Source organism: Anguilla anguilla, chromosome 1 (genome assembly GCF_013347855.1).
Source record: "Anguilla anguilla isolate fAngAng1 chromosome 1, fAngAng1.pri, whole genome shotgun sequence".
NCBI lineage: Eukaryota > Metazoa > Chordata > Actinopteri > Anguilliformes > Anguillidae > Anguilla > Anguilla anguilla.
Window position 1 is genome coordinate 10,814,764 of NC_049201.1, and position 144,179 is coordinate 10,958,942.

The window sequence follows — 144,179 nt, forward strand, 5'->3', positions numbered from 1 at the left end:
TCATTTCAAGCAAGAGCCTGCTTTCTCATTTTTCTCTGTGGGAGGCTGCAGTTTGATCTTCCTGCTTGGTTATGTAATGCTGCTTATGCTCAGATTCAGTGGGCTGGGTGCAATGACCCTGCACTTTTATATAAATAAAGCTGCAGAGGTCCAATCCAGAGAGAGCTCTTATCTTGACAAATGCAATAGGGAAAACAACAAAGTGCTTTCATTAACAGTGATATTCCACATTCCGCAGTAGTAGGAAATCCTGGTTGGTGTAAGGGTTTGCTCAGGGGATCTTGAGAAAAGCTGTCCTTTTTGTTTATCTGTGGGAGTCCATCACGGAAGAGGAGTGAAGACAGCCCAAAGACCTCAATCTTTACTTCTGTTCGCTGCTTAAGTAAGGCTGCACCTCTCTGTAGTCTCTGTCTAACAGTATACCAGTTCCTACACAGTAAAATGTCCAGTGTTAATTCACGTTTTTACAGATAACATTTGTTCCCGCTCTGGAATGTGGGACTGAATGTTATCTGTTAAGAGTTGATTTAACACTGCACATTTTACTGTGCACACTGTCTTGCATTACCACTCTTCCGGCTCCCCTGTAGCTTTTAGCCCATCCATCTAATCTTTCACAAGGGTGATTCACCTTACAGTGTACCCTGTGCCTCTGACATCCCTCTGTCCCCCTGTTTGTAGGTGATTTAAGTCTTCTGCAATGGCTGGTTCTTTCTCTGGCAGTTCCTGTCCTCTTCCCTTGATTTTCTTGCTCACATAAAGACCTGAATCATCCCTTACTACACATCTGCTCTGACTGTGCTGCTGCTTCTCATAGGGTTTTTGACTTTTCTGTTATCTGTCTACAGGTCCTTCTCCCTCTCCTCCATCAGACTGCTTCTTGTGTTTTCTAAAGTTAGCCAGATTGCAAGTGGTGCTCAGCCAAAACAAAATGGAAGGTCCTTGCCAACCTCATTGGCTGGCATCCTAGATCCCCCATTTCGCTCTTCCAAAGCTGCTATATGCTACTAATTCCAGGCCGTCTTCCTTTAGACTGAAATACCGCCTCAATCACCTCCTCAAGGAAACCAAACATCTGCTCTTTCCTCCAGCCCTGCAGCCCCCCATCTGGCATCAAGGTCGAATTGGATGTTGCCCTCTGAGCTATAACCTTGAGCAAGCTCCTCTTTCATCTCCTCCCTTCTCATCACTGTTTGCTCCTCTTCAGCCTGAATGAAGACTTCCCTGCACTTCTCTCATATTACAAATGCACGCTTGACCTTTCATCCATCCAGTGAAACTGTCAGGTGCTTATGCTTTTTTCAGAGCAACCATTCCTTCAAGACAGCCTTCCACTTAAAAAAAAAATAACAGCCACTCACCTTGATAGTGGTCATTTTAGATATATAAGCAGCTGTGTTCATGTAAGATCACTAGATCTACCGATATACCTTTGCTGTTCTACTGAGGAGATCTTTGGCAATGTATTTTATTTAATTGGCCCAGCTTTCAGGAACTTCACACTGCTGTGATTATATGTTTCGGGGATATATATAGCTCAAATCTTTTTCAAACCTTCTGAAACGTCTCATTTTCCGAGCTCAAGAATGTCTTCTCTGATGTCTGGTATCCCTGCATGGATGACATTCCTAAATCAGATGTGCTGAAAAACTTGCCAAGGTGTCCCTTTGCAAGCAATGCGATACTGACCTTCACCTACAGAGTCAAGGGCAGTATCTGTATAATCTCCACTGCCCTCACTAACAACTCAACCGATTTAATCATCTATGCTCCTCCCAACTCCTCTAAGCAACCAGTTGCTGTTTGTCTGTATTTCCAAACAGGTATTGTATTGCATAAACCAAGCGGCACTTTCACATTTACCTCCCTCAGTCCCTGTCTTAGATATCTTCCATACAGCAATTTGAAACTCTGGCCCCTTTGGTGGAGTGCATCACCTACCACAGTTCGAACAGCTACGAGAATTTATGGGATCTGTGCAGCAACTAAAACGCTGGATTGGGATTCAGACCGTGCAATCAGCATTCATGTAAACTGGCACACCACAATATGTCAGTCATGGGGTGTTTCAATCATCACTGCGCACACTCAGTTCAGTTCACAGATTAATATGTTTTGATTTTAGCCATTTGCTGGGTGCACTCTACAAAAACCAGATGATGCAAACTGTGCTTAATCACACAGAGAGGAAGAGAAGCAAGCATAATAGACTGATCGTAATCCTGTGATTCATTTTCTGTCTGGCTAAATTTCCCAATGAGTTCAAATCTGATTTGCAAACAGTGACTCCTCCGGTGTAACATATTGACCCTGTGTCATCCTTTTCCTCTGCCTCCTTGTAATTGAATCTTGAGATGTCCAGATGAGCCACCTGCTAGTTTGAAGACATCAGAGGCTAAGCAGACTTGCTTCAACTACTTTCCAGGGAAGTAATGAATGTCCTGTGCAGGGCCACTGAGGCTAACAAAACACAGAACACAGGCACAACATACAAGCTCCTCACAGTGCTTCACATTTACAGTAACAGGTGTTTCTTGTTTCTGCATGGCTGGGTACACTATGCTTGACCCCAAACAATTTTGTGAGGACAAATTTTGATACTTTCCTCTGCAAACACCTTGACTGGTATCCTATGAATGATTTCCTTCTAGACGTTCTTTACAGATGACATCTGTAGATACAATGCATGGCACTGTCTTTTCTTACTTGATGAAATATGCTTTTGATTTAACTAAATTTGCATTAAAACAAAAAAATATACATGTCTCACCTCTCCTTATATTTCTTTGCTGACTTTTAAAAGCTGCTTGGATCCAATTCAAAGTCCCAGTTGCTAGCTAAGTAGGCAGTGAAAGACAGCTCAGTCCTACCTTCTGTCCATCATCAGACCTTCTGTCCCTGAATGATGCCTCTTGATTAGCAACAGCAGATCAACGGCTGGTTAGATAGCTATCCATCTTCTCTGCTGCTATATATTCCCAGTTTTACTTTGTCCCGCTTTCCGCTGCCCCCTTAGAGATGGATTGTCAGAGCTACAGTAGCATTCAACATATTTTGATGCAGACAAAAAATACACCCATTCAATCATGAATGGGTCCCAGGATTTAGTCCCATTCTTAGTCTCTGCTCATGAACCCTAAGTACATTTTTTAATTGTACAATTTCATTGTTATTCCCTAAGAATATGGAAATATGATGCAAGTTATCATTGCACTTATTGCTTATTATCCATTATCACATAAAAAAGAACTATGATGCAAGGTAATGATGCTTTTATAGATCTGTTAGGCTACATTCAAAGTTTTTTAATGGAACTATTTTCTGTTATGCTGTTAGGCACTACGTTTTTCATTGTTTTGTGTTTATATGTTTTTGCTTTTTTTAATGAAGCATACCCTATTAGCCTTATTAGTCCCTCTTAAAATAACAATTAAAATAACTTTCTTTCTCTGGTTGTGTAGACTTAGTATATTTAAATAGTGTTTATTTCATTCATTTACAACATTTATGCAAGCAGTGTAAAAACATTAATGAAATACTTCACATGGTCATAAGTTTTCTAAGATGACGGCCAGTAATAAGTGGCTCTGGTTTGGTTCTAGCCAAGGCTTACCAATGTCTGTGTGCTTGGTCTTCATTGTTATTCTTATATGTGGACATCTAGTATTATATTTATTTTACAGGTTTCAAGTGTTGTAATGTAATATGGCCGGTGCTGAACCAACAGAAGGCAAACATCCATCTGTAAACAATACTCACCATGAACAGGTGCTCATTGCCCACTTGTGCACTGTTTAATTTGCATTACAATAGAGTATTTATGAGCAGGTGAGTCATCTGCAGCCAAAATAAAATGTTTATGTACCTGGTTTTAACTTTTTTTTCTTTTTACACATTATTGGCCACAAATCTAGCCAATTGAATTATAGAATAAAACAAATCTCTGGATACTCCTTTTGCTCTTGCAGTTTCCTCATTCCATCTTTGCATGTCCACAATCATGTGTCAGTACTATGGCACAGGTTATTTAGAAAATGTAAATGCAGCTCTCAAGCCAACTGTGGCCTACTGCTTTTGGACACCAGCTTTTACAGGGTATTTTTAGATACATTTTCATAATCTCATTCTCTTGCTTCCCATGTCTAGTCCCCAAGGTTAAGCTTGATCAAAGCACACCGTAGATAAAAGTATTAATAGCCTACCTGTGTTAACCACTACTCACCATGTTTTTGATAATTGTGATTAAAAGGAAAATGATTAAAACAATTTTCAGTAATACATTTTCTAAGGGCACAATTCATGCTTTGGTGAGGGAGTTAACTCGTATTACTATGAGTTAAATATATAAATATATATAAAATAAATATATTTTTTTCTCTATGAAAATGTTCTTCTTAATAGATCATTAACTCAATACAAATGAATATTATACCATCATACAGTCAGTCCACTTATTCAAATAATTTGAAGTCTAGTAAACAGGATTGCAGCTACAGGTGCCTCTTTTGGTGGACTGTTCACCTAATGGGAATCCTTCACATGACTGCTTTGCACAAGAACAAAAATCTTACTTTCTCAGTAGGAAAGGAGCAGAGCAAACCCTTTTGCTATTCGGTCGAGCAATTCGGTTTTTCAGTAACCTTTGACTGTGTAAAACGCAGACTCACAGTTCTAAGTCCGAAAGCATCAATGGAAATGCTACAGACAAGTAGGTACATTTACACTTAACTAGACACGGCCAATTTTTAATTGTGCATAACTAGTTCTAATCAAGGACATAACATTCAAAAGTCTACAGGCTATCCTAAAAAAAGGGTTTAAGATGTGGCTATGGCTGCCATGAACCTGTCCCACATTTCCTCTAAAGCAGGGACGTTAGGAGCACGTGAAGTCATAGGAACGTTCCATCCTTACTAGTAGGATACAGTTGCGTGCTAAGCGGTCCATCTTGAATTAAATCAGTCGGGAGGATAGAGGCAACATATACAATACAATAAATTGTGGGGGGGAAATGCATACGGAGGATACCCTGCATTCAGATAGGCGACCGCTCCATCCCTTTCTTCCTGGAGACCGAATGTCTCGTTACAGTATAGGGATAGTGGGCGTGTACAGCCTTCCCTGAAAATATTAACCAGGTGCTTGTGTACGTGTCCCTCCCTCCTCCTCTCCCTCTGTGTTATTCTCTCTTTTTTTCCTCCAACGTTGTAGTTGCTTTCTACGTCACGGGGAAAACTTCACGATTACAATGCACAGCTAGAAACCAGAAACCATCCTCTCTGGGAAGCACTCGTTCAGATTAAGGTCTAGCCTGTCTGTAGCTCATGGCTACCGTTGTAGGCTTCCTGTTATAGGACACCGCTAGGTAGCCTCAAAACTCAAAACGCTTGCAGACAGAAGATTTTTCGTCATAAGGTCCAGACTGCAACTTTCCGAAGATGGCAGGACACGAGTGGGATGACTGGTTTGAACGTGAGGAATTTATCGGGCAGATCAGCGACATTCGAGTGCAGAATCTTCAAGGTAGGTGGAATGGAAGGCTTCCACATGAAATAGCCTTCTATAGTAACCGAACATACAGTATGATATTTGGTCAATTTCGTGCACATTATTGGAAAGCATTAGCTGCTGAACGTTGACTGAAATCCTCTTCACTTAGTTCGTTGAATGTGATACTAAAACAGCATATACGCATATGAAAATAAGCGAATATAAACATTTCCACTTTATATTTGATATTGTAAATGCAATGGAGGTAAATTCACTCGTGGAGTAGCCTGAGATATAGTCGTATACATCCTGTTGGTTTATTCATCGAGTCAGTTACGTTGTTTACCCCATAGTACGCAGCGGAAAACGTTGTAAGCGCATTGTATTGTAAATCAAGGGGTCCCTAGCTGTATTTAGCTATAGAATACGTTAGTTGCAGCAGGTAGGACTGCGAGTTGTGGTGTCCCATACCCGTGAATAGCAGGCTGGAGTTTAAATTCGCAACGAGAACAAAAGCAACATTTGTAGCTGGCCTCATAAGATTTAACTTTTTTTCTCACTACCTGCTGTAGGCTAGTGTCTGTAGCTTATACCACTCAATACATTACGTTCAACTGAACTTTCTATAAAGAATATTGAAAACAATGGAACTGCAACACGGTATCCAAGAAAGAACTGTTGATATTGCAACGTAGACTTAGCCTACTCTTTGAAATGTCGTGTCCCGTAGGCTAATGGTATCTGGCGCACAGATAGCAAGCGTGAATCGGAAAAACAATCCCCAAAGACTGAAATAAAGCCTTAATTAAAATTACAATATCTACACGAGTTATCGAAAAATGCTTTGACTGTGATTAATTAGAACACATCGTGTGATTTAAACAACTCAGAAGTTGTGATGATGCAGGTGTTATTTACACCATTCAATTTGACGCATAAACAGGAACAAAGCACTTAACTGGAAGTAACTGATTCAATGAGTTACGATAATGAGTTTTCTGTTGTGGATTCATGAGCTGCAACATTTTAGAGAAGAAAGCTTTCACGCCTGCAGCTCTTTGCTGTCATCTTTCGTAGAGACTACGCTAGCCCATACAAGCCTCTGTGGTAGCCTATAGCAAGCGGGCGCATTACTTCAGTGTTTTTCTACAGGTGCAATACACATGGCATGCTTGCTGTGCTTGGGTGGTTTGAATGAAGCTACCCTTAAATGTGCAATGGCGTTTTAAGAGTACTCTCGTAAAATATAACATTCTGTCATATGAGTGCAGTCTCTCTCTCTCTCTCTCTCTCTCTCTCTCTCTCTCTCTCTCTCTCTCTCTCTCTCTGTGTTGCATAATGAATGCATCATGTCAAATGGAACCCTGCACTATTGAGATTATATTAATATTAGAATCACACATTCACAACATGTTATTCTAGTACGGCTACACACCAAGACTCTGAGGACACAAGCACTCATCTAAGCTGTAGTATTACCTCTGGCGCAGAACTGGTTCTTGTAACTCTCATGAGCAATAGCCCATGCAGATTTTTAAGGAATAATTTGAATGTTTTAGTTTTATATTTGGTAAGATTGTGTACCATGAACTTGTGACTGCTATTAATGCATTTGAATGTGAATGGTATCATTTACATTTGTTAATTTGTCTCATGCAAACTTGATTGTGGGATATTTTACCATGCTCAGTCGTCTTCTGTCTGGGAAATAACCAGTCCCCCTTTAAGTAGAAGCTCAGTGTTCCTAACAATTGATAGCTAGAATTTGAATGTGTTGTATTCTGATACATTACAGACTCATGAAAGCCCCAAAGCTAATTTTGATTCAGGATTCTCTCCACTCCAGTGGGTAGAGGGAAGTGCAGTTCTGGATAGACCTGCCCTAAACTAGTATTTTCCAGTGTTACAGTTTAAAAATTTTTTTTTTTTTTTTTTACCAATAATGTTTCATCCCAGCTAAGAGGATTTATCTCAAGGTATGCAATCCCTTTACTGCATCTCCTTTGAATACATCCCATTTGTTCTTAATAGTTTCCATTATCATACACTGCCCAGTTCAAAATTTGTGTTCTACACATGACTGAGTTATCAGGGGGAAATGTGTAGCTGTCTGAATGTCTGTCAGTACTTTTTTTTTTTTTAAATAGCTTAGTTGTAATTCTGATTCAAGGTGAATGGATAAGATCAGGCGGAATCAATGTTGCATGGAGGAATTCGCCTACCTTTTTGACCGTTTTCAGCTCACAATGTCTGAAATCAGCTCAAGATCTGTGACTTGATCATGTGATCAACCATGGTCCATACAGTGAACCAAAACACCAAATATATATGTTGTATGTATGTGTGTGTGTCTGTGTGTCTGTCTGTGTCTGTGTCTGTGTGAGTGAATGTGTACATATACTTTGTAAGAAAGTTTAGGCAGAAAAATGCTCATAATGTGGAATATTTACCATTAACTAAGGAGCCCTCTGGTGAGGTATTTGAGCTGATGATTCAGACGTTACAGACGTTACAGATGTTACAGACGTCAGAGACATTAAAGTGAATTGACAGTGGCTCTTCTTTTGTACACTTGACTTCTTAAGCAGGATGTGAAAATATATTGTGTTGTGTAGCAGAATTTTGTATAATGTGCTGATTGAGGAGCTTGCCAAACTGCACACACTTGTTTGAATGTGCAGTTCTTTTCATCTGTTTGAACAACAGCCAATTCCATATCAGAGCAAACATGATCTGAGTTTGGGCTGTAGCCCACTGCTGCAGTTTTCACACACCAGTGTGTTTTAGGGGAAGACTCTGGATAATGGCGGTCTCCCTTCCATTCACTCCCTCCTCAGGCAACTTGTAAACCAGCTCAGATGTTCATTTCTTTCTTAATAAATTCAATTTCCCTTTGATGCTTCCCTTAAAGCAGATGTTTAGTGGTCCTCCTGCAGGTCAAGTCTGTTCCTTTAAACATTGTTAAATCGCCCATGGATGTACTAGGCTTTGTGAGTAATATTACTAAACGCAACAATGTTGAGTTAACAGATTTGACCTTATCCTAAACATGTGCAAGATTTTCTAGTTTTCCTTTTTGAAAAGCGGTGGAGACATAGAGGCAATCAAATTAGCACTTGCCGCTGTCACATAACATGAATGTCCGTCCTTGTTTCACCATTTTATGCAAAGCTCTCTGTGAAACGAGTGAGATTTCACTAAAAAAAGGGTAAAAAAAAAGTCCTGTCATGTGCATTGTCTTAATTTCCTGGGGGGTAAGGAGAGCTCAAACCAACTGCTCTCACTCATTACTTGAGGATTACCTTCCGCTCGGAACACCAGAAAGCCAATCTGAAAGCCATGCCTCTCCGGAGGAAGCCATAGGTGTAGTACTGCTATATTTAGCTTGGGCTTTCTTGCATGCATGAGTGCCTGCGTTCCCTGACATGGGTTATGTGTAATGAGCATACAGCTGCAAGCAGGAGGTCCCTGCTGCCAAAACCGTATATAAACCAGCTTAACCATATAGTTCCCAGGCTAGCAGTCCATCATGCTCGGAGGTATACCGGTCAGCAATGGAAGCCATTGACATCAATGCCCAGATAACATGTGCATTCACTTTACTGACAAATGTATGTAGAATTAGCTCAGTTTTTGAGTACTGTGAAAAAAGATTATAATAATCAAGCCTGAGGTGCACAGGTAACCAAGATTTTACATTTTGGTTTTTTTTAGGCCAAGAATGTATGTGCTGCAGTAAATGCCAAGACCACTTGTTGAAATGGTTCAGGGGTTCTCAATCTGAAACAGCATCAGTATAAAGTTATTGATATCAGTCAAATCAATGGTTTGGAGCACGCAACTATGATTAATAATTCATTAACTAAACATTTGTAAAGTTGTGATTTTGGCATGTATTTACAATGAAACTCACAACTGGAATCAGAAAAATATAATGTATATTCTGAAAAAAAATTAAACTAATAAAACTGAAGCCTCTTCATTACCAGCTGATTTTTGACAGCTGTGTAGCTGCTTGGCTAGTCTGACTAAATTTAGTAGTTAAAATTTGATGGGATTGAGGAGCAGTATTTTTCTATACGGTATAATTTTGTCCGTTCTAACTTGACTTTGTATATTGAGTACAGCCAGTTTTGCTGTATTTGTGCATATCTTCTTTCTCAAAGCCAATGAAATGAATCCATTGCTTTTTGGGAAAAGTATGAAAACAACCACCCATTGCCAAGCTACCAAAATGTAGGTGATTTTCTGGTACGAGGGGAGCAGATTTTCTGCCGTGCTACTTGATTATAATTAAAAGTGGGTTGGTCTCTTTATTTTGAAGGTTTGGGATTTAGCATATGACTATGAAGTCAAGTCATATACGCTGTCATGCTTCAGTTCAGGTTATAGGGGTTTTGTCAAGTCTGGGTGAGTGCCATTGTACCTTCCAGTTACAGCAACACCAATTCCACATCCTCAAACCCAGAGCTCAAGCGGAATGGTGCCAATAGAGAGGCCGTTTTTGATCAGGTTGTCACAGTTAGAAATGCTTCTGTGCTCTCAGTGTTGAATAATGAATTAGTTGTGCAAACCCTGTCCTGCTCGTTTGTACTGTAGCTAAGCTGGTCAAGTTTTTAATTGCATCTTTATTACCGCAAATATCAAATGAAACATTTTAGCTGGATATCAGCTTTATGGATATTTTTAATTTAGCATTTTAGCTAGGTGTATGCTTATGTAGCGGACAGTTTTAGCTATCTCAATAAATTATCTACAAAGCACTTATGCAGTACTTGTATACTTGTACTTACCACTGGCCTGTAGCTTTAATTTCATTCTAGCCTTGCCTTTTGATCAGTTCCTTAAGGGTGTATTGTAATGACACCTCATAAATATATAAATAAATACTGAAGAGAGGAGATACCATTGCTTAGAAATGGTTCTAAATGTAAAGATACTTTAACTAGTCAGGGCTTCACTTCACTGCACATTTATGGTACATCAGCACTGCTTCGTCAACTCCAAGATCATCTGTGATGAAGTCACGCCAAAGTGGCAGATGACGTAGTTTTTGGTTTTTAAATTGCATGATTCTGGCAGTATTGTCTCAGTGCCAAGCAAATTAAATAGAGTCTGAACAGAGCCTTTCATCATTGCTCATCCCCCTGTTATCACTGTATAGCTCTTGCATTAACACATGGAGTTTACTAGCTGCTCTACACTGTTGTGAGGATAATCTACATTGGTCTAAGAGTCCATTTTAATGGGTTTAGTGTGCTCTTGTTTAGTTCTGGTGTGAGTGTTAAAAGGGATTTCACTTTATAAGAAAATCTAAATATATCTCTACTTGTTGAACTGTAATGAAAGTAAAGTAACATAATTCACATTGCTGGTAATGCAGTACCGGGAGTGTGATGTTATTGTTGGTGAGATAATGCATTGTTCTGAGGTTAAAGTGGAGTTTATTTTATTAGCTGAGATGTTGGTGTTTTTATCGCCCGGCAATAGGAACAAGCAGTTGGAGCTTCAACATTCAATTAGCAAAACCTTCAGGATGCTTGTGTTTACCAACCTTCACTCCATGTGAGCAATGTCTTAAAAATAGTAGCCAAGTCTGACCCTGGATAATTTCAGTCAACTGCTTCTTCTGAGAGGAGAACAATTTGAACAGTCCTTTACAGTCCAAATGAATAACCAAGTGACTACTGCCTAACCTAAAAATAGAAACTGCCTTCTCTCATTGTGTTATTAAAATGTGATCTGCCAAATGATGAAATTAGGGATTGTCTGACAGTCTTGTCTTGCCTCAGAAGAGAGCATTCTCAACATTTTCGAGTATGGGCTAAACAGTTCTATTAGGAAAGACACAATCAGCATGTAGGAGATGAGAGATTAAATGATACATTAACACTCCTTCTGGGATGATTTAGGAATGTACATAATCATGTCATGAAGAGCCCGCAGATATTTATGTTGTAAAATGGAGAAATGTTAATGAGTGAGTAGAACAAGCAAGGTCTGATAACAGACTTCCCAGATAAAGAAGCTGTGCCAGGGCTGGAACCAGAGATGACATGATGGCCAGCAAATACAGCAGACAGCCTCATCAGAACAAACCAAGACTGGGATTTAAGTCCAAAAAGATGGTGTATATATCATCAATCGCATGCTTTGCCTCAACCTGTGCAGAAAAATCTTGCATGATTCGGGAGTGTGTAAAATGGAATCTTTAATTGAAATGTTTGTCTGAAACTCATTACCCCCTTGCTTTTATTTGAAAGTCTGCATCAGCTGTCAGCAAGTTTAATGCTTTGGCTCATAATTCTTCTTAGCTTTTGCATAACTTAGTCCCATTTTTATGTAATTAGAATATAATTAGAATATATTTTATTATTTGCACATGACTGTTGGCTTGGCAGGATTTTCTGTTTTTACCACAAATGAATCATGCAGTTGAATAAAGAAACACATCTTGTACATTTGGTATGTGTGACCACTTCAGTTGCATTTAATTTATGGGTTGACCTGTGCTTCCCTATAATGATTTAGCCTGTGAAATTGACAATCTGTAATAATACAGTGATATCATTGAGGCCTGTACCTGAGCCTATAGCCTTGGAGTGTGCTGGTACAAGTTTCAGGGTTACTCTCTTACATCTTTCTACCAAAGAGCCATTTAACTACATGAAAGCAGAAAAATAAATATCAGAAGAAATATCTGTTCAGTAGAATATTTAGCAGTTCTCAGGATCATTTATTTCTTTTTCATGCCGTTGAACTGAATTGACTTTTTGTATCCTAGAATTCAATTTATGCTAATTATGTTTCTGATTGCAATGTGTACCAGCGATTGCAAAGTACAGACAGCCTAACAGAAATGTACCGCCTGACCTCGAGATATATGTGTCTGAACAAGCCTATGTAATTGGTTTTGTCTGTGCCTATATCTTTTAATGCACCACCATTACGTTTAATGTGAAGCGGTGGTGATGATACTGACCATGGCTTCAGAGTAGGCTGTGTCCTCAATACCCATCAAGACGATGCCCCAGTTTCACTGCTGTTATATCATGACTTCTGGATGAACGAGCCCAATGTGAAATGGGCCAGTGATGAATAAACACTGCAGTTGGTCAAGCCTGATTTTTGGAAAGAAAAAGATCACAGGCAAAGTAATGTTCCTTCCTTGTGGAGACTGGACACTCTGGGCTGACAGATGGCTCCCATATTCTCTTTCTACCCTTCTTGACCTGACTCAATTAGAAAAGGAGAGCTTCACATTTGTCCCATTCACAGCCATTGGGCCGTGGAGTACCTGTCTTGTTGTAAACATATGAGAAGATGTGGATGAAGGAGAAACACTGCTGTGTCAGCTTCCCTTTGCAGCTGTTATTCACCTTGGGAAGCTGAATTTGAGATTCTGTTGCCTTTTTAATGAGCTCAGACTAGATATAACTGCGGTTATTAAGCAATCATTATAATATTTTTTTTTCATGGAGAAATAGATAAACTTAAGTGCTCTTCCTCTCATTGAATACTGGATAATATAAGAAGGCCTCTAAGGTGATTCATTGATTTTACTCCTGTTATTAATTTTAAAAGGTTTAGGTGAATAAAATAAAAGAATGCAAATAAGCTTCACTGCCATATACTGTAGAGCTATGTCTTGGATGCTAGAAAAATATCTAATGTGCTGTACTATATATTTTAACAGTCACATCTCATGCCTCAAATTGTATCGGCACAAGGACTGCCTTATTGAGGTAATACACATTCATTCATTTTCTAAAAAAATAAAAATCTACAGAAGTTCAGCTACTAACAAATTTTTGGCTAACTGCTAGTGCCCATATCTGAAATAGATCCAAAATATCAGAAACACAAAATGATGGGTTTTTTTTTTGTAAAATACTGATTAAAATGGTCTCTTTTTTTGATCAGTTATGAAGTCTGTTAGCCTGTGCATGTCTGAAGGATGGTGTTGTTTTACCGTTGTTATGGTGCATGGGGTTAGGAATGAGGACGTGTGACTTGTGGCACTCATATTCTGCCACTAAATTAGTTTGCAGGAAGAATCACAGGTCTACAGATATCCCTGGAACCCGTACCCAATCTTAGTAGTGCTGCTCTGACCATCCTTTGACTAGATTAACATAATTTTAAAACAGATTTCATTATTATTATTTTATTTATTTTTTTTTTTTTGCAGTGAATTTTACTAAGTGCACTATTAGCTAGATAAATTAGAAAATAATTTATTTTTATTTTTGAGGCCTACTGTGGATTGACTGTAATAACATTTTATACCAAAAAATAAGGTATTGCATGAGGCAAAATAGGTTATCTTCATTGAATACTTTTTATCACCCTATTTCTTCCAAGTGTAAGGTTTTTTTACTGACAGACCGTTCTGTTTCTATGGCAATGTGTGAACATGTTTGCACTGCCAGGAATCTACACATTTGTTTTGTAATCTGTTCCCAGGAAAGAGAAGGTACCACTGAGGCCTGCCCGCTGCTTGGCAGAATCACTTCCTTGAATGATCTGTTGCCTTTGGAATTTTTTCAAGAAAAAAATGTTTTTGTTTGGGGCAGGAATGTTAGGCACCCACTTCAGAATATAATTGAGGTCATATAGTTGAAACTTTGAATCTTTAAGGGTATTTGTGCGATTAAAATTATGGTAATTTGAGTGCTGTGTAATATCATATTCAAAGCTAAATGTACACACTGGCAAACTTGACAAGTTTTCTCTTCATCTAATACAGGATAAAATATGTTACAGACAATCGAGAGTTTTATTCCCTTTTGTCTTAGTGAGTTGGCAATTTTTGTTCAGAGTATGGGGGAGCGAATGCGTGGGAGATTCTAACAGATTTGAAGGCTGTTATATAAGAGCTGCCCACGGAGTCCTCTTCTTCCTCTGCCCTCTTAATTGGCATTCACTGTGGCACCATGTACACGTGTTACTTTCCCTTACATCCTATGCAAGAATGATGGCATAAATTTGTAAAGGGCATACATTTGTTATTTTATTCATTTTTGCTAAATTATGCCTTTTGTGTTTGTAGCAAGACCGTTCCCTCAGAAGTCAGAAATTATTTTGTATGACTGCAGTGTCTGCTGAATCCTTTTGACTTTGCATAGTTGAATTCACTATTGAATTTAATTTAATCTTTACATCTTTTACCAGTGTCTTTATGATTATGGAAGGTTAGAAACTGAACCTATGAAACCTTGAATTCCTGTTTTTCCCCCTTGGCTGCATTTCCATATTGTATTAATGTGCCTCAGCAGTCTTTACCATTCTTTGCATGTCAAGCAAATGAAGGTCATGTGACTACTCATAGTCTCCTCTGTGTTTGTCTAGAGCAAGCACTGGCGGGCAAAGACAAAGGGGGGGTTTGGGTAAAGAAAGAAATATTCACATGGGTGTCTGGTAGGGCTGTTTTAACAGGTCAAATGCTTCCATTCTTGGCCAATTCTTGGGAAAAGCAGCCTGAAAATGAAACCCGGAATGCACACAAGTTATTAGAACAGTGTGTTCTCTGCCCTCTCTCACACAGGCTTCCGTGGCATAAGAAAGCAGATATACTGCTCATTCACAGATGCAACTCTATCTGACAGTTTTATCATTCATTAGTTCTGTGAAAATGTATTTATTTTGATATAGCTGTTTTTCAAGAATCTGTTTTTGTGTTTGATAGTATCTTCATTGTGTGAAACTGAAATAATGCTGTTGTGTGCATTTGTCTGTTGTGAAAACATATGCAATTGAACATGAACAAAACAGTCCCTTCATAATTAAGTAGCCTAACTGTTAAATCAAATGGTCTTTGTCAAGAGGTGATATTTTGAAAATAAATAATTCAATTATTGTACTTATTGTACTTTGTGTCAGGTGCATGCCATTTAAGTTTGAAGTACTGGTTTTAATAGTGACCATCATTCAACTTATAAAATGATAAGTGACTGGTTCTATTTAATAGAATTCTTTGAAACAACTTCTCAATCTCAAAACTGTTTTGAGGTTAGGTTTGAAAATTTTCTTCTTGCCATGTATGAAAACTGACTTGATTCATTGTGTTACACACTCTGTATCACCCTCCTGTCTGATCTTGTTTGCTTTTGTTGGGTAATATGAACATGGCAGAACTTGCCTTGTTAAACAGCCAATCAGAACAGTTTTTATGTTCTGATTACAATCGAAAACCAATGAAAGTAGTCTTTTTCACGGTCCGCCTAATGCATGTCAGTACTTCATTTGCAGTGACACTTAACATCTCTTGCCAAGTCAAGCTTGAATGTGCTGTTTGTTTTAATATAATGAACTGTGCACAGATGCAATAGTTTGGCCCATTTTTGCACAACAAAAACAGCTGAATACTACAAACAAGAATTTTTAAAAAAATTTGAAACGAAGTCCTTTTAACGAAAAGGAAAGAAGCTGTTCCTTCTGCACACACATAGAATTTTGTGCAGGCCTCAGCACCGCCTGTGTTACAGCTGAGAGCATAAAGCTGTCTCACGGAGCGAGCCAGAGTCTCTTTGTGCTTTTATAGCCACTGGTGCTCTGTGTTTCAATGCTGGGAAAGAAGTCCTCATTAAATAGACATTGCCTACATGGAAGCTAAATGCACTTTGGTGTAAGCCTTGCTACTGCTATATGAAAGAGCTTGGCTATATGTGAGTGGGATGGAAGAAACATCTCAGAAGGTTTGAAGAGAACTTATGCAATATTGATGATTTTTGTGAGGATCTTCTCAATTTTTAATGATCAATCTCTGGAAGCATCAGAGTTGAAAGATTATAACAATATTTTTAAAAGTCTTTTCAAAAAATCTAAACCATGGCCACAGACAACCATCCTCACTATTAAATAAATGTTGATTTCTTGTGTGTTCAGTCATTAAAGAGAAATGGCTAAAATTAGGTTTTATGTTTTGTACACTTTGTGCATTTTGAATGAACAAACAACCATGTTAGTCGGGAACCTGCAGTTTGTGTGCATTTGCAGCTAAAAGGAAATGCGTACACACATACGCACACACATACACACACACAAGCACATACTCCCGGAAAGTAAACTAGGTTAGAATCAGTCTTGGCCACACTCATTAATGCAATTTCCTTTATTCAGGTACTTTTCTCCATGCTTTGGTTGGACCAATCTGGTTTCTATTTGGCATACCCCAGGCCAAAAACTGTATTGTCGTCATGACTACGCACATGGGCACAGTTATTTACAGTGTGGCATTCTTGGCTTTATTACAGTTTTTTGTCACAAGCTCATTCTCCTGGCCAAAAATAACAGCAGACCATTGATGACCATGGCGGTTTGAATTTGTATAATTGTGTGTTTGTTTCATATGTTGTGTATGACTGTGTGAATGCATACATGGCCTACCTGTGAGACACTTTGCCACACTTTCTGTAAGGACAGACATTACAATATTTCTGTAAACAGCACCTGCAATTTTTTCGTATGAATGATAAATGAAAGGCAAAAATGATGAACTCAAGGCATCCCTCTGGATACTCTTTTTGCGCTACTTTGCGGGTTTACATGTCTAGAATTTCAATGAGCCTCATAGAAAATCAGATAAACATTTAACTGCAGAGGAGCAGTCTGAGGGGGCAATCCGTCAACCGCTCCTGCAACGGGGCACGCTCCCACCAGCATGTTCCAGATTTAATTCCAGATGTGATTCTCGAATGAAAGCTTTTAAGACAAACACAGACTTCAGGGGGAGGATCCTCAGGCGGGCGCGAGTTCACTTTCCGCTAGAAATAAGACGAGAGGAATGCTATGAAGGCAGCCAGTTCATCAGTGAGATTTATTATCACAATGTTACATAGCGTTCTGCTCTGTGGGGTTACTATTGATACAAATAGTGAGACTATATATATATATATATATATATATATATAGCACTTGTGCAGTCAATAACATACAAATTTAAATAAAAACTGTTCATAGTTTGTTGTCTAATTAAGCCCAATTCTGTGGTTGCAGAATAGACAGTGAGTCAGGCAATGAATACATCTATCTATTGTGTTGCAATTGAAATCTGTAAAATACAAGATAGAAGATAATAATGGATAATGTGCATAAAATACAAAAAAATTGAAGGCTACAGCAGAAATAACAACAAAAGCACAAAAGGAATCTTAATTTGGGCATCTTATATTTAAATCACACAAATGTAGTTGAGAGTTCCATTTGGTGTTCCTTGAGAATGAGAGGCTTAACAGCTGTGGTTTGATTAAATAGGCTTGATGGTGTTGACGTTGAGCTTAAACAGGCTATTTCCAAGTTACAGACAGCAGTTTAAAAAATGAACGAAATTTCTCCGAACACTCACTGGAGAGGTCGGTCAGAATGAGTAGGCTACTTGATTAAAACTTGCCCATGATGTAAAGCGCATTAAAAGACCAGCAGAGGACGTACTGTAAATGTTTATTAGATGGAGAGACTTGACTTGCTGTCTGTGAGTCTTCTCCTTTCACTGTAGCACTCCAGTCCATGTGATTCTCATTGTTTCTCTACCTCTGTTTCACCCACCCCTCTTGTTGCCGTGGTGCGTTTCGAATTGCGCCCTGGCTTTTGGGTAAACTTGATTAATGGCTCAGAGAGGGTGCTCTTGTCAGGAGCGTGGCAGCAGATTGATTTTGCAACCGCATGTATTATTCAAGGCCTTGAAATTTACATTAATGTACGTTTCCTCTTCTCCCCCCACAGTCGAGAGGGAAGTAGTTCAGAAGAGGACTTTCACAAGATGGATGAATTTGCATTTGGAGAAGGTAACTCTTGCTTTAAACCTGCTGAAGTGAGCATGACCGGTGTTTTCTCTTCAAAACCTCCCCAGCACCCCTGCCCCGACCCCCCATGTAGAGAATGAATGCAAGGTTCTCCAAAGACCTGTTTTCTGCTTTTTTTTTTTAGCTTTGACAGTGTGGAATATTTGGGACCTTTATGCTCACAACACTTTCACATGCACATGTCAGTCTAGATGACAGATTCAAATTGGAATGGTAGGCCTTTATCACATGTATAAATAATGAATGAGCTGGCAGTGCATTACATTAAACATGCATGATGGTAAAACTGTTGGCTTGGCAGAATGTTGCCATTTTATTACTTTTGTGTTGAAGAGGTCAGTTTCTGTCTAGTAGTAACTGGAAACAAACATTATTGTATTAAACAGTAGTTTCCTCATCTCACGCATACATTTATAACTTCAGAGTTCAGCAGGTCCTACTTATTGTGAGTGTTTCATTACTCTAGATGTATACCATTGTTTTCAGTGACAATGTTCCTCAGTCACTCCAGTATTCGGGACAACTGTAAGATAAAAACACTATTCAAAGGGTTAGAGTGCTTCAGAATACAAATCAAGAGCAGGACAAGTGAACTGATAAAACATTTGTTGTTGTATAACAATGGGCCTCTCTCTGTTAGACAGCGCGTGGCAGTAAGTCAGAACTCTGACCCAATAATTGACAATTACGCATTTGTACTTTTTTGTCTTTTTGGAAGCTGGTGTGTCCTGCTCTTCACCAAGAATTTTAAATGTAATTTACCAACAAACAGAATTCATATGGGTGTTAAATTCTATCAGAATTTGAGCAAAGCTTCTGTAGCTGCTGCCCTCGGTTATCATGTATGATGTCAGATAATTCATGGGTACAATGTACAGATTCCAGTGCTTCCCTGTTGTCTCTCTTTCAGTGCAATCCTCCATTGGAAGTTCATGACCTCTTCAGAGACATTCAGGATGGTAGGATATTGATGGCTCTGCTAGAAGAACTCTCTGGGTCTAAATTGGTGAGGTTCCACTAACCTATTTATTTAGAACAGGGTTTTCCAGTATTTTAAATATGCAGGCCGCCTAAAATGCAAAGAAATCTTTTACAGAACTTATAAAAAATAATTAATGTATGTCATTAATTAATTTCATAAATAGTAATTTATGAAAATTGGATGCTCATTGTTATTGTTATGATTGGAACTCTATGATTGGTTAACCTAGTTTTTCAGTAAACTGATTCTTCTGAGAGAACATGGCTTCTGCTATAGCCACATGGTTAGGAATTTATCTGAATGATTTAATTATCATGCAGTACATACAATACTGTGAACAATGTTTTAAATACTGTAAATAGTGTATTTGCTGTAAATGCCATTTAAAAAAAGCAAAGCTTGTGTTGATGGTGTGTTGCTGATGTTCTCCAGCTTCATGGATTCAAGCCATCATCGCATCGCATTTTCAGGTTGAACAACATAGCCAAAGTCCTGGCCTTCCTGGAGGAGAGGAATGTGAGTATCATCTTTGAATGAAAAGTTACGCATGGGACACACACAGCACTGGGTAAATGCATGGGTCTGTTCTCTGGCGCAGGTGAAACTGGTGAGCATTGATGCTGCTGATGTCGCTGATGGCAACTCCTCCATCGTTCTCGGCCTGATCTGGAACATCATACTATTTTTCCAGGTAAATGCTTTACCGATGCCCCCTGCTGTGCTTTCGTGCTTTCTTTCTTTGTTGCCCCCCCCCCCTTTCCCCCCTGGAGAGAGATGTTTTTCACCTCCCGAGGTTAGTGTCCAAAGAACTCTGAAGGTACTCTAAAGCCTTTGGTAGCTGCAAATAAACAGCAAGTATACCCGATAACCGCGTCAAGCAGGATTCAGGTTTGGGATCACGCCATGCTATTTTAGCAAACAAGGACGGCCCGGCTGGTTGTACAGCAAACTCTGCTTGTTGTACAGTGGCTGTTAATGCATCTGTGAAGCAGCAGGGACACACACACACACAGTCCATAAACCCCACTGACCAGCAGGGAAATCAGAGGATTTTGCAAAGATCACAGTGCACACATTTTCACTTATGGGACTAATCTCCTGTTTCCACACATTGATTTCATTAGTAGCTCCATATGGTCTGAAGAGGTTATCTAACCACAAGTATCCCCTGCTTCATTTTGGCTGAATAAAGCAGTCTGTAGCTCACTGGACATATTTTGCCTCTATGAGAGATAATCCCTTGGGTATCCTAATGAAATTAACTTCAGTATATGGGCATTGTGCAAACACCTATATTCATGTTAGTGCTGTACGTTATTACCCCTGTACAGTGGTTAACAGACATTTCTGTTCTTGTCAGATAAAAGAGCTGACAGGGAACATCAGGAGCCAGTTTCCGTCTACCTCCAGCCTCTCGTCCCTTCCCAACAGCAGCGACTCTGACACGTCCCACTCCAGCACACCCTCAGTTGAGAGACACCCCTCTATCGCCATGAGGGATCATGGGAGGCCCATCAAAACGCTCCTGCAGTGGGTGCAGAGACGCACAAGAAAGTGAGAGGGTTTTTTTTTTTGTGTCTCATTGGTATGCGTGTGTATGCCCAAATTATTTCAGGGAAAGAGCGGGTGGCACAATTAGCCTGTCACTGAAGGCTAGCTTATATAAGAAAAAATATGCGATATAATAACAGAAATAATAGGTTGCAGAAGAATAGATGATAAACAACCAAAATACATTGTTAACATGAAAAACAAAATAGAGGTGTGTAGTGGGTAGTAATGGCATTATCTTCATTTAGCACAGAAATGCATGTTGGTCCTAAGCACTGCCTGGGTGTGTGTGTGGGGGGGATATGGTGGTTTTCATGTGAAGTATTTAAAATAAAACCAAAATAGAAGAGTTAGGCATTGGTAATGTGTGTTTTTAGAGCACAAAGTAATGTGACTATAGAGTATGTGAAATCTTTCCCTCGTTTTAAGATATGGTGTGGCCGTCCAGGACTTTGGGAAGAGCTGGACGAGTGGTCTGGCATTCCTAGCGGTCATAAAATCAATCGACTCCAGCCTAGTGGACATGCGGAGAGCGCTACTGAGGTCCTCCAGGGAGAACCTGGAAGATGCCTTCAGAACGGCACATTACAGCCTTGGTATACCTCGACTCCTGGAACCTGAGGGTATGGCCATTCATTGAATATTCAGTTATATCTGAACAGTAAATATAAACAAATTGCTGAAAGTCTAGAAATATTATCGTAATCAAACCTTAATGTGTGCTAATATTCCGGTTCGATAACGGCAATTTCAGTGAATAAAAAAAGTTTTCTCTTTGTAGATGTCACAATTAATGCTCCAGATGAACAGTCCATTATGACGTATGTGTCCCAGTTCCTTGAGCACTTCCCAGGATTTGATGAGGTATGATCTTTTAAACAATTCAAAATGATATCTCTTTTAAATGATGATGTGCCCATACATTGTAAGTTACAAATATCTTTTCTAATTCCTTGTTTAGGAAGAGATGTATATTGAAGCTCAGAAAAGCAAGTTAACGAGACAGTTCAGTGCCCCGGTGAATGACTCACCGGTCAATGGGGTTCAAAGGAAGCCTTATGTGGTCAGAAAGGACTGGGTCCAGCCCCCGCCGAAGATCTTCATCTCCTCTGTGTCCGAGGACAAAGAGCAGCCGTCCTCCCCCTTGCTAGCTCCTGGACTGGAGGACTCATCTGACTCTGTCTTCACCTCAGAAGGCGAGCCCCAGAAGCGACCCCAGGACCTGGGGAAGGAGGTGTCCTTCACTGTGTCCAGCTCCAGTTCCCCGCAGCTGTCCTTTGTGGACTCAATCAACTCGCCAGATTCGTTGCTGGTGGAGAGCCAGAGTGATGGTTCGCTGAATGAGAATGAGCTTCCATATGATCAGAAGGACTGGTCACCAGAGAAGCCTTCTGATGGTGAACAAGAGTCACAGGCAGAAAATGGAAACCCCACAGAGGATCAGGTCTTTACTGATCTGTTCATTGATGAGGGAAACTTCTCTGAAAGCTCAGAGGAGAACTTCCAGACAAAGTCCAAGATTCCCTCAGAGGAGGAGGATGCATATCAATACATCATGGGTCTGAATGATGAAGAAACAGCTGAGCCGTTATCACCAGGTAATGGTGACAGCCCAGAACAGACGGCTAATAGGCTTGGCTCAGTGTCGGAACAAATGGAAGAAACATCTGTTGCACAAAACAAAGAGGATGTTCTACACAAGGTCGACGAGCATACTACCTTGTCACAGAACAGTATTAGGGAGCCATCTCAAGAGCATTCTGGACCAGAGGCAGATGACTCTCTTAGCAAGGATGGCGATAGGCTTGAAGGTGCACTGGAATGTGAGGACACACCCACTTCACAGAACCATGTGGATGATAAGAAGTCATCTCCAGATTTCTCTCCAGAAATGAACAAAATGCTCAGAGATGCAATCTGTGAGGAGCAAGAAGACAGTACTGGGCTGAAGACAGAGGACCACTTCAAGCAGACCCCTCCTGAGATCTGTGTAGAACCACCTGAGTTTGAGGAGCAGGACCACACTGAAATTCCCTCAAACTCCATGTACAGCGGTGATGCAGAGTTAACTGATACGACAAACCAGAACCCAATAGAAGACAAGGATCCATCCGGACTGGAAAAAACCCAGACTCAAGAGACACCAACACTGGATAGTGATCAGCTGTCTGAAATGATTGTCAGCTCTCCTGACATCAGCCCAATTGTGGAAGCCGATGTAAGCATTTTGGAGTCAAATGAACTCTGTGGAATGACTAGTGGTGCCCCTTGTGAGGGAAGTCCCACAGAAGAGAACAGTGGTGCTACAGACAAGCTCGATGAAACAAATGATGACAGGAAGAATGATAACACTTCCTGTGCACCGGGTGACAACGAGCGTAGTGACAGAGGCGGCAGGGAACCCGATGTCAGACACGAGACTGAGGGTGTGGAACATGACATCATCGCACCTGAAGTAATTGAAACACTGGCAGTCCCCCCTCTCGAAACACCAGCTGAGGAATTCTCTTCTCATTCAACCACAGACCCCCAGCACAGTCCCATAGAGTCGGAGGGGCCCACGGAGGAGTGCACTGAGGATCATGCATACTTGTCATGGATGGCGGGGCCTGACAGTGGAGATGACCTTAATGATGCTGCTGAAGACGCTGATGAAAAGAGCAGTTACACAGGGCCCGAGAGCGAGCCAGTGGGTCTGCATGGCACTGACAGTGTGCTAGAGCTCGAGGACAGCCTGGCAGAAAACACTGAAGACTCCAATCAGGAAGAGGTAATCTCATATTTCTGGAAGAATAAAATGAGTGTGTGCAAGTGGTCTGGACTACACAATATTTTCGTTATGATGAGACATTTCCCATACACAAGCTGAAACTATTAATAAATATGCTTCTTTACAGACATTTAGGGCGTCATCTTAATTAAAATAATGTCTGTTCTGCATTATTCCCGTAATTTGTTATGCATAATGTACTCTGTGAGGTGTGTCAGATCAGTTAAACTAATGTATTTGATGCACAGGACAAGATGTCCTCTCTTGGATTCAGTTCATGATTAATAATTGATTATTTCAAGGAGAAACAGCTATGTAAAACATTGATGAAACCTCCTTAACCTGGAACATTCAGTTTGCATATTGAGGCCTCATTTCATAGTTGTTTTATTGGCAGTGGTACCAAATCATGAATCCAGAATTACATCATGGCCTGTTAAAGGCCATGACATCTCAATAAACAAACTGACTAGATTAAGGAATCAGGATGCTGTGAACATGATAAAGCGCAGATAGCACAATGTTGTCCTTCAAATTCATGTGTGAAGGAGTTACTAAATATAATATCACAGTTTCAGGTATGAGTTGATTTCATCTGTCTGGGTCACATGAGTATTGCAAGACTGGGCAAGCTTTTTCTGAGATTTTGTTTTCACTCTTGTGTAAGGAGCAGGGCAAGCAGGAGGGGCCAGATGCTAGTTCCCAGATGCTTTGCTCGAATGAGCGTCAGGGGAACAACGTCGGGGACTCTGGTGGCACAGAACTGGACATGGCAAGCGAACTCTGTGAGCTCATTAAGACTGATGAGGACCCTGTTGTTGCCAGTAACAACACAGAGACACTGAGGTACGCTTCTATTATTAGGGCCTTTTACACATGGGAAAACTCTTGTTTTTGTGGTTGATCTGACTGCAGAACAGTCTCTTACAGTTTTAGACCAACTGCCTTAAATGTACAAAGCTGAATGTGTTTATTTTGGCTTTGGCATCACCGAGTTATTCTTGGTTATCAGCGGTTTTCCCCTTTAGAGGGAAGCTACAATCTCTTAAGTTGGGTCTTATCTAGAGAAAACTCTCACTATGGCAAATGCGTGTTTGTTCATCACTCTGGTATTCACAGCTGGACACATGATCTGCTGGACACATGATCCTGCCATGGAATGGTCCATGGCAATATGGATTTCCATTTTGTAATGATTGCAAGATTGCCAGTAGGAAAGGAGATGTGAATATTTAGTGTCAAGGACTGGAGAACCTCTATATTGAGTTCTCGTGTCTTATACAAAATAACTAAAATTCTATCAGGAGGTTAGATCACACTGAATTTAACTTTATGTTAGCTTTATTTTAATTAAACTGTTCTTTGTCTAAGGAAACTTCATGATCATTTCTGTGCATAAGAACAGGAGGCACAGGTCTGTTATCTGCATGTGAGAACATGGCTTTGCATGGTATGAAATAAACTTCTCGTTTTCAACAGAGGGAAGGTAGAAAATGAAGTCTCAACAAGTGAAAGTCAATCAGATGGATTAAAGGTACAGGATTTAAAAAGAAACCTTGATATGATGCAGATTAACACATCTAAAAACATTATTGATATTCAATTAAACCTAATGTATAAATGTTTCACAAACATTTCTAGGTATGAATGCATGTAACTTATAGCTAATTTATTAATTTATAAACATTTATCTAAAGAATGTTCCTGTAAATTATGATTTGATTTTTAATTACTTCCATTCAAATTACCCATTTCCTGTGAATTCTTCATCAGCTGTACTGCAGTTTTCATATCCCATGTTGTTTTTTTAGGTCAAAGGCAAGGAGATCAATGAAAGTGGGCGGAGTCACAAAATCAACTCTGATTTACGGTACCTAAGAATTGCGTTATATTAAAATTAAGATTATTGTATGAGTTTTTAAGCATTCATTTTATCACTGTGCAAGTTTAATGAAATCAGAACTCTCTTACCACCTGTGCCATTTTTTTCAATGCATCATTTCAGATGAATTTTCATTATCTGCATGTGTAACCTTTGAGGATAAGAGGAATGTAGGGGTTCAGGCTATTTGTAAAGGAATGATAAGAATCTACGAACAGCAGCACAGAATATGACCCCAAATTAAGGATTTAATTGTTAAACTGTTGACAGATGTTTAACCCTCCTGGTCAGGGTGATGATTCAAAATCGCTAACCTGGCTGGCCGCTCTCAGCTAGCCCTTTGTTTGAGCGCGCACTGTGTGAACCCGGCTGCCTTCTGCTCACTCGAGCAGTGCAGATGGCTCAGGGAGGGGCCTCTACATCTGTTGCCATAACAACCGATGATGAGTCTTAGTGCCCAGGCGTTTCCAGTCATCCTCGCGCACGTGTTCCTTCCCGCACACGATCGCCATCTCGTCGCCCAGAGATGTTTACATCATTGGTCGGCTTAGGGAAATGATGGGCAAATCAAGTCCTGGAGGGCAGCTGTGGAGCAAGTTTATTTCTGTCCCTAAGAAGAAGGGTTAAATGTATTCCAGTAAACAACCGGGAAATGGCTGAGTGGGAAGCCATGGGCTTTATTCAATCTGAAAGCAATTCCTTGTATCCTTATGTTTGACTAACAATTTAAGCAAATCTTTCATTTTTAATTTCATGAACATTGATTTCAATTCAGTGACCTTGCAAGTGATACAAACTGGTATTAATTCCAATGTAAATTTTAAAGGATTAAGTGCAAACAATTATGAGCTTGTGTTTCTCTTGTGTTGCGCTCCGCTTGTAAAATGCACAGGGAAATGAGTCGTGACCTTTTACCTTATTGCTTCTTTGTGCCTTTATGGGCAGATCATCACTTTCTCTGGTTTTTATTTTGATGAGGTTGTTGACCCTGTATGAATGAATCTTATTTTAACTTGTTATTCCCACTGGATTGGTGCACCTTGGCTGTAATGCAGTTGTGCTCAAGTGTATTTTGTCTCTGTTGCAGGAGAGAGTGGAAGTCCCCTGTGGCATGTGGTGTGACGGCAGCTGAGTTGTATTGGCTTCTCTTCCTATGGATTGCCCTCTACTGCTTTTTTGTCCTGCCACAGATGGATATGAAGACACTGCCACACCTTCTCCTTAATCTTGATGAGTGATCACCCTCTGACACCCAGCTGGCTAACTTTGTGCTAGCTTACCCCAGCCTAACAAAGGCAAGGACTGTCTTGGTGAGCATTGCTCATGTTGTCAGTACAGTGCATTGGGCGTCAGCAGCAAATGAAGGCTTGTTTAATTCCTACATAATTTATAATGCTTTTATAGTTCTTTATGTCGGCTTCCTATGTGGCTTGAATTATAATGGTACAAATGTAAAAATACAATGTAACTTATGTGATTCTGATGGTAATATCCCACTGATGTATAGAAGATAAACACAGGGCTCAATACAAGTGGATTGTACAGTGCACAACCAGGATTTTTATATATTTAGGTTGACGTTGAAGGTTAAAAGTACATATACATAATTTTTATTGCTCACCAAAAATATGTATAATTTAATGAGAATAACGCAGATTTGTCCCATTTCTTGCCTTTCTTGCAACATACTTTCCTGCCATTATTATAAACAAGTAGGTTTGATTTTTGTGAAAACCTTTTTAAAATAAATTTTTGCCAGAGGCACAGTAGGCAGAGTAGTGCCCTTTATACCACAAAGTAAAGTCCTTTATCACACAATGAAGTGCTCTCATCTGAAATTATTGTTATTGTAGATGGGATTCTCAGAGGCTTTCAGCGTGTCAATTGCACTTTTAAAATACAGTACATGAACTGCCAAAGATACAGTATTCAGGTAGCTGATAGGCTGGACCTTCTTTGCTGAAAATTGAAAATTGACTTGGTCCATAAATTCTCACATATACTTTAATATTGGATAAAGTGGGTCAGGGGTGACTAAGTTTGTGTACTAATATTTTGTTGTACATTTTACAGAGAACTAAAACAGAATTTTTAACCTTGATGGAACATATGTAAAGCTGACAGTGTGTGGTATGGATGTTTGGAATGTTTTATTAAATTCAGTATGATGTTTCTATGTCTATACAATTTTATAAATCCCTCTGTGTGATTCAGCAGTGCTTTGCATATTTAGGAGTATGAAATGAAATGTACACTTATCATGAAAATGATATTTTTTGACATTCCTTTTTGAAATCTGTCTTCATTTAAAGGCTTTGTAAAATATGATTTACTTAGGTTTCCAGTTATCTGAATGTCATAGTTTACAGCTTGCATAATGTAAAGCTCTTTGGTGAATATTTCTACAAGTACAATATTCCAGTTCTCTCTGTTTGTGTATGTGTGTTGCATACACATGATAATGTGTGTGTGTGTGTGTGTGTGTACAATGCAGTCTGTAACACAATTGTTGTTTTGGGTACATGCACAAACACATACACACACACAGTGAGTGCCATAACATCTGGGACAAAGCCATTTTTAATTTTTTTTTATTATTAAGCTCTGTACTCCATAATTTTGGTTAAAGTGCAGGTTCTCAGCTTTTGTTAAAGAGTATTTTAAGGCATTTTGGTTTTACCTTCACCATGTAGAAATAACAACACTTTTTTTATACATAGCTCCCCATTTCTGGGCATCATAGCGTTTGGGACAAATGGCTTTACAGTTGTTTCTGATTGGTCAGGTGTGTTCATAGGCCAAACCTTTGGATTACCAAAATGAACAGTTTGGAACAAGAGAAACTGGTGAGCTCAGTCGTCGCAAAGGTCCTGGCAGGCCAAGCAAGACTTCTTTCAGTAATAAAAAGCAACTGAACACTCCTGACTAATAAGAAACACCTGTGAAGCCATTTGTCCCAAACCTTATTTTGCCCTGAAATGGGGCCAAACTGAAATAAATGCTGTTATTTCTACATGGTGAAACCAAAATGTATTAAAAATGTCCTTTGATAAAAGCTGAGAATTTGAACTTTAACCACATAGGAATTGTTTGATTACAAATGTAAAATTATAGAGTACAGAGCTAAATCAAGAAAAAATATGGGTTTGTCCCTAACATTATGGTACTCATATATATATCACATACATGCATACTTCCAAAGAGAGAATACAAAGCTGATATGGCATTTTTCATGGCCAATTTGAATTGAGTGCTAAATACAAAGAGCTGTCTGTATGAATTGCATTGAAACGGTTTTTATACATTTTAATTGGATGCAAAAGCATAGCCACTGTTTGATCTTCAAGTCTGCATGATTATGCCTTAGAGACACAATACACCAGACTTAACTCTGAAAGAAGTGACCTAGTAAGCTACAATACCTGCATCTTGCTTTTGTATTGGAACTGACAGGCTGTTCTATTTGTGTCAAAAACATTGTTCAAGTGCAATAAATGAAACGTTTTGCCCTTTGTCCATTGTGCATCATTTCCACTTTGACAGATTATTTGTTTAACATACTATTATTATCTTATTACCAGCATTAACATAATTCTTAGTAGCATCTACAATTGAATGGTTAATTTTGCCGTTTTGATTATGTTAATCTTAATCTTATGTAAAAACAATCTCAAAATCGAATGAAATCTTAGCTGAACATATTTCTCTGTATTACATGATGCAGCAGTCAAGAGTTATTGCAATGGGAGGGCTGATGTTAACCTACTATTTATGGAGTATATCAGACAGTGAAGGAAGAGTGAGGGAATAAAATGTCTAGTTGATGGCAACTACTTCATGTGGGTAAATGTTAATTTGTGATCTATGAAGTGTCATATACAATTTACCATGCCTGGTCTTGGAACTATATCCTTGATTTTGTTTGGGCTTAAAATACATCATTTCATATCACTTTTTTACATATATGAGATTACTCCTGTGAAGTGTTTTGGCTCTAGTATTATTTTATCATAGAGAAATCTGATTTCTTAAAGGATTATTGCATTTGTGATAGAGATTTTAGATGTATGTATTATTTAATGAATATGAATTTAACATACTTAAAATTTCTACATTAAACATAGATATATTATTTATATATATATATATATATATATATATATGAAATCATAAAGTAATATATAACCAAAAATTTAATGGGTACTTACTGGCCTTGACTATGACATTCCAAATTAAGTTGAGGCTGGTGATATGTTCATAAATTATGGGAACACTGACACCTGGTGGTGATTTTGCAAACAATCTATAAGCCAAACTTTTTCAATGTAAGGTTTATACAAATATTACATTACATTACATTACAATATGATGATAATAATAATAATAATAATAATAATAATAATAATAATAATAATAATAAAGTTTAAAAAGCTCTGGTGAAGGTTCTGAAGATTTAAAGATACATTACCTTATTGGTTGTGCAACCAGCTATAAGGCAAGATGCGACCCTTTCTAATTGACTTAGTGTATAAATTGATAAATATGTATGAGTATAAAAATGTAACCTGGGTAAAAAATTGCTCTGGATACAAGTGTCTACTAAATGCTGAAATGTTACATTCCATTTATGATTGTTGCATAGTCCACTACAAAAGCAACGACAGGAGCCATGATGCCATTAATGGGTGTATATAATAAATGTATGCATGTCCTGGCATAGACAAAGGATTTTAAATGTATTGGCATGTCACATAGCTGGACCTTCATGACAATGTGACATGCCAATGATCGTTGGCACCACCAATTCAGTTTAATTGACCAAATATGTTGAGTTTTTGCCTGTTTCATTTTCATTCTGACCCCTCCGCATAGAATGCTTCTGTGCCAAGCCCACGTCATTTCAGATGCCTACTGTGGTACCGATGCAGGGCCATAATGAGTCCCTCCTTGTAATTCAGAAGCAACATTAGTGTAGTCTATTAAACGTGGCATGCTCTCTAAATCCAGATAGGGGAGTGGCATGCGGCTGCACATAATTCAACATTAATGCACCTTATTGATTGTTGTGTCTGATTGCTTTGAAATGTTTTTTTTTTTTCTATTTCAACTGGCATTGTTGATCTCATTCTGGAGCACATGGTGGCCTGGATGTGTTGACCTGCTGTGGATGGTTACCTGTTACTTCCTGACCCTCATAAGAGCAGGCAAAAAAAATATGTGCCAAGTCAGCCCTTATATTCTATAACCATCACATCCATGTCAAGCCATGGCCTCAACATGTATTCAGTATACCATTGTCCACTTGCAAAGATGTTTGAGTGATAAATGAGCGAGTATGTCACATCACACCTCACTTACTCAGGGTCCACTTTCAGAGGGCAGGCAGGTGTATTGTGTGTGTGTGTGTGTGTGCGGTACTTATTTGGTACTTCAACAAGAATAACATATTTGGGCGACATAAGAAAACGCATAAGAGTAAATAAACATCAGTAATACCGATAAATAATAAACCTTAGAATGTTTCTACTAATAACAATGGCATATTTACAGTAGTGTATTAGAAACTTAAGGTGGATCGAGTGTGCCAATTAACTAGGGTACTGATACGCAAATATATAACGTCCTGAAGTAATTTATTTTGCACTCACAACTGCGCAAAATACTGATACAGTGTGTCAGCAACACGCTCTGAGATTAGTTTAAATCTTACTATTGAACTTTACCCCCATAGAAACGACCAATCGAAATCTTCGTTACATTTGCGTCAAACTAACAGTTACGACAGTTATTTATATTCTAGAAACGTTATACGTATGCTTCTGGCACTCCACGTGGTGTACATGCAGCGAAAACGGAAATCTTACGAATAGTGCGCAATGCGAAACGCATTCTCAGGCCCAGGTGAAACGAAGTATTGAGGATTAGTCTGACAGCAGCTAGAGGGAATGGAGAGAGGGGTATCAGGCGGTCTTAAAAAAATATATTCCTGCAAGACGGCCAATTAAAGGTAATTTATTAGGTAAGGCTATTTTTTTGTAAATCACTTGAAATGTGAGCTGCCTGAACTCGGTAGCTAGCTAGCTTGCTACCAGTCGATAGAAAGAAGATGAAGCGTGTTTTCTCTTTCCCACCATCTGCTAGCTGGATAGCCAGGTTGTGAAATAAACCATTTAAATTGACTATGAGGCTTAACTTAAAAATTAATCGTTTACGTAGTCGCTGTGGCTATCTCATTGTGGTTATTATTGCATTGCCTTTGATTAATTTGGCCCTGAGATTAACGAGAAAATATAGTAATTTTTTATGTCGACATTGCCCCCCGACAAACACACGGCCATTATTCCGATCATGCTGGCTAACGCATGGTTTCAGATAGCTAACGTTAGCTATCGTAATGTTCCGTTAGTAGATATCTGGTTAGCTACGTATCCAGCTTGCTAGCTAGGAAGCGATCTAGCAACACAATAACAGCTTTCAATGCGGTCACAGAAAATCAATTTGACAGTGTTGTACTCATTTTGCACATGCGATTGTTTAATGGATATTAATAGGCTATCGCGAACTAATTTTTGCCATTATTGGTGTCAGTTTTCTACCAAACCAGCCAACGTTATATAGATGCATAGCAATTTGTTCGCTGAGTTGCACTAAACACGTTCATTTAGCTAGCTAACGTTCCAGAAATGAAGGCCAAGGTCGAAGCCACTGAGGCCTAGTTAGCTGTTTGGTAGGTATAACATAGCTAACGTTTCAACATATCTGGCTAGGTAACGTTGACAATTCTAACGTTGTTTCAGTTGTGTTCATTCTTTCTTATTGTCTGTGTCTAAGGGAGTAGTCATGCTATTTAGTGTCATTGCACATTCTGCCTTACGAACTGATCGAAGTTACTTGAATGTTATCTAGCTAGCAATGTAATATCTTGATATTCAGTGTTTGCTAAGTGGCTAACTTTTTACTTGGCAGCAGCCGCTGCACGCTTGCTTTCTGTGCAGAATCTCATCAGCATATTCTGGACATTGCGTTCTTGATTTTTTAGGGAGCTGGTAGTGTATTTGAATGGCTGTTAACGTTGTGTTAAGTAGCGCCTTGGTGGGGCATGTCACATTCAATTTTTTCCCTATACATACACATCACCGCGTTTGGCACTTCTTATGTTATTTTACATTACAACTAACATTATTTTGTCCAAGCGAGGTGCATTAGCAGAATTCGGTTGTAGACGGTAAAGTGGGACACGGGCGATGAATCGGTAGTCTTGTCTTTCATATAACCGAAAAGGTTGTGAACATGTATTTAATTCGCAAGATTCAGACAGACTGAGACATTTTATCCCGTGTAGTTTAGGAATAAATCGAATAGATAAAAGTCTCCGTGGGAAGTTATTCAAGCATGAAAGCGCAGGTCATATTCGAAGCACAGTGGAAAAATGTAGTTTCTGCAGGTTAGCTGTGAGTATGAATCAATGGACAGCCGGTAAATTGCAAGTTATGTTGATAGTATTGAAAAATGAGATAACAAACACATTACGCAGAGTCTAATAAAACATGCTATATTTTTATGCTTGTGTGTTATAATTGTTGCAGTTTTGTGGTAGGCCTCAGTGCTCTGCTGAAGATGCACAATCTGCAGTTTTTACAAACGTAATTCAGTAGTGGATAGCTTAGATCAGGGCTATGATTATGGTTCCCACGGCTGCACATACATAAACATATGTACGGTAACAATGATTTTTTTAGTTTTGAAGACTACTTTGGATTTGATAGGTAACTGTTCTTCTCAATTGCATCAATTCTGAATTGGAGATCTTTCAGTACCAATACAAAAAAGACTAAGAATCTAACCCAAAAGACCGGAGCAGGATATCGTAACATATGGTACCTTAAGGGGGGGGGGGGGGGTTGGTAGTGCACTGAAGTAGTTGCCAAAGCCCAGAGAGCACCAGCACAGATTGGTTTCAGCAGCAACAACAACATATGGCCATTGCTCAATATGTTTTTGGGACCAAGTCCATTGTACCACACGTGCTTTCCTTGCAAACTTGTGATTTTGTCTTTAAAGTGGATAGTACTCTGGTGCTCCCAAGGGAACCTGCTCGGCATGAACTCCCCCAGAGAAAAGCCTTTTTTTGTTGTTGTTGCAGTTTTCTGTTCCACGTTAACTTTTGAGGGTAAATAAAATGACACTTACTAAAATAAACCATTGTGGGATAGGAACGTTACTTTCAAGAGAACCTTTAAAAATGTAGATTTTTGTTTAAATTTTATTTTATTTTTTTCTTCTTTGTGGTGTTAATAGAATGCCCATTTCCTGGAATGTACAGGTTTAATTGTGTTACTGCTAGATCCAGAAGACATTGCAAAATGAAATATACGTGGCCAAAAGTATGTGGGCATCCGTTCTAATTAGTGTATTCGGCTACTTCAGCCACACCCATTGATAACAGGTGCATAAAATCAAGCATACAGCCATGCAATCTCCCTAGACAAACATTGGCAGTAGAATGGGTCATACAGAGGAGCTCAGTGACTTTCAATGTGCCGCTGTCAGGATGCCACCTTTCCAATGAGTCAGTTAATCAAATTTCTGACCCGCTAGATATGCCTCGGTCAACTATAAGTGCTGTTATCATGAAGTGGAAACATCTAGGAGCAACAGCAGCTCTGCCACAAAACTGTTGGTCACACAAGCTGACTGAACCAGGCCGCCAAGTGCTGAAGCATGTCGCACATAAAAATTGTCTGTCCTCGGTTGCAACACTCGCTACCGAGTTCCAGACAGCCTGTGGAAGCAACGTTGAAGATCTGTTTGTCGGGAGCTTCATGAAATGCGTTTCCATGGCCGAGCAGCCGCACACAAGCCTAAGATCACCATGCGCAGTGCCAGGCGTCAGCTGGAGTGGTGTAAAGCACACCACCGTTGGACTCTGGAGCAGTGGAAACATGTTGCATTCTGATGAATCACGTTTTACTATCTGGCAGTCAGACGAATAAATCTGGGTTTGGCGAATGCCAGGAGAACACCAGCTGGCCGAATGCATAGTGCCAACTGTAAAGTTTGGTGGAGGATGAATAATAGTCTAATAGGGCTCCTTTTCATGGTTTGGGCTAGGCCACTTAGTTCTAGTGAAGGGAAATCTTAATGGTGTAGCATACAGTGACATTCTATAGACTTGTGTGATTCCAACTCGTGGCAACAGTTTGGGGTAGGCCCTTTCCTGTTTCAGCATGACAATGCCCCCGTGCACTTGAAATGGTTTGCCAAGTTGTGTGTGGAAGATCTTGACCGGCCTGCACAGAGCCCTGACCTCAACCACATCAAATACCTTTGAGATTAATTGGAACACCGAATTCTAGCCTAGCCTTATCGCCCTACATCAGTACCCAACTTCACTAGTGCTCTTGGGGCTGAATAGAAGCGATTCCTGGCTGCCATGTTCCAAAATTTGGTGGAAAGCCCTCCCAGCAGAGTGAAGCATGTTATAACAGCAAGGGGGGGACCAACTCCATATTAATGCCCATGGTTTTGGAATGAGATGTTCAACAAGCGCACATGTGTGTGATGTTCGGGTGTCCACATACTTTTTGCCATGTAGTGTTCAGTCAGTGGTCACTTTATTAGGAACACCTATCCACACACACATTCACGCACATTCTGAAATGCCCGTATGCACACCACTGTTGTAAATGGATGTTATTTGAGCATGCGTGGCCTTTTTGTTGACTCGAACAAGTCTGCCCGTTCTTCTCTGGCCTCTCTCATTAACAAGGTGTTTTTACCCACTAGATGCTTTTTATTGTACCTTGGCTTTCTCTAAAATCTAGAGGCTGTAGTATGTGAAAATCCCAGACAGGCAGTTGTTTCTGAGGGTCTGGAATGGCTACGTCTGGCACTAACAGTCAAAGTCGCATAGATTATAATGCTTCGAGAACAACATGATAAAAAGTAATAAAAGCCTGTAATAGCCAAACAACAGTAGGTTTATAATGTGCAAAAAATGAGAACACAACTATTGATTGATGCATACAATTATAATGTCATACTTGAAGTAGGTCTAGGCTATGTGGAAGTCATCTGTGTCTTGTTGGAATGTTAGAACACAGTTTGAATGTCTTGATGTCCATTAGAACGTTGCGAGCTTGCTGTATGTGTAGAGTATGGCCATAGGATAGTCTCTGGAGACCATCTTATTCAGAACATGCATGTATGGCTCCACTCAAAGGGTCGCTGCAGTGTCAAAATTATATATTTTTTCAAGATGGTTTCAAGATCTGTAATAGTATATTTTTAACAAAATGAGGGACATTGGTTCATTCTTCATACTTGTGGAGCTGGTTGCTTTATGGGCCCAGAACTCAATTTTCCTAGGGGTAATGAGGATACATTTTTGAATACAACTTGTGCTCGACTAGTTTTGCAGGTAAAAAACTGTAAATTGATACATGTATATGAGATGGTCGGTGCACAGCATGAGTGTATTTGCCTAAATCAGACATAAAAGCAAAACGGGGAGTAGGCCTGCGTACTGGATTTCTCATTATTGTAAGATGCTGAGTTTCGGTACGTGCGCGAGCCCCACAGTCTGTTATGGAATCCTGGCTGTGCCAACTCCCAGGAGCTCCCAGGAGCATTGCTCAGAATGGGGGGGGGGGTTCGCCCACGGTGTCATGCTGTCATTGTGTGATAGGAGTACAACCAGAGGAGTCGCTCTTGTGTAGTGACACAGGGACCGCCTTGTAAACTGGTCTTCTCCCTTCCTGGGAGACAGTATGGCCAGAGACCCTATGTGCTGCCCAGTCGGGGCAGCTGACAACAGTCGGCACAGGCACATGATTGCACTGCGCACTGATGCCCAGCGATTTAACGAATAGGGCCTCTGGGGAGCCCAGCATTTTTGGACGCTCTGTCGACTGTGTTTGAAATGTGAAGTGTGATCATGTGTGGAGCAGAAATTAGTTGTGTTCTTGGACTTATGTCTGTCTGTTTCTAATGGTAACCGTTTGCATTTTCTGGGATTGATTAGTGGTCATATTGGTCACTACACCACGAAAGTACCCTTTTCCATATGGAATTTAATTGTAAACAGCCAAGCTGTTTTAATTTTTAGAGGGAATTGTTTACACAGTGGCTTTTGAGCTTTATTTAGTGTTGGCATTATGGGATTCCTTGAGAGCCACTGGTATATTCTTGAGAGAAGACATCAGAAAGTTTACTTCACTGCACTTCACCTATTTCTCATAATAGATGCAGCCTAACGAGTCGTCAAATAGGCTATGTTATTCGGCTTTAGTAAACTTGCTAAATCTCCAGCTGCAGTTGCATTTGAGGCTAATTGGTGTTCTGGATCTCCTGAGTTGCCTGTGCTAGGTGTAAAAGCATACTGTGTGTAAATTGTTGTACCTTCTGAAAGTCTGTCAGGTCAACCCGCCCCCCCAGTGCTGAATGCGGTCTGTTGCCTCTTTCGGATTGTTGGGGCCTTGCATGCAGCTTGCATGCTGTTTGTGTGCTTTCACACTCTGCTGTACATGTGTGTGTATGTTGTGTCACCAGCAGGGATGGTGAGCCGTTAAATTATTCTGGAACCTTCACTGAAGGGCCACATTTATCGCAGCACTAACCCTTTATCTGTGAGCACGGACGGGCAGATGAAGCTCGCTGCAAAGTCACAAATGCCTTCGGCCTCCAAATCCTCAGAACCGTTGGGCCGTGAGGCTGAAAGCCTTTGTCTGTCGCCGTACTCGTAACCATTGACATGCTAATACGGGTCGTGCTCCCTGCTTTGTTCTAGAACTTGCCTTGGTCTCTGGTATGTGGCTGTCTGGACTGAAACGCTCCTAACGCTTCCAGACCGTTGTGTTTTCAGCCCGGGGAAAGGTAGGCAGGTGTCTGGAGCTCGTGTTTTTCGTCCCGAGACTCTGACCGAGCCTGAGGCTCGCGCCGGTCCCTCTCCCCGTGCGTTATCGCTGGCGGCCGCACGCGCACACCCGTGTCCGAGACCGGGGACGCGCTCGGCCGGTCATTAGCGCTGCGTCGGTTTCTCGGACATTGAAACGCGGAGCCACAATGGCGTCTCTGCTGCAGCAGAGACCGAGACCGAGCGATGATCAAAGCCTCGCGCAGAAGATCACAGGCATGTGTGCTTCCGCACCCTGACGCAGGATTGCAAAACCGCGACCAGAACAGAAACTAAATCTGCATGCGTGCGTTTGCTTCTGTTGACTGCCAGTTAGGCTAAATTGCGCGTATGGAATTCTCAAAACCCATCTGTCATTATACCATGCAGAAACATTCTACCGTAGCAGAAATTGGGCATGGAATTAAATTCATATTAAAATATTGTTTCCCTAAACAAAGTCAGTGATGTGTTAAAAATAAATTGTATGTATTTTAAATTGAGTTTGACAATATTACTTTCTATTTTTCATTCACAGATTTTTAACTTTGGACTGCAAGTTTGTAAAGTTTTAGGTTTACCTAAATATGTAATCTCATCTTTAAAACGACTGCTTTGCCTGTCATGCTCCAGTTCTGTATTGTGGACTTAAATTTGATAACGAAGGAAGTTGCCACAACTAAATACCAATGCATCTGTAACATAACAGAAGAAAACTATATTGCCTATGATTTTTTTTTGTCTTGCAGTGTAGGAAGAATTCACCAGTTTCTCAGGCCACAACCACGCCCAACAACTGCTTAAAGGTAAGAGCTGTACCCTTTTCTGTGGGGTTACCACTCTTGCTGCACCTGTACCTTTAAACATTATTTCCCTTTCTTTAAATGGGGATTACAATTTTTTCCCCAAAATGAATGGTCATGTTTTTAATGTTCAATTATTAGAATATATTTAACTTAAGTTTGGAAACTGTTATTCAAAACCTCCACACGCCTCTTGTTTGACTTACAAGCACTGGAACACTGCCGTAACCAATCCATTTGTAATTCCAAACATTCCAAAAATCCAATATCTAATGCCTGAATCTTTCATTTGCATTCAACATATAAGTGTCCACAATGGCTATGATGGGTATCGCTATGATCCCTAGACTCTGACTGCCTCCTTTCCAAGCCTGGCTGGGGAAACGTGAATATTTCACGTTTTTTGGATTAGACAAACTTATTCACTCAGCAGATATGTCCAGATTACCCTTTTAAACTTTAGAAGGCCATTTTCTCTCCAGAAATCACATCTGCCACTTGAACTTTGGCTTCCCAGTCTGTCCGCTTTGATGCTTGAAAGGCACTCTTTTGTGTCACTACTCCTTTAAGGCACACTAATGTTATTTTCAACATTTAATCCTTGCAAAGTGATCCAAGATATCAGTTCCTTGTAAGAGACCCAAGGTCGGCCTGCTTTCCGTGCTAATCGCCTTCTTTTCTTTGGCTCTTTTCAGAGTGATGCTGAAGAATAACGTGAGCTGAACGGGGCCCCTGAAGATGAAGACCAGAAACAGCGCTACCTGGTCACACAGCAAAGTTTCCAAAACTCAAACTGTGAGCTGACATCCACTCTGGTCTACACTGTGTGCACAAAGCTGTGCAATTAGACAAACCGAAAATATGTTCAGGCTAAAAGTATTCCCCATCTCTGTATTCTATCTCTAATTATAATTTTGTGACGTGTATGTGAAATTTTTGGCAAAAAAGGTTAACTAATGCTGTATTTATCATTCTTAGTGTTTAAAAATTATAAAATGAACCCTGTAACTCTTAAGTCTCGATTTAGCTCTGTTTGTTCTGATTAATTTCGGGTTATAATGCATTCCTTAAAATTATTTCACTTAAATTTCCTAATGAACTACAAGTGCATCTACAGGATGATGAAATGTCAGCTGGGTATTTTTGTAGTTTTAATGCAGGTATTCCTGTTATTATCATTCTTCCATTTCAGAGATTAACAGCAGTTCAAGACAATATAATTTCTCTTATTACAAGCATCATGCACATTATTTAGCTGGCAATATCGCATTTCAATTATTTGTTCTCTGTTATGAGACTGATTGTAGCTTTTATCACGGAACGCTATTGAAATTTCAGTGTATTTTGGATTATGTGTTTGTGTGGCTGCCCTGGACTAGGGCCTCTGTAATTTAATGATAAAATGGAGCCTGTTTCCCCCCCCCCCCCCCGTGCAGTAATCTTGCGAACAGGATGAAATGAGATAAACGCTCGAAGAGTGGAGGCCCCTGCTTTACGATCCCTAAGCATGGCAGGACTGCAGCTCGTGACCCCCGCTTCCTCGCCCATGGGACCCTTCTTTGGTCTCCCGTGGCAACAGGAGGCCATCCACGACAATATTTACACACCAAGGAAATATCAGGCAAGTTGCCATTCGTTCCGCCGCGCCCCGGAGCGATGCGTTTCATTCCGGTAAACGCGCCGACGTCGAAGTCTGAAACCGATACGCGTTTGAATGTGAATCACATCCCGCCAAATACATGCGTGTATCAGGGGGCTCAAACACGAGCGACATGTTCCAGGCAGATCAGTGTCTGGCTATTTAGCGTCCTGGTGTTGAACCAAATTAGCCTGTGCCAGTTTAAATGTGTAACGGCTAAAGCGATAAACAAGCCCACATGAGAAAATGAATTCTTCTGATTAAGTTGATGAAATGGGTTTCATGCCTTGCTTTAATAGAAGCCATAGCCTTCATTGCACACAATGTACGGAGAGAGGTCTCCTATTTACAGACTTATTAAATTCAGCACACACACACAGGGTATTATTTTTTATTAAGCATGCCTCCTGTTAAGTCTCTACTATAATTGAATTTGATTGAGTTAGTTGTGTAGATTAGTTTATAATACTGCTTGAGTGAATCTATTGATAGAAATATCAACTCCTCTGTCCATGTTACTTCTTCAGTGATATTCATTATTTTGACTATATTTTTCAGTTTATTATGGTTTTATCAATATTTTACAGTTCTTCTAAAAGCATGATAAAACTCCAGCCCACAATATTTTATTGGGTGTGAAATAGTAGCTGTGTGTATGATATTAAAGTTACATTATTCCTTTTTTTGTACTTGTAAAAGCTATACAGTTGGTGTCATGGGAACTTTACTGAGATGTAATATCACTGTTTTATCAATTCATTATAGATTCTTTTAGTACCATGTGGGTGCAATTTCAGATTCAGCTTCTCCTTTTAGCAGACTCAACTGTAGGCTGTAGCTACAGCTTGCTTGACGCCCCATTTAAACCCATTCTTATTGCTTGACAGGTTGAACTTCTTGAAGCAGCTCTGGAACACAATACTATCGTTTGTTTAAATACTGGCTCAGGGAAGACCTTTATTGCAGTACTCCTTACAAAAGAGCTCTCCCATCAAATCCGGGGAGACTTCAGAGAATGTGGGAGGAGGACCATTTTCTTGGTGAATGCAGGTATGCTGCTTTTGATTTCTTCACACCCGGAGATGTGTTTAGCAGTTATTTTTTGTGGGTTAAAATTTCTCTGTTGCTTAAATTCTTTAGCTGGCAATTGCCATTTAGAGGGCAGGAGAATGCACTTAGTTGTCGTTGTGAAGTACAAACTTGAACTTCACCACAATAAGAAATTATGTTTATTTTTCATGGTGAGTTAGCATAGGGAACCGAGGCTGAATAAGCTGACTGGAACTGTGATCAGAGAATGAATACTACAGTATGTTGTGCTTGGCACCAGCTTGTTTCAGGGTGAAATGAATGCTTCTGTACAGCTACTCATCTGATTTACTCTACTGGTTAGTTTAAGCATACGAAAGCCTTGTGGGTCTAGTTTACATGATACTGTTAGATCATGGCTGTGGTTGTGGTTTTGAATTGCTCTAAATTCAACCTTGCTTATTTAAAATAATAATTCTTTTCAAGCATCGTCTGTGATCCAGCAAGCAGCTACTGTTCGGACCCATTCGGACCTTCAGGTGGGAGAATATGTCAGCCTTGAGAACACACTGTCATGGACCGAAGAGAAGTGGAACCAGGAAATGATCGAGAACCAGGTGCGATTATGAGAATTCCAAAGGTCCCCAGTCAACACTGCGAAGCGTATAAAATATTCAGAAGGGGTCGGTGGGCTTTATAGTTTCATTTGCATTTCAAGCAAATATAGATGGAATCGATCTGCGAATGTCATCTTGCAATTTTTAGGGTATATTGCTACCGTGCTGCACTTATTCTTTTTTTAATTATTATTATTTTTTAACAATCATGTCCTCTCTCACAGGTGCTTGTTATGACATGCCACCTCTTCCTGCACGTTCTGAGGAACGGAGTCTTGCCACTATCGAAAATCAACCTGCTGGTGTTTGATGAGTGTCACCTTGCAATCATGGATCATCCCTATCGGGAAATAATGAAGGTGAAATTACAGCCTATGCATTTAACTGAAATTCGATGGCCGTGTCCTTCATGGTATAGAAGTTGAAATGCATAATTTAGCTGACATATTTTTAAAATGAAAGTGTCAACCGATCTGATGGAAAGGTGTCTTAACTGTTCCTCAAATCGAATGTGCTTGTGCTAGTTGACATTGTTGCACTGAAGTGAAGAGTGATTCCATAAATGCTTCTTTATCCTTTTTTTGCCCTCTTAAAATGAAGTCTGATATCCCAGTGCTGCATATGATATCACTATTGGGGTGTTGTTCTGTTTCAGGATGCTTGACTCTAGAGTCGGGGGTTTAAATTTGGGGACACTGCTGCTCTAACTCTCAGTCCATGCGTTGAGCGTTGTCTGGAAGGCTGAGCTCGTCGTGTTAAACGCTTGCAGATATGCGAGGGGCGCCCGTGCAGTCCTCGAATCCTGGGTCTGACCGCTTCCATTTTAAATGGCAAATGTGACCCGTCAGAGCTGGAGGAGAAGATTCAGAACCTGGAGAGGATCTTGAAAAGCACCGCAGAAACTGCTACTGACCTCGTCGTCCTGGATAGGTACATGTGCTGCTCTTTAAAGCAGCTTCCTTTTGATGAGGGGGAAAAAATCATTCTGTGCAGTAAATCATACTGTGCAGTAATTTAATTATATGAGATGTGGATTTCAGTTTAACTTCCTGCAAGGTCACTTTGTGTGATTTTTGTCTTCTTCCAAGGCCTCTTTGTTTGCTCAGTTAAGTTAAGATACAGTTCAAGACCTATACAAAACCTATACCTTTACAAAAATCACACTGCATTTTGGGAAATTCATCCATTTAAATGTTAAGAGCTAATTGTCTAATTAGACCAGTGCAGTAAGTGTAACTGATTGGGTCAAACCGCAGAATACACAAAACACTTTAGGAGTTTAATTTGACTGTGAAAAAGGCCTGATATAGGCCAAAAATTAACTGAACATGACCTGAAGATTTCAACTGCCATTGAAACTTGCTTGCATTAGTCAGATTAAGAGTGTGTTAGTGGGCAGGTTAAAGTGGTGTTGAGCGCGGAGGAGGAGTGCTCAGTTGTGCTCGTCTCGCGCTCAGGTACGCCTCTCAGCCCCGGGAGGTGGTGCTGGACTGCGGGCCCTACCTGGATAAGAGCGGGCTCTGCGAGCGGCTCCTGAACGAGCTGGACGAAGCGCTCCGCTTCCTCAACGACTGCAACGTATCGGCCCAGCGCGAGGACCGCGACCCCACCTTCATCTCCAAACAGGTCCGCCCGCCCCCGCTTTCACTCACCTCTCCTTTCACTCGCCGGGGAAGTTAGTGTCACGGCACCTCGAAAAAGGGTGTTTCTGATTATACTTTTTTAAAAATGTGAAATGGCAGGTTTAGCCTTTAACCACCTTCCCCATCAACCACTTATTTTTATCTGCTCCTGTTCGCAGTTTTCTTGTACTGCAACATTGGCTTAGTAGCATGTTACTGGAGCTGATTGCATTGAACACGAGAAACTGCCTTAGAAATGAAGTGTCCTTGCACACAGGGCACATCATTGTAATTTGTGGTCAGTTTACGGTTTAGCACAGAGAAATTAATGCGTGTGTGTGTGTGTGTGTTTTTCATCGGTGCTTGCTGTCCCACTGGCAGGTGCTGAGCGACTGCAGAGCGGTCCTCACCGTGCTGGGGCCCTGGTGCGCAGACAAGGTGGCGGGCATCATGGTGAGGGAGCTGCAGAAGTACATCAAGCACGAGCAGGAGGACCTGAACCGCAAGTTCCTGCTGTTCACCGACACCATCCTGCGCAAGATCCACGCGCTCTGCGAGGAGCACTTCTCCCCGGCCTCCCTGGACCTCAAGTTCGTGACGCCCAAGGTGATCCGGCTGCTGGAGATCCTGCACGAGTACAAGCCCTTCGAGAGGCAGCAGTTCGAGAGCGTGGAGTGGTACAACAACCGCAACCAAGACAACTACGTCTCCTGGAGCGACTCGGAGGACGACGACGAGGACGAGGAGATCGAGGTGAAGGAGAAGCCCGAGGCCAACTTCCCGTCGCCGTTCACGAACATACTGTGCGGGATCATTTTCGTCGAGAGACGCTACACGGCGGTCGTCTTAAACAGGTGGGACCACAAGCCACTTGGGTTTTCCTCCTGTTGTGCTGTTGTGCAGTTTTTTTAAAATTAACTGTCTGTCAGGTAATGGCTAATTTGCTGATGGCTACAGGCTACGCTTTTATTTTGAGAAGTCCTATCTCTTTGTAAGTTGTATTTCTGCTATTTTATGGGTGACAGTGTTACCTGTGTGTAACCTGTGACCTTTAGTCACCTAAAGGTTGCAGGTTAAATTCCCCCGAAGGACACTGCTGCTGTACCCTTGAGCAAGGTACTTAACCTGCATTGCTTCAGTATATATCCAGCAATGTAAATGCTATGTAAAAGTTGTGTATGTAGCTCTGGATAAGAGCGTCTCCTAAATGCCTGTAATGTAATGTTTTTTCCTGGTCAAATTTTTTATTGTCATTTGTCTCAGGCTTATAAAGGAGGCAGGAAAACAGGACCCTGAACTTGCCTACATAAGCAGCAACTTCATTACCGGGCACAGCATTGGCAAGAACCAGCCTCGAAACAAACAGATGGAGGTTGAGTTTCGCAAACAGGAGGAGGTGAGCAAGTTTCAGCAGGTTCTGTCCCCTCACGCTGCGTACATTAGCACTGCATTCGTTCAGATTCAGCCTAGATTCGCTCCTTGACCGACCTCCCGAATCTCTCCCAGGTCCTTCGGAAATTTCGCGCGCACGAGACCAACTTGCTGATCGCAACCAGTATTGTGGAGGAGGGAGTCGATATTCCAAAGTGCAATTTGGTGGTTCGATTTGACTTGCCAACGGAGTACCGCTCGTACGTTCAGTCCAAAGGGAGGGCTCGAGCGCCAGTGTCCAATTACATTATGCTGGCCGACACGGAGAGAACAAAAGCGTTCGAAGAGGACCTGAAAACGTACAAGGCAATCGAAAAGGTAATTCGGCTGGTTAAAAGCGCGGCGGTCGGTGATTTGCCGGAGCGGAAAGGAGTAAATGTTTTTGTTAACGCGCCGCTGTTTCTCCCGCCGTCAGATCCTGAGGAACAAATGCTCCAAGTCGCCGGAGAGCAGCGAGTTCGAGGTGGAGCCCGTGCTGGACGACGACAACATTTTACCTCCCTACGTGCTGCGCTCCGAAGATGGGGGCCCCAGGGTCACCATCAACACGGCGATTGGCCATGTCAACAGGTAACCGCCTCGCTTTTTACGGCAAAGGGAGAAAACAGGCACAGCTGCCGCCTTGCTGAACAACCTCAGTGGGACCGCTGCCTGCCGGCAGTGCTTAAATATTCACAGCCAGCTATCAAACAAGCGACCAGCACAACAAGTCAAGGGTCTTTGCATTAAAAAGCAGTTTGTGGTCCCTTTGAACTTCCCTCAAGATATTATCTTACTGAAAGTATAGCCAATGAATAAAAAAGTGCATTTAAGGGACAAATTGACCCAAAAACTAAAAAAAAAAAGATATATTATACTATCTGTAGATGATCCAAAAACTCAGTGCATGTAATGCCCTGCTTTTATGATGGGGGAAGTTGGCCCGTTGTCTCCTGATAGTGTATTTGGGAAGAACTCCCTGTTTACAAAAAGTGTATTTATATTGGCATCCATCTCTCTGCTGCTTGGGATTAATTCAGATTTCCAAATCAATTATATAAACATCTGAGGGTGCCTGTCTTTATTAGTTGTGCTGGTGGAATCGTCGGTGCAGTGATCCCATCTTTTTTACAGTTGTTTGGATAAAGCATGTGCGCAGCCATTTTAGTACTTCCCTGGCCTCATGCTTCCATACATACACTGCAAAGCCTTCGCCTGTGATGTCTGAGAAGTTGTTGAAAGGCTTGATGACATGTGTATGAAAATGCCAGATCAGAAGAGCAGTTTTGCGTTACATGGCAGAATTGTGAAAGCATTGGATTTGACACTCATGAAAATGTATAGACTTGTTATATACTGTAGTACCACCACAGTAAACATTAGCATCTTTAGCTTTTTACGAAATGGGGTGAATGTTTCCTTTTATGCCCAGCTTTAAGCTGTTTCCAGTTTATACATGCATTGTTGTCATAAAAGGTTTCTTTTAATGCCTTGTGGGTGTTAAACCATGTCAGTCAGTTGCTCTGATGTTTAAATGGTTGAAATGGGATCGAGTCTGTCCTCATCCTCGTGACCCAGGCCCCAGAGGGTTGAGCAGTGGTGAGGAGCATCTGAGCTCAAACGGTGTCAGACATTTTAGCCTAGTAGTTTTAATTTGGGTTGAAGTCATCCAGCTGTAGTTTAGTGTCGAGCGACGACATTTAAGGATGCTGTGAATTAGCGTGTCTTTTTTCAGTTAGAAAGTTTAACTTCCTTTGTCAGTCTTTGTTTTTAAGGTTGGCTATCCACTTTACTTTGGGCATTGTGGTTTGGTGGTGGTGTTTACCTCCAGATTCTTGCTAAGCAAATTAAGATGGGGCCTAAACGGAAACACATTGCGTGGAAGGCCTCATTGCGGATGTTTCATTTGAATCTAAGCGTATAATTGACGCAGATGTGTGTTCTGTAAATCTCCGTTTGAGTTCCAGACGGCTAGGGGTTAGCCGTGGCCGCCCGGGGTTTCCAGCACGCCGAATCAGGCTTGTTTACGCGTAAAAAGTCCTCTTCAGACGGCCGAGCGGCTTCAAGCGTTGCCAGACCGCGAGTGAATGCCTTCTGCCGTTTCCATTGCAGATACTGCGCGAGACTGCCCAGCGACCCTTTCACGCACCTGGCCCCCAAGTGCAAGACTGCGCAGCTGCCGGACGGAGCTTACCGATCCACGCTCTATCTCCCCATTAACTCCCCTCTCAGGGTCCCCGTCACTGTGAGTGCCTGAGTTAATGCAGGCTGTCTGACGACAGACACTCTTTCAGTCAGAGAGCTGCAGTGTGGATGCAAAATCCGCCATTTCCTTGAAAGCGCATTTGCCTCCACGCTGATGTCATTGTGTTAACAGAGCAAATGTAGCAACGTGCAACATGTAGAAGCAAAATTGTACTCGCTGCTCTTAACATTGCATTATAATATTTTCACAATCTGTATAGGTCATGCTGTATGTTTTCCATTTCCTTTATGCATGTTTTGTTGTTCAGGCAGAATACATAGTCGAGATGAACCTTGCAGTTTGTGCTGTTGTAATGTGAGATTTCTTTCATTGCAGGGGCCCACAATGAACTGTGCAAGACTTGCTGAGAAAGCAGTTGCTCTTCTTTGCTGTGAAAAGCTACACAAAATAGGTAAAACTGTGGTGTATTTGACAATGTTAGCTGAGCAAGAATTTAGTTGGTATTAATGTTGCTACTCTCAACTACTTGAGCCTTCAACCACTGGGGGCGGGGCAGCAATAACCTGCTAAATCTTGACCAAAATCCTGCGACTAAGCACAGGCCTCTTCTTCATCAGGTGAATTAGATGATCACTTGATGCCGGTGGGGAAGGAGACTGTGAAATACGAGGAGGAGCTGGACTTGCACGACGAGGAGGAGACCAGCGTCCCGGGCAGACCAGGATCAACCAAGAGGAGGCAGTGCTACCCGAAAGCGGTGAGTACTGTCCCCTGACACGCTGGAGCCGTTTCGCTCTTCACTGCCTGCTGGGGTGTTACAACATGGCTACCCGCTATTGTAACGTGCCGTTAAAGCCAGTTTCCTTTGTATTCGGAACAGATCCCAGAATGTCTTCGGAACAGTTACCCTGTGCCAGAGCAGTCCTACTACCTGTATGTGATCGGGATGGTCCTGACGACCCCTCTGCCCGACGAGCTCAACTTCCGCAGGAGGAAGCTCTACCCTCCCGAAGACACCACCAGATGCTTCGGCATTCTGACGGCAAAACCAATACCTCGGGTAAGGGTCTTCGGTCTGGCATAGCGTTCTCCAACTCAGAGGTTGCAGGTTCCAATCCCAGGTGCGGGTAGTTGCCTCGAGCGAGGTGCCAAGCCTGAATAGCTGCACCCAGCTGTATTCATGAATTGTATGTTAAAAATGTAAACCAGATAAGAGCATTCGCTAGTCCAGTAAATAATGATGTGACGTCACCACCTCCACCTTCATACGAGTGGGGGTTCTATGGCTCCACTGCAGTGAGAGCGCTTCACGTGTTGCTTACTGTTCCTCTGCCATCTCTCCCCCCTCAGATTCCCCACTTCCCGGTGTACACGCGCTCGGGGGAGGTGACCATCTCCATCGAGCTGCAGAAGTCGGGGTTCACCCTGAGCGCCCCCCAGCTGGAGCTGATCACGCGCCTGCACCAGTACATCTTCTCCCACATCCTCCGCCTGGAGAAACCCGCCCTGGAGTTCAAACCCACCGAGGCCGACTCCGCCTACTGCGTTCTACCTCTTAACGTGGGTGAGTGAACCCCCCCCCACCCCCCACAGGCTTCCGCTTTGGCCTCTCATCTCAAAAAGTAATGCGCTGTCTTATTTGGCACTTTGACTGCCAACAGCCATCGCCATTTCAGAATGTCAAAATGACAATAAAAGTTTGGCACTCTCGATTGCTTTGCTTTTAGTTTTTTTTTTCCTCCCTGTGATTTTATAACCCTCATTTTAAGATGACAACTTTATTGTTCCATTAACGTTGCCATGCATACCTTATATTTCAGTTGAGGATTCCAACACTTTAGACTTGGACTTTAAATTCATGGAAGATATTGAAAAATCTGAAGCACGCATAGGCATTCCGAACACCCAGTACACCAAACAGAACCCATTCACTTTCAAATTGGAGGACTACCAGGATGCAGTCATCATTCCAAGGTATGTGAAATTACAATAAAACATTTGAAGCGCACAGAAATAAAACATGGGCAGGTTTATCCTCAACATCTGCATGTATCAGTATATGGGATATGATGAACCAAAACAGATATTCTGTTATTTTGGGTGCTCATTGCTTGCAGGTATCGCAACTTTGACCAGCCTCACCGCTTCTACGTGGCGGATGTCTACACTGATCTCACACCACTGAGCAAGTTCCCTTCACCAGAATATGAAACCTTCGCCGAATACTACAAGACCAAGTACAACCTCGACCTGTCCAACCTGAACCAGCCACTGCTGGATGTGGACCACACATCCTCACGGTATGCCTTCTGCCAGTGACTTCACTGGGAAATGTTAAAGTAATTAAAAAACGTAATTATGATTCAGTGGATTTATGAGTATTAGTCACAGTCCTGTTCTCCTCCCTGCAGACTGAATCTTCTGACTCCTCGACACCTTAATCAGAAAGGCAAAGCCCTTCCGCTCAGCAGTGCTGAGAAAAGGAAGGCCAAGTGGGAGAGTCTGCAAAACAAACAGGTAAGGAAAAGGATCTCACTCTCTCTAAACCGTTTTACTGCTGGTGGCTGCTGTTAAGCTTGTGCAGTGAACTCATCTTGAAAGAGAAGTGAAACCTTAGTTCTCTTTGTAAATTTTGTCATTCTCAGTGCTAACTCTCCCCGTTATTCCTTTGCCTCCACCTAAGATTTTGGTTCCTGAACTGTGTGCCATCCACCCGATCCCTGCCTCCTTGTGGAGAAAAGCGGTCTGCCTTCCCAGCATCCTCTACCGACTTCACTGCCTTCTGACGGCCGAGGAACTCCGGGCTCAGACAGCCATCGACGCCGGTGTGGGGGTCCGAACCCTGCCGCCAGACTTCAGGTCTGTCCGCTGATTCGCCGGTCTGCGTTCTGCCTTCAGAACCAAGAGCTGAGGGCGGGGCTTAGCCTCAAGGCTTTACTGTAAAATAGAGTTTGTCTTCTGGGGAAATTCTGGTGCCTGTGTCCTTCAGGATTTGAAGTCGGCTACCTCATTTTCTGGAGGTCTGCCTAAGTTTGCTTCCTTTCTGGAGTAACAACTGCCATTAAGCAATTTAGAGTTGAGATAAAGAAAGCCAGAAGCCCTTTTCAGCACTTAAAAACTGCTGTTCCCCACCATGTTGCAAGCACGCACTGTGCTCTAAGTTCTCCAGGTTCTATTTCGATTTGTACTGTTTATCATTTTTAATGTCTCATTAAACAAATACGTTTTTTCCATCATATTCACGTGCATCAGATACCCAAACTTGGATTTCGGGTGGAAGAAATCCATCGACAGCAAGGCCTTCATCTCAAGCCCCAGCGCCTGCACGGAAGACGATTACTGTAAGCACAGCCCAACTGTAGCCCCTGACGATGCTGCCCATCAAGGTGTTCATCCTGAAGCCTCCTCGCCACACGGGGGCGCCATCGCGCCCGCCGAAAATCCAGAGCCCGCCCCGCCGCAGGACGAAGAGAAGCGCGACTGCGTCTGTGCCGGGAACCTCGCCAACGGCACGGCGGAGGACGGCGACGGCGGCGGCCTCGGCGGACGCCACGATTGCCAACGTTCCCCGCCAGACTCGCCCGAGGGCGAAATACCTGTACAAAGCACTACCTCAGCTCACGTGCAACACTCTCAGAGCACTGAGAGCCAGCCCCAGCCCGGCGTTGAATGTACTCCAGGGAGTAACTCAGACTTTGACGGACACACGACGATACCTACCTCAGACCGTCGCCAGGTGGTCGATGTGACAGCCGGTTCCGCAGCACCTTCGGACGCCCCCCCCCTCGGCCGGCAGCGACTCCCCGAAAACCCTGGGGCCCAACCCCGGCCTCATCCTGCAGGCCTTGACCCTCTCCAACGCCAGCGACGGCTTTAACCTGGAGAGGCTGGAGATGCTGGGCGACTCCTTCCTGAAGCACGCCATCACCACCTACCTGTTCTGCACGTACCCCGACGCCCACGAGGGACGCCTCTCCTACATGCGCAGCAAGAAGGTGAGCAGCACCACAGCTATAATAAAAAAAAAAACAAAATGCACGTTTCTGATGCACGTTGAGGGCTTTTCTTTTGAGACGGTTCAGTGGGAACCTAATTCAAACCAGACGGCCATACTAACCTGATTTCTGTTAAAGCGAACAGAAATGCTCCATTAAAGCTCCAATTAGCATTAAATGTTACGCTAGCACACACCCCATTTTATTTTGTGGCTGTAGGGCATTGTCCAATTGAGGTTTCTTTATACTGGAGAGTATAAGGTCAACAAGAATGTACTTAAAACCTGTTGCCATCTAATTAGCTATTACATTAATGCATTCACAGTCAAGTGCTTCCTGCTAATACAAGAAGCAGTTTTTCTTTTAAATGAGCGGTTGAGAAATATATCCTGATGGAAGACTTTCTGATCAAAACAAATGTTCTTCTTGCCTGCCGTCTCTTCCAAATTTACATTTTTATCTTTAATCACCGACGGCCACTCAGCTGTTCTGTGCCTGTCTCATATTATATTTCATAAGCGCCATAAAGATAAGGAATGTTTCCCCTTGACGGATTGTGGGTGTGTGTCAGTCGAGGCAGAGTAATTTTTTTCTCATTAATTCTTTCCATTGCAGATCATGTTACATCCTGTGCAGTATCGTTCCCTAATAATTTATATGTAAAACCGTATGTCCATGATTTGTAAAATATTTCAGCCAGTAAAAAGCCACAGAGATTAATTGTGTATTCACAGCATGTACGTGAATGGTAGATGCCTGGTTAATGTCGACGCGTTTTATTGCGGTGGTCATTCAAGTCCAGTTTTCTGTCCAGGAAACTAATGAATTGGTGTTTTTTTTTACCGCCTCCCATGTCAGGTTAGCAACTGTAACCTGTATCGTCTGGGGAAAAAGAAAGGCCTGCCAAGTCGAATGGTGGTCTCCATTTTTGATCCACCCGTGAACTGGCTGCCCCCGGGGTATGTAGTTAACCAGGACAAAAGCAGTATGGACAAGTGGGACTCCGAGGTATGTAACTTTAAGCAGAGTTTTTTTTTCTTTTCCCTTTGCCATTTTGAAAATACATACTGCTATTATTTCAGCATTCACTGCGTACTGCGCTCTGCAAGTGTTGTCAGATCTTCAAGTTCACCACTAGAGGGGGTGATCACCCCTTTTTGGCACATTTAGCCCTGAGTTCTCATATTGTTACTGGGATACGAGCCCCCCCCCCCCCCCCCCCCCATATAAATGAAGTAAATGCACAGTCTTCTGTGCAGATGAAATGCTTAAGACCTGTATTTTCCTGTATAAGTATTTGCGAAGTGTCCACACCATACAGCGGCTTGGTTTTTGACGCACCACACAGCCCCCCTCGCCCCCAATGACATTTAACATGAAAGAATCAGAATTCGGACAAGTGATCTCAGCTTGCTGAAGTGTACTTACAGTAATATTTACCCGATTGCAGTTTTTCATTCCTCATCTCAGCATTGGGAGGGGTCGTTCCATTAACACTGTAGTAAAACTGCATTGTATTCTGATTCACGTCCTCCAAGACCTTATTTATTCTTGACCCAAAGCAGCACTGTGTATTCCACTGCACATTATAGATGTAATCAGATTGTACAGGTCAAATTGTCCTTGTGTTTGCAGGTTTGTACGGGCTAATTATGCCATGACATGCAGCAGCTCTATAGCCATTTATTTCATAGACCATGAATTTGTAGTTGATTCTAATCAGGGTACTCACTGGTCCTATTCATTAGAAATTGCATCAGGCTGTTGAATCTGACTAGTCCTGTTCAACTCTCATTCCCCCGCACTCTCTGACATTTGAATTAATAGAAGGGTAGCGGTAATCAAATACAGACTACAAACGTTAGCAAAAGCACTGCAAGACTCCGTCTACCGCCTGCTCTTTAAGATTAGACCCTGTATTACTCAATTGCTTCAGAGGTAAGGATGACCATCCAGTGTCCTCTGGAATTAATACAGTTAATTCAACTTAAGCCTTCCATACTTCAGTTTGCAAGGTGCAAAATGGCTCAGATATGAACTGCTAATTTCTGTTTCTCTAAGCTTATGATATCATTTGCTGACATTTTAATTGGGACTATGGCAGTAATTTTCTTTATCATGATCATATAATGGCTTTTATGCACACTTCCTGTGGCTTCACTCGAGTCTTTCCTTTAAGTCTCACACTTATAGGACAGTGCAGTGGAAATGTAAGGAGAGTAATATTTAGCTTAAAAGATTTGCTTTATTTAACTAGCCATCGTAAAAGCTGATACCTTACATGCTCTCATCAGTGATATTAAATTTGTAGATTTATTGTCGTCTGCATTTATCTGTGCATGTACTTATGTATATCTCGCTTGCACTGGTGATGAGGTGAAATTATGAGGCTGTTGGGTTTGTTTGAGGAATTGTCTGAAATTATATTTATTTTAAAAAAAGAAAATGTGTATATATATTTTTTTTTTCGAGATAGTGTGCATCTTTTTCACGTTATCTTTTTTTTTTGGACTTTTCAGATGAAAGGGGATCCCCTGGCCAACGGAAGAGCCGAGGAGGACTACGACGAGGACGAAGACGAGGGCGACGACGTGGAGGAGGACGAGGAGCTGATGTGGAAGGAGCCGAAGGACGAGGTGAGCGTGGAGGACGACCTGGAGTACTACCAGGAGCACATAAAGTTCATCGACAACATGCTGATCGGCTCGGGAGCCTTCGGCAAGAAGATCTCCCTGAGCAGCTTCCCTCCGGCCGAGCCCAGCTACGAGTGGAAGGCCCCCAAGAAGCCCCACCTGCCCAACGCCCACCTCGCCCCGGACGGCGACGAGTTCGACTACAGCTCCTGGGACGCCATGTGCTACCTGGACCCCAGCAAGGCGGGCGAGGAGGACGACTTCGTGGTGGGCTTCTGGAACCCGTCGGAGGAGAACTGCGGGACGGACACGGGCAAGCAGTCCATCTCCTACGACCTGCACACGGAGCAGTGCATCGCCGACAAGAGCATCGCCGACTGCGTGGAGGCCCTGCTGGGCTGCTACCTGACCAGCTGCGGGGAGCGCGCCGCCCAGATGTTCCTCTGCTCGCTGGGGCTCAAGGTGCTGCCGGCGGTGAAGAGGGGCCCTGGCGACGGCGGCGGTGGGGCCGGCGAGCGCTCCAAAGAGCTGCAGTACGGCTGGCTCAAGATCCCGCCGCGCTGCATGTTCGACCACCCGGACGCCGAGCGCACGCTCAACCACCTGATCTCCGGCTTCGAGAACTTCGAAGAGAAGATCAGCTACACTTTCCAGAACAAGGCCTACCTGCTGCAGGCTTTCACTCACGCCTCATACCATTACAACACCATAACAGGTAAACACCCTGCTCACACACACACACACACACTACTTAAAAGTCAATCAAGTGCATTTTGTATTTGAGGTGATAACTCAAAAAATGATTTTTTTTTGTATGAGTATATATTTTATTCGGATATGATGTTTTGGTGAAGACCTTAGAGTTTACAGAATTACAGATGCAGGTGGTTATAAAGGTACAGACCCTTTAGCATTCTTAAACTCTGCATGACAGCCCATTCCTCTGTGTTACTGTGTGACTCAACGTACCTGCTGCTTTCTGTCTCGCAGATTGTTACCAACGGTTGGAGTTTCTCGGCGATGCAATTTTAGACTACCTCATAACAAAGCACCTTTATGAAGACCCTCGACAGCATTCGCCCGGTGTGCTGACCGACCTGCGGTCCGCCCTGGTCAACAACACCATATTCGCCTCTCTGGCCGTCAAGTACGACTACCACAAGTACTTCAAGGCGGTCTCGCCCGAGCTGTTCCACGTGATCGACGACTTTGTGCAATTTCAACTGGAAAAGAACGAAATGCAAGGGATGGACTCGGAGGTCAGTACCCTACACCACCTGGCAGCAAGACACCGGCAGCCCCGGCCAGTCGGAAATGTACCTATTCATAACATGATTTTAGGATGCCGGATCTTTGCTAATCAAGGAACCATTGCGGAGATATTATATCTCCTGCTTATTATTAACATTCAAAACCCGGTGCTCGAGAAATGGGCAGGGAAATATTAGGAATCTGGTTTGTATTTTTGTCATTTCGAGCACTAAACATACAGTTGGATTTAATTTATTTGAATTGGCTATCTTGGCAACGAATCGCCGTTTTTGACTGGAAAGGTTTTGTTATGCCTAAGGGATACCATTGGATACAGTAAGGGGGGAAAAACAACAAATTTGGTCAAATCAGTAAATATTTCCTATTAATGGAAAGCTGATTTGAATTTGCTTTCCTTACCTACAGACATATACTACTGAAGGCAGGCCCTTACAGTCATTTAGAACGACATGAAATCGCACAGTATAGAGATGTCCACAATCTGTCACTACAATGTTTGCATGTCCTGTGGTCAGAACAGTGGTGCCCAATAAGTCTCAAGTGGAACCTCCCCACCACCCACTGTGCATTTAAGACTCCTTACTTGAATGCATGATATAGGACAACATAGCAGCGGTGATGGACTTTCTCATTGCCCAATATGCGGTACCTGAGTAGAATGTTTGGGGGGGAGAGTATCACAGCCCAGATGTACTCATAATACATTTTTTTTTTTGTGGGTTTATGCTTGAAGTGAAATTTCTCTGTGATTGTATAATCTTGCTCCTAAGTAATGATATGGAAGCGTTGCTTTGTACTGCACGAGTGTGTACTTTTAAACTAGATTGTTAAATTATTTAGAGTATTGAGTACACATCGGGAAAGTAAATCACCTTTTTTTTTGTCTTGAGAAAATGATTGCACGCTATTTAGTGCTAACAAAAACTTGGATTGCTTTCTATAATTTCAGCTTCGCCGCTCTGAAGAAGATGAAGAGAAAGAAGAGGACATTGAAGTTCCCAAAGCAATGGGAGATATCTTTGAATCACTTGCTGGTGCAATTTACATGGATAGCAGGATGTCACTGGAGACTGTTTGGCAAGTGTATTATCCAATGATGAGGCCACTTATAGGTAAGATACAGAGATGGGGAGAAATGATTCCACATTTTACTTTCTCTGATTGTTTGTCAGTTCATGCAGGAAAGATTTTACATTCCATAATTTTTGGATGTTCTGAATGATTTGTCCTCATGAATTTCATATTGAAAAGTTTCTGTCTCCATCTCCCCCCCTCCCCCACAACCCCCCCAGAAAAATTCTCTGCTAATGTCCCTCGCTCTCCCGTTCGTGAATTGCTGGAAATGGAGCCGGAGACGGCCAAGTTCAGGTTGGTTGTTTGTTTGTTTGTGTCCGTGTGTCCGTGTGTGTGTGTGCGTCTGTCTGTCTGTGAGTGTGTGTGTGTGTGTGGGAGGGGGGCTGAAATACAGGCCTAACTGGAGACTTATTTTAGGTTTTATTCAATGAGATAATTCAAACGCATAAAGAATCCCATAATAAGACTAGGATCTGTCAGATATCTGTAAATATTATAACATTGTTGAGAGTTGTAATTAAGTACTTTGTATATACAGTGAGCTCCATGATGTTTGGAACAAAGGCATATTTTTTTCTTTGGCTCTATACTCCACAATTTTAGATTTGTAATCAAACAATTCACATCTGGTTGAAGTGAATAATCCCAGTTTTCAGGGCAGCATAATGTTTGGGACATATTGATGTTATTTAAATGAAAGTAATCATGTTTAGCACTTCATTGCATATCCTTTGCATTCTGCTGAAAGTCTGTGAATGACTTGCACTGAGTATCTTCTCTGGTCATGCTCTGCCAGACCTGTACTGCAGCCATCTTCAGCTCCTGCTTTTTTGGGGGGCTGCCACATGAAACCCATGCTGAATTGGATTCAGATTGGTTGGATGACTAGCCCGGTTAAGAATATTCCTGTTTCGGGCTTTGAAAAACTCCTTTGTTGCTTTAACTGTATTTTCGGGATCATTGTCTTGCTGTAGGATGAAGCGCCTTCCAATGAGTTTGGAGGCATTCGGTCGAACTTGAGTCGATAAGATGCTTTTGTACTCTTCGGAATTCATTGTGCTGCTGCTATGAGAGAGTACATCATTGGTGAAGACATGTGACACAGCACCTGTAGTAGCTATACATGCCCAAACCTTAACACCCCCATCACCATGTTTCACCGATCTTGGGCAGTTTCTTTTGGCCTCCACACTTTGCTTTTGCCATCACGCTCTTGCCACACAAGTGAATCTTGGTCTCATCTGTCCACAAGACCCTTTTCCAGAACTCTGCAGGGTCTTTTAGTCTGTGGTTGTACTTCATTATTATAATAGGTTATTTCACAACAATGACTTTAATGTTTTAATATCACTACAATAGGAGTGTCACTGACAAAAAAACTAAGAAGTTTTTACTTTTTTCCTGTGAAGTCACGCCTACTTTCTGTTGATAGGACGCCCACTCCTTTTTGTCCGAATACAAATAATTTTGCTTTGTCAACAAATAGCGATACAAATACAGGTAGTGGCCTCTCTGAACACCCTTAATATTTTTATTTTATTTTTGTTTTGCTGCTTTTCCTCTGGATTTCTGCACTTGGCAAGATTTGGCAGTAATTGCTTGCTGTGGGTCTCCAGAAAACCTACTTAAACATGAAGGCAATAAAATGTATGCAGCAAAGCTGTTGATTTGAACTTCAGGGTATCATGACTACATGGGAGCTCTGTTGTTTCTCTCCTGACTAAGGTTGAGTCTTCATTCACCAGTATAGCATCAGCCTACTTAATGTGCTGGGCCTGCATAGTATAATGTATTCGTTTTCTTGCTTTCTTTTTTTGGCTCATGAAGCATACTGTATAATCATGATATATCTTTCAGGTGCAAAGCATCTCCAAAAAATCATGACCAAAAAACAGTTGAGCGAAAGCTCAAACGGAACCTGGCGATGAATCAAAATCTGACGTTTGTGTTTTTCCCGATTTCCCCCAGCCCGGCGGAGAGGACGTACGATGGCAAAGTGCGGGTGACGGTTGAGGTCGTGGGCAAGGGCAAGTTCAAAGGCGTGGGCCGCAGCTACAGGATCGCCAAGTCCGCCGCAGCACGGCGGGCCCTGCGTAGCCTCAAAGCGAATCAACCTCAGGTCCAGAACAGCTGAGCTGCACACGCCTCGGCCTGCTGCCAGGACCAGCCATCAAAGGTGACAACGTCCTAAACAACCGGAAAAACAAACCATTAAAAAAGTTTATCGCTTGAATAATGGGGGAAAAAAAAGATTGGCAAATGTTAGTAAAGTTTAAAAAAAAAAAAAATAACAAAAAAAAACTTCACTTTGGGTTTTACTTTTGCGCAAACACAATCTTTTCTTCATTTCCTTCCCGGCTTTGTTTAATCACGAGAGTGCTTTATTAACATTAGCAAGTGTTACGAACGAAAGGTCAGGTCCCGCTTTGTTTTTTTCTTTTTGTTTTGATTTCTAATGAAGCTCTTTGTCGTGTTAGTGGGTAAAGAGGTTTATGCTTAAGTAGATTTAGATTGTACATAGTTAAAACAAAGGTATAAACTGAATAATAAAAACGCTAAATTCCTCAGTCTGTGCACTAGTGCCAGGTTTAAAGCAGTTTAAAACGCTGTGGCAGACGAGCTAGGAGGAGACCGGGGAGAGAGCCAGTGTTGTCCTCCATTTGACATCTGTTGTCTTGAAATGGCAAACTTAATCATTATTGCACTTGTTTTATTAGGGTCCGTTTAGTTTAGACTTGATTAGATTATGTGAGCGGTGAACATTTTGTCATATGCACACCAAATCATAAATATATATATAAATAAATAAATATATGAATATATACGTAACCAACTACTACAGGAAATGCGTTTAAACACAAAATGTGGGGTTTTTTGGCCTTAAAGAGAAAAACCCTTCTTCATATATCTCCTGTAAAATGGATTTCAACATTCCCATTCACTGTAGTGAAAATTGTTTTTACAGCACTCGAGGATGCATGTTTGTGTAGCTGTGTATTATAAGCCAACTGGATGGATTATAACTGCGTTATAGAGCTACCATATGGACAGAGAGAAAGAGATATTAAATGTCTATTATGACTTTACGTTGACACTTGGGTTTCAGTAAATGTCTTTTGATACCAAGAACAGTTGTGTTTTCAATTAATGGTCATAAAAGAGCATTAAATGTCTCCATTGACTGAACTATTTAGTTTTGATAAAATAACAATAGAAGACATATCACCTGGGAAATATGCTGCAGATTTTGTAAGAATTGGATACTTCTATAGGAAAACGGAGCACCTTTACACTCTAGTATATACGCAAGATTCTTATTAATGTTCTCTGATTGCATTCATACTTCACTTACCAAAGTTGCCACCATTGCAGTGCTATAGGGTTGCATATGTGAAGTAAACTGTAAGAATTCTGATTTGTGGATCTGAAAACCAGCCTTTGTTTCAGTTCGGGCTCATTTTTGTCAGCTTATTTTATTTTTTTTCTTTTTTTTTTTTAGCCTAAATGTTTTTGTTTTTTTAATTTAGTATGATTAGGCTCTCTTCACTTGAATACCTCAGTTATTTGCATGCATATTCTTTTTTTTTTTTTTTTTTGGTGCTATGTGTTATGTATTAAGCTTGAATTTCTCATCTTTTTTGCACTGTAACTATAATACCTCTTTATTTTACCTTTAAATCTGTTGGTTTGGCTGTCCTTCCCATCAGCAATCAGTCTGTAGAGGTTAGCTGCAATTATTATTATTTTTATTTTGTTTCATTTTCTGTTTGATTTATTATGCTTGAAGTTTTGGGGGAAAGCTGTGAAAGGCATTCCCTGCACATAAACCTGAGCTAGGCGCTTCTGTTCTGCTTATTTTCTCTTGCAAAGTTGTCTGTGTGATGGAAAAGGGTCGCTTAACGCTAATCTAGGAAAGCCAATTGCTCGCTGCATCTCACGAGGGCGTGTCCACGTTGAAGAAAAGCCCGACCTTCTTCTGCCTCCCAAAAAGACTTAATGTTTTGCTACTTTTAAGTTCTTCCCAGATAAACACAGGGCAACACCACCCATTGCCTCAAACAAATGTGTAATTTATTGCTTCCAGAGCCAAATTGATATAAACAAGATATTGTCCTGCCATGCTCAAAATAATGACTTACAACTTTTAAGGGGCATTTTTTTTTCCTGGTGAGCTTCTTATACCTGGTATCATATTAATGCCTGGTAGGACTTTATTCTTGTCAGATATATGGCAAAGTCTAGATGTTCAAGGGTGCTGCTACCTCAGAACACACTGCACTCTGTTCATTGACTCGTACTATGTCTTATTATTTAGATGTATTAATAAAATTGTGCGTATTCCTGGACAAGACTGCAAGCTGACAAATATTTATGGCAGTGTCTCAAAATACTGTAGTTTTTTTACTGTGATATCCATATTTTGACGCATTTATTACACTTTGCACTAAATCAACATTCCCACACGAGTAATTGTAATGCACTTATCGATGACATATTTTTGACAGTAGAACATAAAAAATAAAAAACAGTGCCTTTTGTCTTACTAATTCCAAGTAAAATCTCACAGCTGATGATTCTTAACGTTTTTCAGCAGTCCGTAAAGAGCCAATCAGTGTGTGTGCGCACGCGCGTGTGCGTGCGTGCACGTCTGCGAGGGCACATGGGCGAGAGCCTGTGTGTGCAAGGGAACTAATTGTTCCGGTGCCATACAAATTATTGCGTATTGGACGGCAATGTAAATAATCGCATACTAAAATGCCTGAAAAACCGATTCAGCCGATTCCCTCATTTATTTTTTTCAACCAATTATTCTTGAGAAAATAAAGCATATAAACTCAACCATGTGTGGATCATTGTTCAGGTGATCTCAGGTTGTCATTTGGCCTGTGACAAGAATTTCAGCTACTGTTTATTGAAATAAAAATAAAATCAAAAAATGAATCAAATTTTTAATCCTCAAATATCGTTGCAATCTGGTTCTGTTTCCTGGGTGTGAGTTCAGCGACCCTTCTTGCATTGTTACATGGAATCTTGTGCATTTACAACAAGGAACTATTGCTTATAACTGTGTTTGGGTTTCACTTTTCCGCTCGGTAACAGCTGATGAAATGATCCCATGTGATGACCTCAAGTCAGTGTGTGATGGAAACATCGGGAATGAATTGTTCAAACCTTGATATTCACACCATCTGTATCTGTACACTTTACCCTCAAATATAACATCAGTTTAACATTAATTTAAAAAATTTTATTTCCTTTTCCAAATCTCTCCGCTGGGAAAAAAAAACCCATCTTCGTGTTTATTATTTTCAGTAATAATTTTTTTTGAGGATTACGTTAAAAGAATGTGAAATCACTTTATGGTGCCACACATGCATACACGTAGTGATTTTTTTATTTTCTTTTTTTGTTCTTTTTTGTGAGAAAGAATGAAAGGACTGTATCACATTAAATTGACATTCAAGCCAGACTGAAATCCCTTGGAATGAACCTCCTCCAACATTGTTTGATAAATAACCATAATTTATCATTGTTTGATTTTAGATGTAAGGTAGTCCTCTTGTACTTGCTGCAGACTCAATTTAACAGTTTCGTACTGGCGGATAATTGTTTTGTTCTTGTTTTGTTTGCTTTTGTTTGTACATGTAGCACAAATAAGCATTGCACTTGGGCACCATGCTTTACCTCATTTCAAAAGAAAAATTATATATATGATGCCGTTACGTTTAGAGGAATGACTTGTGGTGTTGGACTTGCTGCTGTTTCAATTGCTGGTATTTTACAATTGTGTTTTTTTTTCTTTTTAAGAAAAGGTGATTGAAAAGATACAATGTGCCTGCAGGTTCTCATCTGTTGTTAAATACACTGTAGAACAGAAGTAGGTGATCTCAATAATCTGGGTCAAAATATACGCATTGTGTATTCAATGATATCCTGCCTTAATGTGATACTTTGAATATTAAATTGTAAAAAAATCCCCTCAAAATAGTCAATCCTGCCATATTAACGACGTGGATTCTGTTAAGTCATCTTCCTTTTGTCAGTGAGGGTGGGGCGTCGATTGAACTTGACTTCCACAAGTGTTAATAGAGGGTTTTTGTAGAATTCCTCCACCCTCACCCCCCCCCCCTCTTTTTTTTTTGTCCTTTTTTTTTTTTTTTTTTTTTAGTGAAGCCATTTGTCAGCCACTACAGTTAAAAAAAAAAAGGGCTGGTACATCAGAAAAGTGTCACCTTTTTCCTTTAGGTAAAGAACATAAGCTGAATTAGGAAGAGAAAAAAAAAAGCCTTGGATCTCAGAAAATACCTTAAAAAACAAATGCACTCGTATCAGCAGCAAGTTGCTCTTTGGGGAAGCGGGTTGAAAATGTGCTTTCGGCAGCAAGTTTGTGAGAACTTTGGTCCCAGCTGATGGCGTTCCAGCAGAATGGAATGAGTTATGTGTTGATATAAATGGGGAATTGTGGGCCATCATATCCTGCAGCAATTTTTAAGGGACATGAAATTCTTCTCATTCATACTGTAACTGTGCTGCAGAGGTTTGCGGTCTGCACCTTATGGATCACAAATACCTTTAATATTCTTTTTCTTTTTTGTAACAATTGTAGCTGAATATATCTACAATAAAGTTATGGTATGGTCGTTCATCTCTGGCTCTACACGTTTTTGTGTTCATTAACTCCATTGTGTTTTAGATCTTGTTCGGTGCTCTGTGATCTTTGCAACTGTTGTGGCCTGATCACTGATCAAACTCATGACCCGTGAAGTTACAGTTAAATCAGCAGTTCAGAACTAACTGTCCCCCAGCCAGCCATTTCACTGCACGGCAGACCCAGCTGTACTCTTAACCAGGGTTTCATTTGTATTCATTCAAAATGGACGCATTATCCTGTGATCGGGTTACAAATTACTGTACGTCTTGAATTTAATATAACCCATCAAATGTTAACGACCGGGATTAACTAGGGATTGTTGGGTAAGTAGCAGATTGTTACGTCAGTGTTTTCCTAATATTATGAATTAACTAGCCACAGTTCATGAGTGTTTTGGGGCTGTAATGAGACTTTCTCTGAAAGCATGGTATACATTTGAGTCACATTACAACACAGGCCTATATAATAATATGAAGTTGGTATTAAAATATATATGTGTATATTTTTACTCTCACAGAACTTTTACGATGTGTGTGTGCGCAATTTTATGTTTGCACAATTAGTCTAGATTTCAGTTTGGCAGGCAGAAGGGGAGTAAGGAATAGGAGTGGAGTTCCTCTGAGTTGAAAAATAAATGCTGGTCTTTCTGATTTATTTTGAAATGTTGCATTTGTTCACCAATTGTGGTATAACTGTATCTCTTATAATTCTGTAAACAATAGAATACAATAAAACCAGTGGCATTAAATGGGTTTAAAGATATTCAGTGATTTGGGATAATCCCCACAATTGTCGTTCAGACTTAAATTACTAACGAAATGGAAGGTAGATGTTCTCTGGATTGCACTAATGTTATCTAAACTACAATGCATCAACCATTTCCATATGGTGCAACAGTCCATTAAAGATTCAATACTGACCCGCCTACATATGACAAACTACATGGTTGCAAATCATTTTTAGAATTTCTTGTAGCAGTTTAGTATATGCAATATATGGCCCTCTTGAATGGGACTGCGATATGCTGAAATGTGTTTTGAGTTCGTTTTAGCACATACTGCTTTTTTTTCCTAATTTAAATTGTGTTTATCTGAATCAAAAAGATCGAGCAACTTGGATTAGCTGCTCAAAGTTAAGGACACATTGCATTAGGATCCAATTTATTCAAAGCTGTTATTGCATGAAGTTAACTCTGATTGAACCAGTCTTTATCATTGATATTTATGGTGCACTCCTTCTGGACCTTACATTGCAAATTATTAATATGTATTTATGTACGTTGGGGCCACTCGGGGACAATAGACCAATTTATTCATATACTGATGCCAACCAGCAGACAATTCTCTATTTATAGTCACCTTCTGAACCCTGATGGTGCACAACGTGTTTAAACCTACGGAGTTTAAGATGAAGTAGGCAGTTTCAAGATCTTTTTCAAACGTGTTCGTTTTGAAGTTTGTCAGTGGCACCATGCGTATTGCACCGGGCATGCCTTGAAGTTTCTCCAGAGATGTCGTGTAGAAATATTTATTAGGCCCACCATTTTTAAGAGGAGAAAAAAAAAAGTCCTTGCTGTGCTTATGTAGGCCTATATAAAGAGAGAGAAGGTAAATGCAATTGTAGACATTGTCAGAGTAATCTTATTTAAAAGTAATAGGCCTCCCTTGATTAAATGCGCAGGGAGAACCACCTGGGATGGTTTAGAGGGATTGGGTTCTAGGAACAGCAGACACTAACCTTTACAAAGCTTTGTAAATGTGGATAACTGGCAAAGAAGTACTATTGTGGGTTAAGTTTATGTAAGTGAGGGGAAGTCGTAGGAAAGAGGATTTGATTTTTCTGACAAGCGGAATGCAAATAACGGTTCCTCTCTTTACCTTCGACTAGGTTAGTCTGATTTGTTGATGGGGCGAGTGTGGGAATGGGGGGTAATAATGACTTATTACCTGTGTTGACAATGTGCAGGCTTGCCCGGCGTCATTCAAGTCATTTATTCTCCTCGCTGTAAAAACAAAGAGATGACGAATAAATATGCAGTGGGCTCATTGTTTCTCTGCTGTTCGTTGCCAAAGCTTTTCACTGACCTTTCAAGCACGGGTCCCTTGCTAGCACTAAACTGTCTGTCACTCAGCGCACACGCTTACTCAACTTGCCCTTTTAGCCTCCGCATCTTGTTTTTCTCTCTTTCGACCCAGGGGTTGCGCACGGTGCTCGAATGGGAGCGCAGCCGCTCCCCGCCTTTCCTCTCCTCCGTTTTTCATTGGAGGATTACAGTAAATTGCAGTCTGACAATTACAATGTACAGCACACAGATGGGTTATTAATGCGCGGGTTTACTGATGGCCTTTCAGCACGAGAGAGGGTCTGCGGTTCTTCACTCGTAATTAGATCCAGTCCCGCGCCCTGACGTGGACGATACTGGGGCAGCCAAAGAAACGGCCCCATCGAAAGGAAAGAAAGTTATCGGCCGATCGGGAAAAGTCTTCTGCCCCCACGTCTGTGTTTAAATCCGCAGTCACCCAAAGAACCCGTGGTAAAGACCGACACGCCTGTGTTCACCTTAGACCGCCTTTTAGCAGACGATCAGTTACTGTACATCTGGTTTTCCTTTTTAATTGTGGAAAATTTGTTTGCTTTAACCAAAAAATAATAATATACACGTTGGTATATAACTATATATATATAATTTCTGGTCATTATGTTTATTGCTGCATCTGAAAGGCGTATTGTAAAAAAGAAAGATTATTACCACTCCATTAAAACATTAATGGGCTGTTACAGCATTAAATCCTGTTGTCTTTACGAACTGTCTCAACAGGAAATAAATCCTGATATGCTGATAAACATCCCAGTTCCTCTCCATTTATGAAGAGATTTATGATAATCGGTTGTTTGGAGAGGTGTGTGTTTATTTGTGTTGCATGTGATAAGACTGGAGTTTAGGGTCTTCTACATGATATTGCGGTTACTGATATTATATTGATACAATAACTAATGATAGAAGCCTGCGATGGCCTATCAATAAGTGTTCACTGACATTACCTTTTACAGAGGCTAAGTAGATAAGAGCGAGAGGAAGACGTACGAGTGCAAGCGGGAAAAGTCGGGGTTTTGTTGCAGCGGGCAGTGGTGGTAGGTAAGTGAGACCCATATAAACACGTTTTGATTGTGTTTTAATAGTCACGTGTAACAACCAGTCGAAATCCTTGTGGCACAAAGTTGAGACAAACGTATTAAATGGTTGGTTGGGCATTGTGCCAAGATTATGTGTCAAATACCATTTTCCCCCCGAGTTGAGAAATGAATCGCCATACTAGGTGCAAATATACCTACGCAGTTGTACACGTCGCCCGGTATTTATACACCATGCCCTGATTAAAAGAGAGGCGATACTAGAAACGACACCGGTATAGATCACAATGTATTTAACATGAATTACTAAAATAATTATAAATACAATGAACTCATATCCCACATTCCTGTCATTGCAGAGTCTGTTGTGTGGAATGCAGTCGCACTGAAAATTTCTGTGTTTGGACAAAGGAAAAAGGAAAAGAGGGAAATCTGCAAATGAAACGGGTGTCATGTCATATTAATTTACGGTGTCATATGTCATTATTTTATCGCGCAATAGCCTACAGGCCGTCACTGTAGCCTGGCATTCCTATATGATCACACTGAAAAACTGTAAGATTATCTACAGGCTCACAACCTTATTTACCTTGAAATTCGACAAATAAAATAAGTAGCCTAGATACTTTTGTACACGCATACACAAGAAGCAATTGTCTCTTTAGTTATAGTGGACCTAATTGATCACCAGTCTAAAGGTTTCCGCAATCAGCCTCTCTTTCCCCCTGATTTCGATGTACTTTATATAAGCAACACTGGAAATATTAAAATTAATTTTGGGCAGTGGGACTTCAAACAGCTTGACAACTCGAGAACCGAGGAACCCAATAATTAAAGGGAAAAAAACATTTTGGTTTCTCTATTTTGTCCGTTTGCGGGAAGTGATTGTCTTCTGAACTGTGCCTTAACTGGCACCCACTGTTTTCGGGTCTGAATAATGACAGCGGCTTAGGGCAGTAGTCATGCCCTGCTCATTTGCCTTAAATGAGAAATATGTTGTCTGTGTGGAACTCATATACAGCCTTTAATGACAATACGCACGGGAGAACTGTAGCTCTTGAATAGAATAGAAGCAATGAAGTCGAGTAGGCCTATAGGGGGATTATTTATAACCCGAGTGATCTACATTGATTGGAGTCTCCCGCATAGCTGTGTGTTCCGCACTATGCGTGTCTCCTCGTAGGCTAATGGAAACAGACTTCTCATAAATGCTACCAACTCGTTTTTAGAGGTGCATCCGCTTTAGTCAGTAGGCTATGCATAAAGATTTGTAGCTTTCAAAATCTCCGGTTTGTTGCCCTAAAATTTGACCCTAAAATTGTTGCCTATGTGATTTCCTTTATTGCTTATGCTATTTTTTTAATGTATTTGAGTGCATGTCAGTATTGTGCGGGCACTTTTTTCTGTTTGCGTTTGGTTTTGTGAGTAGGCTATAGCCTACTTCGTGAACGTTTTCATTCAGACTATAAATGTCGCCTCGGGAACTATTGCTGTTTAAAATCTTCATGTGGTTAATGCATTGCTAACGTTATGTTGGTAAACGAAAAACGCTTTTGTTTTTCCAGAGAATTCAGTTTTTTTTTTTTTTTTTGCATGGCACGAACGTCTTTTTCACATGCACACACACCAACTGCAAAAATATATACGTAAAGTAAACAGGTGAAACAGACAGGAAAATATAATAAGGTTCTAATAATAATGTGCAGGTGAGGAGGAAACCCCTAGGGGCTAATAAAAACTCACCGTAGCCTAATAGGCTACATTAGGTGACAAGTGCATAAACAAAACGTGCTGATGCATTCTGGGAAATTGCGTAGTATATAGTGTAACTGATGTACATTCGCTTCAGCCTTTTAGAGGTTTTTTCTCTTTCTTTTCCCAGAGTTTATACTTTGGGTTGCTGAGACCCATATTGCTGATTGAATTGTGTGGGAGAACAGGAAATGAAACAGAGAAATCACTGAGGAATTAACCCACGCTGGAAACAAAAATGTATATGCATACCGGATAGTCGGTTTTCATCACACTCAAATGATAATTTAAGAAACACCGAAGGGAAATGCATTGGTTTTTCGCATCATGAGAATGCACTAGGTTGGATAAAAAGTTCCAGCCGTATGATTCATGGTTCAAAAGCTCACATCATTGACAATCGGCTGTGGAATTTAGCCTCCTATCCTATAGGCCTTCTCTCACTCAGAATTTTTATGTGACGTGCTCCTCAAACTTGGCCACACTAGTTGAGATTGTTCGGAGCATAACTTTGTCAACTGGCCTTCCTCCCTTCTCCTGTCACACTCAGTGAATATTGTTTATCTGTCTCTAACTAACTATGAGATAAACCATGGAATTAAATATTCCCCTTTGGGTGATTCCCCATGTAGCATACGTCGGACTCGATACATAACCAGGAACAATGTGTTTGTGGAGGAGTGATACTAAGCAGCTGTGCTTGCCCCTGCCCCTGCCCAGTGTTGGCTAGCTAATTACGACGGAAAATGCCTGGAGAAGCCGTGGACGGACAGGTCCACCCAGCCTGACCGCGTGCCGGGTATTTCTCAGACAGCCTTATTTCCAGTGCGTGTTGGTTTCATTATTTCTGCCAAGTCAGACTGCAATTAAGAGATTAAAGCGCGACGACTAACGCAAAAGGAGGCAGCAGCTCAAGGCCGGAGACGGAGCATAAAGACTGACGCAATCCAGCGCGCCTGCGGCAAGCTTGAAGGTAAAAGTCTACCCCTTGGCTAGTACCAAGGGGCTTAGTCCCTCGTGGTTAGTTTTACAACGGCTACGTTACACTTTTATCCCTAGTATGTGTTAAGGGACTTGTTAAATACAACATTATAAGCAGAAGACGCTTTCGTCAATTAGCGTGTGTAAAATAGGTTATTTGCGGTGAAGATAACGGCAAAAAGCGTAATCTAATAGTCTCTAAAGGACAGCTGATGTAGGCTAGTGGAGTAGAATATGTTTGTCAAAAATCAGCCCCAGTCATATTTGGTCACGGGGAGGTTGTAAAAACAAAAGCGACAACGGCATGGTTGTGCTTACAGCTGTCAACTATGGCAGAAGTGTTGATCCCCGCTTCATTTGGACCAGATGTGGTGGGTAGGGATAAAATGGAAGGACATGATTTGTTTGTGTTTAAATAAGACGTCGTGATCCTTCCTGCCTGAAAGCGTCCTCTAAGTGAGGGATGCTCTGTGGCCTTGAACTGCGTGCAAACACCACATTACCCTCAGGGGATTCCACAAACCCTGCTATCCAGAAATTACACACTGCTAAATGGACAAATGCCCCAAACTGTGGGCCCTTTACTGCATGTAGAGAAATTTGGTGACTTGGCACACATTTGGGATCTGTTTTATGTTTTTGACAATGGAACCTATTACAAAATGCATATGCCGAAGTGAAATTAGGACAACGTAATCAAATTATTAATGAAAAGCTCATATCACTTCAACAAACTCCTTAGAGTACAACAAACAACTGGTTTAACCATTCAAGAAAATACTTTTGACATACCATCAGTGAGCAATAACGTAAATAAAAACTTGATTGTGCATATAATTATGTGCAGACAAAACCGACATACAAAACTTTCAAAATACTGTGCAGTCAGATGTGCATGATTAAAAAAAAAAAAAAAAATTTTAAAAGATGAAATAATTGTGCGCTTCAGAGATTAGGCTACAGCAATTGTGGTGTCTGTTTCAATTAAGAATTGATAACTTCACATTTTTCTGTTGCCGTATCATGTTTGCAGTGTAAATTGCGGAGAACCACAGGACTGACTATGGCAACAAGATGTCTGTGACTCTTGATTATGGGCTGTGGGGTGGGGGTGTAAATCACTGCTAGTAGTGAATCTGGAAATAAGTTAATCATGAAATAAGTTACTCTTTTATGTACTTACGCAGTCAGCAATAACAGGACAGAACTCTGCATTAACATTCAAGACAAGATGATAAAATAACTTTTTTGTTTTCTTACTGGTAATATAAATACGTAAGTCTTTGAAACTGTTCTTCTGGAATGCTTCGTGGAGCAGGACTTAGCTGTGCACTGTGTCGATGACATCAATATCTTGAAGATAAGCCACAACATCCCTTCCCTATCCTTAAAAACAACCCACAGCTTTCTATGTATAGTTGCTGTGATTGGTAACACAATACAGCCGTGACCATGAAATCAGGACTTAGCGTAATTAGCTACTTTGAAGCAGAGATTTAATACCAAAATCTTTTGCAAAATATGGGGATCTTGCACTACTTGATGATAATCTGATATTCAAGTCTTTCATCCAAGTTACATATTTTTTATTATTTTTTTAAAAAAAACCTTTGAGGGGGAGCAGATCTGTGAGCCTGGGACAGATTTTCAATGTCTGTTCTCAGTCCAGACGTGGGTACACATTCAAATACCCCGACTCGCCATTTGTAAGGGGCACTTTACATGACACATGCGTTATTTGAAAGAAAAATAAGCCATTGTATAATATTACAGTATTATTATAGAGCTTTTTTGTAGTGTATTAAAGGAGCTCCATTTCAGTGCTGCCGAATCCAAATATTGGATTGATTTGCAACGCGTGCTGTTGCGTGAGGCCCACATATGTTGGTAGGCAGGTTAAATAAATGGACAGGCCTACAGCTAGCCAGATCATTTATCCTTATGTAGAGATGGAGGTATGCTCAAGGTTTACCGGTTGAGATGGCTCTGGTGAAAACATGCAATAAAATGCAGTCTGACAGATGGACATCTAACAGTGTTGCTCAACAGTCACTTCATTTTTTATGTATATTTCTGAACTAACACCATTCAAAAGTCATAATTATGCCCAAAAGAAATAAAAAGAAAATTATATGATTTTTGTCCCTGTCCTCAGCGCTAAAAAAAAAGAACCTTTTTGGACAGCTGGCCTTATTTGGATTTATTTTGATCCTGAATTAATTTAGATACCTTAATCCTTCTTAGATCACAAGTGGTTGTTTATAGAATGCCCCAAAAGCACCAATGTTAATTAAGGCAACCACATCTCTCGGACAACACTGTAAGCCGAACCCACAACAACTTACTGGTGATTTGAGCTGTTTAAAGTATGAAAGGCTGCAATTTTGGGACCTCTAATAAAGTGGTTTCAGCTGCAAGGTCATCCAGACAATACTTTAAGTCCCAGAACTCCTTCATTGGTCTGACGGTCTTGAGAAAGACCGTTTAGCAAGCTTGATTTTTACAGATATGTTTCTTTGTGTGTAATTGGACAAACGTATCTGTTTTGTGGTGTGTGTTACTGTGCTGTGGGTATTTAATGAAACTGTGGGATATTTATGACCGGCCAAATCCCAGTCTAATCCCACCCTTGATAATAACTACTGAGCATTAAGCTCAGTATCTGTTTTGTTAAACATGCCTCATAGGCCAGGTTAGGACCCATGGGCCATTACACTGTATATATTACTGAATAACCCAATTTGCACCTGGTATGTAATGTATACCTATAAATAGAGAGTGGGAGTTCTTTCTCCCTCCTGGTCACTGGCGAAGGAGGCTTAACAGAGTGTCACTGGGAAAAGTGAGTTTAGTTTGCGTCATGAAATGGGCACCATGGGTTTAGGGTGAGGGGGGCAACTGTGGATTATAATGAGGTGTTTTTGGACCAGCGACAAGAGTCAAATTGCACCGAGCCTCTAAACTGAATCTGGAAGGTCACAGTAAGCATGATTAATTGACATACTTTTAAGTAAGTAAGTATGACTCCTGGCTGATGTGTGGAACTTAACATGAACGTTTTTGAATATATTGTTGTTTGACCCATAGTGTAGGCAATAACATAGCATAACAAAATCCTAGGTAACCATGTAGCTGTATTAGTGCAATCACTACAAACAAGGGCTAAAGAGAATGTAGCGTGGATGTTATTCTTGATGATGTGCAGGGAGTGTTTAACTAACCTTGCAGTGCACACAGTATAATAACCCTTTATTTTAGCGTACTTCCCTTAGCGTGCATTTGTGAATAATCTCTTCAAACTGTGCACGCTTGGAGGACTGTTAAAAGGGCCTGCTTTGAGCAGGAGCGAGGGTAACTTTTCCCCAAAGGTGAACCATTCACACCTGGCTTCACGAAAGAGGCCGACTCACACAGCCACACTGTTGGGAGTCGCGGGTCTGAGAAACTGCAGAGCACTCCCTGCGAATTGTTGATGCTGGTCCAGGCATGCTGTTTATTTTCACCATTTCACGCAAGAATTTTAATTTATCGAGCGTTTCTTCTCTTTTTTAAAATTTTTTATAAATCGGCAAAGGCAAAAGGATATCTTTAGATCCAGTGCTCACTCCCCTTGGCAATTATTGCGTCAGAATATTCAAGTTTAAGCATCTGCAGCTGACTGAGTCTCAGGGATTCACATCTTGAAAGATTCCCAGTTGTACACTGGGCCATGTCATCAACAGTCAACAAACCTTCTATTTAATACACAAAATTTGGGGGTGGGGGGGGAGTGGAGGGGTTAACAATTATTTTTGGACTGTTCAATCTATGAAATACTGTATAGTATTATTTATTTATTCATTTAAATTGTCAAAAAATATTAATTACGTATGTTTTTTGTTTCAACCATGTCTCATAATTTTTCTCTTTTGATTTTCATTTATAAAAATTTTCCTATTATAAACTAAACACAGTATGCAAACACATCAGACAAAAACCACTTTGTATAAAAAAACAATGTTAAACAGACACAAGTTTAGTTTCTAGGTTGCCCAACAATAGAAGAACCATTTTTATGGCTTTCACCCTTTGCTCAAGCACAACATAAAAACAGCTTTCTTAAATTTGGCTAAGTATATGCTTTCTATCTGAAACCGACTAAAATATTCCATTGGCTTTATTTGCAAGTAAAAGTAGAAGGGAAAATGTGGATTAGCATTCTTAGACAAGAAATGCATCTCTATTAGCCTATTATACTTTGACAATTTGGGGTAGGTCTTTGGAGTATGTCTTTGTTTAAGCTGTGTGCCGTCTATAAGACCAAGTCCGCTAAATGTATATGGCTAGTGTCAGGCATAATTAGCTTTGACAGGGGCATTTAGTGGTTGTAATTCAAATCTAATTCAGAACATCTTAACTCTCAGTCTGTCAGAGACTTGAAATGCACTGCAACAGCGAGAAGTCAAGTTATGGTCCCAATCACTTTTCTGTGTGGCAGCACACTGATGTGTCAACAAGCGTGGTTATAAAAACAGGTCTCTTCAACCATAGAAAATGAATTTACAGTACAGAGTAAAAGGCATGAAATAAGCCTTGAATGGGCAAAGAAAGTCTCAGGCTTGTAATTGCACAATACTGTTTAAAGTCACAGAAAATAACATAAATACTCGAAATCTGCTTCAGATTTGCTGTTACCCGTGTGATTACCTTTAATGTAGGATTCCCATCACTTTGTACTTGTCGTTTTAGTTACTTCTACCTTTTTGAACTGCCTTCCAATTAAAATAACATCACCTAGAATTGTGGGTATAGTTATCGGAAAGAAAACACACGAAATATCCTGAAAAATAGCATGTAGCAGGTTCAAAAAGGGGCAAAGTGAATAAATCACATTGGTAATTGCCTCTAGCATAGATGACCACAAGTTGGCAAACTTGGCAGTCTTCTGCTGGTAGGCCTCTAAAGCTGTTCAGGATTATTCGAGTCTCTTTGAAATATGGATCTGTTGCTATCTATTAATTCCTTTAATATTTCTAATGAGTCACAGAGGAACATTTAATTGTCTAATTTGATTTGTGAACACAAGTCAAATACAATTGTGAATACAATTCAGCACTTTGGGTTTTAAAAAAGCACTAGGGCTTCTAATCTTGCCTTTTATCTAGTTTATATGCTTTTGGCAAGGCATATCGTGAGCATTTTACTATTTATTTAAGCTTTATGTTTCTCTTTGGAAATATCACAGATGGCTTCTTTTTAGAGGCAAGTGGTGGAATGTCACTTTTTGTTCAGGGTATTTTTGGCAACACATTTTTTGGTTTGATTCCTAAATTGGTTTGATTCCCGGGTAGGACACTGCTGTTGTACCCTTGAGCAAGGTGCTTAACCGACATTGCTTCAGTACATATCCAGCTGTAAAAATGGATGCAAATGTAAATGCTATGTAAAATGTGTGTAAGTCACTCTGGATAAGTTTCTGCTAAATTCCTGTAATGTCAGTCTTTTGAAAATGATGCAAAATGCACCCATTTTAGCAATTTAATTTTTTCATTGGTTGGAGTTTTTACTTATGTTACTGCAGCCTGCATTTCTTAAATAGGCTGCTCTTGTTTTGTGATCTCCTTTTCAATGGTCTGCTATCTTTGGCCTCTATTGCACCACTGCACTTGCCTACAGGACAGAAACACTTTTTCCTGAATAAAGGCTGACTTCAACACTAGCACCTACTGGAGGATTGGAGGACAGTAGTATCTCAGTGAGGATAATCCAGTTGTGTTTCACTGCTATGGACTCAAAGAACTGACCATGGCACATACAATCCTTTAATTGTACCTCAGCAGTAGATAGCGGTGTTTCAGGAGAGTGCTACAAATAGGAAATTTATTATATGCATACAAAAAAGGTTGGCAAATAAAAATGTTATCTGTGTCTTTGTTACACAAGTGTTGCACAGGTTTCAAACTTCAAGAGCTTTTTTATACATCCAGAGTCAGGCTGTGTTCTTGGCTTGATGACACCATGCAGTGTGATTGTTGTGATTGAGCTTAGCCATTGGACTATATATTCTGATCAGTAATGCCATGACCGTGAGACTTTTTTCTTTTTAGTTTTTCTGACACGTGAGAGAGAATGTCCTATTCTGCAATCGACAACCTTTCTTCATGTCTTTTTTGTTTGTCAAAATAGTAGCCTACTTTCTAAGCTGGAGGAGAATTAGTGTTTTTTTAAGCTACGTATTCCTAACAGATAGCAATAGTCTTGATCTACAGTATTTTCTTACTCTGACTGTCACATTTAAGCTTTACTGCATATAAAATTCTGCATTGCATAGATAACAATACCTTAAGTGCAACTTTGTTTCCTTTAGAATAAAAACATAAGGGAGTCACAATGCTTGTCCTTAACGATGACATCGTCCTTTTCAATGACATTCAGTGTGAATATTATGTAATAACTTTTGTATACCACACCAATTACATCCATCATTTAATATGACAAGTCATGTGTCATAGTCCAAAGTGAGGACTACTTGTAATATCTTGCAGCGAAAAACCATTTAAAAAACTGAGGGAGAGAGGAAGAGCAAACAGTGAGACTGCATTCATATGAACCAGCATGTTTTTATTCCTAACATAATATAACGCTTCTGTTAAGTGACAGATGATTGATGATGCTGAGCTGAATGGCTTTTCTAACCTTTTAAGTGCTTTAAAAACAAATTAAACCTTTCATCATCGTAACATGTCTGTTACAAGATGTGGCAATAGCTCTTGTTGTATCAAATTTAGTTGCGTGTCTAAATAATTTAGAAAAATTAAACTATTAATCATGCCAGCGAAAAACTGGCACAAGAACGCACATTATGGCCGTAAAAACGTGCTCTGCCCATTAACAACACACTTAGACTGTTTCTAGCTGATTCTGAAATAGTTTTAATTAGTTAATTGTTCTGTTGGCAGTTCCCAATTTGTGGTGAAAGTTATCAATTTCTTGGGTTTCACTTGAAATTTGCAAAAGTAATACCAAATGCTCTCTGCAGTCTGTAAGTAATCAGATTTTTTGACACCCTTCTATGTTTAAGCACGTTGTTTAGTTACTGGTCTAAGCTCAGTCCTCCTGTAGGAATGGACTGGGAAAAGTCATAAAAATAAGGATAAACACGTGTGGACGTGCTTGGTTACTTTTGTTGATATTGGATCAGTGTCTAACTTCACAACCCTCCCTGTGAACGCAGTGAAATTCTGAATTAATGTTCTGTAAACCTTGTGGGTAGTCCAGTCGTGGGACACACACGTGAGAGGTTGTTCAGCTATCATAGAGAAGGTGTTCAGCAGATACCCAGCTGAAAAGAGGACCAGCCTGAGGTGTTGCATAAAAAAAAAAGAAAAAAGGAAAGTTCACACATGGAGGTAAGTTTAGGTGTCAACGGCCTGCACTATATAAACCCTTGAAACGTCCAGAGAGAAAGCACCACCCACTCGCCTATTCTTTGTTATTAAGCAGGTCCAATAAAAACACAAAGGGATACTGTTTTTTATATGAGTAATGCATTAACCTGCTAGGAAAAGTTCATGTTAAAAGTATAGACTCAGACAGCATAAGATTTATGGCGATGGCTGCAGAAATTATGCTTTTCCCCCACTAGCGCTTTAATTATGTAATTATTCCCAGCTGCTTTTAATTTGCGGTGGGTTGTTAATTAGGGCAGGGTCCCCAGTTCAAGTGCTCTGACTCTTGCGATAAGTTGAGAATTGGCTCAGGGTCTACGGACTCCAGCCCTAGGGTGATTAGCCAAATCCGCAGCAAACTCATTTGTTATTCAAGCTTATCCAGCAGCCTCCTGCTGGGCCCAGAGAAAGGCCTTGAAACACACAATTTCCTCCGAGGGTCCGTCTTTATCTCCCCCTCATCAGCAACAATTGTCCTTAAATAGGGAGCAGTGGTATCTGTGTTTGCTTTCCCTATTAGGAGCAAATGCAGTGTAAACAGATAAGAACATGGCCCAGGCACTGATAATCTTAATTAATCTTCGCATCTCGGGTTATGGAATTCCTTCAGCGTAACAGCGGGAACACCAGAGAGCAATTGCCTCTCTTAATTGTCAGATTGTGATTCAAGTCAAGGGCACACTGCCTCCACAAATCAGGAGCCGGCACATTAACCACCGTTTTCCATAATGCCTCATTTTTGATCGGCTTCAGTCAAGGCTGTGGTCCCCTAAAAAAGAAAACACATTATGGCTGAAAGGCCAGCAAATTAGCAACTTAGCACTTTGTCTGTTTGTATTGTTTTCTGCACTAATACATTACAAACCTTAAGTATGGCACGCTGCTTTATGGTCCTACTATTTGGAAGTGATAACCCAGAACAGTGCATATGGGGTTAGATGAACAATGAAAAGAAGGACATGCTGCAGAAGATACCATTAAACACATGTAAAATGTACTAAGGAAGCCCATGCCTTTTTCATGGTATTTAGCAATGATTTTTGCTCATAGGCTAGGACTGTATCTATCAACATCAATTATGAACTTAAGGCAGTTTCAGTCTGGTAGAGAGTCTATGAAGTTGGTATTTAAGTGAAAAATGATTGGAGACAGAATACATTTTTTAACAAACATCTGCCCCATTTGTTTTTACATAATTGTTTTGCACAAATGCTTTAGATTTATTCATAAATTCCCCTAGTGAGGTTAAGAGGGGAGCTCAGCGCTTCACAATGCATTAAACGAGTATCGTCACGTTACTGCAATGGTAATGTAATAAATTGCACCCAGACACTAGCATTACAGTTGAGGCTTTTTGAAAACTGACATCTTGTGAAATACAATCAGAGGCCATTTACCCAACTGACATGAGAGAGTTATTACAAGATTAGCTGTGTTGTCTCCCTTGTATTTCTCCAGAAATTGGTCTGGCAACATTGTAACAGCAGCACATCTTGCTGTATTGTCTCCATAATAAAAACAAATTGAATAAAAAGAATGGAAATTTGTTTGCATGAGAGCAGGATTCCCATATGCTATACATCAATAGTAATTGCTTCCAGTGCATGTTACATTGCAGCACCTTGAGAGTGAGGTGAAATTGACCATGTTTTTTCACGCCTCAAGTTCATTAAGACCTATATTGACAAATGCTGAGCTCATTATTTAGTTTGTTTGTACACAATGGACAGACGTCTTTCTATTCTCTAAAAACACCCTCCCCATGTAGTCATGCATGCATAAATACAGTACTTCTGATGCTCTGAACATTTCTACAGCAATTCCTAGGCATTAATTCATCCACAGTCAATAGATACTGCAAAATGAACACTGCCTTATTCTGGTGACAAAGCAAATGCAGCTGCTTCTTTGAAAAAACCTGTATGAAAGCCGACTCGTTGAAACATTTATCTATTATACATTTTACTGGTCCCTGTGGAAATTTCCTTTTTACTTGGAACTATGCTATGCAAATCAAAACTTTTCCATAGCTCAAAGCATGCTGAGAGCCTTTCAGAACCTCACAACAAGCTCTGAAAATCACACGTAAAAGAGCTTTGACTACAAATGGAAATTATACTGCCAGTCTGGCATATCTGTGTCACAATATTGTATCATTGAGACTTTCACCTTCCAAATTACATAGCCAGAAAGGAAAAAAGAAAATATGGGGATTGTGGAAGTTTGGAGCACCTAGACCATTTAGCTGTCAATCCTCAGGTGCCAAAACGGACACGTGTCACTGCATGAACACACGCATAGACACACACACACAAGCACACACACACACAAATATAAATTCCTTGGGAACACAGTTGTTGCAAAGCTTCACTGTTGGTGAGATCAGGTCACTTTCCAATACAAGTGGAAAACCAAACAAGAACAACAAAGGGAAATAAAAATATGTTACCAGAAATATTTGTCTGCCCCTATCCAAATACCTGCGACCAGGCAGGTCACAGGTCACTTGATGTAGAAAATGAAGCGAGTTACGATGAAAGCCGTAGCATTGTGACCGTGGTGAAAGGTATGCTTTTATCTGGCACTTCACCGGAAAGCCCCTGCCAATCATCCCCATGCTCAGTCGGCTTTTACACCCGCAGCAGTGAACTGCAGATGGCATAAAATGGTTTGTTGTCACCGTTTACTGAGGTGCACTGGGTGTACAAAGCCCCAGTACAGTTACCAATTGGAACATCTGGTAAACAAATCATAACGCTCAATGAAAAAACACATTAGAACCAGCAACATGACCTGTGTCTGAAAATATATTGTATGTGTTGTATTTTTGTATGTCACCTTGGCTATTCCTGCAAAGAATAGTATTTATAGCAGTCCTGCAAAAAATGACAATTTATAACATGTATACACACATGGCACATATGAACAAAAAGAAAACAATAATTGTGCAAACATAATGCAAATACAAGTTCCAAGGTGGTTATTATTATTATTATTATTATTATTATTATTATTATTATTGGTCAAATGAACGTCATACTATATATATATATTATGACCCTGATGTTTAAGCAGTGCGAATATGTAAGGAAAAACAGAAGAGCAACACTTCCTCAGGTGACTGAGAATGTCAATGCAGGACATGATCAGACTGTCAGCAAGAACAGTCTCACGACAACTACATTGAGAGGGATATTATAGTAGGGTTACAGTACATAAACCCCTCATTACAAAGCAAATGCATATTTGTGAGTTAAGTGGTGCAAAAACCTTAGGCGCTGGTCTACAGAGATTTGAAAAAAGTGATATGGTCTGATGAGTCATCCTTCACCATATTTCCGACAAGTGGGCGAGTGCATGTGAGGTGTACACCAAGAGATCGGTACAGGCCTGAATGCTTGACTCCTGTGTGTGTGTGTGTGTGTGTGTGTGTGTGTGTGTGTATACATAGTGTCTTTGAACAAGATACTATATACTAAATAAATCATAGGAAAATGTAAGCTGTATAGATCTGCCTTGGATATGTGACTGCCATCAAAATAAAATAAAAACATAACTGGCCAGAATGTTTTGGAGAAAGAAGGCCTTAGGTGCCTGCTACTGATACTGTTATTTCAATTGTGGCACTTTTATAATAAAATAGAACTACTGTTGAGCCTTATGAAATCAACATATAATTGTCATATAGACAAGGCCATTGCTTTACTCACCTTCATTAGAAGCTGCCATCAAATAAAATGGGTATTTAGATATTTCATTTTGCAGTTTTGCTTTCAGTGGCAGCCAAAACTGGTTTCTGCCCGAAGGTCAATTTACTTTTACCTGTCATTATGTCGTTGTTATTATTTTTCTTGCTTTCATTTGTATCGCTATACCTCAATAAACTATTTGGAAATAAATAGAAATGGAAAAATCACAGCGGTGTATTTCATTTCATCCTTGGTGAGAATTCATCTTGGCACTTTTCCTGACCTCACCCACCAAGTTTCAGACATTTGACATGAGAAAGTAAAAAGGTGGGAGGTAAATTCCCATGGACAATCCCATGGAAAATTATGATTAAGTATGTGGATAATTAAAATATTTACCCTTATATTAATTCTGAATTAAAATGTATGTTGTAGACATTTGATATAACTACACAGGCCTCCTTCTGCCCACTTAACATGAGCATAACAAAGTTTAGTGGCTAATGGACATTATATGGTCTGTTATATCTCTGGATTATTATACTGTGAACCTGAGCTTTAAAAAAACCATTAGCTATGAACATTAATCAAATTTATGTTGACTGGTGTATGAGGGCCTTTTCCAGATACCTCATAGTGTTTCCTGGTTTTATAAATAACTTTGATTTATTCACATATGCTTTTTAAATTAGAAGGCTCTCTTGTTTTTCTTTTTAACCGCACTGTTGGTTGGAGTTTTAATTATATTTTGTTAAAAGGGGGATTCACTGAATGAAATAGTGCAAATGTGCCCATGTATGTGTTGGAGGTAGAGTTTTGAGGCAAACCTCATATACCATTATGAGTCTATATGTTTAGATAAAACTCACTTTTGCACTGTGGAATAGGGAGATTTGAATTTACAAAAAACATTGTGTGATTATAACATGCAAACAATGTTATAACAGGTTGTTTTGTTGATATATGTAGAGAGTTGAAATTAATTTGGAAAATTTGAGAGGTAACATGGCTTCAATATTATTTTTTATCTATTTTAGTTCTTTGAGGTTTTAAAAGTGCATAATTTGAGTATTAATGCTGCAAAGTTTAAGCCGGTGGAAAAACCTTTTCACATAGTATATTAAGGTAGTGACACATACCCATGCATTATATCCATTAGCAGGTCATCCTTCCCATTCCATTCTCAGCAGCATTACCTAATTTATACAGTGGACCAATGTCTCTGTGTGCTTCTCTGTTCATTTCCAACTCTGCTCTCACTCATATGAAAAGTACCATTGTTGGAAATTAGTGTGCAAAAACTGTACAGGGGAACCAGATCTTGATTTTTACAAAATCCAGGCACCAGAGTCAAACGTTAGGAGAAATACCCTTGATACTTAATTTTACATGTGTTTGAAGTCCCTCGTAGTATAATAACGTATAATACCTGCCTCGGTTTTCTGCAGTGAAGCCACAGCCATGACCCAGGCTATTACAGACAGGCATCAAAAAGCCCTCTTTTTAAGTAGGATTCTGGCTGAATTCTCCTGACAGTGCATATTATTCTGCTGTCAGGGCAAAGCAACCAGAGGTTTAAGCCAAAGCCTATAACTTGCTAACCCTTGGCTCTTAGGGAAACTGTGAAGCCTTATAAATCTTAGCTGGAGAAACACTTCAGCTTTAAATTGTGGTATGCCTCTATTGCGCCCACTATTTAGAGTGGATTGTGGATTGGGGTTGCGTGAAGGTGTGCTTAGTAGTCTGAAATGATAACGAATACTTGGTTGTTTACGGGTGAATTTAAGTGTGCTTTTCCAATTTGTTAATTTTGGCGAACACTTCCATAGAGTGCAGTTATACTCGCATCGTGTTTTGCCGAAGGCATTGGCAACGGCCATTTTCTTAGCTATCAAAACTAGATAAATTCTCGACTTTGCATTTCTGAAATTGGAGCAGTTAAGCTTTGATATGGATCAAGGTACAGATTTCTTTTTGACGGCCAAAATGCATTACTTTCCTCTCTGCATTGCTGTCAGCTTGCGTAATACCTGCTATTCGCCAGCTATCAAAAGCGATAGCAAATGGAACTTCCTATTCAGTTTGACAGTGCTTTTTATTCTAATTCCTCTCCTTTTTAATCCAGCCATTATCCAGTGTTTATCTTCTTGCTCTTATTTCCATGTTCTTAATCACCCTGGCAGGGTCCCTTAAAGTCTTTATGGGCTTCAGCAGCTGTTTACTGCTAACAGCTGCCAGACTCTAAATAGTTTTATTACACTGTCAGAATCGTCCTCCGCAGCCTTCTTATGGGCCGAGACCAGTAATCACTTATCTGCTAAAGGTTATGCAACAGCTAATCCAAGGCAGTAACTTGTCAAATTCTATCAATTTTGCAAGACAGCATTTTTAGGATTTGTTTTACCACTTCTGAACCCATAATTTTCTACTGAAAAATGTTTCAACGCAAGGAAAGTTATTACATTTTTGACACTGCAGTGATTCATTTCAAACCCCTTACATATTATACATGTGCTCTGTAAAGGACGTTCAAATTTGAAATGCTCACTAAGCTTTCAGTCAAAGCAGTGGGGTGTAGGCAGGTAATATTGTTTAGGGAGCATGATTTTCACAAAAAAGTTGTTTGTTTCCAATTCAATTCTGAATGAGGCCCTGTTTAACAAGGATATTTAAGCTGAATTTGTTTGGTACATCTCCAGCTGTGTAATCATAATATGTAAAATGTTTGTCACACTGAATGGGGTGTGTGATTTGCATATGCAGGATGTGGAGGCAAGTTCTCTTGTATCTGGTTTTCTTTGAGCAAAACATGTGTTTGTGTAGTTCTTTTTTCATTTTTATACCTATGCTATTGCTATATTTTTATGGTCGATGGAATTTCACGCTTAGTTTCATAGTTATGCATTGACTGCAGCTGACCAGAAAATGTTGTTTGGGTTGTGAGTGGGTAGCCCTGGTATACAATTATCTCAGCTTATTAAACCAGCATGCCTGGGGTGTCTTTTTAAGTCGCGGTAAAAAGTGAGAGTGCTTGTGGTTGTGTGTGAGTGCTCCAGTATTCAGCGACAAGCTAAAGATCCCCCCCAGCCCTCAGAACTGATACACACCGCCCAGCCGCTGCCGCTAACGAGAGTGCTTTTTTTCGCATAGAAATGTTTAACATGTGACACCTCCACCCCTGCCACCCCCCTCCCTCCACCCCACTGCTAAAAGAAGTCGAATCAAAGTGTTCCATTTTGAGCTTATCCTTGCTCAGGCTCCTCCCACCCCCATCCTACTGATTTGTAAGTAAATCATGGCTGTCAGTATAGTAGCAACCCTGATTAAAGTTCAGGGGTTTAATAGATCATTTTAAATAACCCCAAATTACTCCCTCTCCCCAGCCGATCCACCTGGACCCCTGCCCTGGGTGCATGGCAGTTTTCAGCCGACGCAGTCCGAGCCAAGTCCAGGCTCGTGGTTCCTGCCTATTCCCAGAGGGTCCTGCGCTGCGGGCCTACACCAACATTCTCAGCTGTATTTAATCTGCTCTGAGACAAGCTGGCTATGAGAAAATGCAAAGGAAAAGGCACATATGCGCAGACATGGAAAATCCTGGACAGTTGGTCCGCTTTGTTCACTTGGTGAGCTGGAGTGCGTCCAGGAACAGCTCCGGGCTCCCCTGACGATACGAGTCCGTTCCAATTAATCGTGTTTAACCATTCTAATCACACTTTAGCACATTAATCCTATTTTCAATCCAAAACACATCTAAAAGGAGCGGCATGTGGACCCTTTTTTATTGCCACCGCAAATCAGATGAAACCCAGAGACACCAGGTCCCAGTTTAGCTTGCACTCTCACTGAACTTGGACTTCATAAAATACGGGCCCTCGCTTGTGGCTGAATTTATTGCATGATGTTGATGCTTTGACTAAAGAAAATGGATCCCCAAAGAAACTTTAAAAATGCAACTGATGAGGGGCAGAAGAAAATGTAATTATGAAAAAGGATATAGGATTTGCGCTGACAATGTTTCATGATTGTACAATACGCAGATATCTCTTCCAGTGACAGAATATCTTATCGGCTCTACATCCTGCCCCCAAGTCACACAGTCTGCTATTGGCCGTAAACCCAATTAATCTGGAACACCCCGAGGCAGGTTATGAGATCAGCGCATTTGTACGCGTTGGCGGAAAAAAAAAATTGGGAACTGTACCTTTTCACTAACCTCCCTCCCTAAGGGATGTGTTCTCTGAGGGACAAGAGGACTGAATGTTTCTTCAGGAGTTCAGTGCTGGCTTAAGTGAAGTGTCAAGCTTCCCCCCAGGCTTTTACTTGGAAAAATGAAAAGATTGTAGATTTTCTTGGAGCCTCTTGGTGCTTTTAAAGTTTACAACCAGGAGTCTAATAAAAGGTGGTTGTGTATTGTTAATTAAGTTCTGCAAAGCAAACAGCCAGTCAAAACGGCTGCTTAATTGCCGCTTTGAATGACTTGACAGCCATGTAATGGCACCATTACGTCTTGGTCCAAGGTTGAGTCAGAGTGAAACATGGGAACTAATTAGATGTGAGGGAGGCTTGTAAGTGGAGTTTAGCAAAATTCTGAATTAGGTAAACAAACGAAGAAAAAAAAGAACAACTCAAACAATAACATGCCGCTTTGGACGGCTTGGATGCAGAACGAATCATTTACATCATTAGCTCGGCACATAACCTGAAAGTACAGCTCAGGATGAGGTAATGGGAATTAGAGAATAAATCAGAGCAGCATGCTGTCTGTGACTTTTTAACCCCAAGGTAGCCCTGGAATACCTTCAATGGTTTTGATGAGTTTTTGTGGTACTATAATTGCCCCTGAATTTACTTGCATTGAGTTCTTTAAAACTGTTAGGCATGTGAAAACTGCTACGATGGGATGGCACAAGGAAGGTGTTGCCACGGAGAGTTCATGCTGTGGCACTAATTGGTACTTAGCATAATGAGGTTAACAAACAGACATTAATCTGTATAAGGCTTCATGGGGAGAAGGAGAGGTGGGGTCTCACATCATTTCTGTGAAATCCTTTCCTTTCCCTTCCCCGCAGTCCAGAACATTCCCAAAGCTCTTGAACTGTGAAGTGGGGTGGGGGTGGGTTGTCAGTCTGTAATCTTTTAAGCGCTTGGTCGCTGAAGACAGGACTGCTCAGTTTTAGAAGCCAATTTCTTTATTTCTTTTTTGATATGTTCCCACAGTATTGTATGAGAGAACATTCCAGAAGCAACATGTATATCCTTTTTCTTGTTGTTTTTTTTTTTGACTCATTAGAACAACGATGAAGCCCCTCATCTATTCTAAATTGGGCTGCTTCGCTCTTTTCCAGGGTGGCTCTCTGGAGAGGACTCCAGAGGTTCTCTGGCTTTGTGGTTATGGAATCTCAGTGACCCGTTCCTACTTGAGCTTTGACTTATTATGTGATAGCGTACAAGCGACCTTGTCTCCTTGGAAGAGACATTTTCCAGCTGGTGGAGTGGTTACACACAGAAGCCTGTCGGTAATGCGACAAGACCTCTCAGAGAGGATTACCTCTCTGATGTATACCAAATTACATATTTTTCCAAAATTGTGATATATAAGTATGTTTGACTTGACCTTCGTTTAGGCAAACAGCCTATTTTTTACTTTGTGTTTCGGTTCATCAGGAATCACTTTGAGAGACCTGTGTCACATTTCATACTTTAAGCGTTTGGTTAGATGACCATTAGAAGGAAAAGGAATAAAATATAAATATACTATATCATATTAATCCAACTCAGTTTTTGTAGCTGCACTGAGCAAAAAGGAAGGCTGTTATTTGTTTGTGTCATAGCCGACACTTTCAGATGTTCAACTTTTTACACTGATTATATGCTGGCAAAATATGACTGCCTGCTCTCTGGTTATGTTCATTTTTTAATCGATGATGTAAAATGCTCTGCATTTTCTCAAGTCCAGCTCTGAAGGAAATATGAGTTTGCTGAAAGAAAAAAAAAAGCTTTTACTCTTGACAGCGGTACACTGCTAAAAAAATATATTAACTCTACACATGGTTTCAGAATGACTCTTTGTTTCACTTTGATCCAAAGCCACCACTTAAACTGTGAAAAATAAATACGTTGGCAACACGAGGAAATATTGCGAGACAGAAAATGTATTCTTTGGAGGTGATCCACAGCCTGGTTGCCGATGTGTTCGTAAGTAGGCCGCAAGTGTGAGCAATCAGTGGAAATTATATGCTTTTAGAGGGATTTGATATAAAATATTAAGCCAGTCTAGGATGTTTGGCAGCATTTATCATGGAGAATTAGATTGAGAGCCATGATGTTCACCACAAGCATAGTTTTTGTTGGTCACATTATGGCACATTTTTTCCAGCTCTTTGTAGAGATGAATTGGATCCTGGTGGATCGAAGTAATAGGATAAATGCAGCCAGGGAGTGGGGTTACCCGGAGTGGATATCACTTGGTAGGTGGGATGGAAACTTTGCTCCTCAGCTGTCTGCTCTGAAAGGCTCCAGTAAATGCCTTGAGAAGTTTTGTCAATTCAAATTCAGATTGAAGGAATCATGGTGTATTAAAATTCCAGTGAAACTGCCGGGGACTGCGGGTGGGGGTAGTCATCCATTTTGACCGAGAGATGCTCGGCTTTAGTCGAACGCATCAACTTTAAAACTTTCATGTGCGCTACTGCAGGGGAAATTATGAGCAGGATAAATATATTCAGACGAATGATGAATGATGTCTTCTGTATTTAGCCTATAGAATGTTGCTCATTCTACCATCAACTTGTAGTGGGCCGAATTACAGTGGGCACATTGCCATACAATCAGGTCTGGACTTCAGGCCTGGTTTATTCTGATATCTGACATGGTTTCAAAGCAAACATTTAGATTATACCAGATATATATATATATATATATATATATATATATATAGGTTTGCTTTATCATGTGGTGATATGGACAATCAAACTGATGAAAGAAGTATGTACAGAGCAGCTGCAACTGTATCCAGCTCCATACTGCATATACTGTAAACCTCCAACGTGTGCCTGAAAATTGGATGCAGTTTTGTTTTTCACTTGATTTTTCCATCCATTAACATGTTACAGTATTCATCTTTTTTAAAATTTTTAATTCATGCATTTACATTCAAGTTGTTTCTAGATCTCTTTCTTTAACACAATGCAGTTATGGAAGAAAGTATAGGAGTTAAACTGAATCCATCATCTTATCCCAAAACCCTAGCTTAAGTACCGGGCTGAAATTTACTGTAGAACAGAATGTTTTTTGTTTATCCTAGCAACATATACTGTATTTTTTTCTGGGTTATCAGAAAAAGAATTTGACATTGAAAAGATCAGTGTTGATTGCAATATATGCAAGCGCATGATTCTCACACCGTTCAATTAGTGATTGTGTTACTCGTGTAAATGTGTTCAGTACTGTTACAGCCTGTAACCAAATTTGAGCATTCGTAGCCCTAAAGAATTTTTGCGTAGCATTGCAGTTAAAAAGGTTAAAAAGTTTGAGGCTATGAAAATAATGAACAGAAAAAAATGGGAATAACTAAGAACATATGCGATGAGTATGAAACAAATTAGACTAGATGGCATGAGGCTACGCATTGCATTTCTATCTTCAGTATATCTTTGCGATCAATATAATCTAATCTGAGGTAAATTCTGCCAAGAATAACAGAAATAAGAAAAGCAGTTTCAAGTTTGGAAGGACAACTGCATTTGCAATTTATGGTTAATGAATTGAGTCTGAAGTTATGCATTTACTAACAAGTCATTATGATTACATTCTAATACATATTTCCAATGTGAGGCTGCTGCTAGAATATTAAAAACAATGTATTTCTGGGGATACAGGGGATATTTTGTATATTATGTATAGATTGGGTATTGGCAATGTGCACCTTTTCACTTTTAATTAAGGATTTTAATTCACGGACCATTAATATAAAAGTTTGGCACTACCAAATACAAGTATGCTACTCTGTTTATACTTATTTATCTTATTTTTAAAAATAATATTAGTAAAAAAAAGTGTGTAGGTATTCATTTAAGGTCCAAAATGGTTAGCTCTTGGTATGTCTGCCTTTTGCCTTGATTACCTTCTTCACATTGCTTGGCACTGATTCCACCAGCTTTTGCAACACCTCATCTTCCATTTCATCTAGACACTTTCTCAGCACTTCCTATGGGTGATCTGCTGATGTTTTTGATGTTTGGCCTTTTCCCTCTTCAACTGCTCCCACAGATTTTTGATTGGGATCAGTCCTAATGAATAACAATAATAGTAATAACAGTATAATTGGAGGATCATTCATATATATATATATATATATATATGTGTATATATATATGTGTGTATATATATATATATATATATATATGTATGTATATATATATGTGTATGTATATATAATATACTTTCCCTTTTGAACATTTTAAAGTAGATTAGTAAATTTAATTTGCTGTTCTTTTTAAATCAAAACAACAACACATGGCCTTTGACTTTATTTATTAAAGGTTTTACTTTGCCATGGCTACGAGTGCACGTTAAAGCGACGCTCGTGTACGCATACTCAAATTCATCAGAAACAGACAAGGGCTGACCGAATGCTGAACATCTTGAATAATCATCTCCATGGTTATTGCTATTCTCTAATCTTTTTTTCATCTCACAAACCATGATGCGCACATTCAGAATAATAGCACAAGACAGGGCCAGTGGACAATTTTCATCAACTTGTAATCTGTCATGTAAGAGTAATGGAATGGTATTTATTATATGCAGGTACACTTATACACCTTGTTGAAGCACGTGCATTAGCTGGGTTCACTGAAAGGTGATCCCTCCATCTTGTATCCCAAGATTGGATTCATCCTTTGAGTCTGTTTTTAAATTATATTGGGACCCACATCTGATAAGAAGAGTCCTTTTTTGGGGGTTCTTATACGTTTCATTCTAACAAACAGACTGTAAACTATTAAAGGGATTTGGCATCTTAGTGTTACCTTATGTTGATTTTAATCTTCAGTTTGTTCAAATGTTATGTCTATGCAACGTGGTTCTGTCTTTAATGAGGAGAAAGCATGTGCAAATTGTATATTTTTGTTGTTTTAATGTATTACTCACTAAGGAGAAAAAAAATCCTGGACTGCACATTAGGAATATTGTCGACCCATTCTAACCACTTGTATTTCCTTTCCCCAAAAAATAATTCCAATCGTGCTTCACTGTTACGGGATCCACAATCCAAGTGTGGTGTAAAGAAGATTTCCAGATCTCTGAAACTCTGAAAAAAGGGACCACCCATCTTGATCAGATAAGCATGGGCCAAGCCTGGCCTGAATCACATTGGCATTAGAAATTACACTGATGTTTGCAAAAAAAAAAAAAAAAAAAAGTTCCCTTTCACTCGTCCCATAACCACACTGTTCCTGGTAATAGATTTCAGCAGGTTGCTCTCATCCACGCTTGTTTATTATTGTTCCAAATGACAGAGTGCAGAGTCGCGGGGGGACATTGGAAACAATCATCGTCAAACTCGAATGGGCTGACTGTCACTCAACAGGCATGGTCTCTGGAAATGCCAGAGAAACAGCGAGAGAACATGGAGATTTATGGTGTCTTAAAAGCCACATTTGGAAGCCACAATCCATTCTGCAACCGTAGTACACTTTATTAACTGAAAACATGTTTATGAAAGGTCTGCGTTCGATGTGCTGGGATCGTTTTAGAGGACTGCACCGGTAGTTAGATTATTTACTGCAAGGGGTGGGCAAAAGGGTATCACTGCTCCATCTCCCTTGTGACATCATGCACCTCATAGCTCTCAACAGCAACGGTTCAATAGCGTTAGCATCCATATGTACATGATTACCCTACCCTTACAGCTGGCCCCTGTCCTCAATATGAAATACTGAGCTGCTAAAGAAATAAAAAGGCTTATTATTATTATTATTATTATTATTATTATTATTAATAATAATAATAATAATAATAATAATAATAATAATAATAATAATGGTCTGTTCAGCTGTGCTGGACTGAAACACAGGTAGACAGAGCTGCAACCTTGTATGCAATCTTATGCTGACTTTTTTGTTTAATTCTGGAGGTACTTACTATTTCATGACAATCTAGATATTAGCATGTGCATGTGTAAATGTACATATGTGTCCTGTTTGGTGTATCGATATAAAAACAAAACTGGAAAACAACGTATAACAAAAATACTTACCATACTATGGCCATGGGCAAACGTTGGATAGTTTGTGCTGTATATTCCGATCAAGTGCATAACTGCACAAATTGAAAAAACCTGATTGATTGTTTTGATAAGGAATAAAATGCAACCTTATATGCTGACTTTAGTAACAATTAAAGTTTTAAAATAGAATCACTCACCGCTATGAAGTAGATGAAGTCTCTTTAGCTAAGTACAGAAACATTATACAAAGCCCCCCCCCCACCACCCCCCACCTCCTTAAGTAGACCTGGTGGTTGAATTTCACTGCTGATTTAATAGAAATGAAACAGGATGGATTTGGGGATATTTCATTAATCTTCCTTTCCTTTCAGTGCAGAGGAAATTAAACCAAATGGAGTTCAAAACTTTGCTCCACAATTGTGCTCTGGGCTGCCAATGACTATTCTCTCTCTGGCAAGTTAAAACCAAATTAGTCTCACAAATTCCTCCCCTTGACTTACTCACTGTAGGAAATACGTATCCTACTGTAGAGGGCAGCTTCTACCCCTGCAGGTGCAAAGATCACCGAGGCTGTGCTTTATAATAATCCTCCTTTTTTACCCTACAAAATTCTGAATATTCAGATGTTTGTTTGTTTTTGTTTTTGTTTTTGCCTGATGGATTAATGTGGGTCGTTACTGGAGTCAATTTTTCATAAACATTTACTCAAAAATACCTGTTTTCCTCATGCATTTTTTTTTGTTTCATCCTAGCTCTGAATTTGCAACATTGAAGGATATTTGGAGCAATCATTCCTGATGAATCTTCAGGAGTGTTGAGGCATAGGCCAGTAAAGCAGTTGAGCTTGCACAGACTTAATTCAGATGTACTTAATGAGCAGCTTGAGCAAGCAGACTGTGGGTCTTCAATGGCTTCTGACTGACCAGAAGTCATTGAAGAGGGATGAGGCATGGTCATCATGGCCAACTGAATCCCTTCTTCCCCGAACACTTCAGACAGTTATGCAGGCTGCCCGCTACATTTGGCACTGGCCCAATCTGTATTTGATACTCTGGGGCGCGTCCCCACACTGGAACGTGCCTTTAACCGGATGGGTTACCCCATGTGCATTTTAGAAAAACGTATGAAAAGCTTGGTGAGCCTAATTCACTTATGCACAGTGTACATATCAGGGCCTCAGCCGTTCAGCATCCTTTTATCTCTGCCTGTTTTAGGTGTTTCCCATCTTAAGACTTAGGTCATCATCAGCGTTTTCCCTCTGTTCATTGCGTTATATTTCTGACATTCTTAACCACACCAAGTGATTGGTGAGCACATTTTGGCTGTATTTAAGTCATGCATGGTACAGTTCCATCTTGGAAAAAGCCAAGGCCCTCTTATTTGAAAAAAAAAAAAATGATGTATGCAGAACCTCTGTGGCTTTCTTCTCCATTGATACAACATAAACAGGTAAAACAAAAATGGTTATATCCAAAATTCCGTAGTTTTTATTTGATTATTGCTGATAAAATCAAGAGGATTGTAATGCCAATAACAACATGCTGGAAGCCATCTTAATTCAATAGCTTGTGGTTCAGGGGTTATGTAAAGGTTGCTAACATTTTTATACATAGTATGACTGCTTGAATAAAATGTTCCTTTCAGTTTAGGTATGGACTGACTATCAAGTAAACATGCTGGATTTCATCAACAGTAAAACAAAGAAGAGGGACCAATGTAAATGTAAGGAAATCTATAAATAAGTAAATACATTGAGCCAAGACCACATCAGTAATACTCCAGCATGACAAGGATGCAAATCTTATCTGATCATTTGGATTATCCTTAAACTTAAAACACAGCATTTTGCATGGATTCTCAAAAGCAGCCTCTCCCTTTTAAATGAATCCAAAGGAAAACAAACCGGGGAATATGACCTCCGCAGCTATAAGCTTCAGATATTCCTTTGTGCCAGGGGCGAAACGCTGACAGTTTAGGGGTACGGGGCGAATGTTAATATGTATTTCCAGGATTATTAAATTATGTGTACGATAAACCTTCCTCGGAATGTACAGTATTAGTGAAGGTTTAAAGCCGAATCCATCCCCTCCGCGCTCCAGTTACGCCTAATGAGGGTAATTATTACATGGCTTAACTGTAATACTGTATTGATTCTCAGGCTCCTGAATAGCCCTCTAGCTGGCAGGCAGCACCGCGCAGCTCAGACAAAGGGCATCTGAGCTGCTGTAAATACAGCCTGCCCAGGGTCCCGGAGCCAGCCCCTCTCCAGCCCGCGCGTGAGCACTCCCCTGGAGTTAATACACCAAACATATAAAGACCGGATTAGAAGCTGGCTTACACCACCATGGGGAAAATTGAATGTTTGGGTAGAAATATGCAGCTAATTCCATTCTGTCAACGGTGGATATTAAAGATTATTACTTGGCACATTCGGGTTATTTGTAAATCACAATGGCCGCACTGTTCGATTTCCCTTTAATTTCCACGGAGGCAAGTGGAACCAAGGTATCATCTGATATCAATGCCACATAATATCTCCATGTTTTCGTGAAGATTTATCCTCCTTTGTGTTAGGATAATATCTTAAGTATTGGCATACATCATTTTCTTTTTCAAAAAGTTAATCCTGAAGTCAGATTCCTTTGATACTGACATGCCATATTATTATTATTATTATTATTATTATTATTATTATTATTATTATTATGTAAATAATGATCTATTTACAGCGGTCTTATCAAATTCTAGCTATAGAGAATATTTATGTAAAGGTGAAACCCAAACAATTACCGTCCTTCCCCCATAAAGTTATTTACTTGGATTGGCATAACAATTAAATCTGTTCTTGTGCATCGGTTGTACTAACAGAGTATGCTCAGGTCTAAGCTATCGAAACTATTTCATACACAAGTCAGCCAATTACAGTTAAGGCATGTAAGCATATACACTAACACACACATTGAAAAAAAATTGAGGCTTTGTTAATTTACTGTGTGTTTTGAAGTGTAATGACATTGGTGCACTCAGGTTCACTTTTCAAAATTTTATTTAATATGTGCAATTGAATGAAAGACATTCATTTTTGGAAACAACATTTATCAAACAATAAAACATCCTGTACAATAATCCCCCCTTTTAACTTTTGTCTACAAACCATTGTTCATCATGTAAATGCTTACAAGATACTACTGCCAGTACCTAACTAACAAATTAATTAAGAGAAATCGTTTTAAAAACAATACACTTAAGTACTTGGGTCAACAAGAGACTAAGACAGAACAAAACAGAACCAAACTGACAAAAACTCATCATGGCTGGTCTTCAGCTGGGCACAGTCTTTGGCACCTGCGAAGGATTAATGAAGACCACCAGTAGCAGAGGGAGATAATCTCTTATATTGAGTTACTGAAGGGGTTGCCCAAGTCAGGCCAGGTGTTCTGCGTAATACTTCCCAGATTACAACAATATGTTTCTGTTTTAAGGTTCCTTCCCCTCCCTCGCTTGCAGGTCCAGTATGTTTCGCATTGTGCGCTGTTCAGAGGTTGTCCATGGCAGCCTGTCCAGGTGCCCATCTGATTGCGCTGTCCCTTGGAGGAATTCATCGAGGTCCCTCCATCTGCATAGTTTTCCCTACACGAGATTTAAGTAAATATGGTCTGTCTAACCTCATAACCTTTCAGTAAATTCATTATTCTGCACTTCCTAATTCAATCAATTATTCATATTTGCTGAAATCTACATTTATGCTACAGCTGCAAACTCTTGATTTTTTTTTTTTTTTTTGACATTCTTATTTTATAGTTAGGCTGGATTTTATTTTTATGCTAAATACTACTTGGAGAACATTGAAAAAACATTGAAAGACAGCTGGAGTTCATTTCCCCTGTATAATATGATAAGGAGGTGTTTGTTTTGAGCATATTTGTGTCCTTGTGGTACAAGTAATAAGTGTTTAACAATGTCTCAGGTGCATGAGAACACAATTGCTTAATTGGAGACGTCTTTTTAGATGACCTTTGATCTGGGCTCACTAGCCCCCTCCAATGGCAGACAAGCCAGATATGACACACCGTTGCTGTCCATGGTATTGGTAGAACTGTTGGTCAGTGAAACAATACACTCGCAAAAGTCTCACTTAACATGGTGACATGAAAAATGTCTATTTTCATTGTTTGGTATCATATGTAGCATTGTTATTGGCAAATAATAAACTGCACTTTTTTGTCATGCTATTTGTCATATCAGTGTTGGCAACACTGCGTATAAATATTAGGGAACATGCAGCATGTGTGTGCATATACACAATAAAATGTATAACTTGGACAAATGACACCTAAGACACGACACATTCTAACAGATGACATTAATGTAAATGTATAATTTTCTTAAGGGCTTATGTGCCAATCTGGATGTAAGAACTTTAATAAAGATGCCAAAATGCTTCGATCATATATATATATATATATATATATATATATATATAATTTCTGAATATTAAAGAAGCTGTGTTAAAATTCTAATATGCCCCTTTGGCGTCAGGGCAATTCATCTTTGAGATGTCTCCTCTGAATGTTTTGATATCATAATTTTAGGTTCCATTATGATTCTGCCATTTCATCTGCCACTGCTTTGCAATTCTTGTGATTTTAAAGTGTATTAAGTAGCACCTTTCCATAACCCTTGAAAGAGGGAGAAATGCATTTAATTCTGAAACATGTAAATGTGTCTCTGATTCATGACATGATGCATGGTCAGATAGCTGTGTCCTGTGTGCAATTCTGCCTCTCTGAAATAGCCACAAGACTAGCTGCTTTTAATCAGTAATTACTAGGATAGGTTGATGGATTCATACAATAATGAATGATTGATAACCTCTTGTATGGAGAGCAATTCCCTTGTGTCGCCTGACAGGCATTCTGGGTAAAATCTTAGAAAATTTGATGTTAGAAGTAAATGAAACCATTTAAGCAGAAAATGAGCAGAGTCCAAGCCCTCACCATTTTGAGTAACCTGAAATGTCCAGAACTTACACAAGATTCTCAGTATCCAAGATCTTTTTTTTTGCTTTGTTCTTGTTTTTCAGTCAAGGATCCTTTCACCCTGCTTTGTTCTTCTTGGAGAGAAACACTCAAAGACAAGTTTATGTTTCTGACCAGGTATTTAGTCGAGCATGAATTTAAATGCACACTGTGTCACTGTGGCCAGATTCTGTATGTGCCTTCTGCTACTTCCAAGTACACCTCAGTCTGAAAGCAAGTGCTCTCAGAACTCTTTCTGACATGAATCTCGACGTGACCAATTCCTGCAGACCAGAAGTGCGATGGAAGTCACTGCGTTGATTGAGATCATGTAGAATGAGGAACCTGAACATCTTTGTCCCGGCACTCCTACCAAATATAAGTTGTGCAGCTAAACAAATGGTTTTCTCTATTTTTAATGCATCACTCTGGGCAATATCAAAAAGTGTGGAGCAGTGCTTAAACTGCTCTGCCTGTTATCCCTAGGTAATGGTAACCTGACATTTCTTCAAGTGCATGAGAATACACAGCACTGTCGTAACTAGCAGCATTAGCACTGGGGGAGGTGCTGATTTCTGTTGTGCTCCTCAAGGGGCTACAGTCAAGGAGACTCAATGTGCAAACAGGTTTTATGCAGGCAGTTTGTGGTGTATTTCTGAATGTATTCCCGGCTAACACAAAATGTTCTCACAATGTTACTGGAATGTTTTGTCACCGTTATAACATTGCCACTATATTAAAGCGACATTGTGGTGATGTTTTGTGTTAGCTGGGTTGATATCTTTAAGGTATTGATATTACTTAACATTGTGTACTTCATTTCCTCAACAGATATAACCGCACTACAATATTCTGGCAGAGCAACAGTCATATTGTCCGTTACTCAATGTGTGTCTCAGCACGTACAATGAACTGAAATTAATTATTTCATATTTAAAATAATTTCTGAAGTATTCCTGAAGTAAACCGTAAAGTAACTCTGAGGGAAATGCATTGGCTAGCGGTTGGCAGCACAGAAAGATGCTCTTTTGTTGTACTCAGTTCTGTACTCCTATGTGGCCATTAATGTGGAAAATAGTCACTGGCCCGCAGGTGGGCAGGTCAAAGCGCCACACAACACATACCACAACTGCAGTGCTCCCTGCAATCCCAGCACTCCAATTCAAAATGGTGCAGTCACACAATGTGGACAAAAAGTCTGATAATAATAACAACAAGAACAACAATAATAATAATAATTATTGTTATTATTATTACTATTATTATTATTTACATTGCCCATCAATTACTTTTTTTTCAATTACAGTTATGTTTTTCATTATTTTAAAAAACTCAATTTGTTTGTTGTATTACTAGATAGTTTTTTTGTTGTGGTTTCGCAAATGAGAAAAGTAAAGATGCTTTTACTTTCCACATGTGATTTCGCTTTCTGTCAGTTTGGTTTTTAAGCCAATTATAACAATGGCCAGATTGTGTTAAACATTGAAATGCACTTATTTTACAATACATGCCATAAATGCTTAAATCTGCTCCCACTATCATATCCCTTAGTTAAGCAAATCACAAGATTTTATCTGTAATTATTATTCTATCACAATATTGTGTGATGCATATCGACAAAAACAGCCTCAGGGGACCTTCCGGGTTACTTAGTAAGCAGAGAAATTCACCACGAGTTATAGTTGAGCCTGATAACCTCGACATTTCAAGATGAAGTCTGGAATATATCCTTAGCTGGTTTTGATTTGGAGTCCACAGCGGTAGAACACAGCTTCTTTCTTCGGCCAAGGTACGGTTAGCATAAGTCCGCTTGGGCTCCTCTTATTGCCATTGTGCCTGTTCCGGCTGGCTGCTCACCACGAGCTTGCATCTTACCAGTCGTTACCAGCGTTATCAGCGATTGCTCCTAGCCAAAATAATCACTGGCTGACAGAGCATACTGGATACGTGCATACACTTCCAGTGCTTAGCTCTCTGTGGTGGGTATGCATCGTGTAGCAGTGGCTCCAGAGCACAGCACAATTTCTAATTCTAAAAATGTGATGATCTTAGGATAAATTATAATGTAAAAAATAGCATTTCCAAAATGGAATGTTGGTATGATGGAATGGAAAGGCTGTCTCCGCAATGACAGCTGATGTTAATGTGTTGTCTGGCTCCCGCGCTCGAAATGTGTGTTCAATCCACATTTGTAATAGGAGCTAGGAGTCAGGCAACAAATAATATACCCTTAAATCTATTTAATTCGCTTTTTCTGGTTTTAAACCAAGCACACTTTGAATGTCTGCACTTTACTATTCTGCAATTGGTCTTTAATTGAACCTACATTCAACAACAAAATTAAGTAAATATAGCCCCAAAATGCAATGGCATTCATACCACAAATATGCAATAATCACTTACCTAAGAAATGTATTACTTGCTCATATATGAGATAGTAAGCATTTGTCAAAATATACAGTAGTCACATACCTGATGAAAAAAGAAACTATATTATGTCAAAAGATAATGGTGGTGGTGGTGGTCTCACCTGTCTAAGTCATATATTGCTGTAACAGTCAAACACACTTGGTTCTTTTGTTTCACAAAGTTCACCAAAAAAAATAAAAATAAATAAAATTTATTTTTGAAGACACAATTGCTTTCTAAAAAGCCATGGTATTTTTATTTGGACATGGACTTTTGATTTAAATTTGGGAAAATTTTCAATTTGTGCCCATTTATGAAAAGTAAAAATATTACATTTTGAGCAGACCCCACAGCCTGAGTACAAACATGCACGCACACACACACACACACGCGCACACACACACAGGAAGCACGTTTATACCAAAAGTAATAAGTAATTCCGAATAGGTAAATTTCTCTTTGAGTGTCATATGCATGAAAAGGTCAAATAAAATCAAAAATATTCATCTCAAAGTTAAGAACTGAGCACCCTGGAGTTACACTGAATCTAGGCCACTGTCTCTCAAAAACGTCTTGTTGCGGCCATTCACATCACTTTATTCATTTTATTGGCAATTCAGTTATATAACACTTCCAAAAACATAACTGAATAAAATGTTCTCTGTGTAATTACTCCATCTGTAATATGGGAGGCAGACAGACAATGACACATACAATAGTTTGCCAAGAAACCACTTGACAAACAAACAAAAAAAAATGTCATTGTCCCATTACATAAGGGTAATTGTTTTTCTTTTTTTTGTTTTTTTTTTTAATGACACTTATTGTAGGGATGGTATTTTGTGTGGGGAAGTATATAATTGAGGGCCGATATTACATTTGTGGTCTGTACACGTCTCTGACTGGTAAGGATATCCTTGAACTGCTGAACTGTTCTCGCAAACACATGGATTTCATCGCTATCAAACAGGGCTTATGCGATTTAACAAAAGGCACACTGTAAAACAGGCACCCGGTATATGACAGCCTGACATGTACAATAAATACGAATTTCTCTGAGGCAGCACTCAAAAATGTTAGATTCAATTTTTAAAAGGTCTCTATCCCTGTCCCCTTTTCCATGTCCCTGCTGAAATACACAGGATATACACAGGCGGTCCGGTCTGGCACCGGGCGATACTGTGGGTCTGCCTTCGTCTGGCACCTCTCAAACAGAACTGACGTGCGCTCCGGGCCAGATCACGTCTATTAAAGGCATTAGACACTTGGGACAAAGAGACAGCTAGACAGGACGTCCTCTTGTCATTTTCACAAACTCTGACCAGAATGCTTTTGGGACAGATTGGCTTAACTGCGTTCCAACACTTACCAATCAGCGGCACCACACACTGCCCCTATTTGTATATTGAATTACTGTGGAAAGGTTTGCATTAATTCACTGGTTTAAAACTTAAGTTGTCTGAGGATGCATGTGGTATATGTGCTTATGCTTTGTTACTGCTGACAAAATGGAGAATGGGATTGGCTGGACGTGATGTACATATGTAGTTTTAATATAGTTTTTTTTTTTTCTGTGACCAATGAGCTTTTATGCAAGAGAAAATGATTCTCTCAGTGACAATTACAAAGTTCTCAAAAGATCACTTGTCCAGTAACACACACACATACACACAAATGCATGCACACACGGGTGCATGCACGCACACACACACACACACACACACATGGATATTCGTGTCTGTATATATACAAATTGATATGCATGTATGTTTTGGTACTGCTGTTTTGTAACTGCTGACACAATGGAATATGGGATTGTATAAATGTGATGTACATACATAGTTTAATATAGTTTTAAATTTTTTTTCTGTAACTATTGAGCTTTCATTCGAGAGAAAATGATTCTCACTGTGGCAATGACAAAGTTCTCAAAAGATCACTTATTCAATAACACACACACACGGGTGCATGTGTGCACACACACACATATACACACATACACACACACGGATATTTCTGTCCGTATATAAACAAATGGAAAATAAGGAAGAGGAAAACTATGTAAAATATGGCATTTACCCTTAAATGACATCCTCCCTTTTCTGGTACTGTTTATTCCAACTAGTATGTGGTTGCATTACAAAGTCTGTCTTTAGAGTGCTGTATTTAAACAGGTTTTACAGATCAGGCCCTTGGTATACACATAGCAGTATAAAGATGCCTCCCAGTGTGGTTTCTATTGTGGATGCCTGTCTAGGCCTGTCTGCCGAACGACCATTTACTGTCCATGATTGATGCCATCTATTCAGATTATAAGTGGCGCCTTCACACCTCTTTCGCGGCTTTTAATTCCAAATGGCCATCTCATTTTTGCAATCCTTTTTACTCTCTCCTTTTACTGCCACTTGGAAGTTGAAATGAAAAAAAAAATGCTAGGTGCCAGTTTTTTGAATTATGGTGTGACTGGAGAGCAAAGCCCAAAGTGCAAGTGCCTTTTCATAATGCATAAAAGGCTGAAATGTTTACATATCAAAAGGCTATAGGCCAATTTCTGTCAAAATTATACATGAAGTTAAGCAGTGCTAGCAATTTATTTAAACACTAGTCATTGTAGAAAAATTCAAGACCATATGCTCTTTTTGCATTTTTTTCCACAAATGTATTTGACCCATAACTTGGCAAGACATGCATACTACATAATTTGCTATTCAAAATTCAAATCCTCTTGACTTTGAAATAAACGGTCTTCATCAATAAAAAATCACATTAATTGGAACACAAGTTGTTATTGTTGATGGTAAGGAGACAATATATCAATTCCCAATTTAGCCTACTTAACGCAATCCTATAATTATTATAATGTGAACATCATCAGTGAAAGAAAATTAATTGATGTATTATGACAAAAATGATTTAAGAACGATTCTTAATTTAAAAGTGGAATTAAACGTATTGTTGCAGTCTCCGGGCAATTCAGTATGATATGAGGGTGGCAGGGGCTGACCCCTACCCGTTTGGATGCCATGAAAAATTCGTGTTATCACCATTATTAATACATTTGCACGAAGAACGGTCGTGCTTATAACTGAAGCACTGAACCGCTAATGTCCAATAATCAGATTAAAGCCTTGCTCTACCCAAATTAAAATCCTCAATCACATTTCGAATGTCGCTATAGTTGACTATGCAGCTTCATAGGACCGCACTCATTCATAAAATTCTGCATTTCTTCGCATCCTTTTATTGTCGTCACCAATGTATTCCATATTTTCTGTTCTTTCCCATAGTAATTTACAAAAAGAAAATTAAGTGTTCTTGATATTTGAAACGACACACGCAATGGCAAACGGTGCTGATATAGGTAATACATGAGAAAGTCGTGTTATTTATTTATTCACATTGTTTTTGCTTAATGTACAGGCTACCTACGTTAACTATCCTGAGTGCGTGTGTGGCGCTCGCGCGCACGCGTGCGCCTGAGTATACATTTAATAGCATTTAACAAATTGCTTACTAAAGCATCCCAGATAAGAAAAGCAAATTCTTTTTAAAAAAAATTCTTCTAACAATTAGGCCAAAAGCAACTATCTGAAAAATAATCCATCTAGATTATTATTAGGCCTATTATTTATTTTTATTTATTATTATTATTATTATTATTATTATTAATTTGTTTTTTTTTTTCATTTTAATTCAAGCTTAAAATGAAAAATCAGAAAGTCGCACACTCAGGTTCCTCCTTGCCGTGTTTAACAACCAACGTTTCGGCAAAAGATGGTTTCGTCAGGTTGACACATTATACATATTGTGTAATTAGATCATTTTAACAGTATGGTCGGTATATTCACAATTGGTTCGCCGTTCATAACTTTATATTTTAAGTCTCAGTTGCTAACAACTTACTAACACTAAAACGGTATCTTATAATGTCAAAGAATAAACGTGTCACCTAAATGTACCACAATACATGCCTCTAAACAATATTAGGCCTATAGCTTAACTGAAAATGTCATCAAGAAGCATTCTCACATTAGGCTACTGTCTTTCATTCGTAAATTTCATTTGTTCAGTCGAGTAATTGCAATACGCATTTCTTAGCATTCGAAATAGGAGCGTAAATGACTGTTATCTTATCAAAACCAGGATAACATGTTTCTTGAACACTGTCGTTAATGGAGGTGTTTAAAGTTAATACGTACAATTTCCTACCCACCGGGACGGCTTTGTTGATGGAGTAAATACACTAATCTCCTCATGTTTATCTCCCGTGGATAGTATGTGACAGTCGTGTCAGACCGCGTATTCTGCAAATAACATGTGACTCCAACAACTGGAAGATTGTTCAATCATAATACCATTAGGTCACACACGGTCCGTACAGAAATTGCATATAAACTCACTTGTTAAATGTTCAATTTGAATGACGGCGGCATCGATTCAGGGAAAATAATATTTTTGCGGCGTTCATCAGTACAATATCCGACTCGATTCAAGCTTTCTGTGAATACAATCAGAAACACCAAAATGTTTTATGGGTTGTTTGCTTATAGGCGCATAGAGCAGGAGGGCAACATTTCATCTAGGAATGGAACCTACAACCACCCGATTTAAAGTCTAGGTCCTAAATGCTTAAGGTCCTTAAGGTCCAGGCTGTACCCTGTAGTTTTTATTTTATTTTTTTATTTCCTTGACTATCGATTTATATATATATATATATATATATATATATATATATATATATTGTGTACTTACTGAATGCATACGGAATATTAAAGTGCATTTCCGTATAGTTTATGCATAGAAACTGCTTAGAGCGTATGTTCAAAATAAACTATTCAAGTGAAAGACAACTTGTAAGTTATCACACTGAGAACTCATATCCCCCATCAAACAAGAAATAGCATCTCCCTTAATGAGTTAACACAGGGCTTGCCTAAAATTCCTATCTGCAATAGAATTAAATCAGATTAACACGCACAATTACCTTCTACGGCTGACATAGCATTGAGGTTGGTGATTTGTTCAAAAGTCTGCAAATAGTAAGGATTAACTTAATTGAATTAATTCTCAATACACAGATCCGTACTTTTCACACCATTGTGCGCTAACCCCTAGAAACAGCCAATCTCTGGTTTGGATTGTCATCTGCATTTTTAGACGAGGCAAAATCTCCAATGACGTCAGTCGAGTATAAAACATGGGAGAAGTTCAGATTGACCACAAACAGAAGTTCCTGTAGCTGTCGATTGTGCTGGAGGTTGGGCTGAAGACATACACCAGTAGATTCATGGTTTTCACGACTACTTCCGTTATTTAAACGGGCCTTTTTGTATTTAAGAATCGAGAAAATACATTTTATCCTTCTTTTACTTGTGATGCCCGCTGGCATGTTCAGCATCGACAGTATTTTGGCTGGGAGACCCAGTTGTAAGGACTCCGTTCTATTGCATCGGAACGCCCCGGTTGTGTTCTCTAATTTAACGGATTCTCTGTACACCGCTGATTATAACGGACTGTATTCACACCCAACTGGACCATCTACATCAAATATCCAGTCAGTAAATGGAACTAGAATTGGATATAATAATTATTATTACGGGCAACTTCATGTACAGGGGCCAACAGGTCCAGCATGTTGCGGCGCAATACCAACGTTGGGCTCGCAACAGTGTCCATGCATTCCTGCAGGTAGGCATGCACTTTACTTCTACTGATTCCTCTCTTTTACGTTTGTTTTGTTTTTTTACACGATTGGTTAATGACGAATATCATTTGGAAAGTATATTCTTCATTTATTCTTTTAGTTCATAGTCGATTTAAACATTATCAAGAGTGAATTTTTTTTGTGTTATATCCAGTTTATTTATTTATTTTCTGCGTGTTTTTTTTTATTTTCCCGGGTGAATAATACATTATGTAACTAAATGATAGTGTGGAATTTACTGACTCACGTTGGTGTATCTCAGAGAAACCATAGGTACCCTTTTGGACTATGGTGCCCTGACAGAATTTTTTTCATTCCAGGCTACGAAAGTGCTGGCTCGATGCTTCTCTCCCCCGTCCCGCACCAGATGATGTCTTACATGAATGTGGGTACCTTATCCAGGACGGAGCTTCAGTTGTTAAACCAATTACACTGCCGACGTAAACGGAGACACCGAACAATCTTCACCGATGAACAACTGGAGGCTTTGGAGAACCTTTTTCAGGAAACGAAATACCCAGATGTTGGCACGAGGGAACAGCTGGCAAGAAAAGTTCACCTACGTGAAGAAAAAGTCGAGGTGAATATATTAGCCGCTTTTGGGGTATAAAGACATGCTCATTTTAATTAAATGTAAAGGTTATTAATACACGTTCTCTTTTTCTTTTAAATTCATATATGTGTGTTAAATATATTTTGTTTTACTTGAATCTATTTGAATAAATAACTCCACAGTTAACCGTAGAAAACTTTGGTAATTTCACTGGGAAAATGGCGGTTGTTTGCCAAATGTTGCATTGCGGAATTTAAAAAAAAGGTTTAACCATTTCATCGTTTGTCACTCGCTGAAAGTTTATTACACACATATCACCTTCCAAAAAACTATTTAGCCTGGCGATTTTAAGCGAATGTGTCCTTTATTTCCGCATAGGTGTGGTTCAAAAACAGACGAGCGAAGTGGCGAAGGCAGAAAAGATCCTCCTCCGAAGAATCAGAAAACTCTCAGAAATGGAACAAATCTACTAAAACAACGACAGAGAAAACAGAGGAAGGGAAAAGTGACGTGGATTCAGACAGCTGATATTTCGAACTGATCGTATGTGGATGCGCACGTCTTGCGCACGCCATACCCATATGATTTGGACAGATTGTAAATAGTGTACATTCTATGTGGAATTAAGTAATAAAACGTGTTGCCATGGTGTTGCACAGTTGTATAGTAAATATTACTTGTTATTAGTATTTGTATTTATATTTAATTTAAGACTGTTGTAATGCACACAAACTATTTGGTGTTACAACAGAATGCGTTACAAGTTTTTTTCAATTGAACATCTCTTTTAACTATTAAATGTTGAACTTGATAAATAGCTATGTTTTAACATAATTGAAACCTGTATGCTTGCGTCCCCCAGAGTTCAATATAGTGTGTTTAGTTTCCAACTAAAATAATGCAGAAGTGAACAGACGTATGTACATGATTAATGAGCTTAGAAGCATACAGACCGCGGGATAGCCTACATATATTTTTTCCTTTCACGTATTGTATTTTATTGGACGCATCTAGTCTACATCTCTTAAAACAACCCATGAACAGTGAATATACATTAAACGGAAACTGATCATAGTTATCCATGTCCATTGTTTTTCTTGCTCCGTTGATAAGAAATAATGCGATAACACTCCACTGAAATCCATGGATACTGAACACCTGCATTCGCTAATTTAAAACTGTGGGTCCAGATGTAGTTAAATGTCAAATATAGTGATTATGATAGTCTCGTTGACAATGAATCATATTGATTTTATTTGAGTAATAGACTATATTAGCCATTGAGATGGCACACAAAACAAAATAAATATTTATTTGAAGCTAAAATATGAAAATATATATTTTAAAGAGATGTATGAATATAAACTCGCTACACGCAGCATACATTCAAAACAATAAGTTGTTCACATCTAAAGTTTTTTTACCACGGGTTATGTTTGTATACTCCTGCCTTGGTGGCGCTCATGTAATACAGCCTACCTTTGAAGAATTAATAAAACTGATTATCTGACAACTGCATTCTATACCTTGTTTCAGTTATTCTAAGAAATGCATGTAAATTCCCGTCGTAGGCCTAAAAATTAAAATATTCAAAACGCATGCACTTGAAATGTAGGCCTTCTGCGTTGAATTTGCTGAATTAATCTCGCACACTTAAAAATTTTGAACAAACCTAACACGTTTTTGGAAAAAGGGAAAAAGGCCAGACCAACTCACAACCCGCTCTCTCGTTAACGCGTTTTTAAATAGGCCTCCTCAGTGCAAATAGGAGTGTGCTGCATACACTTCGCAGCGTAAATAACATTGGTTATTAAGTTATGTGCTTAGATTTAATATACGGCATGATGTCGTTGGAAAGTTAAGCGAACCAAAAAAGGACAGCATTTCGGAAGATTCCAGGAGTACGAAGGATTCAAGGTATCTCTGTTTTCTAGAGGTGACAGTTATCCTACTGAAGTAGCAGCGTTTAAAACGCGAGATCTGCAGTGGTTCAATTTCAAATGCAAGAACTGTTATTTATTTAATTATTTATTTAAGGAGGCTGTCAAAGCAAAATTAGACGGTGGAGTTAATTTTAACGATTTTCGACAATTATAATTGCATGCATGGAGACGCGACATTAAATAATCTTTTACATTAAGGCCTACTTTCCGATTTTTTTCATTTTTATTTGTATATTTATTTATTTATAAATCGCTTTTCAGGAATTATCCTCACTGGTTAACACAGGTGTCAAACAATGGAAGCAGTTCATACTGCTAAAGGAAGCAACAGGTTTAGCGTCTGGTCTGAATGATTACCATTCACTAATACTCCCAAATGAACAACCATTATTATGTACCATCGACCTACAAGCAGCCGATTGTCAGAACATTTGACATAGACCTAGCCAAATCATCATTATCAAACTGTTCATATCGCAGATCACAGACAAAAAATAGACGCTAGCCTGGAACCTTGCACTGTAACCACAAGATATGCCAAAGTATAAGCTGATTGGAACAATTTTGGGCTGGAGAGTGGATTTAAGTCAGTCTCACTAGTTATGTTTTTCTTCGGTTACTAAGTCAAATTCAATGACAATCCAAATGATTAAATGCCATCTGGCTAGTAAAGCAGTGGTAAATTGTGGGTGTAAAATGTGTTGTCTTTATTATGTCAAAGCCTTAACACCTTTCTGTGAGACAGTTATAACAACACCAACAGCAATAATAATAACAACAACAACAACAACAACAACAACAACAACAACAACAACCACAATAATAATAATAATAATAATAACAATAATAATAATAATAATGAATAAAGGAATAAAGCTATATCAGTTGTTTTTTATCAATGTGAGAGAAGACTCCTTTTCATTACAGTACTATGGAACTAAACAATCTCCATGTGCCTCAATACCACTGTTATCATTCTCCTTCTCATTCTCAAATTAAATGCATACTTTCTGAATACATATTTATATAACCCATATTTTGTAAAAAGTAATGAAATACTTAAAATTACATGTTTGTTCATACATTGGATTATGGCATGGACATTCCAGCTGCATTTTGCCATAAAATGGCAATCACAGTTTTACCTTCACTGAAACTTTGTCCTTCATTAATTTGGTTTGCCTGATAGACAATATAGTTATGACTGAATTTTCTATAAAATATAGAAACATCTTTTAATAAGTAAAATATTTGTAATGCTATCTCAAATAATGAACTAAATACTACATACTTAATACAAATGTAATATTTATGGAGAACAAGAGAATGCATTATGAATATATACAAAAAATGACATGTGTTTGTGCACAAAACAAATGTATAATGTATGATAAATATTTTGGGCGAAAAGATGCTGTAGGCTGCTTTCATGGAATATATCATCAGCTTGGCTTTAATTAACCCATAATACAGGTTTATCATGTGTTGGAGTTTGGACCTTCTGTCCGAAATAGAAGATATTTTGAGAGGTATCAGCCTATATGCATTTCCTGTATGTGCAGAGACATATAGACAGAGAGATGCTGACATCCCGTTCTTTATTACTAGTAGAATGGTTTTGTTTCACAATAAATAACAAGTGATATGTTGTAGTCAGCCATGTTCTCCTATTAAAACAAGTATTCAGGATTCAAAAGCAAAACAAAACACTGATCTTCAAATATCTGAAATATAAAACTACAAAGAGCATCCTTGTCACTTATATTGATGTCACGTTTATTCAGTTGGGACGACATGCTTTGACCAATGTCTTTGCAAAACAATTATCATATGCCTCACTCTCTTACTCTTGCTTCATTCCCTCAAATAATCAAGGCGGAACAAATGAATACGCAGTTTCTTTAAATATTGCGAGTGCCCCCATGCTTCAATAGTTTTCACAGGAAATTTACATTCATTTTCTACTGAAACAAAAGCAGTGCCCAGTTTTCGGAGGACCCGGTTTTCATGCTGAGAGGAATGCCATCTCATAAATGTTTCCTTATTTCAGTTTGCAAATAAACCATTAGTTGGTAAAATGAGAAATAAGGGCAATTTTGTGGAAAGTGGCTCTGAATTTATGAATAATAATACTGTACGCGAATGTCTCCTGCCTTGGAGTATGCTAAGTCCCCAAGCATCCAAAGTTTACAGTGCTGATTGAGTGGCCATATTTGTGTATGTCAGTTTATCTCTCAGGTTGCTTTCATTTTGTGTCACTCTCCGGGGCTGCTAAGAGCAAGCACATATTTTCCCATTATATTTACATATTTAAGATATGTATGTGTGTGAGAAACCATAGAGACACAATATAACTTTCCTTTGTTAAACATAAGATGCACAATGATAACAATCACGCATGTCTTTTTACACCAATGGTGACAAATCTTTAATCTTTTCCTTTAAATAAGTTTGTATTTGTGCCATTTCTGAAGAATATAAATGCTATTATCAACTCTGATATTTGAACATAATCTCTTTTGTTAGCTAAGGCAAATAATGCTCATGTGATTCAAGTACAATGTACCCAAATATATAATATACTATATTTGACTTAATAATGACTTTCAATTAATCTTAAACATAATTATTATTATTATTATAACAGCTTTGCTAATGCCCATTTTAGATAGTAAAAACTGACATGTACCATATGGTATTTATAAATTAATGTGAGGGGCACTGATTGTTCAGGATTTCCCTATAACCGTGATATCAAATTAATTTTTAACATATCTAGTACTGATATTCTTAAGAATGTAAAAAATAATAATAATGATACAAAAACACTAAGGTGGCTTTGTACAAACAGATTAGAAAGGGGTGGTGCAAATGCTTTAAGATTTGGCCGTAATACAAAACACGAGAAAAAAAAACATATTACTAACAATTCTTTCTAGCTATGATATATGCAGTGTTTCAGGACTGAGGGCAAGTGATACACATAATACAGAGCCAGGAATATTAATCTTTATTTTATTTATTATTATTAATATTTTTAATATTATTTCAAATTTTTTGTCTGACCCACATTTTTTATTTCACAAATTAAATACAAAACTTATCCCTTTAACGTTTTTTCATGCATGGTTCCAGGCACTTGGAAAAACATAGGTGGAGTCCAAGAAAAATTAAGTATTGCATGAACTTCAAAAAGAGATAAATCTTTGGTCTTTGCAGCCATGGCAAGACAAGTTTGTTCATCATTCAAAGTGTCACTGTATTTGTAATACAAGGCTTTCTGGCTGTTTGTGTGCATTTCATTATTAGCTAAGTTTCCTTGCAGTTTGGTTCAGATTTATTTCAGTTTTTGCACAATATAACACAGCCACTCCAGTGCCACAGACCTCTAAATTATTTTTTATTAGAACACAGGTCCCAATGCTTAGCTTCTTGGAGGTTTGGCTTCAGGAGTGACAGCACTTGGGCGTGTTCCGGCTTCTAAAGATAGACAAGGGTGTTGGCTTGTTTGTGGTCCATTTCAAGAAATGCATAAAATGGCCTCTTCATGTAGGGAGGACATCTGAAGGAAAGCAAGGCAAATAATGCATATTTTTACAGAAGTAAACTTCCTGCTGTATTATTACCATTTCTCTCGGATGACATGTGGTTTGGTGTTTGTTTTCTTTTGTTCCATAATGACTCTCAGTAAAGACAAATTCCTTTCAAACTTTACAGCCACATTAGCCTGGTTGTATCCACCTTCACTACTGCTTGTGGTGCTAAATAATGTGTTGGGATTCATTGGTAGCTGGGTTCACCTTGGGGGATGACTACACAACCTTAATTATTATTTTTATTTTTTTATCCCCCTCATAATTACAGTCTCCACAAAACTGTAGTGCACTAGTCATAAACTGACTTCAAATATCACTTGTCTTCCATCTGAATCATTGAAGTCTTAAAACACAAAGCTGGCAGGACACAATAATGCTACTGTCAGTGTTCGCCTACGTCAGGAAACAGGGAGGGACCATAATAAGTCAGACCGATCAGCACAGATTATATGCATTAACCATCACATCAACGAGCGTTGGCCCTTCATGGTTTGAGCTTCAGTGGTCCTTTTGTCCTTACGTCTTCACCTTGCAGAAATAAAATGCCACTGATGTGAATAAGCCATTACTGTATGGCAAGTTTTACTGCCAGATGCTTTGTCATCAATCAATATCTGCCGTTGGGGTGAGATTGCCTGGAGATAGGAATAAAAAAACCCGACATTACGCCTCGGACGGATTTTCACATCTGACAAATTTCGGCCTGTTTGAGGCCGGTGTTGAGAGCGCGGACCCAGGGCAGAACGTTTGGCCCCGGTTCAGCAGTGCCCTCGAGGGAGCGCCGAGTCCGGGGGACGTGGGTCTGAGGTGGGGCGAAGCGGGGGGTTGAGTAGATGCAGGGCTGCCCCCCCCCCCCCCCCCCCCCAGCGGATTAGCAGCCCCTCCCGTTCCTGGCCTGACGGAGTGCGTAACCCACAACGCGATGCAGAAAGCTGTGCGCCTCCGAACGCAGGCACTTAATATGTCTGTAACGAGGCCCAGATGAATATTTATGTTACTTCACAATGTAAAACATTTTCTCAAACCCGCTGGTGTAGGCCTGTTGTTGAAACCCACTGTTTCTGACCCGTAGCGCAACCCCTCACATTTAAAACTGCTGAATTCTTAATGTAAACAAAACTGTGTGTGGATTAATGATTAAATCAATTGTGTTTTATTTTCTTCCAAGAACACTGAAATCATTACTCATAAACAATAAATCAAATGAATGTGCTGTGTCAACAACAAAACTATGCCACTGAAAAATGTGAAGGATAAATCATTTCCAAAAAGCAAAACCCCCAAAAGCACAGAGTCTCCACTGTCTACTTTTTAAGTCAGTGGTATTTTTATTCTTTATTTTTTTGGATTATGGTCTTTCCTGTGCTAAAATACACTAAGCACATCTCTATTTAAGCCTGTCTTCCCTGAGAGCTTTCGAGATGCATAAATAAATGCAGATAATGCCTAACATGTGTCACAACGAAATAACAATTCTAACTATAAAAGCTGAATATATACAATCAAAGTATTTCTCTGCAAGATTACATAAAATTATGCAGTTTGAAAATAATAGGCTACATCCTTTGTAGAACATTTGCAGGCAATGCAACACCAGAATATTAATGATATAGAGCACTTTTACACCTTCAGGTTTTAAATGTTTTAAAATTCAATGTAGACATATCATGTCTAATGCCTTTTGACTGCTAAGTCAGCTATTATTATTATTATTATTATTATTCAGATTGCATTTAAAAATAAGAACAGTAGAAGTATCACATTAAAAGTTATATCCAGAACATAATTTGCAATGTGAGAGGTGCCCTCTTGTGGGCCTCATGTGTAATAGAACTAAAAAGAGAATGACCTCTCTTGTTTGTCAACCCATAACAATAATAATAATAATAATAATCATTATTATTATTATTGTTATTATTATAAGAAGAAGAATAAGAAGGGAACAAAATTATATCTTGAGTTTAACAACAATAATACTTTCACTATGAATACTAATACAAGTACTACTATACTAAACATAGTAATAATAAGAAGGAGGAGGAGAGCAAGAAGAAAAAGAAGAAGAAGATGCACAAAGTTCCCACATTAGTGTAGATGAAGAGAGAGAGAGAGAGAGAGAGGTGTGTGTATCTAAGCTGTGGGTTGGTTAGATGGCCAGATAAGCAGGCAGTACATCAGGGAACCTCTTCCTACACTTTGTTATGTGGAATTGTGGGGAAATAATTTTAATGACAGAGCGTGGACCACTGTTCTCAGAGAGAGAGGGAAATTGAAAAAAATAAATTGAGAGAGAGAGAGAGAGAGAGAGAGAGAGAGAGGTGAGTGATTGATGATTCCCAAACAAGATTCCTGCGCTGTAGAATAATATAAAAGCATATGAGTGCGACTTGTCGCTGTTCTGAATGTGAATGGTCACTGCCCTGGCGTGCAGAGCTTTGACGTTGAAGTAGTCATTTATATGCAAATCATTTCTTTCTTTATTCATCCCTCCACCGGCATACATACATATAAACCTACAATCAAGCCAGCAGCAGCGTTTGAGGAGTAAAGGTTCCCTTCTTGGCTGGGCCGGAGCACAGGATCGCGTGAATCATAACAAATCTCAGAACAGAACTCCTGACAGACAGTTAGTTTACAGCCTGTGTCAGGCATTAACAGATTTGATCCGTATTGGAAAATGAGGCCAGAGAGCTATGGGGAGATGTGGGTGGCTGGGGTCTCAAGCCAGGGCCTCCGGGTGATTCATGGCTTGGGACGGTTCCCGTTCTCACATTCGCTGATTTAGTGCTGCGCGCGCGGAGAGAGGGCCAAGCAGGCAATGTGGCGCGATGTGCCGGTGCGTTGAGGATGGCTTAACGCTCTCCTCGCTGCGTGCTTCTGCAACACCTCACCGGCACCGCGAGGAAAGGAAAATGTTATTTTTTGTTTTAAAACAGGATGTTTGGTGTTTAACTGAAACGCTGGATTTAGATTAAACGAGACCTTGGTTGTGGGTTTTGAAATACTTTTTTTTTGCGCAGGTTTAGAGGGCAGAGTTAGCGGTTAGCGGACTTTCAGAAGGTCGCGGTCATTGAAAAACGGTTAGGAGATGCATCGGTGGAAATGAGAAGGCTGCAGAAACTGATACAGCGCGAGCTCCGAACCCATCTGATTACAGTGATTTCAGTTGACCTCAGGAAGGCCGCAGCGTTGGCAGCCGCCGCAAACTAATCTCCCGTTGCTAAGTGAGTAATTGAATGTGAGCGCTTATGTATTTTTGTAATGAGCTGACAGCATATTTCCACTCCCTGCCCAAAAGGTTACCCTAATCAAGATGGTCACGCTGTTTCTCTTAGAATGACAGCTCCTCTGGAACGGCATGACAGAACGCTGAACTGGAAAGGCTTTTGCAGATGTCAGGATTGAGAGCTCTGTCTGTTTTGCGCTGAGGGACCCCAGCGCTGAATCAATGTCAGCACTGAGCATGTCTGTGGAAACAGAAATTAATAGTTTGTTCAAAAGCCCCCCGTTAGTCCACATGGTTTGGGGTCATTGCCAGCCTCTGCGTATCATGTGACAATGGAGCTACGTGTGCGCTTCAAGGCAAAAGAGGGACACTTTTCACTATGACAGTAATACGAGAGGGTTGTTATTACTTGTGGGATTATAGATGCTAAAACCTCAAAATGTAGCATAAAGAAAACAGATGAGTTAATGTGATTCTGTCCTTTTAATCTGAAACACAATCTGATGGCCGTGTGAGGGGTAACTCTGAGCTAAAGGCCTGGTTTAATACCTCTATCTACAGTCAATCTTCCTTTTGGTGGACTAAAACCAAAAGTTCTTCACATCAACTATTTACAGAAGAGTGCATAATAATAATAATAATAATAATAATAATAATAATAATAATAATAATAATAATAATAATAGAAAACAAAGTATGCCCTGTACTGTTAAAAATAAGATTAGGAAATGTTTCATTATTTTTTCCCTACACTCACAAAAACTATTTCAAGAATTATTTCAACTACAGTTAATCTCAGACATGTCCAAGATATTTTATACACTGTATTATGTTGAAGAGAGAGTGATATGGTCTAACAGGGTGACTTCATATAATGGGAATAGGCTTTATTAATCAAAGCAGAACATGAGCTAAAGGAGATACTTGGTAGGGCAATGTTCCAGAACACAAAGCAATCAAATTACAATGATTGTTTTGATATCCAATATGACCTTGTAGAAAGTCATCCTTATGTGCGAAGAACATTCCGAGTTACCTCGGCTATCTGTAATGCATGATCCACACATAACACATGTAATATAATCAAAGTGTGTGCCGTGTTTTATACAACCAATCAGTCCCAATAAATCTGAGAGTGCTGGCGAAGGTCTAGAAGTGTGTTAGTCATCAGGCTCAATGTATTCAGTGTTTGGATTGCTCTGTTTGTATAAACCAGATTGGTTTGCACTTAACCCTGTAATATATGCACAACAATTCTCCAGATAATACTCTAAGCTTTACCAGTTACCATTCTGGCAGCTGCAATAAACTCGGCCTCGAAAGAAAAATGTCATGTAATAAATTATGACATGAACCAGCAGCATGTCACATGGGCACTCTGGCCTTCTCCAGGATTGACAGTCAGGATATTAAAAATGGCACCGAAATTTACAGGCACGGGTCACGGGGTCAAGGTTTTGTAAAATGAGCAGCGTCTGAAACCTTATAAAAGAGAATTTAAATAAACAGGGGTGGCCAGAGGTCCCAGCATCAGAAGTTCACTTTCTCTTGCACCCTCAGAAACGGCAACTGGGAAAAGAAAGGCTTCGGTGATGCAATTAGGCAGGAATAAAAGGGGGGAAATGTAAATGTTCCCTCATTGGTGCGATGCAAAAGGAGTAACACTGCTATTTAAATGAGCTTGAAATTACCATTTTTTTTTTGCTGTGATTGACAACTCAAAAAACTGAGGACTTTTCCTCTCTTTCTTCTTTTAGGGGTGACATTTTTTTCACCCCTAACTACTTTTCTGCATACCATTATGGTGATCTAACAACTGCAAAACAAAGGAGCTTTTTTATATTACTCTCGGACCACAGCTTGTGCTTATGCATTTGCTGTATCAATATATTATCATAATTTAAGTTCTTATGAGATCTTTCTCATTAAAAACGAGCACTGTGCAGCTATCAGCGCACCGCCGTCAGGAAGTCTCGGATTCCCTTGTGGTACCCCTGCAGATGCTCCCTTGGAACCTAGAACCATTTAAAGACTGGAAATCCATGCAAGGGAATTCATAATAAAAAGTTCAAATGTGCCTTGAAGGTAGCGCTATCAATAGCCTCAGAGTAAATTTAAAACTATTCATGTTCACACCCTGAGACTGTAATTAAGTTTTCCCCAAACTTTAGCTGACTTTATAGTTAGCTATTTCCACAGTATTACAGTTTCCTAAGAAGGAGGATGGTTGAAAGGTTGAAAATAATTGCTATAGAACAGGGCAGGTTGTTTTCAAGATAAGACTAGAATATATAACGGGTCATATGCCAATTTTCTTCCATTAATTTTTTTTAACTTGCCTTAGTAGGCAATTTAAAGGGATAGTCCACATACAATTGTTTTTTTTTGTTTTTTTTACTTATATGCTACATATATTTCAGTATGTGTTTTTCATTGTACTAGGTGGTTTTTGTGTACAATGATGAATATTTTTGATACTTACTGATACTTACAGAAGTTTCTGATTTCTCTGACAGTGTTCAGTCAAACAGACCCACCTTCTCACGATCTTTCCTATAGCTGATACTGTCAGATGAATTAGACAAGTAGTGATGTCAGCTCTGATTATGCTACCTTGGCCGAAGTCTATAAGGGCCAGTATCACCACAAAAAATGATGCCTGGATGTCTAGTTTTCAAAATCAAAAAGCACAAGGCTTTTGAAAGTAAAACCTAATTTCAAAATAAATGTAAAAATGGTGCAGATTATTCTGTCATTGTTGAGGACAAGAAAGACAGTATTTCTCCCTGAGGAAAATCTATACATTTATTGTATTTAGGACAGAAAAAGTGACCAAAACAGTATTGATCCCCAGATACAGGTGAATAAATTATGCAGAAAAAACTATTTTGTGTGAGAAACCAGTTACAAATCATGGTATGATTGATACTACGTACATTGCCTGTGGGTTGGAAATGTAATACTGTGTATTAGCCACATGATGGCAGTAGCAGATGGTAACAAACAGGCTGCTTCGGTTATTGAATCCAGTTTCATACTCCGCATTAATAGTGAAACGTTCAAAACTAAAGGAACATTGTACAGCCATGAGCCAAAAACACATCAGTCACAATTGATAAAATAAATACAAATTATTTACTACATTGATGAGAAAAGTCAATGAACAGAAACATGTGACCATAAAAACTACAAGCCCACAAATGACTCTATGTCAGCCTTTGTGAAGCTGATTGGTTGTTAGAAACTGAAAATAAAATAAAATAAATAAATAAATTAAACAAAATGCATAAAGTGAACTCACCTTTTAACTTTTATCTTTTTTCTGTTTGTCCTCTGAAAGCAGCTGAAACTGATTGCATAACTCCCAAAAACAGACATACACAATTTCAGACACAAATACATCCAGTGGGCAGTGATTGATAGGCCTTTTCTTCATTGATTGACGGGACTTTTCTTCCTCATTCTTCAAGTATGAGAACAATGAGTTCAAGATGGCTCTTGGCTACTGTTAAAGCTTTCCTGAAAAAAAAGACATTTAAAGTGATATATGCATTCAGGCCATATATTCTATAAGAAACAGTATGTGAATGCCCCTGTCATTCCATCACAGGGAAATGACAGCATTGTTATGCACACATGCTGAATTGATTATTACATGCATGTATCATTCTGTACTCACGTCTTCTAGTAAGTTGCAATATTGCCCATGTGAGCCTTGGAGGTCCCCAGTCTGATCCTTAGAAATTAATTGGAACAATAAGATGTTGTACACTTTGCATTACTCCTTTTCCCTTGGGGAATGCTGCATTTCACTACTGATTTATTGGAGCTTGCACACGGGCTGCCATAAGGCCAATATGCCTGGGCAAAGAAGGCGCCTAAGGGTGTATAGTTAAGTACAGCATTTTATAATTAATAATTCATATGGAAGTGAATTTAAACCAGAAAGAAATCAAGAAAAGTTGCTACTTATATGGGAACTACAGTTCTGCTATAGTTGTTTGTAAGCTATTGTTCTTACATTCATCTGTTTGGTTATTCCTTCCTCTGGTTTTTGCCTTCTGGTCTTTTCTGTATCAGAATAGTAATCAATACTAGTCTGGTATTTTGATCATTTTGGTTAACAGAGAAAACCCTGTGGTGGAACCCACCAAGCTACTCAGTTGGCTGTGCGTGTTCTGATGGCTGGGATTTTTATTCAGTCGAACAAAGCACACAATCCCACATGACCACCGTTAAGTGAAAGTTCCCTTCTTCACAAACACAGATTAGAGATGTCATTTTACACATCGCTTCGCATTGAGGAAATGTCATACACTTGAAGACCACAAAACACAGAATAACATCAAAATTCTTTGTTAGAAAATATCAATCCTTTTCCAATTCTCTGTAGCACATACAGGCAAACCATAAAATCATAAAAACAAAACAATATTTCAGGCAGACTGATAAACATGGATGAGTGCACCCAGAGGGCAAATTGTGGGATTAAGTTAATAAATAAATAAATGCAGAGGAATTGTCTGACTTGCCTCAGTAAACAAAATCAATTTAGGACTATATCCTAGCTGACTAGTACCGTTCCAAAATTACTGTTCCTTAATCCCAGACTCCCCATGTACTTTAAGTATGAAAATTAAGACATAAGTGTTGGGCATATGCTGGCCATTTATTATTTGCGACAACAAATTTCCCTGCAGCTGGTCAATCAACCATAGGGGGCATTCTGTGCAGTAAGCCAGTATATTCGCAATGATTTAAACAAGAATCAGAACGATTTGCCCAGTTTACGCCCCTGTGTTTATTACAGCGATGTCTCCAAGGTATGAATCTGAATGGTGCCAGTGCTGGCAGGCTATAGGAGCTCAGCACTGGCCCCTGAATCAGAGAGAGAGAACGCGTTTCAGTCATGTGTCACCCTGTCTCATCACTGCTCCAGTCCTCCCGTGCAGTAACTGTGCAGCTCAGCAGGTGGATCGCTAAGTGGCTAAAGGTGCCAGCTGGCTCTGTACGTTTCAGAAGATGTGTGTGCCAGTGTGCACCCTTCACGATTTGGCGGCGGGTGTTCTATCAAATGGAGAGGCCAACAATTATTATTGCGCATTCTGAATTGTGGTGAGACATGAGAGATATAATGTTTTTCAATAAAAAAGGCAAATAAAATACTTCACAGAAGCTACCATGACTTTGATACATATTTTTTTTTTTAGTAAATTTTTTTTTGCTACATGATCATTCCAAGAAGTGTACATAATGTTGCTTTTTTCTGTATCAAAGTAGTTATGCACCGCTGTGCTCAGATTTTAAAAGGGGGTTCAGAGCATCTGAATGGAGACACTTACTCTCTCTGGCGTCTCTCTCTCAGTGTGAACCTATTGCTGCTACTGTACATGTGTAACAGAGGTGATGGTTGGTTAACAGCTTCTCCATTGCACAATAGGGGTTTGTACATAAGTACTGTGTGGAAGAAAGAGACATCACCCTCTGCTTGCTGATGGCTGTGTAGTACAGAGATAGTGGAGACCTTTTTGAACTTCCACCTGCACACACGAGAAGAGAAACTGCACACAAAAGACAAGCAAGAAGTCGATGGGATAGCTATTGATTTGCTTTTAAGAGGCGGTAAAATGCATGGCATTGCAATAATGCACTTCAGAGAGCACAGCAAAAGACATAGCTTTACCAGTCTGTGTTTTAAGTTCAGATCCCAGTGGTATTCAAGTGAATGAAGCCTGATCTCCATGATAGGAATGGCAGGACAACAAAAGACTGGCTTTTTGGAGTCCTAGTCTACGAACTCCTCTTTCTGTATGCATTGAATAATAATATCCGCGAGGACAAAATAAACACTGGACGGGGGGGGGAGCTAGGACACTGGCCAGGGCTTTTCAGAGCCTCACTGAATCACCTTCAACAAACCGTCCGTGCTTCTCTTGGACTGTGAACGCACAGGAAGAATATTGACGGAGAATTCATTATTTTCCATTTCAAAATTAATTAAATAAATCAAGCCCTTTAGTGTTAAGGATGTCTCAATATTTCTCTCTGCCTCAATGTATCTCATTAAAATGACTACATAATCTATTTTTGCACTTGTTTTTCCAATTATAAGAAACCTTTGAGATGTTTGTCTAGGTTACAAGGGTGGAAAATTACAGTGTGTACAATTTTGTTATACAGAACATGAAATGCTTTCTCTTCGGAAGGGGGGTTCAGGAATGGGTCAGGTGGTTCCTGAATGCTGTTCATATTATTTGCCATGCTCTTACAAGGCACAGTTGATATTTATTGTTCCTTAACCATACTGAGTGATGATATTGTCCCCATTTTAGTGCATTTTTTCCAGCATAGACTGTTGTCTCTCAGGATGCTAAGGCTTCAGTATGCAGGGCATCAACCCAGTGATTTGGGCTCCAGAACCCAATGAAGCATTTGTGGGAGATTATGGAAGAGCGCCCAAGCCAGCTTTTCCCACTTCCATCAGTAGGCTAAGTGCAAATCGATGTTCGAGTTCCCTATGAAGTTACTTTTTTTTGTTCTCTATCTATGATAATTATTTATATGTCGAGCAGCCATCTGCAGTCCTTGACCCAGTTGGTCTTTCAAAAATACGAGGCAAAGTTTAAGTTGGCTACCTTTTACATTAAATGAAATAAATAGAACGCCAAGATTCCTTCCCTTTTTTGCTTAGGAGCTGCCAGCAGTGCTTGTCGAGTTGATGCTGTGCCGCCCACGCCCCCCCATTAGGGGTGCTGCAGGAGAAGAGCATGCCCTTCACCAATGAGCTCGTTTGCAAGCAAGACTGTTTTACTCCCCGCAGGCTACATAGCATCAGAGGAGAATCATCTCTCACACTGATGACAACTGCTAGCCTGTGGGCACTTGGCACTTTTGCTGGAAGAAACAGACGCAGCTGGCATAGTGGAGGAACCCTGGCTGACATTAACATGCCCTATGCCAAGTGGGATGAGGGTGATTTTTTTTCACACCGCCGTAGACTCGCAGACAGAGTCGACTAATGGCACAGCGGCGACTCAACTCTGTGACTTTAGGTCCCTGGATGCATTTATTACGAGCACCTTAACCAGCCGAGCTGCAAAAAAAGAAATCCACGTTTATTTTTCTACCATTAACAAAATTCTGCACAGGGTGGCATGGCCGCTATCTTGAGGCAGTGACACTCACCACACGCCCTCACATATGGAAGTAGAGAGGCTAGGAATTAATTTGCAGAGGGGGAACTTGCACAATTGGATGGAAATATATGCCACTCACGACAATGGCATTCTTGCCATAGCGCTAGACAGCATTCTCGCAAGTGCGTTCGTCTCTGATCAGCACAGGTGCTGAGGCAGAAATCAATTTCAGGTGCTAAGCTGTTGTGTGCAAAGGGGTAAAGAAAATCAGGGGGGGGTTTATGAGGTTAGCAACTGCAGTTTCTCTTTCTACTGTTTGACTGTACTCCCCACAAAACAACCACAAAATAGACAAAGGAAAATCACCCATTCAATCTCCATCTTAGACTGTTTCCTTATATTCTTCAAATGAGATTAGATGCTTAGGAAATACAATGGATGGATCTCCAATGGCTAAAAATGTCAGCTCGCATTAAAATTGAAACCTTGGTGCTAGCCTATCGACATCTAAAGGGACTGCTCTGTTATATCTTCACAAGGACACACCTTACAAACCAGCCAGAGCAATCTGTTCTGTCTGTCAGATTTTTGTCTGGATAATTATGCTCTTAGATTGTTCATTTTAACTTCAGTTGTCATTTGTTCAAAAATAGTCTGTATCTGTGCAACATATTCTACATATCATTTATAAAACAACATGTCAATATGATATAGTGTACATGTATGTAAACAGCATGTTATATATAGCTATCATGTAACTGATGATCATGTAACTTCCTTGCCAACAATGAAAGGGTCAATATTATATGTATGGCCCAAGGCCACCAGTGGTAGAGCCCTACCCCATTGCACTTTTAAAGAAGGCCAAAAAGGGAAAGTTTTATATTTGTTTTGTTTTAAAAAAAAGTTTATTTTGACTCTGTAGAAGTTACCATGGCAACAATGAATGAACACAATATCCATTAGAACTGTTTGGCAGAGATGCACAACATTAATTGGTTGTTTTTGTCTTCGGCGTGTTTTTTTTTTTTTGTTTTTTGTTTTTTCCAGAGGCACATTGAAGTTATTCATAAGAAACCTATGGTGAAGAAAGCCTTTCTGCTGTTTATTATGATTAAGTACAGAAGATTCTTTATTCCTACTCATACTTACTTATTTGCAATTTTTCCAGCTTTGGGGCTCCCTGCGATGCAAAGGATTGACTGAAAATAACTTACGAGATAGAAACCAATTACCCAAAGTGTTGTTTTTAGAATGCATACTTCCTAGAAGGGATGCTACAAGCATTTGACAATTTAGGTAAGTTTGACTATATCTCAGGGCCTGATTTAATTATTCAGCAACACCTTAAACAATATTTCTAACCAAAAGTGGTCTTCTAGAACCATTTTATTTTCTGAATTATTATAATTTCAACATAAATGTTCAACTTGAATGACCTTCTTGTGTATGTTTAATCATCCACATAATAATATAATATAATATAATATAATATAATATAATATAATATAATATAATATAATATAATATAATATGGAGAAGGTGATCAGAGAAAAGGCAACATCATAGCGTGACCATGATATCTCAAATACTGCAAGAATTGGCTAGAAAGTTTGCCTCAAAGCATTCCTATAATCTGATCTCACTCCCACTCTTCCATTGTGTATACAGTCTTTTGTCATATAGATCATTATACTTTTCAAGATGCTTAGTAATCTCGCCCTGCAATCAACAATATAATTCTTTACTTTGACAATGTCGCTGGTTCATTACACTATGGCGCAATTACTGCGGTTGACTGTAAGATAAACAGGAGAAAGGTAGTAGTCCTTTTTGCTTTTCAACGGCTCCATAAATACTTTGCCAAAGATACTTAAGGTCTGTTGCCACGTCCAGGGTTGGAATACCAATGGATCATTCTTAAGCTGTTTTTCAGATGCTATTCAATTGAATCTGCTACCATAATTATAATGTAGTTACAGCACTAACTATGAATTACTCTTAATAGTTATATTCATTAATTAATAAAACTAAAATGAATAAGTAAATAAACTCAGCTTTATCAGTCGTATCTTGAAATCTGCTAAACCGTTTCACTGTGTGAAAGGTTTAGAAAATCACACTTAAACCCCGATTACATTATGTTAACCTAGAATATAAATATTTGTTCAAAGCAGCAGGATATGTACTGTAGCTGAATTTCATGCGAGGCATTGACACAGACCCAAAGAACGTTTTGATCGATTGTGTCAAGTATGCATGGAAAGCTGTCAAGATGAAAATAATGAGCATATCACTCTGGATGTGTGCAACATCATCACAAGCAATTAACATTTGTTTTTCACTTATGCAAAGGAAAGAAAGAACATATATGATGTCATTTGATCTCCACTGTGACAAAATGTGACAGGAAGGATAAAGAAATAAACTGTATCCTGCTGTACAAAGCAACCTCTGCAAGTACCCAGAGCAAGATACTGCAAACAAATGGCTAAAAATACCTTTTCTCTGTAAGCACTGAATTCATTACGATACATGAAATGAGTACAGTAGAATTACATAAATCAGATCAGTAAAAACTGTCATTGTACTCAGTGTGCTAGCATTGCGGCTCATTATTTACGCATTGAGTGATGGCGAACACATTCAGTCACAATAACTCCTAAAAACACATTCTGGAGGTATGTGCACACACACACACACACCATGGCCTAAACGGCCTCTCATACACACACACACACAAACACACATGCACGCACGCACGCGCACACACACATACACACGCACACATGCATACACACACGCGTGCACACACACACAAACACACACAGTGGGCAAGAACCAAATAAAAAACCCTCAAGCAATGACATATTTACATGCTCAGAATAAAGGTTATGGTCGTCAATTCCTAAAAAATACTGATATTTATTTAATTGTTATTATTTAGAGCTTGTCTAGAAAGTTATAGTTCTATAATGTAATGCTTGTAATAGTTATGTAATGTAATATAAGTTTTCAGTTATACATAAAACTAGTATATCGAGTTTCTCTTTTTATGGTATGAAACGATATAGATAGAAACTGAAAAATTCAATTCAAACTCATACTGTCTATCAGTTATTTATATGAAAGAATGAGACACTCTTCAATGTTCTCTTCAATGTACTTTTCCCAGAGAAAAAAGCTTTATTTAATATGTAAAATGGCACACACAGTGAATAATTATAGTATACAACTTACACACCAGGTGGCACTATTGTGTTGGACTTTCACAATTATTACCCTGGCTGAATTTGGCTCCTGACACATGGTGTAAAAAAAAAAAAAACAGAAAGATGCAAAATTCCCCCATCATTCCCTGGCTGAAGGGGTCTGCAGGCAGCAGGTAAAACTTTAATTTGGGTTTTGTGCCATCCCAGCTGCCCCTGCTTCATTTGGACTCCACATACATGGAGGCTAGATATTTGCATACTGGTTCTGCATGACATCGCCAATCCCTGAGTCACATGGCACAGCACAACGCCTTCCCCAATCCCCCATTCCATTCTGCTTTATTTGGTGCCGTTTCAAGGCAAGGAGAAGGAGCTGATCCGCCTTAGCCCTGTCACACTGCAGGGCTGCAAACAGACAGCAAGCATTTCCTTCACCACGCTGTTTCATTTAGATCTTTCTGTTTTATAACAGGTGAGGAGACAGGACTAACTATTTAAATTTCTAATGATCGAGTACAGATAGAAATTAGAATGACACAGTAGCCCAGCCCACAGAGGAAGGTTTCCTTTCATCCTGCTCAGTGATCGTCTGAGACACAACTTTGATCAATAAAACAACACTAAAATGTACTTAAAGCAAAATAAATCTCCATTGTGAATTGTAGCGCATGGTGTAAAGACCCCAATTTACTATCAGCAAAAAGCACAAATCTCATTACATCACTGACTGCTAACACAAGAGAAAAAAAGCACATTTCTTTGCTGAACCATACTAAACAGTGCTGTTATAACAGTGGATAGGTTTCCTCATATTACTGATTGCTGGGGGTCAGTATAACTCCAAAACAAAAAAAACACAATTGAGAAAACCATTAAAACTATTATTAATTTAATCAAGTTTATGATATGGAATGGAATTTTATGATGTGTATGTGTTCACTTATTTGTTATGTTATATATGAATCTGCATTGTAAAGATATGGATACATTAGAGAGAAAAGACATTATAAGAGAGAAGGTGAAGTCAGTTATTTCTATGACAGCACAACAGTCTGCTGCCATCGCCCTACAAGCTCACACCAGTCAGTAGAGAGTTCACTAGGCATATTTCCAGCAGCCAGATTTAGTGATTTGAAAAGCAGAAATCTAACTTTAGCAAGGTAGAGCTTGCCTCTCGTTGACTAAGTTTGATTATGTCAGTTTGTCTATGGCATCACGAAGGGCAGTTGTTATGTATAGCTAACTAATTATAGGGGTCAATTTATGGTCAGCCTAAATCGGAAATGTAGTTGGTCTAATTACATCTCCTGCTCAATCCAATGTTGTTCAATACGCTGTTTCCTAGTTTTCAGTAAATCTTGTAGCCATTTTGATCAAAATTTTGTTCCTCCTGAGGCGTGATGTGAAACACTGTTGCTGTTGCTGCCCGATGTAATGAGCTTGGACTGTGAGCAATGAATTATGCGCCGCAAGTGTTTTTTCCTGTTTATTCACCTGACTTCATCACATAAAATGAAGTTTAGTCTAAAAAATGTGTCAGATTTCTCAAGGAAACTTAATTCATTTGAAGCCACATTGCATGCACTTACTACATGAAAATTGTAAAGTGATTTTTCTGGTCTTATTATTTTTTCAGTGCCGTATGTGCCCTTTAAAATGGCACAGCCTATGCAACACATTTACATACATGTAATACAAGAAAATGTCAGCATATTTTTATCACTGTCAAAGCAAAACAGACACAGCCTGCACTCAACAACAGTTTTTTGTCCCAACGATTAGTAAACACAGTAGTTAAGGCATTGCCAGTTTGCAGTGGATGCTGCCTTAAAGTGATTCTTATTTTATTTAAACTGCCTATGCAAGTAAATGTCTTACACTATCTGCATCTACAACAACTACATTTTGGAACACAATTGAGAAAATACTACCTGCTAGATAATGGCTCATCCAGGTCAGCAGCACAGGGCCTGAGGGCTGGGTCTTAGCACCATTACAGTTTGGGCCAAATATAAGCAACCAGATTGTTGGTCCTGAAAATGACCAAATATATCATTCTAGTTTCTTTTAAAATGGATATGCATATCTTTGGCAGGTTGTTTGTGCAACCACTGTTTGAGCTTTACACAGCAACCTGCATATACCTTTTGTATGGGTTGCAAAACCCTCCATTCAACATGAAAATTAAGAAAATCCACCAGCTGCATGGCATGGGGGTTATATGTTCTTTAGGCTGTTTTAGATGAAATGAACTGGATCCCCTGTAACCGTATTATAAGATCATAAGCCACAACGAGAATTAGCTGTAGTTATGTGAAGCTTATCACCAAATCACGAACAAAAAATGACCTTTGATTACTTGCTGAGAAATTCGCCTTGAGACATGAATATTTAATTGAACTTAAGGCCCTCTTTCATCTTAATCTCAGGATTGAAAATGCCTGGAGGCAAACAGATGTTTTCAGACATTAAAATATGCAATTAATATTACATTATTCTGTTTCAATAACCACAGAAAATTACAAAGCGATTTTACACCTGAAAAAATTCATGGAAACATTACGAAAACATTACAATTTATTTCATATTGAAACATGATGGTTTGACCAATTTATTGAAGACATAATGCAATATGAATACAAAGCACGACAGTCATTTCAATTTAAAAACAGATTGCATTGATATAGCATCTTTCATTACATGATCTCTAAGAATGGTTCAGCTCAACCATCACCAATATAATTCACCAACCTGTGGGATGCAGGGCAACGCTTTTGCTCCAGGGCACCCAACATACACCAACTGTGTTGAAGACTTATATAGCAAATGATGCTCTGCAATGGCTAGATACCCATAACTGAGTGAGCAGGATTTGGAATTTGGCCCGAACTCTGCAGTTGGGATTTTTATTTATTGATTAATATTAAATTAACTGGCCCACCAACACCACTTCCAGCAGGTGTCCATGTGCAACGGCTGCTGAACCCATGCAGGACAGTTAACAAACTGCAACAAATGGGAATCTTTTGCTTTTAAGTAACTGATCTTACAGAAGCAATAAACGTTCAGGCAGTTTAATATACAAAGTGTCTGACAGCGAGATGCATTTTTTGATATGACACACTGGGAGTTTTCATGTGTGGTAATTAAGATCATGATCATATGGCACTGTTGCGTTATGGTGTTAGCAATCTGCTAAAAGTGAAGCAATCTGTGAGATTTGACAAGGTTGCTTAAGTTGTCTTGGGACATAAAGAACTGCTATGACATTTGACTGATGGCATTATATAAATATTCAGTGTTTTTTTATACATAACATATTAAAAAGGAAAAAAAAAAACATGTAATGTACCTATGAATGTTTAATCAAAACAAGACAGAACAACACATCTAACTAGAAGCCATGACTTCAGGGGTTGTCTTGCCAAAATATTAACTGTTAAAGCTAGTGATCAATGGGTTTCAAATCTCAAATAGCCAAATATTTTCTCATGGAAACAAGTGTACTTACACTCACACACACACACACACACACACATATATATATAGAGAGAGTCAGATAGGTTTTTCAAACATTAAAGGAAAAAAACAAACAAACAAACAAAGCAAAATTCCTGCTCCTTTTGAAACTACCAGTTCTTTGGAAGCCATATCTTAGAGGAGCAGTAAACAAGTAACTTTTTCTCTTTCAATAGTCACATGAAATAAGTATCATGCATGAGTTGTCTTTAATCAATGAGAACTGTATCAGACACAAGGAGCAGGAAGCTTCTACATTTCAAAACATGTTACCCTATTCTAGATGACTTCTCAGAGGCTTGTGCAATTAAAATATTAAAGTAAAGTAAAAATTAAGGTATTGATCATTGGTTAAAGGGCCGGTTCACCCAAAAATGAAGTATGAAAACATAAAATATGTTCCTACTTACCGGGAGTAATATATGCCAATCCCGATAGTTTGACTGAAATGTAATGCGGGTCAAAGTGCCAAAAATTGCCATTAAAAAAATTCAACAGTAACGTTGTAGTGTTCCCATATAAACAACCAGTAACAAATTGTTTCCAATAACAGCAATATGATAGATACATTTGGACAAACTGATTGTCTAAATAAATGAACAAAAATATATATCTTAAAGTCCTCTTACATGTCATTGAGTGGAGAACAATGTGGATTCTAAACATATTTTCATGTTAATGACCACTTTGTTCAGTACTAGTTGGCCCAAATATTCCAGTAACATAGCCAGTGAATTTGATGATACTGGCCCAAATGGACCAGATCCCATTTACTAAGACAGTTCGATGTGACTTTGATAAATGGCCTATACTTACCTTATCCTTATGGGTTCAAATTGAATGTAATCAAGACGAATGTTGCTTGCAGGCCCAATTATATCCCTGCTCTTTGCTGGTTAGGCTTCTCATGCTTTGCTATGAAAAGATCAATAAGTTATTTATTGTTTTTGTGTCTGGATCTCAAAACCTCCAAATACTCATTTGGAAACCACTTCTCTTCTGGTGGTCGTACAGTTACAGGGCGGACATTTAATTATATTTTCTGATAATCATACAGTACTTCACCAAAAAGTGCTGTGCTGAAAGTAAAACTGTGGGAATACGAAACCGCTGAAATATATATATATATATATATATATATATATATATATATATATATATATATATATATATAACAGGAAAGAAAATCTGCTGTTCTTTGGGGACTGCATCTATTCTGACCTTGTAAGAGTTTAAAACCATAATCATATTTTGTACAGATCAACAGTCATACTTGTGTAGGGATGTGCGGCCTTGTCTGTTCCTGAGGGAATTTCTATATGTGCTGAAAAAATCAGGACATTCTGTTCACAATGTTTTCTTGATTGTGGCAAAAAAGAAAAACATAGGAATGGAAGGGGGAAAAAAACTACTCCCACTTTCACTCAAATAAAATACAATGCACACAATAGCCCTGCTCGGAAAGGGCCATGATTAGGCAAAATTCCTCACATAAGCCAATGCTTTTCTTCCAGTATATACACCAATGATATAAATAAATAAATAAATAAAAATTGAAATAAGGCCTGGTACATGACATGAATCCAATTATTGGTTGAAAAAAGTTTATTAAGTTCCTCTGCCATATAGCATATATCATTCTTTGATTAAATTTAAATAAAAAAGAATACAAAAGAACATGTCTGTGCCATGTGGAAAAGCAGTAAGCACTACCAATAATTTGTAAATGACAGAAAGTTGGCAGTTACAATCATGAAGTAAGTCCAAACAACAGCTTATGTCACAGCCAAACAGAAAGAAATTAGGATAGGTGACATGATGCTGACACAAGTTTTTAATTTCCATTACCTCTTGTTGAGATAGAATTCACTGGCGAAATGGCGTAATATTTTGAAATGTTACGCTCTTTCGCATCCAGATGTCAGCCTGTTTCGTAAGCAAACATGCTCGGAAGGCATTAGTGGGGTCTGCCCTGGGCCATTTGGTTGGTAATGTGTTGGTAACTCTTGATAGGGTCTGGAAAAGTGAGTAATCACAGAAGCTCCTGGATTCCCCTCAAGAACACAGAGCACAAGCACGCACACACACACACACACACACACACACACACACACGCACATTCACACATACACACATGCACAAGCACAGGCACACACGCACATGCACACACACACATATGCACGCACACACATACACAATAGTTGGGGCATTAAATACATTAAATGCCCTTGTCTTCAGGTTGGGTGGTTTCTGGCATAGTAAAAATGGGGTAGGGGTGCCAAACATTTTATATCATATTCATATGTCAGTGTCAAAATGCACCTGCCTGATTTTTCTGTACACGAAAGTCTGCAACTCAAATTAGTTTGAGATCTGAAACCCATTATTTCAGCTGGTCTACTTGACTCCTTTGTAATCTGCAAGTAGTATAGCAATTTTGCAATGGCTGTCAGTCTGCTAAAGCATAAAGCACTGCTATCAAAATAAAACTGAAAAACAGGTATCATGGAACACGAGGGATAAAGAATGAAGGCATTTACATAATTTAACCGAGGAGAGCATTTCACACAGATGTAGCAGTGAGGATATTTATTTAGTATAAATATATTGGGATTTGTCAGTAAGCAAGGTGATCTTGGGCATGGAGTCTGTGGGTACACCCGCACAGGGGAGAGCAAGTGGCACTCGGTTCTGAATGGATCGCAGCCTGGCTGAGATGGATACGGAGCTGCATTCCCTCTGGAGTATAATGTCTGCTGGAGTTTGTCAGAGAAGATGAAGAGAGGAAATCAGCAGGGATGTGGAAAGAGGGAGGCCAGTCGGAAACCTCCTGAGGCCTTGATAGGAAAGGCTGGTTGATACAACCTAAAAAAAATGTGTAGCTCATGGGATCTACAGTTGGGTGACTTTGGAAGATTCCTTGGAGCTGTGTATGAAATGTTCGTGTCATTGGCTGTGGCCAAGCCTGAAAGCGACTCTGTAATGCATTCATACATTAATGCTGGGACTTTCATTATAATGTTTACCATTATTACACAGTACACCAGTTCTAAAACAGGTTTCATTGAAATGCTTAGTTCCCGTTTATTTACATAGGCTTGAATTTCATTTAGAAAATATCACTGTGCATTGTGCTTTCCCAGTTGAAGTGGTAAGGCATAGATATTTAAGTTTTCTTTCAGTAATTTGGGAAGCCAGTGATACATTGGCAGATGATGGAGCAAATGTTTTACTAATATTGTTACAATATGGATAAGCTCCCACTTCAGAGAGGTATACAGTTTCATTCAACAATTTTTCACTTCATGGAAAATAGTTTCATTAGTGATCACACACAAGACAAGGCAGTAGACAAGGTACACCCACTCACGCACACACACGAACACACACACACACGCACACACTATTGCAAGCCGTTTTATCATGTAATAGACATCAGTGCGATTAAATGGCTTGTCATACATACACACACACACACACACACACACACACACACACGTATAACAGAGTATCTGTGTGCATGCATGCGTGTGTGCATGTGTGTATGTGTGTGTTGTGCTTGACTGGACACCTGTGCATATCATGGGTGACCCTGGCATAACCCTCGGACAATGAACTTCCTGTTTCACTGTTTCATTTTGTGAAACCGGAACGTAACAGTGGTGGCATCTGTTCTGCCTCCATCTGCCGCTGGCCTCCTGACAGTTCCCCTCGGTGAACTTTTGCTCTATCACGGGCTTTAGACAAGCAGCTTTGCTCAGCTTCCTGTAAATGTGACATTCTTGATGTTTGAACATTGATATGTTTTTCCTTTGTAGAAATTAAACATCAGTTCCTACCAGATTTAGGCTTTTCAGTATACTGCACCTTCAGGCATCAACAGTTTCTTCGTTCCACAGCCGTCATAACGACAATTCTCCAAATATACTTCAAGTAATTTTGGCAGACTAACTGGATATTATTACATTATGAATAAGGGAACTGTTGTGAGCTAAATTTAATCCAGCTGAAATATAAAGTAATGAAATGATTAACGTCATTAAAGATTGGAAAAATAATTTACTCTTATTATAATTTTATTAGCTGTTCCTTAACGATTGTCATGCTGTTCTGTATAAAAATTTATATTAATTCACTATGGATAAAGACTTGAGACACAGAAAGATACTTCTACTGCTGGTAGGTAGCCTCTATGAGGTCAGAAATTTGGCCTGTAGGTTGTCCCATACCCCGTACTGGTAATCACTGTTCTGAATTTCATCAACATCAAGTGCTGGCATTGATGTGCTTCCTTTTGTGTCAACATGCAAATACACAACTAAGAGATCTATTGGATATTGATGATTATTTTTTATCAGTCTGTAAATAAACTGACCGATGACCCAATGTAAATATGTGGAGAGGATGGTGTTTGTCTGCAGGTAGCCCTGCCTTGTTTACTAAAAGAAAAGTATTTGTGGGGTGAAAGGTTTCTTACTCAATAGCAGTTTTATGTTTCAAACAAATTTTACAACCTATAAAATTCCAACATGTCTGTGACCTACTCTTTCGCTGCTGTGTTACCATGGTTACCGATCTCCGGAAGACCCGGGGAGCACAAATGGGGTTCTAATGGCTGTCGTGAATCTGTAATAAACACGCAGTCCTGTCTGAAATGGCTGTCAGAACAGAAGGATATTTCAAAGAGTGTGGAGAGATTGGAAGAGAATTCAAATTTATGAGTACCTGCTCAGGTTCGCTTTTCTCAGTCTACTGAGGCTGTTCTGTCTAATCAAAAATAATCACTGACATCAAAAAAAGTTTCATTTATGAGCAACAGCAATTATTGAATACATGTTATAGCACACGTCTGGGACTGCATTGTTGGAATAAATTGAGCTGATACACCATTTCCATGACCCCAAAAGACCTTTCTGTGAAATTCCAAAACAGCAGCTTCAAATAATAATAAATAGTAATAAATAGCATATGCCATGTTTCAAAACAGTGCTTTTGAACAGCAAATTCTGAATGAAACAAATCTTGGAGTATGCTGTTATTTTATTTCTTTTTATTTCTTTGTCTTTCAGGGCTTCTGTGCATATTAGGCAACACATGCAAATAAACAAAGACTATAACCTGGTGAAAACAAATATCAATAACGTTTCATTGCTAAATAAAATAAATTTGACTTGACTAACAAAATGCAAATTGTCAGAATACTTTCATACTTTTGTACCACTGTCTTTGCAACATGAAGATCCTTTGTTATCTGCAATAATTAACGCAAACTTGTTTTATCGCACATTTGTATCAATAAAATATTAAAATCTCCTCGTAACACAGTCACATATTTTACACCATGCTGTAATGTGCCTCCATTGTCAGCCATGAATAAAACATGCACAGAAGAGTAATTGCAGTCCTTCTGGAGATAGCACCAGGGATACACAGATAATATGTTTTCATAAACAATCAAAAGGTCTACTAGTTTTGTTCGTTGTGACTGCACACTTCAGTTCAAATTCCAATCATAGCTTATTAACGCAATGGAAAAATTGCTGCCACAGTTCAAATGCTTTAATTCACTTTCAATAACATTTTGGAGTTCTCTGTATGCAAGCATAGTTTAGAAAGCAAATCAACAAGAATGTGGTAATCAAAGCAAGCAAAAGGCCTTGCATTTATTACAATGGATAACTGAGCCAGAAGATATCAAAGATACTTGAATACTTGTGCCTCAGCATGTCATTGCTGCCATTAACAACCTTGCATTATACAGACTTATCATGGAATTATTTTTCAGGGAGAATTATGATCATTAGTGTTATGACTTTATATTATGCCTTACAACTGTATCTGGAGTACAACATCTGGGTATTGATGTGTTGCCTGAAATAATATCATGTGTTCTCCCTATTACTTGCAATTTACAAATGTGTCGTGGGGGGGTGGGGGGGAATTTTATGCCTCTGTTTTTTCTGGATAGTGTTGCACCCAATCACACAAGCAAATACAATGTAAAGTCCTGGCTGGGATAGCAATCTCAGTGTCAATGAATTACTTTTGCTGACAATAAGCAAAGTTAAGACAAAGTCACTTGAATGCCATAATTAACTTTGTTTCCCGAACAAAAAAAAGAAGAGTATATTCAGAATGCCAAGGTAGGCATGTTGAATACATTGACTGGAAAACAATGTTTCACATTGATACATGGAGAGTTCTCAAAGAAAGCTGGCTCAAATATAAATCAGCATAATAAAATCATTTTTATTAAGGACTAATCAAATGTAGTTTTGTGCATAGGTCCAGAGAAATATCAGGGGAAATATAGATTGTGGCTAATTTACAAGTGCTAAGGATTTGTTTTGAAATCTCTATGATTTCCCAGGGGAATTCATCAGTCAATGCAAATCTGGACCAAGTCTAGACCCTGCATTTAAATTGTTTGCAATTGTTTTTGTAATTATTTGAATTTTAAAATTCATTTTTTATTTCCTGAGTGATGTACATTGAATAATGAATTGTGATTCAACAGAGGTTAAATAATCACCTAAATTGTATGTTACTGTTATTAAAAATCTCTAATGCAGTAAATACTGTTGTTTTCATGCGCAATGAATTTGATGACATACAGACATATTTATGGTCATTGCTGGACCTACTGAGATGGGTTAAACATGAAATATAGATATTGATGCTTCCCTGCTTGGATGCCAGTTCAGTGCCCTTTATAATTATTAAAAGGGCATTTAGCCATTATGTGAATAGTATTGAAGATCATAATTTACAAAATATTTTAATACAGGTCAATAAAGGTCAAATATATATATTGACTAATCAAACCGGTTCAATTTGGTTTATGGGGTTAATATATTAGATTCAACACATTTATGAAGTGCATTTAGGCCTATGCCTGTCATTCTAATCAGTGGTTCAGAAAAGGAAGAAAGACAGGAGCCTGGGTCTTCATCAAAGCCTGAATTCATATGCAAAATGCTTGAATTTCAACAGTTGTCAACAAGATATTTCTGGCCAGAGCTGCTGGATTGAGTAAAAATGTAGGTTTTATTTCATGCTGATCAATATTCAGTTTGACTGTTGCATTGCAGACATGATAAACCTTTCAATACATGCAGTAATTATATGGAGATATCAATAATTACTACGGGTCAGATAAAGCAGTTTTATGACGTTAAAAAAAACCTCCTTACACATGAAACAGAGATTAGACAAATTAGGCAAATTGAATTAGGCATTTAAAGCAATTTATCAGGGCAGGTCACAATTACAGGATGGTTCCTTATGTGTTTATAAATAACTAAGTAAATACACAAATAAACAAATAAATAAATATGAACTTACTATCATGTTTTCCCCCAAGTAATCCTCCATGAATTCTGAATTAGCACAGCTCTTAATAGATTTTAATAGACTTGCCAACTGCTGCTTGTTTTTGAAATACACAGTTACGGCACAGCACTGTGAATGAGGCACCACCAGCGCAGACAGATACACCGGGGCACCCCAGTGCTGAGGAGTTTCTGCTTACTATACTATGTTAAATATTGCAAAATTTGGAGTTTGATTTTTAAGCTTGTATAAAATATGATATCACCCAGGGCGCACTTCTTTTTTTTGTTGTCAATTTCAGTCCATTTAAAACGTGTCTGGTGAATTGTGCTGAGGTCAAGGAGTGCTTCTACAGAGACAATTATGGTCTGAAGACAGAAGTACATCATTAGCCACGTTTCCGCCGCAGGAACTTTACCCCGGAACTAGGAACCTTTTGAGGAACTCAGTGCGTTTCCACCGCAGGAACTAGGATCTAAATTTAGTTCCGGGGGCTTTATTTTACCCCCAAAAAAGTTCCTGCTCGGGGGGGTAGTACTTTCCAAAAGTACCGGAACCTTTGGGGTGGGGCGCAAGCGCTGAAAATTTCTGATTGGTCAACTACTTGCAGTGTTATTTGTTTTATTTCAACCGCCATGTTTAAAAATCTGCAGCCGCAAACCGATTTATTTTCATAATAACTTCAAATCAAACTTGTATGTTATGCGGCGCAGTAGCCTAGTTTTGGTTATAGCCTGCCAACGTCTTGGAATTATAACGTGTGCTCTTCTGTTCTTTTCTTGCTTTAGTATTTGTTTTATAAAATGCTAAGCATTCGTGCTGGGACAGCATATTACGTACCAAAACATTCAAACGGATTAATTCGGTTGCTGAATATTTTCTTCCGGATTTTCTTTGATAGCCCGTTGCAATTGACTCAAAACGTTTGATATAGTTATGTGAGGTATGCGGTAGTTCTGCGTAATTCACATTGGTGATACAGTAAAAGCAAACTGGAAATCACCTTCCGCACTTTTTGTCAGGGTAAAATAACAGGTTCATTCTAGTAATCGTCCCTTTAGCTTTTTCAGACTGCTGTAATTTTACTCTGCCATTCTTCAATTCCACAAAAAGACCAGGAAGACTATAGACTAATTTATGGTGCATGGTTCGCATCTGGAGGGCACACTTCGCTGCTCGGCTAGCAGTAACTTCGAAGGAAAGCAAACGGTGGCTGTACCACTGCTAATTTAAATTTTCACGCAAGTCTGAGTTTTCGTTCTCTTCTTGTCATTTTGCGATTAGCCTATATGGAATTGATGATGAGAAAGTAATCAAACAGCAAATTGTTTACAACGTGTGCATGTTTTCTGCTGTTGTTGCCAGTTATATTGGAAATGTGAACGCATTCTGTCGCTTCGGATGTCAAGACATGAAAGTGAATGTTTGCATAAAAACATAATGAATGTGTTTGAGAGGATATATAAAACAGTTACAATCTGACTATTGGCCTGTTATATCCTATTTGTTGCATAACAACGGTCCAAGTTCAACTACTAACGACAGTTTTGCTTGACAACGGTAAAATATGCCCAAACGGCTGCAGAAGAATATTTTAATTACAGGTGATTAAATCGATAAAAATCAATAAATACAAAAGTAACCATATATAGTCATTGTTGGTAACCTATTGTATATAAGTAGAATAAACCCCTCCGGGCTGTCCCGGTTATTAGAAAATAATGTAGGCTACTTCGGTGGTAGTATGGGGTTACAGAAGAAATCATAGGACAGATGGACCGACGACAACGTCGCTTTTTCATACGTCAGTGGGCTAATTTGCCTAATCTTCGCGGGACTTTAGACCGCGGTGGAAACGCAGACAACAATGGGCTGAAGGAACCTTTTAGTTCCTTGAAAAGTAGTTCCTGGGACTAAAAGTTCCGGATACTTTTGGTGGAAACGCGGCTATAGATAACTTTAACAAGTGCTCGGTGCTATGAAAAGGTCTAAAACTGACTAATATATCTCAAGGATACTGTTAAGTTGAACAGATACTGTAATGTCAATACGAGCTTGCATAATAGAGTTAAATAATGCATGTTTGATCTTGGAGCCAGTGTTTGTTCAGGGATTACTTCTCCAAGCCCAATTACCTGGCAATTTCCACTGTGCACTTATTGACCACACTATGGCAACAAACTATCAAATATATTGCTTCATTTGTACTCTGAATGAAATGAAACAATACATTCAATGACCTCATTCAGTGACTGCTTATCAAAGCCAGGGACTCACATGGGATTTATAGAGTCTGGACTGGAATTTTACATAGAGTAAAGCAAGCTTTTTTTCTACAAATTTAGAAATTATTTGTTTGAGGTAAGCAGAGAAGGTAAACACAAAGAGCTTATCAAGTGACATATAAACTGTTATTTTTAAACTGTTATATGGATTTATATCTGGATGTGTGGGTGCATGTGCATGTGTGTGCTGTTAATAGTGTGTACTGTATTACGACACTAAGCTAGCCTGTGTTCACTGGTTGACTTAAAGCACGTAGAATCTGCCTCTCTTGTCCCAATTGATTCTTGTGGTGTTAAATGGGTCATTATCCTCCCCAAGAGGACAGAAAACTAGACCTTGGAAAGCAATACCACTAATTTACATGAATTCTTATGGGAGAAAATTCCCATCTGTACATTTTTTGCATACAACATCTTTGTTTTTGGAACATAATTGTGACGTGTAGTGAGAAGACTTTGTACATCAGCATGTGTACTAATGTGTTTGTGTGTGTATGATTCTGTGAGCAACAATGGAATTTTTGTGTGTAATGTGAACGCATTGACCCAAACGCTTCCCTCAAATACTTACATGGGTTATATTAACCCAAATCACCTAGGTATAACATTTTCTGGGCAGGAAAATCAATGGATCATTGAAAAATTGATTTCTTTCCATTGATTTCTTTCTTTCTTTATATCTGAAGTTGTTTTCGGGTCATATTGACGCAAAGACAACAGGAGGTTGAGATAATTACCTTGGGGCTGATTAGTTGCCCAGATTAAGAGACAGATTTTTACATTGGCCAGAGCACCAAAAGCCCCAAATTATTTATAAGTGCCATGGGATTTTTTGATTGTAGTGAGTCAGGGCCTCCACACCTCACCTGAAAGATGGCATCTCCCATAGCACAATATTCCTATACTGAGATACTGCTGTAAATATACACAGGAAACTAAAAATCTTACAGTTTTTCCCTTATTATCTTCATGTAATTGAATTATTCTTAAGAAGACCTACAACTGTTACTAATTTTAAAAAAGCCTGCGTTCATTTCTCCTCTCAATAATTGGAAAAGCTATTCAGTTACCCGCTGAAAAAAAATCAGTTAAAGATGAGGTATTACCTTTAACTCAGCTGACTTTTGTACATGGTAGTTTGATGGTGGAAAGTCATATGAGCTGCTCAAAATAGACAGAAAGAAAGATTGAGAAAGGGAAAGGCATGCAGCTTTAGCTAGATCAATGGCTGCTCAATATTAATTGACATATTGATAAATAACTGTATGGTAGAAAAAGCCTTCAGGCACCGTAAATCAGGAACTAATATTTTGTCTAGCATAACAGGCGAGGAAGAGTTATGGTCAGGGTACTTTCAAATGGCCCTCCTCGGTGAGTAATTAGGAATAAACTTCCTATAGCCAGGCAGTGCAAGTCCAGGGCAGTGTCATGGATTGAAGTTTTTCATTTTGTGTGACTATTTAAAGGAAACAATAAATTATTACCAAAATAGATCAATGTTAATGGCAATATGAATAAGTTATGATCCACTTTTTTATTCCAAATACTTTTCTTTGACTGACAGCTATCCTGGCTCACTGGATCTGGTTTTAAATCTCATATATTGTATTATTATTCAAAATGTTCCTCATTGCTTTGATAATCTGATTTACTGGTTTCTCATGGAATGAGTTTGGTATACATAAGTTTTTGGTATACACCGTGATGTGCTACTATTTCATTTTTTCTTCACCACACTGGCCATACAGTCTCTTTGTCCAGATTCTTCTGTAGCTATGAGTCTCTAATGGCCTCTTCCAATTACATAAGTTATAACCAGCTATTGTATAACAGGTTACCAAGGTTTTGATGAGGGAGGGACCATTTAAGGGAACCTTTCACTTTATCTGGTTTTCAGAATCAACGGCAGCATGCTCTTCAAGAGAACAACATTTTTTTGTCAGTGGTAAGTTACGACTGTTATTTATGTGTTAAAAGTGCAAATGGATATGCTTTGAAATTGCCATGGGCTTCACACCTTTTCCAGTGTGAAATGAATTGAGGTGATGGACTCCATAAACATTTAAGCACTGTTCCTGGATGGCAGAAACAGACCTCAGCATTGCATTTTTTCGACGGTAGCAGATCAGCAGGGATTTAAATCATGGAGCATTAGTCACAGCAGAATATAATAACTAGTATAAAAATTCCAAATTGTTACTATTGTGCATTATTTGCTAATGTTATAGTCATTGTGATAGTTGCATTGGCATTTAATGCAATTCATGAAATCTGGAGCTATTTCTGCTGCGCCTGCATTTTACGGCCATTGTTAAATTCAGTAATGGGGACATGGACATTTTTGATTGATATTGTTATTATGGGCATAGATCTTCTTTATGCACTTATCAACAATTATATGTTTATGCATAACTGCCATTTTTCATTATAGCTGTCACAAGTTATATATGTCCTAAATGTAAGTTGATCATTATTTGCACACAGCTGTGTTATTTGTATCCGATTGCTGGAATATACATTTACTGCATTCCACATGACAGATGCTTCTCCCCCTATTTAACATTCTGTCCAGCCTTCTGTTTAATGCAAGCTGAAGGAAGAGCATCACATTGTGTGTTTAGTACACCAGCCAACACATATAAAATCTCTTGACATGTCACAATTATAACATGCTATTTTATCAGTTTTTCAAGTCAAACATAGCCTGACTACATCTACATCTCAACGTATTATTCATTTAACTCATATTTCACATTCATGCAACTTTCCTTTTTACTTTGTAGAAGATCAGTGACTTATGATAAAATCATAATATAATTGACACAGGATCAAAACATTTATAATGTGAAAAGGTGAAAATGAGCCCCTTCATTATTGTAGGTGTTGTGGTGACCAGCACCCAGCAAGGATGAGGCGGCAATGGCAGGTTCGCTAAGTGGCGTTTATTGACCAATGTGCACACGGAGAGTTTCTCATGGGCAGTCCAAGAGAACTCTTCAGAACTGTCTGATACATCCATCTTTTAACAGAACCCCCACATGTTGGGTATAGAATGTATCCACCAATTACTGCTCACCACTGTGATCTTCAAACACAACTCTCCATTGATTATCTCTGCTGGCCTTGAAGTGGCTACGCCTGTCTGCACAATTGGTCATAGAGAGAAAAGCATGATGGAAAAGACTAGGTGATGTCTCCTCCAGCCACCCGACCAGAGGGTCAGGTCAGTCTAAGGCTACCAGATGAGCAGAATGCACAGGGGAATGTTGGGAATAACAGGCCTGCTGCAGCTGTGAGTCTCACTTGTACTGGAAGCCCTAAACCATCCCCTCAGTATGAGAGCAACTGCGTCATGTCAGTAGGCATAAATGTAAGTCACATAAATAAATAAAAATATATTTTTTGTTTCGATATTTATTATCATATATTCATTTTGCAATCAATTTGTTTAGGTATTCATTATTATTAATGTTTTCACACATACAAGCATAACCAAAACATGTTTATTTGATGCTACTGGGCTTTTATATTACATTAAGATTATTCTACTAATCCGTGAGTGTGGGTTTACTTTCCTTCATTATATATACTTTTGACTGTGTACTCAAATAATTTTGCACACTATTAAAACACATGCCAAGTACATTTGTTTAATCAGTGTGAAGGCCCTTTAGTAACTTGCCTAATGATCTGGCTTACTACATCTGAAACCCACATGCATTTTTTGGAGCAATATCATGAGTACAGTTCTGTTTCTTAGAGTGACATACATCCCAAAATACGCTCATGTTATAATGACATGAGGGACAACAGTTTTGATATAACTATGAAGTTCCTTGTGCTCAAAACAAAGCAAAGCTCAAAAGAAAGCTCCCCCAAAAGTAATAAACTCATTTATTATATAAATTCATACACAAAACAACGAAACTACTCAAAACTATAAAGCCGCAAAAGTCAGCTGAACATCACATTCAAAACAACCATGTGCAGTACCACGCTCATCCTCAAACATAAAGGGGTGTGCATCAGCCACAACCTAACTCTCAGCTGGCACGGAATCAGACAGCACTGGCAACACAAGGGCCTTCAACTCAACCAGCCTCCCCAACACAACAGGCTTAATCTCCGCCTTTACAGTACATTTTGAAACTGGGACATTGAAATGAGTCAAAAGAGGCCATTCTGACGCATACTACAACACCTACACACTATAACAAGTTTTGTTTGTTGCGGATATGACACCAGCTCACCAACAATTGTTAATTGATGTAATGATCCCGGACGAGAGACAATTATGCTATGACTAAAAATGGTCTAGGGAATAGGGACCATAAAATAAGGTAAAAAATGTGTAAAGTGGTAAGAGTGGGCAGGGAACAGGAAAACAGGATGTAACCAAAAGAATGCAGTTTATTTACAAAAACAAAATATATATAGGTGCTGAACAACAAATGAAAATACACAATAACTGAAGACACACATAAAAGGGGAAAAGGAAAGAGAGTACCAAAGAAATGAACTAAATAAGACTAAAGCTTTTCTAAATACCCCACTACCCAGATCATGCTCTAATTGGCTAATAAAAATAAAAGATCAATGAATACACAAAAGAAACAAAACTGAAAATACAGGGAGTAGCACACACTCCTAACCTAGTGTGTGTAATACAATACATTTGAGCATGTGCTGAGATATGGAGGTAGTGCAATATGTTAGCATACCTGTTCACGTTTCCCCACAACAGAGTCATTGACAAAATGTACATTAACAGAGTGATATGAAGTGACAGACTAACCGGATAAAACACAGCAACCACGGAACAGAACAGACGGTAAATACAACCAAATACAAAATGGTCAATGGCAACTGTGGCATGAAGCCCTGAGTTGAAGACATTGGAGGATATAAAGTGTTGGTCGGCTTCTGGTTGGCTGGCTAGAGGGAATTCTCTCTCAGATGCATTGACTGCAGACCAATGGGAGGGTGAAAGGGTGTAACAGGATAGCAAAAGGGGTGTGGAACAAAGGAAAACACAAAAAAAGCTACACACAAGTGTGCACTGCTGCACGGGACAGAATGAGACAGCATTGTAAAAAAAAAAAAAAAAAATTAGTAGTTACAGATAAACTTATTCAAATAGGAGAAAAAAGACGGACAAAATACAGCTTATTTTTATTTACTAAAAATGTATGTATCTATAACTTAATGCTAATCAGTATTCTGAAGAGTATTGAAGAGATTTTTTAATTTTTCATTGATAAAATTCAATGCTCCATATAGAACATTTAACTGCAAAAAAAAAAAAAACATTCAGCGCATGGAAAAAAAAAAGACTTGGCTACATAAGGCTAAACTATGTCGGGAAGATCCAGAAGCAATGAAAAGTCTAGCACTGCCGGGAGCAACGGTGACCTCTCAGGAAAGCCAGCGACCAACGGTAATAACCCGCCATTTATTGCAGAACCGCGGCTGTTGAAAGGAATGATAGAGAGGCTTATTGCAAATCAAGAAAGCCTCTCCGAGACCAGAAGCCTGCCAGCGGCGACAGAGCTGCTGGCTGTTGATCTGTTCCGTCACTCTGACACTTCAACCAACCTTGCTCCTGCAGAGCCGTCAGCAAGTGTTTGTGATCTTGGCCCTTTGGGTTTTATCAGCAGCCACTGCACACAGTTCGGTGTTCATTTTAACGTAGTGCTGTACTTCCCACAAAAGCCAGAAGACAGGACCAAATGCACACATATGCTGCGCTGTGATTTAGTCTACTTTAGTTACTAAGCTCTGGATCTCAATACAAAAGGATTACTCTGACATCTACCTTGGTATCTCCATAGCAATCACTAAAGCAGGGAGATTACGAATAAGATAATACTAGGTGTTCTATCACAGCTAAAACTAAACATATGCACCCCAGCAAGATGTTCTGCTGTACTAATTGCCAAGTGAGGGGACTGTGCATTGTTTTGAGACTGGCACTGTGTAGCTTCTTTCTTTCTTTCCTTATTTCTTTCATCTCAAAGTGCAGACAAGTGATTTAAGACACCAGGTAATTTGTGCCGCAATACATGACACTGAGGTCCTCTACCAGCAATATGAAAATGCTATTCATACATTTCATATAGCTCTCCTTTGCAGAGGTATACACTTTTATTACTGTAGGCCACCACACACTGCACAAATAAACCAACATTATCATATTTATATAAAAATAAACAGCAATTTATACGGTTTTAGTAGTAAATGATATTGAATTGATACAGGGCTATTACATGATTGATGTTAACTACTGGAGTACGGGACGTGATATATAAATGAGGTAGCAATTTCTGAATCTGAGGAAAGCAGCAAATACTCACAATGGAGCAGTTAATGGTTAATGGTAGATAATGATTTTTAATGAGGTATCAATGGTGTTGACAAGTCTCAGAACAGCATAATTGCATAGTTTTAAAGATGAAGCTGAAGTACCTGTCTACTTTGTTAGTCTGAAGAATAAACAATGCAATTAAGCACAGAAAAATAGTTGAGTAACTGCAGACATCTTTATGCACTATTTCCTTGATGAGGATTTTAAGATAATTTCAGATGTTTAGAACACCCAGGTGAATAGTTTGACCCCCCTCATTTCTCAAGAACCAGTGTTCCTGATTATTCTACGTATGAAGCAACTTGGGAAAGAGTGATATCCTCAGTATCATTACCAGACAACACTTTCGTCTAGTAAAACTTCACTTGATTTAGAAAAAGGCCAAGGGACATAACCTGGCCTACTTCTCCTGATTTATGATAAGATGTCAAAATAACTTCCACAGGCTTTTCCCTTGTTGACTTAACTATGCAGTTTTTGTTTAATTAGCAGGCATTCCATATTGGTATAAAAAAAAAATATGGCAATGCGTCGAGTCATTTATGGGAAATGTGTCATGACCCAGGAGATCAAACCGCAAGCCCATGTCAGGGATGAATTAACTGCCACACTTGAGACAGGAACCACAGAGCTACTACTAATGTGAGTTCCTAGAAACGTTTGCCCAAAGCATCTGAAGAATAAAATTATCTACATACATAATGACTTATATGAACGTGGACATAGTAAAATTTTTCGGGCCTTTTTTCCAGAAAACAGGATGTTGACTGATTTGTGTCATAAAGCCAGATTATTCAGTTAACCTGGAGGAACTGAAAGAGATGCTTCAGTTTGTTCACGTCATTCAGTTGGACCATTCATGACCAACCACAGTCATAAGGAAGTAGTGAAACACAATGTTAAGGGGACTGAGTTTGCAACTGCAAGGTTATAGGTTTAATTCCCTAAGGGGGGCACTGCTGTTGTATCCTTGAACAGGCTACTAAACCTGAATGGCTCCAGTAAAGGTTTGGCTGTATAAATGGAATGAACGTGAAAAGACTCCAAGCTGTGTAAGTTAAATCTGTTAAATCCCATACAGCTTAAAAATGAATAAATAAAAAGATGTGTCAGTTCTCACAATGCTGTTAAACATATGCAATTGGACATAATGCATAAAATTGCACATCTGTTTAAACATGCAACATCTGGTCTATGCAGTGTTATTCTGGCAATGCCACAGTAAATTACCACAGTGGGATCTCATGTTTCTATATTGTTTTTTGCTTATGAAAGTACCATAAATTACTCCCTAATAATGCTTTTACCTCCAGATCCACCTGTATGGCTGGGTCAGTTTGACTCTATATTAATGGCCAGCACTGGTACACATTTGGATGTACCTAAGACTCACATTTGCCCTGGCATTGCAGGAGCTGAAACCTTGATTTCCCAGGTCCAATAAGAACGTGTGATTGGTGTAAATTTGAATTACGGTGAAAATAGTTTGACATTATGAATTTTAAATTAGCACAGTGACATTGAAGCCTGGGGTGGTGGTATTAAAAATAAAGCTTTGTCTGCCATCACTTATAAAGCAGTAAATACTGTAACAGAACAGAATCAGCTTATCCCTGGAAACAGCATATCCCTGGGAACATAGACAATAACTTTTAAAACAACTCTGTTTTGTTTTCTAGAGCATCTAGCACTGCTTTCATGACGACTTCCATTTTCTCAGAGAGACAGGCACTTGTATTGACAAAGCACCTCTGGCCCTATCAAAGTCAACCAAATCCTTGGGGTTGCTTGTGTGTCTGTGGCCAAGGATTGAATTCAGCTTTATCTGAAGAGCTGCTAGACAAGCACGCCTTATCCTGAGTGTGTCTCTTCTTCACACATACAGTCTTCATCTGAGTTGAGCATTGTTTCTGTTTCATAAGCTCATAAGCTGTTCTTTTTTTTAGCTCCCATAATTAGTGAAAATGTCTACATTTAGGTTATGATTTGTGATTTTAATAAGCTCACTTCCAGTTTCTATTTCCTGCCTTCCATTTCATGTAAAGTTTTAAATCTTCTGAACAACATGAAATGCGCCCCTACTCCTGTTTTCAGTTTTGGAATACATAGGCCTTCTTCTCATGCAATACAACCAAACCCAGAGCAGCTTGTTTGATAATAATAATAATAATAATAATAATAATAATAATAATAAAGGTAGTGGCCACAATACTCTGTACCCTATTAAATGATTATTTTAGTGGTGCTTCTAATAGATATTGGATCTATTAGCCAGTGGACTTCTTTACAGAGGGCAAAATTAACTTTAATGAGCTGTGGGGCCTGCATAGCTGCTTCTGTGGGGCCATGA

The 144,179-nt window shown here is 39.3% G+C and overlaps 3 protein-coding genes and 1 long non-coding RNA gene across 7 annotated transcripts; all 4 read left to right on the forward strand.

Moving 5' to 3' along the window:
• The first annotated feature begins 5,126 nt into the window (after nucleotides 1-5,126).
• Nucleotides 5,127-28,058, forward strand: clmn (calmin). Of its 3 annotated transcripts, XM_035379513.1 has the most exons (14): nucleotides 5,127-5,523; nucleotides 18,214-18,275; nucleotides 19,204-19,299; nucleotides 19,708-19,791; nucleotides 19,874-19,966; nucleotides 20,636-20,829; nucleotides 21,256-21,449; nucleotides 21,608-21,690; nucleotides 21,788-23,087; nucleotides 23,127-23,596; nucleotides 24,264-24,442; nucleotides 25,076-25,130; nucleotides 25,408-25,466; nucleotides 26,566-28,058. In XM_035379513.1, the coding sequence occupies exons 1-14, from the start codon at nucleotides 5,439-5,441 to the stop codon at nucleotides 26,714-26,716; spliced, it is 3,105 nt and encodes a 1,034-aa protein (XP_035235404.1). In that variant the 5' UTR covers nucleotides 5,127-5,438; the 3' UTR covers nucleotides 26,717-28,058. The 3 variants fall into 3 exon arrangements, with proteins under 3 accessions (XP_035235404.1, XP_035235385.1, XP_035235395.1); XM_035379494.1 differs by having other exon boundaries at nucleotides 5,128-5,523; nucleotides 21,788-23,596; XM_035379504.1 differs by having other exon boundaries at nucleotides 5,128-5,523; nucleotides 21,788-23,596; nucleotides 24,270-24,442.
• Nucleotides 28,059-31,347: 3,289 nt separating this feature from the next.
• Nucleotides 31,348-62,317, forward strand: dicer1 (dicer 1, ribonuclease type III). The gene is given in 30 exon segments (XM_035425773.1): nucleotides 31,348-31,497; nucleotides 38,121-38,177; nucleotides 38,870-38,969; nucleotides 39,611-39,795; nucleotides 40,701-40,863; nucleotides 41,329-41,459; nucleotides 41,684-41,818; nucleotides 42,229-42,389; nucleotides 42,917-43,085; nucleotides 43,463-43,935; nucleotides 44,345-44,477; nucleotides 44,588-44,830; nucleotides 44,928-45,082; nucleotides 46,604-46,736; nucleotides 47,073-47,148; nucleotides 47,315-47,454; nucleotides 47,578-47,757; nucleotides 48,048-48,261; nucleotides 48,518-48,671; nucleotides 48,815-48,997; nucleotides 49,109-49,214; nucleotides 49,381-49,556; nucleotides 49,950-50,474; nucleotides 50,476-50,692; nucleotides 51,551-51,700; nucleotides 53,212-54,040; nucleotides 54,316-54,584; nucleotides 55,547-55,709; nucleotides 55,890-55,965; nucleotides 57,640-62,317. Coding segments are annotated over 27 exon segments (5,634 nt in total). The 5' UTR covers nucleotides 31,348-31,497; nucleotides 38,121-38,177; nucleotides 38,870-38,969; nucleotides 39,611-39,681; the 3' UTR covers nucleotides 57,806-62,317.
• A 5,204-nt stretch (nucleotides 62,318-67,521) lies between these two features.
• LOC118221299 lies at nucleotides 67,522-95,800 on the forward strand. Of its 2 annotated transcripts, none has more exons than XR_004764084.1 (4): nucleotides 67,522-68,180; nucleotides 93,040-93,186; nucleotides 94,616-94,688; nucleotides 95,382-95,800. It is a non-coding gene; the product is annotated as an uncharacterized LOC118221299 (long non-coding RNA). The 2 variants fall into 2 exon arrangements; XR_004764086.1 differs by having other exon boundaries at nucleotides 93,040-93,177.
• Nucleotides 95,801-101,765: 5,965 nt separating this feature from the next.
• On the forward strand, nucleotides 101,766-104,734 carry gsc (goosecoid). Its single transcript, XM_035406246.1, has 3 exons — nucleotides 101,766-102,647; nucleotides 102,984-103,243; nucleotides 103,595-104,734. The coding sequence occupies exons 1-3, from the start codon at nucleotides 102,335-102,337 to the stop codon at nucleotides 103,742-103,744; spliced, it is 723 nt and encodes a 240-aa protein (XP_035262137.1). The 5' UTR covers nucleotides 101,766-102,334; the 3' UTR covers nucleotides 103,745-104,734.
• The last annotated feature ends 39,445 nt before the right edge of the window (nucleotides 104,735-144,179 follow it).

Excerpts from the sequence above, each read along its gene's own strand:
- clmn (XM_035379494.1), top strand. The coding sequence starts at position 5,439 with ATGGCAGGACACGAGTGGGATGACTGGTTTGAACGTGAGGAATTTATC. Across the intron at positions 18,276-19,203 it reads TGAATTTGCATTTGGAGAAG|TGCAATCCTCCATTGGAAGT; the intron begins GTAACTCTTGCT and ends TCTCTCTTTCAG. Across the intron at positions 21,691-21,787 it reads ACTTCCCAGGATTTGATGAG|GAAGAGATGTATATTGAAGC; the intron begins GTATGATCTTTT and ends TTCCTTGTTTAG.
- gsc (XM_035406246.1), top strand. The coding sequence starts at position 102,335 with ATGCCCGCTGGCATGTTCAGCATCGACAGTATTTTGGCTGGGAGACCC. Across the intron at positions 102,648-102,983 it reads GTGTCCATGCATTCCTGCAG|GCTACGAAAGTGCTGGCTCG; the intron begins GTAGGCATGCAC and ends TTTTCATTCCAG. Across the intron at positions 103,244-103,594 it reads TACGTGAAGAAAAAGTCGAG|GTGTGGTTCAAAAACAGACG; the intron begins GTGAATATATTA and ends ATTTCCGCATAG.